This window comes from Cinclus cinclus, chromosome 6, assembly GCF_963662255.1.
Source record: "Cinclus cinclus chromosome 6, bCinCin1.1, whole genome shotgun sequence".
Lineage (NCBI taxonomy): Eukaryota > Metazoa > Chordata > Aves > Passeriformes > Cinclidae > Cinclus > Cinclus cinclus.
The window spans coordinates 14128547-14272725 of record NC_085051.1 but is presented as its reverse complement, the minus strand read 5'-3'; the positions used below and the strand labels follow the sequence as shown (position 1 = coordinate 14272725).

Sequence of the window (144179 nt, the reverse complement as noted above, 5' to 3'; positions counted from 1 at the left end):
AGTACTGGACACACAACACAGAGACCCTCCTTAGGTCTCCCAAAAGCTTAGGGACCGGTTTCAGGTCTGCTTGCCAGAACATTTCACTCATCTTCCAAACAGGGTATGAGAACAGAGGAGGAAGAGAAATCCTGCTCTTTATTAGTCTGCTACTCCCTTAAAATCCAAGGAGGAAAGGGAAAATACTCAGCTGCAAGCAGGTGATCAAAACAGGAGCCACATAAACATAAACATTTGGAAGGGTGAAGCCTCAGGAGTGTTTAGCATGATTGCTTCCAGTTTTCATCTGCTCACATTTCACTGTAGACATAATTTGCTGCAAAGCACTGCCAAAACTTTTCACAACACCAAGGCACGTTGAACTTGATGCAGATAATCATATTTACAAATACTGCATCTTTCCCCCCATCCTTGCTGAATGTTTTTCTAGCAGCTTGCAATCCCATCTGGCTTTGGCTGTGCTCACTGCCCTCTCAAAGACTTTCCTTGCCTCAGGAGTGTGTGGTTGTGCCTTGGGGAGGTGGCAGCTTCTTGCTTTGCCTGCATGCTTGACCAACCCATCTTGCTGTGCAAGTGGAAAAGCAAATGGTCAGGGCCAAGTGCACGTCAGTCCTTTGCCATGTGTTTGTGCATGATTCTGACTTGCTGCCCAGGTATGTCTCTAGGGCATCCCAGGTTATTCCCTAATCCAGAGAAATGTTTTGCAAAACAACAGATTTTCCCAAGCAGTAACGCCACAGTCCCACTTCACTCCATATATTCCTCCTGTTTGGGTCCTCACATGGCAACAATTACCAGTTGCACCAGCTTCTTCCATGTCTGCTAATCAAATTAGACCAAATTCTTATTTTCCCAGGGTATAATTAGGCTGAGGTTCCAAATTTTTGCAAGATAAAAGAAGAACTGAACAAATCCAAAAGGCCATACATAATGCAGCTTTTTACTGGATCCCATGAATAGTGGCAGAGCTAATGCACAGCTCGGACTTAAAAGAATTTGGATGCAAATTATTTTTGTTCCTCATCTGGCTTGCTTTTTAAAACACACGGTCAATAATCCCACAGCCTCTGTTAAACTCCTTTCTATAAATAAAAATTTACTCTTGAAAAGAAATGTGAAGGGTCAGAGATATGCACAGATATTTACTTATCACCCACAAAAAGGAGCTTCTGAATGAGTTGGACACAGGCAGAAAAGCCAAAAGTTCTTTACCAGAATTGTGAAGTACTGAAAAAACAAGGTATTTAATTCACTTTGGTCCCATCCCATACTTTTATTTAATCTGGTATTAATCCCACCTGCAAGCACTACCCCAGGATGAGGGTAATAGGCAATAAAATCCCAGCAAAGAGCAGAAGGAAATCTGCAGTCTCAGGGCTAGTCTTCATCCTTAGCTGTCAGTAGATGCAGATTGGCAGCTCCTTCTGGAATCAAAGCTAGCAAACCAGTTACAGGGTCCTGGGGGGTTCTGGGGACCCAACTGGGGTCCTGGTCATGGGAGCTGCAAGACTGGGTCTGTTTGGCAAGATGGCTTTGTCCCTGACCAGCACTGGATGGGATAAAGTATTCTCCTTTTCCTCATCCAACTTTGTCTGAAGTGCAAGGATCCAAGAACCAAAGCAACAGCCTCAGCTTTCCTTAGCTGGAGTCTCCATCTCAGCACTAACCACTGCTTTAAACCTTACAGAACTGTTTAGTTCGGTTTAAGAAAACTGGAACTTAACCATTCTCCAAAGAGAAGCAGGTTCCTGCAGGGGTCAGCTTTCGTCCTACACATGCAGGGGTATGTGTCCACAATAAATGTATGTTTGAATCCTTTGGTTGGCAGCCTTAAAGCTGGTTCAAATTCCACTCATAAACAAAGCCACAATCAGCAGAACCTAATGATGAGCAGAAATGTCTGCTGAAGATGGTCTTTATCTTGTAGCTGTAGATGTTTAAATGTCCACCAGTTACACTGGCTCAACTACCTCTATTTTTCTGAAACATCTCTATTTCCCAGGTTTGGTACTAATCCTAAAATCATCAGCAGACAAGGAAAGCAGCCTGTGCATGGGAGAGCAAGTGTCTGCCCTGAAACTGACTGACCAAGACTGGCATAAGGGAGCAGATTTAGGACCAGCCTTCATCTGGAGCAGCCAGAAGCAACCACCACCCTGGGTCCTTACCCAGTGAGTAGAGATAGTCAATGATCCGTGACCATTTTAAAGAATAAGGCAGCATTTAGCAATTCCAACACTAGCTCTTGCTATGGGAGGATGTGTGTTTACTGTGTCTCTGTTGTCTAACTGAAACAAGTGCTTCAATTCCAAACTTAGTATCATCCCCAGGCAGCAGCCACCAAAGTGCTGCTCTTTCAATTCATCTTGGCTGAAGATGGGAAATGATCCTCAGCTCTGCTGTGTCATCTACCTATAAGTGATGTGTGCTGTTAATTATGAGGCTTCTCTGTTTCTCAAATCACACTTAAGCAAAACTTGAACTCTAGACTTACCCTAGCAAAACTAATAACAAGCATCAATGATTATTTCTTCATAAAAGGTGTTACATTAAAACAATACCAGTTATGACTAGACACCCCAAACTTTCTCTTTAAAGCTAATTTGAATTCTTAGTATTCCAACACTTGAATTGTAATTACAAACATGAAAATATGTCCCAGATTATTGGTCAAAGTCTTAATTTACAGTAAGACCAGCACAGACTCCTACTTTGAAACAGCAGTCATTTTAAGAGGGTCCCCATTCCCCATGATGAACCACCTTCTAATTGCACTCTCCAATGTTTTTCATCATTACTTTAATAAACATTTGGTACTTAAGGTATGATAAGAGAGTCTTTGGAGTAACAAACACAAATACTGTTTCCATTTGAGAGGGTACCAGTATTTCTCTTATACATTTGAGAAATACCAGTATTTTTCTTGGGGCTGTAACCAATACAGTCTGTTTTCTCCTAAAAAGTTTGGTACTCAGCATAAGAAAACCATTCTATTTGATGCTGAACTTTCAAGTGAAGTATATTTGTGTTTTATAAACACTGAGAAGTTAAATAAGTTGTCTTTCTTTCTGTGTACTATAAATACAAAAAAATTACAGCCAGGTCCATTGTCTGGTAAAACAGTCACCTCTGCCACTTTATTTGTGTTCAAATACATTGCCTTTCAACCAGTGATTTTCTACTCTTTATACCTAAAACCTACTTTCTAGGAGCACTTTAAAATACTTATATACTTCCAGCACAGTCCTAGATGAGCCATGTGCTACTTTGTGTTGTTTTTATTGAGGTGTGGCGACTTAGTTTAGGAATGGCAGGGCGGTTAACTTCAGGTTGCTTGGGCTATAAGCTTACAGACACTAGTGTGGTGGATGGTAAATGGCGTTTATTAGTAGGTTTCATGGGGTTATATAGCTTGGGTTTACCGCATTATTTTTTTTTTTTTTTTTTTTTTGCTTGTGTCGTAAACTGGATGTTGCTGGCTAACTAGGGGGGGTTAAGTAATTTTAACTATTGAGGGGAGGGGTTCTGTCTGCCCGTACAATGCGATATCTTTAGATCGCCTATCCTTAATTATTCACAATTCTGAGCAGATGGAAATGAGGGTGGAATTGTGTGTGGTTTACAGGACTGACAGGCTTTATGCTAAAAACCTCAAACCAACCCACACTGGAATTAACCAGTCATGGGTTTTGTGCAGTTATTGATATTGAATACAAGTGGGCAGAGGAGTATTTGCTTTACACAGGCAGCATTTTTCACCCTGTGGTTAAAACACAGCCCAATGGCTGTTGCAGGAGCCACAACCTCAGAGAAACACTTTGAGCCAAATTCTGCCCTTTCAGAAATCCTCTTCCACAACCGTGAAACTTTTGTGGCCATCTGTTCTGCACAAACCCAGTCTGCTGGGTACACCACCTCAGCACCCTGGGAATCCCAGCCTGGTGAGCATCTCCATCATCATCCACTGAGAGCCATTTTAAGGTTTTTTTCTTACACAGCTCTCACACTGGCACCTCTGGCCCCATCTTCTAAAATATCTCTCGAAAATGGGAATTTCTGTCTGTACGCCCTTGGTCCACACGTGATGAGTTCAGCAGAGTTCTTGACAGAGCTCCCTGCTCCCAACACAGAGCCTCCTCTTCTTTTTAAATAAATTTTGAAAATGCAACAGCATCTGCCAAGAAAGCTGTCCTTTACCAAGGACAAATAATAAAAACATTTCAAATTGGCACCCTTACGTTTTTATTCTAAAGGAACAAGGAACATTAAATTACCCACAAACCAGCATCTGTCCAAAGACATAAGGCCATGTGCCACTAATCCACTTAGGGATGCTGCAACACATCACACAGGGACCAAGGGCATTAGGAGCCCATGAGGCAAAGCCTGGGAGCACTGATGAGCAGGTCCAGTTACCTCCCCACAGCTCAGCTCCTGGTCTGTAACTTGGAGCCCTGCCCTTGGGATGGGTACTCACGTGTTGCAGCTTCAGGCTGAAAGACCATAAGAGAAAGAAATAAACAAAATGTATTTTTTTAAAAATTTGGTATTTCTTCTCCCAGTTGCTCGCCATTTCAGAATATTCTTTATGTCCTTCACCAGTCTTGTACTTGGGTACAGATGGAAAATATTAGCTCTGGTTTACAAAACATGGCCCTGTTTCCTGTAACACAGCACAGGTTGGACAAATCTGTCATTTGAGTAGTGTGTCTATTCTGTGGCCAATTCTGTAATCTACAAGCAATGTGATCCTAAACAAGGAATCTCATGTTAGCAGCCAAGATCGGAAAATCCCTGTTTAGTGTGATTGCTGCCAAAACCATCTCACTTGCTAAGGACAAGCTAATTTTCAATCTGCAGTTGGGAAGCTGTTGCTTTTCTTCTTAGTTTTTTTGTGGTTTTTTTGTTTTTTTTTTTTTTGGGGGGGGGTTATTGTTTGTTTGTTTTTTAAATAAATAAAGCATAGCTCATTTTTTTAAGATGACAGAAATGCACACTTTATTTCAAAAAGTGCAAAATGGATTTAGAAGAGAATTTAGGATATATTAAAAATACCTCACTGTCTACTACTAAAAATCTGTGTTTGTATATAATTTAAACACAACTTAAACAAGTGCTGTTTTAGAAATAGAAGAGTTGTAAATCAGAACAAACAGCAACAAGACTGTGGTGTACAAATAAGAGGAGAAGAGCAAGAAAGCAAAGAAAAATATATATGATAGAGATAGGACATAGATCAAGGATGATCTAGATACAGCTTTAAATGAGAACTTGACCTCATTTTGCAAGATGGATCAAGGCAATATAAAAAATGGCAACGGGGATATTAGATTATCAAAACTAAGATGGAAGCAAAGCTCAAGAAATTTAATATATCCAGGTTGGCAGACACAGATGAAAGGCAGAGGAAGCTACATTAATTATTAATTATAAGCTTTCCAGTTCACAGATACTTCTGGCTGATAAAAAAAGAAAAAGTCACTACACAAGTGTCAACAGTATCCTTAAGTCAGTATGCTTCAACTCAGTATTTAGGAGAGGGGGTTTTCTGGGATACATGCAGGGAAGAGTCACAAAAACTCCATCTTGATGCAGAACTGGCCTCATTTGCTATGACATGCACTATTTTCAGTGTTAGAATTCTTCCTTCTTTGTCCTTCTAAATGCTCCTTCTGTAGTTTCATATGTGATGAGATTCTTTCTGTTTTAAGAAAGTTTGGATGGAAGGTTGTGGGGTTTTCATTTTGTTTGAGATTTTTTACAGCTAAATATTACTAATGTTAATTTTTCTTGCCTTTTCACTCCTTATAAAAATTCGAATTCATGCACATTGTGGCATCTGATGCTTTGCTTGCCCACTCAAGGTGTTGATGGCTTATCTTAGGACATGGGTGGCAAAATAGAAGGAAGCTGCACTGTCAGAGCAATCAGTGTCTGGAACAGTTTTCATGGAGAGATGTCTAAACAAGACTCAAGGCTGTAAGGGTGAGCTTGGTAAGGTTAAGAGACACATTTCCCATACAGAGAGCTATAAAGGACAGGAACTATGATTTTCCATGTGTTTCTGATGTGGTAATCCAGGTGCTGTTGTCAGTGTCTGCCCTTTGCCATCTGCAAAGTGAAAGGGTCACCTTGGTCATTCCTAATTTGATAATGCAACACACAGAAAAATTTCCGTTTTAATTCCCCGAGCTGCCTCAGCTCAGGACTTTTTGATCTCTTATCCAGCACACTCAATTACAGTAAAGAATACAATGCAAGAATACAATGCCAGTGTTGGACTCAGTTATGCGATCATCCAGCACCTCTCTGCATCTGTGTCCCCTCATTTCTGTGTGGCACAGTGTGGTCCAGACCAGCTCCCACTGGGAAACATCAATTCTGAAAGCCTCAGGGAAATGTGTCTGGCTTCTTCTCATCCCAAGCATCATCTCTAGCAGAGTGCAGGAGCTAATAATATCCCTCTGCTTCTGTAATATAGCATTTCCTCCTCTTTAACTTTTACTGGTTGCATTACCAGCTGCTTCTTTGCCTCTGCCACATGACCGAGTGTCAAAAGAAGCCATAAATCAGCTTATGGCATTCATCGAATGCTGAAATTGGTGCTTTCTCCCCTTCTGAGGGACTGGGATTTCAAATGCACCTTCTAAATAGACTTAAATATTTAAATAATTTAGTTAGCATTTAAAAAAAAGTTTTTTTAAGAGACAAGAAAAACCCAACTTTTCTTGGAGAAAGCATGTAACTGATATTTCCTCAAGAAAGTCACAGCCACTGGTTGGCAGAAGAGGGACAAAGTCACAGTTCGAAACCAGGGATCTGCTGGCAACTACAGCCTCAGCCATGACAACCAAAACCCTTCCCTGGTGCTGTTGTGCTCATGCAAACATACTTGTTGGAGAGCTGGAGCTTCCAGCAATTTCCTCCTTCAATTGCCATTTCTAATAAAATACAAAATATCAATATTAGTGTTCATGGCTTCCTAATAAAAATGAAGCAATTGCACATTAAAAAGTAACAAACTGTATGATTATGAATGTATGATATGTGTTTTATTCTTATCAAACTGACAAAAAGTTTTCCTCTTAATATTTACATTAAAATGCTTTGTCGAGATAGTTTCCTGAAATATTTTTTTCAGCACCAGTGATTAGGTTTCAAGCATTAGATGGAAATAATGAATGACTGACCAAGGGGAAACAAAATAGAGCTAAATATTTTTTTTTAATTCAGCAGCTAATTTAGAACAACTGAAATTTAAGCTGCTTGCATTCATCTAGGAAATACTAACAGGAGTAACTATTTGCTCTCTGCTAGCACCCCGTCTTTGGTTTCACATGGATGATAATCCAGGCTGCTTTTGCCTTAGGAGCCAGGAGTTATGTTTCCCACTGACCTTCTACAGAGCCTTCCAAAAATAGGCAGCTGGGAAAGGGATGGCACCAAGCACCCATGGAGTGCTGGTGGCTCTTCCTGCTTTGCACCAGGGATGCAGAAGATTTCAGCTTTCATTTTCCTAAATTCATTACTCTACAAAGGTGACCATGAAAGCACTAACTAACAAAAGTCAAATGCATTTTTGCCCTCATTCTGTTAAAGGACTTCTGTTAAATTTCTCTTCTAAAGAAATAATTTTAATATACTACCACAAACACTCATGAATGACATTTTGGAGCTGTCAACTGGAAGAGACTTCTTTCTAGATATTTGCTTTTTCAGGGTACATATACAATTTTTTCCATGTGATGACTTAAATTCTGATGACATTCATAGAATGCACAAAGTATAAAAATGAAGTCATTTATACACTGCAGTCCTCTTGACTTTTGAAGAAATACAGAGCGAGCACCTACACAGCAAGGCCAGGACAAAATGAACTAATATTTAATATAAAAACTTGTGTGGTTTTATATTTCCCTCCTTTCAGAGTTCCTTTCAGATAGAAGATAAGTAGAAATAGAGACAAGTTGTTCACTTTTAAGATGACTTTTAATCCCAACTACTTGTTTTCAGCTCTTGACCAAAAGACAAAATGGCATCACACTTTAGTTATTAGCAGAACAAAAAACCCAAACAACTCCTTGTTTAAATTCTTGAAAAGCGAAAGCCTTTCACATTAAATTCTGCAATAAATTCATCTTTGCAAGTGACACCAGCTCACAAAGTTATCCATATGTACTTTTGGGAATGAAAAAATGCGTGAAGGTCTTTGACAGCACATTTTCCATTTATCACACATTCTGTTTTATCACGTTTTTTACAAGTCCCACAATATGGGTTTTACTAAAGCACAATAGACTTTTTTTCAGAAGGAAATATTAATTGTTTTAATTGTTTGGAATTTCATACCCTGTGCAGGTGTGAAAGGCGCCAGCGACTATTCCTTCAAGTGGTATACATTTCAGTGGTAAAACACCACCAATTATCTAGGCATAAATTACACTTTCCCCTTATTCTTAAAAAAACTAAGAGAAACCCAAAACATACACATTCCCCCCACCCAGTTCTGCAGGGATTTTATGTAGCTTTGCTAGTTTTATATGGTGAATTTCATATTCATATTCCCACAAAGGAAATATCCACAAGCAATTTTATTCAGATAGCTGCTGTGTTAAGACATTTTTGGATTATAGACCCATTCCGCCCCAAATATAATGGATTTAAATAACATAACCATTAAGAGCATGACAATAAGATTCAAGACACCGAGAACTACTTAGAAGTCATAGTTCAGCTACAGCACAGCAGATCCTCATTGGATCCTTGTTAAAATGTGCTTATATCTTATCCTACAGACTCACGCAGCAAAGTCTTGAACAAAGAAACCTTACCTGGAGATAGGGAAGCATATTCCCAAATGGGGGGGGGGGGGGGGGTGGGGTGGGAGGTGGAGTTTGTACCCTGTGGCACATTGCAGAATTCCTAGAGCTGAATTTACACTATTACAGTGATGTATTTCCCTGCAGAGGCACACACCAATCTACCGCTGATGAAGTAATCATTTAGTCCCCTGGGTACAGAAAAATAATATTCTGAATACTGTTCTAAATGCCACTCAAGGATTCAGGAGTTTAAATGGTAAGTTGGTGTGTGAACTTTACCAAGAGCCCCACAAGTACCACAAAGTGAACAAGAGCAGGAGATGTCTTTACAGCAACAAGCCACAAACAAAACAGCTGACAACAAGATATAATTCCCTGGGGCTCACTTGAGCATTGTCTCTGTTCACCTTTTGCAAATGCAGACATCCCTTAATTAATATCATGGTGGCAGTAGGTGACAGCAGGTATTTATTATTGCTATACCAGGCTTGTGCTCATAAGCAAAATATCAGATGAGCATTATGTATTGCACTTTTTGCCCCCCCCACCCTCCCACTCCAAACTGTGAGAACCGAATGTTGTAAAGATCTTGAGGCTCAAGCTCATTTTATATATAATATGCTATATATCATAGTCAGTCTCCATCCTGTTCACCTATTCCAGAGAAAATGTTTGAAACTTTTCATTTTATTGAGGAATTGAAATGAAAGACTTTTCAATTTTCTTTCTCAAATACTCAAATATTTTGGGTAAATTAAGACATAGTTTCAATGTGAAATCAACTGTTTGGTGATTTTCTTTTCAAATTCTCCTAAATCTATTGCTACCTGTAAGGGTACATGGAATAAAAGTTCTCCTATCATTAATGGAAATTGTTTCTTAGTGGCCTCAATCAGCTTACATAAGCTACCAATGCATAAGATTTTCCAATAAAAATATATATGGTAAATACCATCTCTCTGAATTCTACCAAGAGGTGTTGATTAGACACAAGGCAAAAGGTACCAGCCTGGCTGAGGAACAGAAGTTGTCAGCAGGAAAAGAAGACAGTATTACAAAAAGATAACAAGAGAGGCCTGGTTCTTTGCTAATTTGTTTACAAGCACATGCATAGATTCCTATTATGGATAAATTTGCATTTAAATTGCTATTTAGTGATTTACTTCCTTGCCTAGCATTTATCAAAATTTTACAGAAAATCTTCTTGCTGTTCTGAAGAAAAAAACAAACAAAAAGCCTAACAAACCAAAACAAACAAAACCAAATAAACAGAAAACCCCAACCTCTCCAAAACCCCACAAAACAAAAAACAAAACAAATAAACCAAACCAAACCAAAAAAACCAACCAAACAAAACCACAAAGGCTATTTTGGATCATAATTATTTTCCTAACAGTTTGGAAAGGCAATTTTTGCATTTTCCCAAGACTTTTTGGACAACAATTGTATAAATTCCTGTTATCCTGACGTGGAAAGTATTGGTACCAAGAAATTGCATGTAAACATCAGGGCCCATAAAGATATTTTAAGGTGATGAAAAAGCATCACTTTGAAATTAAAACTAACAACAGATTTAATTTAATTATCTGCATAAAATAAACCCGAGCTTACAATATCAGGGCATGCAAGAATACAGCTTTGGAAGAACTTTAATCTGAGCAGAGGATGAGACTCCCAGGGGATTTCTGCATGAGGAGTCACTGACAGCATGTGAGGGATAACTTCATGAGTGCCCATGAGTCAGGGAAGTATTTGGCCTTGATGTCATGAAAACAAGAGAGCTTGAGCCACAAATAATACAAGTGGCAGCATCTCATAAATGATGCAGTCTATATGTGTGCTGATTGTCAAGAAATTATGAATCTTTTCATATTTTTATATATGCAATCATTTGTAACTGTCTAAAAACAAAACACCCAGTTCAGCCCATTTCCTAACAGAGGGACCTTCTGTCACACCCTTCACTGCTTCTGTGACAGTGCTTGATGTCAGGACAATCTTGAGTTTAAAAAGAGCAAGAAACAATTTTTTTCTCAATTCATTGGTGTTACTGGCACTGCCTAACAGGACTCTTACTTACCTGAAAAAAGTTGCATAGTTTTTATTTATAAAGTATGCAGAGTGAATAGAAGACCAGCTCCTGTCTACCCACTCAGAATGATTCCACCAACATAAGTTTTCCAAGGTTGGTGCAATAACCTGAGTTTCCATCACCATATTATGCTTTTATAGAGTTTCACCAGCTTATGTCTCCCCATTACAGTATTATAAAAACAGTTACCAATACTGGCATTATTAAAAAAAAAAAAAAGCTCATTCTTATGCATAAATAGATGCAGCTATTAAGAAAACTCTGTAATGACAGAGTGGGTCCAGACCAGTTTTTCTTCCAGGTCTTCTCAAACCCTTCACCCAAGCACCACTCTGGGCCAAACCCTGCCCTGTACTTCCAGCCATGGGTTCAGCAGTTGGGTCCTGGAGCCGGGGGACCTCACAAGCTGCAAACCATCACGAGCTGTCAGCAATGTCCACAAATCTCACAGACATCTGTGGCTTATCAAGCCAGCAGCATTTTTCCTACATTAATCTCCACTAGGCCTACCCCAGCTTTCATTTCAAAAGACTTGGCATGGTATCTTCAAAAAAAAAAAAAAAAGAAAGAAAGAAAGAAAGAAAAAGAAAAAAAAGAAAGAACAAAAAAATTTTAAAAATTGCTCGATTTCTTGAGATGCAGCTGGTTAGGAGCACCGCCTTTGAAATGTGAGCACATTGCAGAGATGTGGACATGCTCATTGCAGGCAGCTTGCAGCACACGGGACAGCACTAATGATTGCAAAAGACTTTTAGTAGCTGCCTTTGGGTGATCCCTCCCCTTCTTTTGGGGGAGTTTGGGGAGTGCTTTAAGAAGCTGCCTTGCCGGGGGGTTCATCTGGATACAGAGCACTTGTGCTGGACACTGCACCAACCATTGGCTCTCCCAGCAGCTCCCAAAGCCCTGCTGGAAGGGCTGCAGCCCCCTCCTGCTGGCCAGGTTGGTGTTCTCCAGTGCTGGCTTTGCAGATGGTGGCCAGGTTGAGGCAACAGCCTTCACTGCTGATGGGATGGAAGCCCAGGAAACTGCTCCACCACACTGCACATGTCCACCTTGACCCCTCACCACACTGGTCATCATCCTTCCCACAACCCGAAGGATCTCTTATAACGTTTTCATAAAAATCTTAGGGCATAAGCAGTAATTAACACTCATTTTCTTTGCACAGCTGAGAAATATTATCACAACAAAAGCCTAGTGTCTCAGTTTACCTGAGCATACCTTTCAATGCTCCTACAGAGTGCAGGTGGGGCAGGTAAATTTTCATCCTTATAGGTCTAAAAGCACAAGAGTAGAGGTGGCTGGGCTCCATACAGATGAAAAAAAAAATAAAAGTACTAATGGTGTTTATAGTTACAGTCCATTTTCAGCTCCAGCTGTCTCAAAGCAGAGTGACATAAAACACATAAGTTCATTGTATTACACAAGAGGCTATCCATATCCTTTCATATCACATTAAAAATGTCAAAATATCTTTCTGTCCAGAGCAAGCATGCCAGGAAAAGGTCAGAGCAGCATTTTCAGTGTTGAGCACATGGAGCTCATCACTAGACCAACTCTTCTCTGCCATGAACATCTCAAACTGAGTTAACAACTGACATATCCTTCCCTCTACAGAAGAATGATGCATTTAAAAGCAGAAAACTTAACGCTTCTCAGGTCAAGAGAATGTTAAAAATTCAATTTCTATTTTCTCCAGAAATTCAACAAAGTGAGTTCATTGTTAATATTTTCAAGAAAAGAACTGGTAGCTCACTTACCTCTTTATAGTGGTCTATATATGTTCTAGGAAAGAGTTATTGCATTGAGAGTTTGAAATTACTCACTTGAAGCAGCTTGGGAGCAGCTTTCAGTATCGCTGAATGTTCAATGGTTCTATTAAATGAATGGGGTACCAAGAATGCTTGAGTCTTCATGTAGGCAGGAAAAATGGTGACTAAAAATGAAGTAACAAAATATTTTTTCAAGTGAAGCTTCACAGCCAATTCATCCTAGTCCTGAAGAAGCTGACAATTTATAGCACACTTACTATCTTGAGGCAAGGCTGTAGTGAGGAGATGTTGGAGTCCCATCCACTTTGACATAGGAATTTGTTACATTAAGATATTTTATTAAATAATAAAAGAAGGGTTTCATTAAGGTGACTGCCAGAAACACCCATTCAGGGAAACTCTGGTCTTGCCTTACTAATTGTTAGCAGCCACAAAATATAACCACACGAATTATATGATGAGCAATCTGAAAAAAATTCTTTCCTCCAGTCACATTTCTTTAAAAATTAAATGTGATGAAGACTCAAAAATATGTGAAATCTCATCCCTCTACCTCAACACTGAGTTTAGAATGTCCCATCACTTCTGGGTGACTTTTACAGAGCAGAAGAAAGCCTAAGGGCACTGGAATGAATGTCTCAGGGATCACAGAATCACAGAACCCTTTAGGTTGGAAAAGACTCCTGAGATCGTCAAGTCCATCCTTTGATTCACCAACACCTGGTCAACTAGACCATGACACTAAATGTCACATCCAATGGCACTGAGCACCTCCAGGGATGGTGATTCCACCTAGAGAGCCCATTCCAATGCCAGACAACCAATGAAGAAATTCCTCTTTATTGTCAGGATCTTGTATTCTTCTCCAAGTTCCATACTGAAAACCCAGGTTTTTGAATCTAATGATAACTCTTATATTTCATTTTCCATCACAAGAAAAAAAGTATATTGCTAAATTAATTTTTTCCCCTCAGCTAAGTTGGTAATTCCCCAGCAATATCTTATCCTTAAGAGAAAAATTAGAAAGAATGACACCAAAATCAGTACAGTTACATCAATACAAATGCTAACCTCAATCTTTTCACTCCACTTTTAACACTTTCCCTTCTCTGATCTACTGTAAATCTCTTTGGATCTATGGAGACCCATCTCTCCATGGCCAGATTACCAGCCTGTAATGGAAATGTAATACCAGTTTGCATCTACTGACAAAACACCACTGAGGCCACCTTTACAATCCCAGGGGCAAATCCTTGAACCATCAATCATTTCTCTGGCTTCATCTTTAAAGTAAGTTAGAAAAATCAAAGAAAATACAGTTTTCCAATTAATGGGAAGCAAAATGCAACTCCACTGACTGCTCTTATCTGAGAGGTATTTTTCTTTTCCTTTAAATGTTTCCTCCATTCTATTTCATCTTAACCTATTTCTTTATCTCAAGCACTGTTACTCCTAATGTTTTGGTCGACTAGAGATGAGACTGACACTTTTTCTGATGTCCATCCATGTCTCCAACCATAGTGGTCTATCAGCTGTTTGCCATGAACTGGAACCATTTCTGTTCCTTATTTTAAGTAGTCTTATCCATGCAAAAAGGGAACATTGCTTGTCTTGTTCTTGTTGCAATCAGATTTATAGAGACATAGAATCTTCTGAGTTGGAAGGGACTCACCAGAATCATCAAGTTCAACTCTTGGCCCTGATCAGGACACCCTGAGAATCCCATCATGTGATTCAGAACATGGTCCAAATGCTTCTTGAACTCTGTCAGGCTGGTGCTGTGACCATTACCATGGGAACCTGTCCCAGTGCCCAGCCACTCTCAGGGTGAAGAACCTTTTCCTGATATCCAACCTAAACATTCCCTGAGCACTTCATGCCATTTCCTCAAGCTCCTTTGTATAGGAATGTTGTATACATAAAATACATATTTGGATGATGCATTAGATAGATTTTATTTCATCAAGCTCTCATGAAAGTTGAGCCAACCTGGCCTTTGAGCACTTCCAGGGATGGGGCACCCACAGCTTCTCTGGGCTGCCTCTTCCAGTGTCTCACCATGCTCACAGTAAGGAATTTCTATCTAATATCTAATCCAAACCTGCTCTCCTTCAGTTGAAGTCGTTACCCCCTTGTCCTGCCACTACAGGCTGTAACTTTTCTGCTTTTATTTTTTGTGTCTCCTATGTGTTGCCTCCTTTTTTTTCACTAAAGCTTTTAATCAATTAAAACCAGTGAAGAACACTTTCACTCTTAGCTGCTTCCCACCCCAAACAGTTCTCTTTCCCCCCATCCTATTGCAGGAGACAGGGTATACCCAATACCATCTAGAACATGGGTCAACTTCAAAGCAGGCTCCTATTGACACACTAATTCCCTGTCACCTCAGAGATTTCATGTGCCAATTTCTTCAATAAGTAGGCTCTGCCAGCAAAGAGGTGAAATTATTGTTTTAATATTAGTCTTCCTTTGATCTTTGAAAAGGAGCATTTGTTTTGGCACTATCAAGACAAACCTTAATAAACTGACTGGCAAACAGTGTGTTTAACAATGAAAATGATACCCGGACAGGGATTATAATGTAAGCAATAAAAGGGAATAGAGAGATTTAGGAAAGGATGTGATTTATAATGACTTTAAGGAGGATAAGCTTCTACATCTGTGATTGCTTGATTCTATAATATTTTAATTGATTATCAGAGCTAACAGGTTTATTTTTTCATGTGAATAAAAGCTGTTTTACTTCAGCTTTCGTTTGCATTTATTTTACAGCCTATATTAACATGGATGTTTTTTCATAAATTTTGGCTCCATCAGGTTGTACTCATTCCATAGGCTTAGAAACCTAAATTAGCTTGGGCTGGGGGAGGGAGCTCGGAAAGCTTGTGGTTACACCTGTTATTCTGCACAGTAGTGGAGGGGGCTTTGGGGATTTTAGGAGAAAAACAGTATCACTGTGCACTGACTCACCACCCTTTTCTTTACTCTGTGCTGACAGGTTCCCCCAGCAATTACCACTCACCCCTTCAGGCTGGTTTTCAGCCCTGCTGACAAATTCAACATAAACCCAAACAATTCAGGGAGGCACCTGAAGCCATCCAGTGTACATTTTTTGCACCTCACTGAAGGCAACAGGTCCTAAGCTGGTGACTCCCCTTCCATGACTTTTCTGAAACAAGTTAGGGTTGCTTGTTGTTTATTTCTCTATAAACTGGTCATTCTCTCACCAACTCAAAATCCAGGGAAGCCTTTATGTGCTGGTAAATATGTAGATTTCTTTAAACAAGTACAGAAACTCACAGCGCTGCTCATATTGGGTTGCTCTCATGCTGCAGTTTTAAATCACATTTACAAAAAGGTGGGATTTGATAATATTTTAATAAAAATTCTATTATTTATAGAATCTATTATTGATAGTTATTTGCTAACATGGTGCAGGAGTGAAGAAGGAGAACACCCTGACTTGTACCGGCTTGTGAATATTAGGCATCTGTTTCTGAGGCTTTCAAGGGAATTTTTAGCTTTTATACAGTCCCCCAGGCTCATTCAGCATTTGGGGATGGAGGCAGTACGTCTGAACAGTTATGGCTGGACTCTATGATCTTTAAGGTCTTTTCCAGTCGAAATGACTCCATGACTCAAAGTTTTGGGGTTCCGGAAGGTACCAGTCAGGACAAGATAAACAAATCCTGGGACAGCCCCGGGGGAAGAGGCAGAAACAGGCGAAAGCTTAATGGCTTTAAGCAAAATTGTAGAAGAAAGAATTTTCTGTCACTCAAACAAAAAACGAAACAAAACAACAACAACAAAGAAAACTATCAGAAAGCTTTTAAATCTGAACAACAATGACATTTTGAAGAACTGACATTTGAAAGCTCTCACCTCTTTTTATAAAAAATTCAACTCTTTATTGTACTGCATTTGCTTGAAAATCAGGTTATACCACATTAATCCTGTTAATTTCCTAGTTGGATTTTCCAACTAAGATTTTAATAAATCTTTTATTCTCTTATGAAGTTTCAATAAAATTTCAATGTAGTTTCTCCACAGAAAGCCTTAGAAGCCAAAAACTTTAAGTACAATTTACCTCACTTGATTCAAGTGGCTGCGTAAGAGCAGACACATTTTGGGAAAAAAAAATAACACAAAATCAAGGTGTACTAGTAGATGGCAAACCTACCTTGTAGATGGCAAACTTTCTCTAAACAGTGAGCAGTGCAGATATCCTAAATGAATAAGTAAAATATAGGTTCAGGTCAGGAGAGTTCATATTTCCACTGTGAAAGCAAGAAAGCCTGAATATCTAAGTCTGAAAATTATTCCAGTGACATTTGTACATGTAAATCAACCTTTATATCTGCCAACATTTAACAGAATAATTAAATACACTCTTAAAATTCAAGGTAAAACAAATGTGTCATTTTCTCTCCCTACAAATCTTTCAACAATTATTGTTCCATTTCAAAGGGAAGCAAGTAAAGCTTTACTATTGAAGCATGCATTTGATATGCATGTATGCAAAACACTTGCTTTTATTAGAACTGTTGGGGAAGGAAAAAAAAGAACTCAGCCTTTACTGACCACAGCTGTGGATACTTTTAAGGAGGTAAACATAAAATTAAAATGAAGGCCATCCCATAATATGCTGTGCAGCTCAGAGTGGAATCTGTCCCTGTGAAGATCAGTAGGGATTTTGCACGTTTGCTCTGTACTGGATATGTACAGATCACCTTGCTTCTGGCCCAAGGCAGACCTGTATTTTTAGCATCCTGCAGTGCCAGTTTTACCTTTCAACACTTGATGGAGCAGTTTCCTTGGATTTCTGTTTTGCCTGAGTAGTGCTCCAACCTGCCTTCCTGCCACCTCATCCATCAGGAGCATTTCCTACCAGCTCGGTGCTGTGAAAAAAATAAACCAGCACAAACTGAGAGACTTGTAGCAAAGCATCCTACCAAGTGTAACATTATACACAAAAAGAAGAAAGTCAGCATCTTAACATTCAATTCCTTACATTAATATTGCTAATGTTTAAAAACTGCTGCACTCCTCTGTTGTTTAAGTGAAGTCATTACAGTATATTCTGACACAAGGAGAATTAAAAAGTGTTTGGACGATTCCCTCAGGCACGTGGTGCAATTCTTGAGGTGTCCTATGCAGGGCCAGGGGTTGGACTCAATTCTGATGGGTCCCTTCCAACTCAGCCTATTCTGTGATTAAGCAGGGTTTTGGAGAACAAGCCTTAGAGCTTTGTTCTGGAACATCTTCCAGAAAAGAAATTGGCTGGATGGCAGAAAGTATCAGGTATGGCCAACATCCTCCAAAGGAGACTGAAGTTTGCTCTTGTCTCAGTTTAAGACCAGACCATGGGTTACCCTGCTTGTGTCAACACTGTCAAAAATCTGCTTCTCTTTCAGAGAAAACCTCATAGGAAAAATAAAGAAGAAAAACCCCAAAAATACAGACAGCCAAAGGAATGGACCAAACTGATTTGGCAAAAAGGACACCTCACACTTACCTTATGAAATAAGCTCTCCACTTCATTAAAGATACAAGCTAACATAGAAGTAAGGATACAGGACATTATTCTGAAGGCTTTAAAAGTCCTCTCTAATCAATATATTGGCAAAACACAACTTCAGCAGCCACAGTTCAGTATCTGGCTTACTTGCTAATCCTTTAATCTTGTCTGCTACAGCCAAGCTGAGAGTGCCAACAAATGCCATGCCATAAAAGGTGGGTATTCTCACATACCTTTCTATGCTTTGCACGATTAGAGCTTAGTTCTATTAATCACAAACTTCCTGAATGAAAATGGGGTTGGGGCAAATTGTCAAGATTTCATGATAGCACTTGGGAATTGTAGTGTTTGGCTGAGAAGCATCCTTTTAAGTATTACATTAGTCAAAGTTGCTTCCTCCCTTTTCTGTTTGCAAATTTCAGCAGTTTCCCTTGCGAAAAGTGATTCTTACTCTATATATTCAATGCAATATTTTGTACAGCCTTAATGGTAAAAGGTGATAGAGCTGATGCCATGGGTGACCCCCAGCTTGCAACCAAGCAGTATAAGAACAGGGGAGGTACACATACAAGATTGCAGAGTGCTCAGTGAGATCTATTTTAAAGAAAGTTGCTGCAAGTTTCTCATAGTCTTGTGCTGCAAGGCATTGATTACTATTTTGATTAAGAGAAAGACATCCTAAGAAAAGACCACTGTCAGTTCACATCTCAGTAGTCAAGCCAAAACTTCTTATATTTCCACTGGAGTAGACATTCAAAAGGTAAGGAAAGTCATGGACAAAAAAACAAAAACAAAAACAAAACCAAAACAAAACAAAACAAAACAAAAAACCAAAAAACAAAAACAAAAAAACCAAAAACACACAACAAAAAAAACCCCACCAAAACCAAAAACAAAACCAGAACAACAAGTCCTGAACAAACAGACACCAAGAAAACCCACCAAACCAAACCCCAAAACCTCTGCTGTGATCCCATTTGATACAATTGTAAGGTCAAGAAAAAATGTACAAGACCAGCAGGAGAGGAAACTTCCTTTTATCAGCATTTTAGCCTGGCCCCTGGACCCAGTCCCCGACTGGCATAAATCACAGCAGCTTTGCTGAAGCTGCCTGTATTTATAGCAGATGGGACCTGGCTCTGCAGTCGTGCAGGATCTCAGGTCTGTACATGTGCAGTTCCTAACGAGTGCACGGAGAAGGAGGGTACAGCAGCAAGCCTCACATACCATCCAGTGGCAAAAACTGCTCCCTACTTCTTCCTAAACCTCTGTAGTAAACTGGCCTGGCTAAAACAGGAGAAAACATATCACTTCTTCCTCTGCCCATTTCTCCTACAGTTCTGGCACTGCAGGCTTGCAAGGACACCTTCTGAGCATTAGAAATAACTCTTGCTCAGGAAGATTGAAGGGTCTCCTTCATGGTGTGACTAAGACAACAGGAACACTTGATCCTGATCCCTCCAGGGCTTGACTGGACACAATGTGATCCACCCTACTCCTGTTAAGCTGGAAAACACCCTATAAACGTGCTTAGCCTATGTGCTTTGTCATTTAGCATAATAAATAAATTAAATAAACCCCAAATAAACCCCACCCTGTGGGGGAAACAGAGCATTGAAAATTAAAGCAAGCAAAAGTGAGTCTCTTCCCCCAGGGGTCTCCAAACCTCATCAGGACAACACAACGAAGACCTTTGAAACTACTTGGCTTAAAGGGCTGTAGTGAAACTAAAGCCCAAGGCCACACTCTAGGAGTACACCCTGTCCCAGCCTGCAGCAGGAGGGCACCAATGCACAGGCTCCCCTCACACTCTACATCCTAAAATTCCCGCTGTCATAACCCAAACTGAAGTGCTCCCAGCTTCGCATCCTGACTTTTTATGGCACTTTCCCTGTATTGTTAGTAGATTTCTCCTTTCCAAGCAGAAACAGCTTTCCAGCTTATTAAGCTCATTAATAAGCAGACCTTATCTGAAAGGAGCTTCTGTCCCTCAGGAACGTAGTGGAAAACATGAAACCACAATGAAAGTTATATCTGGAAACTTCCCATGTGATGAGCTTAAACTTTGTTATGGTGAATATGCTGCTTCTGTTCAGCAACAACCTTGGCAGAGTTACAGTTTTTTTCCCAGAAATCAAGTCCTGTATTGCTATGTGACAAAAGTAAATAATGACTCATTAAATGATCCTAAGAAGAAAAACTGAAGGCTTGCTATTCTCAAAGGTATTTGCACTGGGAAATTTGATAATGTCACCAACCACAGCAGCAAACATTACTTGAAGGTTTTCTTCCTTCGTTGAGCCAGCCAGGAGCATGCTGAAACCACTGCTCTCTGTAGTTGTGCAGTCACCTTCACAACAAGGCTTTGTTTTTCCATCCTCAAAGACTGATACAGAAAAAGTTATATATCAAAAGGGCAGTGTGAAGAATTAGAAGCAATGTCACAGCTAGTGTTCTCGGTGCCAGGCACACTGTGTTTCAGAGAGCAGCTCTGCCACTGGAATTCTTATTTCAATTCTACCTGAGCTTGGCTAGATACTCCAAACCCAACTCCTTTAAGACTCATTCACAGCCCTTGTGCTAAACTATAAACTCATGCAAGACTCCCAAAGGCAAGAGTCAGGCTCATTTCACACAAGCAGGAAACCACAATACAGATAGTGTGATATGGAAAGTCAATGTGAAACCCTTGATACTCCACCACGCAGCAGCGACTTGAAGCCAAGTCCAAAGGCATATTTAGATTTAAATAAGTTATTTTTCCCCTTCATTTCACAGCAGCTAAGACATCAGCATTGGCACAGGAAATTTGTTTATACCTCTTAAATTCCCTATCCACAGAGCTTTGTCTTGGCTGTGGTTTTGATGGGGGAGAGGAAAGAACGAGTTGTCTTTCATTTAGAGCCACCACCTTGGCATTGTAAGGCCTCTGCAATAATACTCTTCTTAGCAACCTCTTAAGTACCTACAGAAATGGTGCTTGATCTTTGAAAGAGACTAGAGAAGCAAAAGTCATATCTATTAGATTGAAAACTAGATAAGTTCCACTTAAGAACAAATGAAACCCTTTTATGCATTTGTACAGCAAAAAAATTGTAGCAAATTCATACCTGGAACTTCAGTTTGTTAGATGTAGCTGTCTACAGTAATGATGATATTCATTCATATTTACAGCCTGAGTCTCAACTATTGAGATTTACAATTTTTAAAAATATATTCTCATCCAAATTAATATAATTAAATTAGATACAATCTTTCTACAATAATTTCTTCACAGTGTAGGTTTATAACTACATTCCTTTTTGTTTTCATGGTCATATCTTTCCATGTGCACTCCTTTGGTACCTCTGGGATCACTAGGTGCTCCCCAGCACTGGCTGTCACTGCCAGGAGCTCCCCGCACACTCCTGGCCACACTCAGTCACAAGCCTGGGTGCTACCCCAGCTCCAGCTTGCACTCTTGAAATAAGCCTGGAATACATCAGCTTCAGGGCAGCACTCATCATCCTTTCCAGTCTTCATCTCACAATGAACTGTGGCTGGGTCTGTTTTAGAGGAAAAACAACCACTGAAGAGGAGGATGTATCTGCCCAGAGAGGGATGATGCTTCCTGTGCAACACTGGGCTAGTGTTTATCCTGAAATCAGTAGAAACCTCTTTAACTGCTTGCCACACACTGCTGTGAGCCTGGATAACTTTCACTTTCACTAACCTTTATCCAACTTCCACAGAATATACTGGAAATCCTGTGCCATTATCAGCAGGTTAAAGAGTTCATTTTGTGGCAGTTTTACAGTTTCAACAATTCTTTTTTAAAAAAATCCTCATTAAAAATACTCAGATAGTTTTGTCCCCTTTAAGGTGAATAAAACCAATACCTTTTTTTTCTCATCAGTTATTTGCTCAGGGTTTAAACACAATATTCTGGGTACTGCTCAACTCTGAAATGTCTTTAACTTCACTTCTATTTCCTCTCTTCTGCTCCACACCTTCCCCACAGACCACATCCTTCTTTCTCATATTTGTATCTGACAGTACACAGAATACTCTGGAAGGGGAAAACAAAGCAGTAAAATTTTGAGACACGCTAAAAGCCAGAGTGGCATTCTCTCGATGTCTCCAAAGCCAATACATTTTGTGAATTGCATATACATGTCAAAAATACCAGGCTGTGCCCACATCCACGTTCATGTCTCATTTCTAACTCAGTTCATCCAACCAGGTTATCAGAAGCTGGAGGATGCTGTGCTTCCATCACTGCACATGGAAAGTGATGCCACATATCTCCAGCTTGCTCTCTTCACTGTGGTCAGTTTGGACCCAGTGCTGAAAATGATTCATATTTGTTAGGTCAGCCTGTCTAGGGCAATGGAGCAGCTCTCTCCTGCAAGGACAGCAGGTACAGCCACCCCTGCTTAGCACTTACCATGTGCAGGACATCTTCCCCTAAAACAAAACAAAACAAAGCAAAGCCTCCCTCTGCAGAAATTACTGAAGCTCTGCTAAGGTTCATGAAATGGTGGCAGCCATTTCCACCTGACAGCCTGCTCTGGGGACATCCTGCTGTACCAAGTTTTGTCAGCACATGTGTTGGAACCTCTGGCAATGTGTGCTTACAGCCCAGAAAGCCAAACTTGTCCTGGGCTGCATCCAAAGCAGGGCAAGGGAGGAGATACTGCCCCTCTACTCCTTCCATCTCTCTCTTCCTGACACCCCTCCTGCAGAGCTCCATCCAGCTCTGGTGTCCCCAGCACAGGAAGGACAGGGACCTGCTGGAGTGTGTCTGGTGGAGGCCACCAAGGTGATCAGAGGGATGAAGCTCCTCTCCTGTGACAAAAGACTGGCAGTGTTCAAGGTCAAGTAGGATGGGGCACCAAGCAACCTGACCTGGCGAAATGTGTCCCTGCCTATGGCAAGGGGCTGGAAAGAGATGACCTTTAAAGTCCTTTCCAACACAAGCCATTGTATGATGACTGTGAATTGTTTAAGGAAAAACCTGAAAGAACAACTTAAAATCTTATCAGAGATTGCTTTGGCTAGAAAAACCTCATCAGGAAAAGTTAGCCAAAAGCATGGGACTTTCTCTGTCATAGATCCTACCAGAGGTGCTATTAAACGTTATAAATTGATTTTTCTGGTGAGTAATCCCTAAATTTCATCTGCAGATGGCTGTGTGAGTGGATTTTTCCTGAGCAGCTCGAGTGTGCCCCTGCACTGCCCTTGTCCTGGCAAACTTCTGTCCACTGTGGCACAAGGGAAACTGGCTCAGCCCACAGTAGCATGCAACTATTTTAGGTAGTAATGTCTGATACTAGAGGAGCATGAAATTCAGTCCTATCATAGCTGAAATGCCTACCCTCCACCCCTCCCCCGCCAAAAAAAAAAAAAACACCCCAAAAAAGCTATTGCAATACCTTCCCAGAGTCTTATAAACTAAACTCTGGAAGGGAAGTCACTTTTAAGTTGTAAGCCAGTAAAAATTGTGTACCTTAAAACATGCTACCAAGAAAATGAAACAAAATACATCCACCCACTACAACAGCCACACAGAATTTAGTCTGTTGCTCGAAGGCTGAGCTGTAGAGATGAGTTTTCAGGCCTGCATTCTCAGACCTGTTGTTGTGCACACAAAAGCAGCCCACCCAACAGCAGTGTGTAATCAGCAGTGCTGCCAGGGGGTTTATACACGGCAGAGAAGACACTGAGGAGAAAATGCAGTGTCACAAATGCCTGTAAACATACAGCCCTTCCCTTCCAACACAAAAACTAGGAGTCTCATTGATCTGGCTTCAGCCAAATGCTGAAACATATGGGATTCCATCTAGGGAAGTTAAACTCAACTAAAAATATGGAGAACGAAAGAATAAGGTCTGCAATTGCTCTTCATGTTACATTCATCACCCCACATAAGCAGTGAAAAAAACCCTCTATTGTGGAATGCTTAAAGCTTTTGTCTGCTGAATTCCCCACTAAAAATTTTCCCTTCCCCAAGACAGCCACAGACAATGCAATCAAGGGAAGCCTGGGTTAGGCACACCAGGACCAAGAAGGAAAACGTGATTTCCTCAGTGGTGACAAGCCCCCATTCAAGTGCCCCAAAACAAGACTTTGAACCCCCTCATCAACAGCATTTCCACAGTGCCTGGAGAGTGGGATATCTCCTGTCTGCCTGAAGGCAGATACAGTCAGCCAAAAAGGAGGTGACACCCCAAAGGAACCCCTTTCCTTGGTGCAAAGCCAGAGAGGCATCTCTCCCCTAAAGCTCCTCTGCACTTTGTTTATGTCATAAGCTTTAGGAAGAGACCATCTCAAGCCCAAGGCAGGCACAAAAACAGATTGGGAAAGTCTGTCGGGTTTTGATTGTTTGGGTGATTTTAGGTCTTTGTTTTTTTGGGTTTTTTTTCAGTCCTTTTCTCCAGATTCCTGGATCATTTTTCCTGATTTAATACCAGATTATAACACTCTGTGTCATAAGTTATTAGTATGCAATCAAGCCTTGCATAACGGTGTAAGCAGCTGACTGCTTTTCTCAATGGGTGTACTAAAACACCGGACTAACTCCATTTCTTTTTCACTGTAAATAAGTCATAAAAATATTACTGAGGCCTTCTTTTTTCAGAGCCGGTATTCAGCTGATGTTACTAATGATAATTTGCTGCACCTTTCTGTTGCATGCAGAATGCTTGATCAATGTAACTCGATAGCTGTGGAGGAAAGGGCAGGCCCTTCACTGGGGTAAGTTGTCAGAAATCCACTGGAAAGTGAAAACCTGCAGCAAGACACCAGCTGAGAATTTTCATTTAGATGCAGCTGCAGCCATAAGATGCAAAAGTGATTTTGTTGCATTTTATCTTTGCATGATAACATTCCGCATCTTAAAAATAATAATAATACCAAAACCAAAACAAGCTAACAAAACCAACCAACCAGCCAAAAAAAAGTGGACTAGGCAAATTTTGGTACCTTGTTGACAAACAGTGACATTACCATGGCTCAGCAGATATTTGGCAAATATGTTCAGGTACAATTCAGAATAAGAGGGAATGCTAGTCCCATCTCTCAGTACAGACTTTTAACTACCATTTAGAACCGGTCTTGTGAACTAGTGAAAAAAAGGGCCTGAAAATTATACAGCCACTTCAGAAGTGAGGAACATCACTTCCTGGGGTGCTTATTCTTCTGAAAAGCTTAAATGATGTCTTACACATCAGAAAACATCCTCACAAAGGCAGAGGATAAAAGCATTTTGTAAATCCAGGTTGCTAAAACACTGGTATACTAAAATAAAGATGTGAAAAGAGTTGTGAAAATACACATGTAACATTGCTTGTTCTGCTCAAATCCAAAATGTCTGAGTTTAAAACTTGTATTCCTCTTGGACATCATTCAGAAAAGCAAAAATACAAGCAAAAACCAGTGGGAAAGGAATTTTTTTCTAAATATTACTGACCTGAGTTCTGCTATCCCATTCATGAAAATAGCAACCATGTATCATTACTGACTACAACCGAGGTACAAATTCAAGCCAGGTTAGTGCAGTGAAATACCATGCTAGGTTTCCGAAATCTTTTTGTCTTGTTTGCCAGTTCCTCCCATTGCTCTCTTGCAAGTGCTCAAAGCCTGAACCTGAAACAACTGGCTACACATATTAGTGGCTAGAGGTTTTTTTTGGTTTTGTTTTTGTTTTTTTTTTTTTTTTTTGCTTTTACTTAGACTTAGAATTGACACTTGAGAGATGGATTTTCTCATTTGGACTTGGTTGTTTATTAAATCTTATTTATAGTACAGAGAGTTCTGCAACACTTTTAGCTAACAAGCTAAAAGTGAGAAAATGGTGGTAGATACAGCTAGCTACAAGGTCTTTTAAAGGCTAACTATTCAATTAAAAGCTAACATCTGTTATTTCTACTTTTGATCCAATAACCAAACACCCATGACTTGCACTGCAGTACTTTCTATTCAACCAAAAACTACTACCTGAAATCATGAAGAAGAAAGAACAGGAAGGAAGAAGAGACAATGCTTAAGAGCCTCCATCTTGTTCCATACTTATTACTATATTCGAAAACCCCAAATTCAAAACTCTTCACCATATGAAATTACACATGTCTATTCAAATTACACACCAGTGATTCGAACTCTGCTACTCAAATTTGGAAACCTTCTCCAAGGCCTTAAGTAAAAAGCAATGTTCTTTTGAGGGTGTCAGAAAGCACAAAAAATTCAAAACTCCCTAGATTCAGGGTTCAACAATGAACCTGCAAGCAGCTCATTCCTCTCATGCCTAGCATTTACCCTCCTAACCACATCCAGGTGTCAAAAGCAAATGCACAAATGCTGCCAGCAGAAAAGCCAAGCGCACAGCTCCAATAGCAAATGTTTTGCACAACAGGAACTGCTCATTCTGCTGTCCATGCGCTGTGTGTGCGTTATTTTTGGGACTTTCAAACACCCAGGGCTTCATGGAGGAAAAATATAAAACTGTTCTTCAAAAAGGATAAAATGAAGTATATCTAAGTGCTGGTGGCACCTACCTATCCAGTAAGAGGTCAGGGGAATACTTTGTCAGATGCTATACAGACACACTCCCCTTACATTACTTATGAATGAAGAAGCCCTGATTTAAAAAAGCAAGAGCAGCTGTTAAGCTGAACACTGGGGTCTTTGAAAGTTATGTGACATCTTTAGAAGGGAAAAAAACTATAGCTCTAATCACAAAAATGTGTTGCTTATATAAGTGATGAAATAGAGGAAAGAGTTGAAGGATCATTATTTTATTTTTTTTTAATGACCATGACTAATGCAAGTCCTCTTTGGTTACTTTGTCACTGAAACATCAGAGTGTAAAAATATTACCCACCTATTTGGTGCCTGTTGGAATAAGTCACTTTGCTTGTGCTGCACTATAAATAATGGTATTAGTAGCAGGGAGTCAAACCATCTAATACAAGCAGATCCCCAGCACTTTACTTGTCTGGGCAAGCAAATGCTTCAACTCCACATGTCTCTTTAAAGAGCAACTGTTGGCCAGTAAATCTTACAGTCATACTTTCAGATTGTGCTTTGTCTGGGGCATTCTATTTATTTATTTATTTATTTATTTATTTTATTTATTTATTTATGACAGTTTCTGCTTTTCAAGAATGTGCAGGGAAGCACAATCTCATTTTAGAGTTAGGGTTTCCTCAACCATTTTCTGCAGGCTACACCCTGGCTTTCTACTTCTACTTTCCTTCATAATGTTCTTGTACCTGGATCATTTACTATGCCAGCATAATAAGGAAGCCTCTAGGGGCTCGTCACTATAAGCACAACCAGGTCAAGATCTACAAACCCAGGAAATGTGGAAACCCCACTTTAGAAACCTTCTCTGTTGCTTCCCAGTTTCTTTGGAAGTGGGAAGAAAATGAAGGTTTTAAAGGTATCCTGCCTAGCCTATATTTAACTTGGTGGCATGTTTAACTGAGAAATTACCTAAATTAAAATTGACAATATTTTAATTCTTTGCAATGTTAACTTGACAGTGTTTTTGTTGAGAGCAACAGTGAGATCCTTCTCTCCATCTGTGAAGTCACATTCAGTGAGGGCTTTTTGGCCCCTTAGGGCACTGCTGTACTTCTCTGAAGCACAGAGCATATCCAGAAATCATGGAGCACTTGGTAGTAGTGGCAACACATGCAATTGCATAAAATTCACTTTAATGGTACATTGCATCACTCCTTGGGTGAAGCTGGATTCTCATGGGCCAGAAGAGCACTCTACACCCAGATGTGTTTTATATAGTTTCTCCTCTGGTCCTGCAAGGATTTTTTCTAACTGCACATGGAGTACAGGCCCAGTAAAATCAGGACCTTTGATGATTTTTGAGTCTGTATTTTATCTTCCCTGCCTCCATGCCAAGAAGCTGTATGACACAGGACAGCATTTCAGTTATAAACCCTAACAAAACACAAACCCAAACAAATATTTTCACCATGTTGTCTGCTAACTGCTCCTTGGATTGCTTAATCTGGTGCAATGATCTTTGTCTGAGATCTGTTCAGAAGGGCTAATGTCACAGAGGTTTACCACCTGAAGTTTTAATTAAAGAAAAAAATAGTAGCTTCTCATTCTTGCTTCACATCTTTCCTTCAGGGCTGATGGTTGCCATGGATTGTTTCCAGCCCCTTTCTTACACACCAGGGGTTACTGTGAAGCCTTGTTCCAGTGCAAAGACTTCGTCCTCTGGGTCAGCAACTCCTCATGCAGCAGCACTTCTGGGTTTCTTTTTTGCTCAGACCTTCAGAAATGCTTTGGTCCATAGCACTGCCTGAAGCAGCACTGCATGGAGCATGTAATATCCAAGTAACAAGGGGATTTTCAAGGATCTAACAAATATGGCAGCTGCAGGGCACTGTTTCTGGGTTCATACCATTGTTTGTTCTCTCATTAACACCTAGAAATAGAAGTGTTTGAAGATATGATGAAGCATGTGAAGGGAATTCTTCTCATCCATGTGCTGAACCTGCTATCTCATAGAGTCATTTTGGGTGGAAGGGACTAATTAAAGATCATCTAGCCCAATCCCACTATAAAAGCAGGGACATTTTCAACTACATCAGGTTGCTCGGAGCCCCATCCAACCTGACCTTGGATGTTTCCAGGTTTGAGGCATCTACCACCTCTCTGGGAAACCTGTTCCATTGTTTCATCATCGTAAAAAATGTCTTCCTTATATCCAGTCTGAGTCTACTCTATTTCAATTTAAAACCATTACTCCTTGCCCTTTGCCTTAACTTTATCACTTCATCCCAGCACATCAAGCCAAGAGCATGCAAAGTGTCAGTGCATGCAAAAAACACCACCATGGCAACAAATATTGTAATTTGCCATAAGCCACATAGAAATTCCAATATTATTAAAGGCAGGTAGTCTTCACAAGCAGTGTAGAACACAGTCTGCATAATCAGGATAATCACAGTCATAGAAACTCACAGGTTGCTCACGCTGCAGCCATATGGCAGAAGGCAGAATTTAAGTGTGAGAAAATGGGAGAAGTCCCCAAATGTCAGGTATTCCTACCACAAAAATAATGCAAGGTCATGCTAGTGTTAGAAGAGAAGCCATAGCCAATTTGTATTTGATTAGGAATATTTACTAGGGATATACAGGTGAAGCCTTTTGCCCTATTGTAAGGTAATGGTTCTAACAGCCTTTTTATTTTACATAAATATTTAGAGTTAAGCTTTGATTTTTACTTAAACCCTTTTGGATTAAAACCTTCAATGGCTCATTTTTCAACAGAACAAAGGGCAACATGTTTGATTTGTCTAATTTATACTATCCTCTCTGTTGTGGGTGAGGAGGAAATTGCATTTCAAAGTACTGTAGTTGTCAACACCCATTGAATAAAGGATAACAGTTTCCTTTTCAGGCTTCACTGTTAACAGGTTGGGGGGTTTTTTTGTCATCAAGGATTTACTTTTCTTTCTAATACAGCAATTTAACAATCTAAAAAGCTATAAAATTGGATGAATAACATGCTTGAATGACACATGCATCAGCTCCATCCTTACACTCACCTACCCCACCAGACTCAGGAAAATAGGGCATCCAGGGCAGACTCCACACTGCCTCCAATTACTCCCCTTCTACAGTCCCTGCATTTGACTCTTGAATTCCTTGCTGAAGTAACTGCCTTGTAATGCAATATAATTAACATTTCACATCAACCATTCCTCACTATGACAGCAAAAACCAACCCAAACCGAAACACAGCACAGAGAAACAAACTTCTAACAAAAAAAAAAAAGTGACCTAAACTTAGCAGTGATTTAATAAAAGCCTTATAATTTCCAGGTCTTGAGTTGAGATCAGTTTTATAGGTTCATTGTTTTAGTTAGTATTAGTATTTACAAAAAAACCCAAACCAAACCAAACCAAAATAAAAACAGAAAAAGAAACATTCACTTTCTTCCTCATGTGGAAAGTCAGTTATGGGAGAAGATTAAAAAGAAATCTGAGTGAGATTCAGCTTGAAACCCGGTTTCAGTTTTCATATTGAATTTAAACTGCTGTGTCTATTGTTTAAGCATAATTAATGAAAATTTGAGAAGCCTTTTAAAAGACAAAATTAAGGTGAAGTTATCCCATTACACCATATTACTACTATTAATTTTCAAAAGTGTACAATAATTTTTCCACTACTGAGATTTTAGGCCTGTTGCTCTCTGATTTCCTTAACAATGGAAAAGATTTATAAATAAATTGAAGATTATTTTTAACTCAAAGATTGCTTTAAATATCTAAAGGATCATGCAATAGTGTTTTGAAAAACAGAACGAGAAAATAAATGCGGTTTCTTTTGCCTACTACCAGAAAACACAGTCTGGAGTGCCTGTATGCCCACAGGATAAATTGAAAATAAATCCATTGGTTTCAGCCTACAGCCATACATCTTCTGCAGTTTAGAAGTGACTACCCTTAGTCAAGAGGCATTAAGCATTTGCAGGGGTGAGGGGGTGTCAGCTCAGCCCCATCCATCCAGCAAAGTGCAACATCAGTCCATGTCATCCTCTGGAAAAGTAACCAGATACCTTCACTAGGGCAAGGAGGGATTGTGTTTCATGGCCCATGGTTTGTGGAAGTGCTGGTCTTGCCTTACAGCTGAAGGAGGCTGGCCAATATTGCATGCCTTATTGAACGCAGATATCTTCTTCTCCCTGCCCCATGTGGGTGGACCTACAGCAAGAGCCCACCTCAATGTCTGCTCCAAGGCTGTAGCTCCCTCACAAGGCTGATGTCGAGGTGGGGGAAGGACCAAAGTTTTCCCTGCAACCTGTGCTGCCCTATGCACCTTCCCAGGAAAAGTAATTCAAGAACATTATTTCAGCTCCCCTTTTTCCCCCTCCAAATACACCTCCCTCACTACTTGTATGAGCTATGGCAGTACAGATTGCATTCAGAACCTCAGCACCTTCCATGGTTTGATTTCCCTGCAAGAAAACATACTCCTCTCCTGCTACAGGACCAGGGAGATTGAAGAGAACAGATAAGTAATAAAAGAATGAGTTCATGTGATGCTGCTGTTGATTTCCCCTGTATGCTGCCATCATTCTCTCTGGGCAAAGTCACTGCAGGAGCCACAGCCGCATTTACACAACCCCAAGGTACATCTCATGAAGGAGAGTGCTCAGAACCGGGAGCTCTCCAGCTTCTCACAAATCATTTCCACCCCTGAACTCTCCAGCCACTCACAAATCATTTCCACCCCTGAACTCTCCAGCCACTCACAAATCGTTCCACCCCTGAACTCTCTACTCACTCACAAATCATTTCCACTCCTCCATGCTACTGGTGAGCCCAGATGATGTGAGATGCTGCCACCCTGGAAGCAGTGTGGGTGTTAATTAGTTTTGGTGGCGCAGTCATTAATTAGTTCTCCCCATACCCAGGGAGCACCAACAGCTCAGTCTGGCCCCCCTGAACTGGGACCTCCAGCTGATTTTTATTCAATGCCCATCAGCACTGCCAACTAAGTAAAAGACTCATTCCACAGACTAGTTATTTTTTAAATTCTGTCATTTTCAAGTGAAAGTTCTTGTAAAACACTAAAGGAGTGAAACACTGAACACTTTTAATTTTATTACCGTCAAGCAGACCATGTACCATCACATAATCATGTTCTTTCTACATTCATGAGTTTGATGTTTCCACTGTACAATAAAGCTCTGGAATGCAGCTCTTGCATAGCTGAAGGAATATAAATAGGTGAACACAAAAAATTGTTTGAAGAGCTTAAATTTCAGCCCTGGGTAAAATAGGAGCCTGAGACATGCCCTTGTTAGATAGCATAAGTTTCTGTGCTTAACTTTTCACATCTTTTAATCACGCTGGAAGAAATTCTGACAGAGGCATATTCCAGGAGCTAAAGTTATACAGTGCCAATATTCCTCTGTGTGCTGTTTACTAAGTGAAGGGCACACTCATATTTCTACATAAATAGTCAAGAAAAGAAGGTACAAAGTTTTAAAATTAATAAACTGATTTGAACAGGTGGAAAATATTACCATTACATAATGACTTCTCTTGACAGGTTAACCTTGAGTCTCAAGAGACCTGAGAGTTCAACAACATCAGCTTTAATTCATGCACAAAGGTGTAAAAGGTTACTCTCAGCCTACCTGAACATTTCTATATAATTTTTGAGCTACTTTACATCCCATTTGGGTATAGGAATAACAATAATAATAATAATAATAATAATAACAACAACAATAATAATAATAACAACAACAACAACAACCTGGACTAGGATAGAAGCAAGAAAGGAAATGGATGTGCAGGCCTAGGAACCTATTACATCCTATCCTTCAGTTTAAAATATTGCAGGGGGGTAAGTCTGAATATGTGCTAATACTCAATATTGCAATATTGATCTATCATTACTTAAATACAGAACAAGAAGGTAGTTACATGTTAAATTATTACTACTGACTTGCAGCACCAACTTAAATTTACTTCTCATGTACATCTGATTCTTAATACTAAGTGAAACTGTAGGCATTTACAGAGGAAAATAAATTCCACAACCAAAACTTACTCCCTCCTAACTTCAAATCTAGAGCACAGATCACTTTAAGCGCAATAGTGCTGCAACAGTCCCTGATCCAAAAAGCATCAACTGACCTGAAATAATGAAAAAGTCAAAAGGCATAGCAACGTGATTTACCCCATCCACCATTTGTTACTCAAGCTTATCAGGAATAGAATAAGGGAAAGAGTAGCTTTCCAAATTCAGGGCACCTCCAGTTATTTCTCTAACTTGTGTGCTACAAATAATTAGATTTGCTTCTCTATTGATGTTAATCCTTATAATATTGACTACCATGTATTAATTAAAAATTAAGAAAGCATATTAAATATTAGTTAAGTATTAATTTTCCAACATTAAATTCTGTATTACCCTTAATTTAATTTACCTAAAATAATAAATACCAGAGAGCCTTATTTTGGCAGTATATTATACTTTGAAATAATTTAATTAATCTGGTCTTAGTAAAATTTGGAATCAAAGTACAGCTGTTGAGCTGTAATGATTCCTGAATCCCTGGTATCACTTTGAAAATGTTTCCTTTCTCTCATTACTGCAGGATGGTCTAACATTTGGGAAGTTTAGAAAGATAGCTTGGCAGTCAATTAATGTTGGTCAAAAGTCCTATTTCTTCTAAAATTATTGATGATCAGGACTGAAATGTGCGGCCTTCCCCGGTCACAGCAATACTCCTGATTTCAGCGTGAGCCCAGAGGGTGATTTCTGCTGCAAAAAGTAAGCATCGAAGGGGTATTTTCACCAGCAGTCTGAGGTGGATTTTCCCCTCTCCCACTGAACATGCCTGGTATCCATGGGTTTATTGCTGTTTGCTCATGGCCGGGGGACTTTGACCACACCACTATCAAGGCACAGTGGAAGCTGAAGGCCACCCAAAACACACCCCACACCACTGCCCACCTTCACCTCACGCTCCAGCTCTCTCTGCACAACCCCTGCACTACCACTGCAGGCAGCAATGCATTTCCTTCCTCTGCAGCACCTTTGAAACTCCCTTCACAGTTTATCTTTCCGCTTAATTCTGCGCAGCTGTCGGGCCCAGCCGCACGCGGAGCCCTGGGCAGCGCCTCCGAGGCCTCCTGTCATCCCGGCCTTTCTGCCCTAATCCCAGCGCTGGCCGCGCTCCCACCAACGCCTCGTGAAAAAACAGATGGCAGTAACCGATCCGGCCTGTAATTGTGGCCAGTTAATAGCAGAGGATAAGAGTGAGATAAGGACCAAGGCTCGTGGCCAGCTGCTGCCGAGTTAACCCTTCCCGGCATCGCCTTGAGCTGCCTGCATAAACTCAGGGTTAAATTATGGCTCTTTCCAGTTCCCCATCTCTGATTTTCTTGCCGTTTCATTCATTTCAGGGCTTTTGTGCCTATCAGAATAATTATTTTGAAGTCTTATTCTTCCTTTCCAACTTCTAGTCAAGTATCTCAATAGCCACTGTCGTGATGAAATTCAGTGGAGCAGGTACCCTGCTCTGTTGGAATCCTGAAGCCTGAGAGTTTTGAACTTTCTGTGCTTTCTGACACTGACCCACAAAAGAACACTGCTTTTGACTTGAGGCCTTGGAGAAGGCTTCCAAATTTGAGTGATAGAGTTAGAATCACTGGTATGTAGTTAGAATAGAAGTGTGTAATTCCATATGGTGAAGGGTTTGGAATTTGGGGTTTTAGAACACAGTAGTAGGTAATGGGATAAGATGGAGGTTGCTAGGAGTTGTCTCTTCCTTCTTGTTCCTTCTCCTTCATGATTTCAGGCAGTAATTTTTGGTTGGATAGAAAGTATTGCAGTGTGGGTCACAAGTGTTTGGTTATTGGGTCAAAAGTATAAATAATATAGATGCTAGCTTTTAATTGAATAGTTAGCCTTTAAAAGACCTTGTAAACAGCTAGACACACCTCAGTTTTATCTTGTTGGCTAGAAGTGCTGCAGAGCTCTCTGTACTATAGATAAGATTTAATAAACAACCAAGTCCGAACAAGAAAATCAGTCTCTTGCACATTCAATCCTGAATGAGTGAAAGCAGAGGAAAAAAGAAGATAGCCACTAATATGTGGTACCACTAATAAGGTGGTGCTGCTATCACTGTTCCGTTTTAATGAGAGGTCAAAGAAGAGAAGAGAACACAAGTGACTTCTTCAAAAGCTCAGGTCCAGATCTATGCTGGTATTCACCCAGCACTACCCAGTTTAAACAGAAGAGTTGCTATGTGTTTCAATGAAATTCAGCCTTCAAAGCAAATATTAAGAGAAGTTCTTTATTTCAAGCTACCAGTGCCAAATTGGAAAACAAATCCAGAAAAATAAACTTCAGAAGTAAGATACATGAAGCACAACCAATTAATGCAAAAGCAAGCTCTATCCCAAATCAAATGACTAAGATATTACAGCTTTATCTTCAGTACTTGTATTCCCACACCATAAAACCCAAAACAATACATACATCACTCCATGAAGTACTTGTCACTGCTCATGTTGTCAGCTTCTCACTTCAGGAAAAAAATCAAATGTTGATAAAATTTATTCAAAATAAGTTCACCTTGTCTATCTCCCATTTGAACTCAGGGATATTTTAAAGTCAAAGCTATTGGGAGAAAAGCTAAGTCTGACACCACAGATTTGGGTTACAATGCTGAAACTTAATTCACATCAAAATATCTTGTTTTAACTTCCTAAGAAGGAGGAATACCTAATTTTACTTTTACTTTATATTGGAACTTTCAATGTTGCTGGTCCAGACAGTATGGATAGAAAAAGGGAGACCTCAAGGACAAACATTTTGAGGGGTTTTTTTTAAGAACAAAATGGTTTAATAACTTACTCAAAGTTTTCCTCAACAGAAAGCTTAATTAATTATTTCCACTCTAAACTGAAAGAGCAATTGTCCAATTCTTAAAATCCTATGCAAAACCCCAGTATTTTCACTCCTTACAAGATCTGTCACAGCCCTAGCTTGCTTATGTGAAAAGCAAGTACTGACCACATTTAATAAAACTGCCTCCTATGTACAGCTCAGGATAGCCACAAACACACACCAGCCTTATGGATTTGGTAGTCTAGTTAAAAATAATCCTGTTTTATAAAAAAGGAAGAAGTAGGTATGAAGTGATTTCATTGTATATAAAATATGCCATTATTTTAGCCTAAAGCCTGTGGTTTATCAAACTCCTCTACCTTTTTTAGCATAAAAAAACCAAACCTGAATCACCATTGTCAGACATTCTCTGAGCAGCTGCAGGCTGCATTCCAGTAGCACATTCCCAATCCCACATCAAGTAGTGCTCCAGTGTAGGTGCAATCCTTAGATAGCAAATGCCCTTTCCACAGGTATATCAGCTCTGAGTAAGGTGTAAAACAGAAAGGAATTAGAAATTTCCTTTCCCCTCTATTATGGACACTAGTGGAAGAACCACTTCCACTTCACATCCTCTCATGCAGGATGAGAGGATGTATCTCCCTACAAGCAACACTTGATGTGCTTGAGCATCAAGAGTAAGAGAAACCCAGACATCAACCAGTTTGGTTTCCATTGCTGTTCTCTGGCAGGTATAAGGTAGAACTTCTCCCATCCCAGCAGCAGTTCTATCCTCTTAATATCACCAACATTCAGAAAGAAAACTGGCCACAGTTCAATTACAAGGGATACTGCGTTACAATAAAAAGACATAATCAAAACAACATCAGTAAATGCAGCAGCAAGAAGTCATCATCAGGTCAACCCCTGTATGACAAGACAGTGCACACTACTGTGAGAAGCATCAACTTCTGTTATAGCCATCATGTATCCACTCCAATATTTCACCAAACATTTTCATTCATCTCATAAAATAAACCTCTGAACCTATCTTAGAGATTCTGTAGGAAATTCTCTGAGGGTTTCTCTCATTGTGTCTGCTTGGGAGGAAGAAATGTGATTTGTGCTGATGCAGAGCTCTGTATCCTGTGCACATCCTGTGCAAAAAAAAAGAGAGTCAAACAAACTCGCAGCTCAACCAGCAAGGCAAGTGAAAAGGCAGCAATCGAAACCCTTATATTTAGGGCAACATATATCCGAATACAGAAGTTTTTCATCTCTTAAGAGGCGTCAGAAAAGTGCTGCAGATCTGGGTATCTGCATTGTTTTGTCTGTCAATTAGCAAGGAATTGAAGGTATGGCTGCATATACTGTTTACTCCTCAACCTTCTTCAGGCCACTCGAGCTTCTGAAAAATGCAACTTCTTCCTTCCGCTCAGTTTGATCAGGAGCAAGTTTGGCCTCTAGCGATTAATGACATTCTTATCTGTTTTTACTTTCACTTTTTGTAGATAAAAGATAAGTGTTCCAGAGAACTGGATTCTTCTTCTCTTGATTAGCTAGATTTTTGTTAACAGTTCTATTGGGAATGAGTTCCTAGATCATAATTTTTGAACTTGTCACTTGCAGTGTGGGTGCAGCAACACAACAGAGAAAGTATCTCTTTGGAAATACAGAGCTAAATTCTGCAGTGCCATAGAGGCAATTCTTGGCTAAAACCCAGGAATGGCTATGGCTTGAACCACATGGAACATAAGAAGATTTTGCCCAAGTACAGACTTCATTGGGATTAAGCCAAGTATGAGCCACACCAGCAATGGGAGAGCAACCGTCACTTGATGCTGTATAGTGCAGGGATTATAATGATTATACATTTTCTAATCCTGCTTCCTTCTGGCAAAACAATAGATTTACTATGACTTTATGGCCACTGTATGTCAATCAGTTGGGTTTCCATCACCAGCATTCCTCCCTCACCACTGACACGCTGCTCCCACTTGGCCATAAGCCGCACGCTAAACCCTTTCATGCTGTGGAGTTTGATTCCGGCAGGAGGAACAGTCCAGCTCACGTGCCCCTCTTGGAAGTGCAGAAGGCTGCGGTTGAACATCTTGTTTTTTCATTTGCTATAGACATTTGTTCTTGCAGCTGACCATGTGCAGGAGAATTAGCTCATGTTCCAGGAAAGGACAGCTGCACCACAAATTACCTTAAACCTCCTTGCTCCAGGGATTATCTGGGTACAGTGAAGTGTGTGTATCCTAGGGCAGGGGTCTTTTCTTACTATAAACAGAGTTATTAACCTCTTATTTACCAAAAGTGTTTATAATCTCAGTAATGGAGACAGTTTGGCTATCAGTAGTGACTTCCTCCTGGTAATTTCTTGGAAGGTCCATCCTTTTGCACTCACAGGCTGGTTTTCTTGACTACTTCTTTTTTACATGAATTACCTGTGCCTCTAGCTGCCTATACTTAGGATGGGGATTAATGCACACAGGACTAGTGGCTCCAGCCCCTCTTTGCCATGTTCCGTTCTTGGATCCTGCTGCAGTAAACTCCCAGAAATCTTCCAGCACCCTTACTGAGCCAACTCTACAGTAATTATGCCAAGCATGTCTTGGCTGTCAGAATACTTATCTTGGCATTTACAGGACATGAAGGAGCATCATTAAAGCCAAAGACAATCCAAAGAAACATTTCCACCTCTACATTTGTAAACATCACTCCAGCAACACTGCAGCTACAGAAATAAATCTTAAGTGCAGTCAGCTGACTGCTGACTGTTCAGCACCAGGTGAGGAACCAGCCAAGGGAAAGGCAAAGACAAAGCTGGGGATACAGGTCCAGTGAGATTACCAGCTTTTCACAGATCTAAGTTATAACGAAGACATAGGTCTGTGGACCTTCCATTCCAGCTATTTGAAATCAATTCCTGTAGCCTTCTGTCTTTCTCCTGTTTTTCTTTAATGCAGACATTTCCAATGTAAAGGGGCTTTATACATATATCTCATGTAAAAGTGTTTTGCCTGCCTCAGACTGAGATCCATGTACTACCTTTGCACTCCTGCTCTAAACCCAGTTCCTGCACTTTGATACTGCAGTAAATCCTCTGCTACTACAACCAGCCCTATCCATTTTCAAGAGCAGAAGTCCTGGCTCACTGCCCTCTAAGTTCTTCTCCTCTATTTAAAGCATCACAATAAATGAGAAGTTGACATATCTAACTCATGCACAAACATGATTATACAAAACATGAATCTACAAGTAATAAAGCTGTACATAAATTAATAGAAAGGGACCTTAATGGGACCCCTCCACAGAGAGTTCCCTGTTTTAACATCAACAGTGCATTTGTGCAACCAAAATATGTATCTTCAGTCTAACTTCAAATAGGACTTGAGGGTAAATTTCATGCATTCTCCAGCTCTTCATTTGTAACCGGATGCCAATAACAAGATCTGGAAACACATGTCAGTTGAAAACCTGAACCCAAGAGATACTGTGCAAAAAAAAAAAAAAAAAAAAAACTACATTGAATATACATTCATATATCTTCAGAGGTATTCTATTCCTCTTAGTGTGCTTATTAATCAGTATCATGATGTTTTTAAAGACAGCTAAAATCACATCTGTAAATACAAACCAACAACCAAATACAAGATGGATTTAGGAAGACTTTTTTAAATGCAGAAAGCACACTAGCAATACCCTCCTCAAAGTTAGAAATGAGATTCCAGATGTCAAGACAAAAATTAATGACAGATTCTTTTTTTTTCAAAAAAAAAGCAAGCAGACAAAGAAACAAACTATAAAACAAACCCCAAAATATTCTTACTCAGCTTCTTTCCAACAGAAAAAGCTATCTAAAGTGGTTTTCAACATTTTTAATCATAAGCTCCCTTGACAAAAGTACTTGTGACCCTCCATGCTCAGTGCCACAACATGATTTAGCAACATGCTGACTGTCCTGTGTGGAGCCAAACACTTCCTACACACAGATAATCCTGTATTTAATTTTTAGGCCACTCTTCCATTCATAATACTCATTAGCCATAACTTTGAGCTATTTGCATACATCTCATAGCATCGAGATCTTACCTAATAAGAGTAAGGTTATCACTACACAATAATTCATCAAAGCTTTTGCAAGTACAAGCTGTAGCATCTTTCTAGGAAGTGTTTCCATTTGTTCCATAACTTTCACTCTGATTCCAAGTTGCATTATCACTGTGATGTTTTTATCTAGGATGTATATTGTATTACACTCCTAGGAGTCAAGGGTCAGATATTGCTGGGAAAACTATGCAACACAAATTCCTGAAGTGTACTGGCAGCCCACAGCCACATCAAAACCAGTCTAAAAATAAGTCAATTTGCTTTGGTCTAGAAAGCAAAGTACCAACACCAGTGATGCCTTGTCAAGCATCTAAAGGGGGGAAATTATACTTAAGTTTTAGCTTTCATATTTTCCAGATTCTGTACTGCATTCGTATATAATTCTGAACTTCATATAAAGTGTTAGCAAATTCTCTTCACAGTTCAGTCAGACAAAACAATCCTTTTCCAGTCTGAGAATGAAGGACACCATTGCAGCTTCAGGCCCAAAGAATATAAACACCAGAGAACTGAGAAGAGCAATCTGGGAGGATGGGACTTCATAACCTGGAGCTGTAATTGGACAATTAACCCCAATATGTAAATGGACCAAAACTTATAAAAGTGTGAAAACTCGTGACTTGGAGTCCATCTTGGGTGGAGCCATGGCCGGGCTCTTGTACTGCCCAAGGTGTATCTTTTAAAGGCCTTTCAATAAATACCTACTTTATTCCTTTAATATCGTTTAACCTCTGTTCTAGGTAGCCTCTCAAGGCATCGCCAGGTCCTTGAAACAATCTTCCTTCCATATTATCAAACAAGCCAGAATCACAATCTGCCAAAGAAGCAAGCACAAATCCTTGCTTTCTGGTATAGTAGTCATGAACTTGAAAGCTTATTTGAAAATAAAATATCAGTTGTGCCTCTGACATTAAGAGTTTCAGTCTGTTTTTATGGCATCACAGAGTCCTGCCTTTCAGTGTCTGAGGCTGTGTGTAGTGTCTGTAGACTACATACAAATTTCTCTCTTAAGAGATCACCCAATCTGGAAACCAGTAGACCGGGCCATTTCTTGGTCTCTTTAAAAAATCCCAATCAAAAGCAAATAAAAAACAGACCTCAAAAAAAAAAAAAAAAAAAACCACCAAAACCAACCAACACCAAAACAAACCACATTTGTACTAGTATTCTTTTGTACCATATGAGCCAGAGAAAATTCTTCAATTTTTCTCATCACTGCCTTCCACTACAGCATTTAGAGAAGTCCAAGACAGTGGGAGACACCAGCCCTGTTAGCACTGCTTTGGAACAATTTCCTTTTCACTGGGAAGTATGGAACAGGGAAGGTGCATCTCACTGGACCAGATGTACTGACCACCCTTGCCAAAACTGCCAACTCCATTCTTCTACCACCAGAGCAGAACATCTGGAAGGAGTCCAAGATATATCTCTTATGCCTTTTACCTTTTAAAGCCTTTTTCTCCACAGTTAAGTTGCATTGGTCTAACAGTGATCAGTCAGTGGTTTGGTTTTTTTTGTTTATAAATTATCCTTACTGATTCAATACACACCATCATCTGGGGACAGGGAGGAACAATCTGCAATCTGGCAGTCCTTTTGTGATGGATCAGATGATTCAGAAAAGAAGTAGCACCTTATACCACAATGGATACATTTGAATTGGAATCTGTCCTTGTACAATCTTCATGTACTTTAACCATATATTCTCAGACTAAGTTTTTCTGGATACTGCACTTGTGAAAACACATATTTCCACTTATGCTGGAAATATTCATTGATCACTCCACAGTTTCTCACAAGTCTCCATGCTATAAAAAGCCTATACCTCTCGTTCTGTCAGTCTCAATTTCCCTTTCCCTCTGTACAAGAAAGGGCCCCCCAAACACCTGGCACAGACTCCCATTTCCAGATACTACATTTCCATTCAAGGTCCCAAAAGCAGGGAGAGGGACAGAATGTCCTCAAGCTCCTGCAGGAAGGGGAAAGGCTGCATTTCACCAAGGAATATATGTCCTCCACCCAAGGCAGAAACAGAGACTTCAGCAGCTGGGGGGAAATCACTGTGCCTGAATGAGACTGGAAACCTAATGGAAAGGGTTTCAGTTCCTAAGAAAGTCTTCTGGGGTGAGGAAGAGAGAAGAGATGGAGATTATTTTTTTTTCCTCTCCTAGAGACTTTGGAGTTAAGAAGAAAACATTTGTTCAAAGAGCCTGAAGTTCATGCTTTAGCTGCCTTTGTTCCATTAAGAGGCAGCTTCATATTTAAGAAGCAGAAGCTATGGAATGTATAATGACTTTTATTCCCAGGAAGGAGCATCAGGATGTTAACGACCTTCACAGACAGCTCTGGTGGAAAGCAGTGGGAGAGGCTCCTCACATGCACATCCACAGGGAGCAGGGCCCCCACGCTCCAGGACAAGAATTCACGTTTCTGATATCCCTGCAGTTTTCTCATGCACGTGATGCAGCAAAGCAGAAAAGGTGCCACTTACAACTTCCAGAAGAACCATTTGAGAGCAGCCTAAAGCACATCCCAGAGTCCATTTTGAAATATTCACTTTTGGATTCACCAGCATCTGACAGGACCCTCTTAACCAGGGGAGCTCTGTGCAGACCATACGAGATTCCAGCAGGCTGTTCAATGACAGCAGGGCAGCCAAACCTTCACAGCACATCCGGTACATTTCAGCAAGACAGATTGACTGGGGCTGCTTCTCCATGTCTCTCAAAGAGTTAAACATATCAAACCTCAACAATTCCATAGTGTTAATTATATTGTTTTCTATTAAAACAGTAAAATGTGCTCCACTTGGTTTTTATTTCCCTTTAGTCTTGCATTAGTTAAGGAAAGAAGGGACTGTCCTACTACAAAGCGTCTGAAACCACAAAAAAATTCTTATCAAAATGGATCTCTGAGCTTTTATCTCCTTTCCATCACTAGGTCTAAATCAAAGATCCATTTTCAAGTGTTTAGACTGTCTGAAAAGAAAAAAAATAGGGCTGAAAGAGTTAAAGTGTTTATTGTGCTTTTACACATTTTAAGATATCATCTTTCTACAATGGCAGTAAAATCAGCATGTAGCCTTAATTTTCTATGGTTGAACCTTGAACGTGAATCATTATATTACAATGTACTTATTGATTTCAACAGGAAGAGGATTAAGCCCAGAAAATCAGGTTAGGAACCTGAAACTGGACTGAGGAAAATGGAATTTTTCTGGTACTAAAATCTTCTTATGTTATGTAAAATACATTAGAATTTTAAACATGAGATTTGGCCATTTGGAAAATATTCTTAACATCTTGAACTCAGCAGAGATGTGACAAGGTCAGTGAACTGAAAATCCAATTAGTAACCAGTGCTTTGAATAAATAACCTATTATTACACATATTAAATGTCAATATCTGATTTTATCTACTTGCACAAACATAAAATGAATGGTGCTTAAATGGAATATTGAACAGGTATAAAGAGAAAATATTTTTGAACGCTGACTGCTGTTTATTGACCACCTCTATCACATATACCATTGGTTGCATGCATATAATACATATGTACACAGAATAAATACAGTGTAAGTACACTTCAAGTACAACCAGGACATCAAATTGGAATATATTGTTCAGTTTCCCTGTTTTCAGGAGTCTTTTCAGTTACCTGTTAATTTGAAGTACCAGGCTAACTTAGGTGCTTAATTTACAGGAGAGCAAGTAACACAAATTTGAGCTGCACATCCATTAACCTTCCATGCATTACTACTTGCTAGAGCTGGTGGCAGCAGCCCACCCCCCACATAATTCACCCAGAAGCCCTCCTTGTAAAAATCCTTAATTTGAAAGTTTAACATTTAGACAAGGAAATAATTTGGACAGAAATTTTCTGAAATGGACATTGTCCTCCCTAAGTTTGCAGTCTGTACTACCTAAGATTCCACATTCAAAAAACATTTCTCAATTGCTCTGGCTAAGGCCTTTCTTGCACAGAGACCAGCAGTATCTCAAATACTGCTGCAAACATCTTCAACTGCTTTGAACTTCAAATGACCTGGTAACAGAAACAAGCTCTGTAAGCACTGAGCAAGTCACATACTTCAGTGAGTAAGCACACAACTCACTGGAATTTCCAGCTTATTGCAAATACTTGAATCAGAAAAAGCTGTGCCAGAGAAGAGGAAAAATAATTTGTTAAACTTTGGCAAGAATACAGGGATGCTGGTGGCACATTTATACAAATCATTCCTGTGGTAATTTCTCATTCTTATTTGAAGCAGTTTTGGGGCAAATATAAAAGGCTGATAAAATATTTTGAGCTATATATACAAGGAGACTTGAAATAGAATATGAAAGTACTGGAAGTGGTAAACCTTTAATTAGGCAAGAGAAAAAAAATGCAGCAAGGATAAGAAATCAATTAATCTAAATTCACAGCCACAAGGCATCTCTCCCTATGCTCCCCTTCCCAGACAGTCCCCAGCTACCTGAACACTGGTGCAGTTTGCTACTATCAGTGAATCACAGAGTTACAGAATGGTTTGGGTTGGAAGGGATCATCTCATTCCAACCTCCCTGCCATGGGACACCTTTCACTAGCCCAGGCTGCTCAGAGGCCCATCCCACCTGGCCTTGAACACTTCCAGGGTTGGGGCATCCACCTCTCTGTGCAACCTCTGCCTACCTTAACAGTAAGGAATTTCTTTCTAATATCTGATCTAAACTTATTCTCTTTCAGTTTGAAGCCATTGCCCCTTGTTTTGTCACTACATTCTCTCGTCCCTCTCCATCAGTTTTGTTGGCTCCCTTCACATACTGAAAGATCACAATTAGGTCACTTCAGATCTGTCTCTTTTCCAGGCTGAACAAACACAGATTTCTCAGCCTTTCCCTGTAGGTGCTCCATCCCTCTGGTCATCTTGGTGGCCTCCTCAGGACTCACCCCAGCAGGTCCCTGTCCTTCCTGTGCTGGATCCCAGCTCTGGATGCAGCACTGCAGGTGGATCTCAGCAGAACAGAGGGGCAGAACCCCCTCCCTCCCCTGAGCTCCCACGGGGCTCTGGATTCAGCCCAGGACACGTTTGGTTCTCTGGGCTGTGGGTGCCATGGCTGGCTCTTGTCCAGCCTCTCCCCCACAGTACCCCCAAGTCCTTCTGGGCAGGGCTGCTCTCCATCCCTCCCTCCCCAGCCTGTGCTGATACTGGGGGCTGTCCTGACCCAGGGGCAGCCCCAGCACCTGGTCTTGTTAAACCTCATGAGGTTCCCATGGATCAACTTTTGGAGCTTGTCCAGGTCCCTCTGGATGGTTTCCTGTCCTTCACATGTGTCAACCACACCACTCAGTTTGATGTCATCTGCAAACTTGCTGAGGGTGCTTTGATCTATCTTCAGTGGGTCACAGGCTCTTTGTCACCCCCATGACTTGTGTCCAGGCAGCTGGCTCTCTACTAGCCCTCGCACAGAGGTAAAAACAATTCTCTTTATTTTCAGCCCAGCAACGCTTTGAGAGATCAAGGGACATAGAGCTATGGGATTCATACTGCTTTAAAAAATACACAATGAGAGGTGGTGCAAGCCCGGGGAAAGTGATACTACCAGAGTACTCCAAGTCACAAGACAGAAGGGAGATTTCTTGTTGAGCTGCAAAATTTGTCTTGTAAAAGAGCAGATGGCACTAAGTTGGCACAGATGGCATGAAATCGTTTAGGGTAAATTGCAGTCTAAGGTAAATCTGCACAAATACTTTAATTCTGTTTCTAGTAATTCCACTATTAATGGAGTTAATCATATGGTCACTTGGAAATAAGCCATTCACACTGTATTCAGGAGTTTAAAATTGCCATATGGAAGTAAGCAAACACTTCCACTACCCACTTTCACCAAGTAATTTTCAAGTCTTTCCAAAGTTAAATTAACAATGCAACCAACAATCCCACAATTTTCTTTAAGTTTTGGCTCTCCAAGCCTAATGTGACATTTCCAAAGCTCTAAGGCACTACATTTCACTTGGGAGCAGGCACAGCATAGTGCTGAGGGAACATCAGAGAAGGCAAGAGCCATGAGCATCCCAGCACCTCTGTGCTATCTCCAACATAGCCAGAAAAGGGCAGGGTGTGGATCAGGAGCATTGATACCAAACATGGGGCACCTATTATCAAAATGAAGCTTGATGCAGAGAGCAGAATATCCAAACTCCACAAAGGTGACACGCAGGGCATCTCATCTTTGGGCACAACCACCAAGCTCTGCCCACCAGAAGCAAGGCTTCCACTCAAGGTAAAAGGCAGCAATAACAGAGTTTGCCACCCATTACTCAGTCATGCATGAAGTGGAGCATCTGAAAAATGTTGCTGCATTCTGGAAACACACTGCTCTTATTTGATATTGCTGTATAAGCATCAAACTATTTTGTTTTAAAAGCCATGGTAAATTTATGAATGAAACTGTGCAAGAGGGATTTAATGAGAGATCCATAGCAAGTGTTCAGTGGTCTGGATGTTGCCTGCCACCATGGTAGCATGAAATCATTTGATAATTAGACCATGGCCATGCAGGATTAGCATACCTTAAAAATATAGGGCTGCATTATTTTTTATTTATATAACAGATGGATATTTTAAAAATGTCGTGCATTTTTTAATGAATGCAACATCACGCCAGTGTTGACAGAAGATTTGGAAGTGCTACAATATGGCCAAGTCTAAAGCCTAGAAATGATATCTTCCCTTCCCCCTGTGTTCCAGTCTTGGAGCCAACAAAAAAATGTGCAAATGCTGTAAATTTTCTTCCAGAGAACAGCTTAAATGCAGTCTTTATAGGGCACTAGGTTATGTTTTCTTTCATTTGATGTCAATTATAGGTCTTGCAATACAAGAGTCTCATTATTAGAGCTACCTGAAGGCCCCACACTCCCCCTTTAGCTTCATGGCACATGAAGAAGATAGGAGAGAAATTTCTGTTACCTGCAGTAATCCTACAAAAAGGCTGCACTCGAGTCCATTGTCATCAGTAAGCACAGAACATGTCAGTTTTCCTTCATTATCAAGGGAGGGACTTTTGTCCCACCTCTAATACTGAAAATCCTGAGAGGCTCCCTTAGGTACTGACTCCTACTTTCCCTAGTGTAACAACTTCATGATAATTGGGCTTGCCAGTCCAATCTGAAGAGAAAAACTTCTAAATGTTTTTGTTTAAAACATGATCCCTCATCTCCTTTCTATTCCTCTTCCAGAGCAGAAATGAAAAGGATGAGAGTCATGATCTAAGATATTGGTATTTCAACCAAATATTTGAAAATAAGGAAGTAGCAAGAAAACAATTTTTAAAATTTTAGGGATTTTAACCGAACATGAGTTTTGATTTAGTTTTTTTCTCCATTCAGTGTTGTCCCAAGTAGCTACAATAATCATTTATTTCTATTTACTAGAGGGGGGTTACTATTTTCTGAAGAATCACATTACCTTAAATAACTTGGAAGCCAAAAGCTCAGAAAGCAAGATCACAAATCACCTGTAGATCTCAAGCCAACATCTACACAATGAAAGGTCTATAAACCAGAAATATGTTAAAATTCACTCACCTTATAGATATTTTCCAGCTAATAGAAGACACTGTCATGGAAATAAACACATGACATCTTTGCAAATTCAGCTGTGCTTTTCCATCTTGAAGGTTTGGCTGATGATGGTATCTGTCTTCAGCTCTAGAAATACAGGGATAATTTTATAGCTGTTATACAAAATAAGTGTACTTGGAAATATACAGGAAACACCAAACAAGACAAATGACACTCAACTTCATATAAATCAAATATTAGCATTAATCACCTCATATGCGGTGATCAGATAAGATATGCCATAATCATTACCAGCATAGCTGATTTCTGAGCCTGCTGAGTCATCTTTAACCATTAAAAGTGAATTTAATCAGAACTAATTTCAGTAGTCCAAAAACTAATTACCTAACCATATTTTAATATCTAGGCTCTCTCCACAGTGAAAAGGAAGGATGCCACATCTGGAGGATAAATCTCCATATCAATCTTAAACACTTATTTCAGGATGGGTTGTGTCACTCTCTGGATGCAGCTCTCTTTGGTGAAGGATGAAGCCTGGACACCAGAGTTAATTCAGATATCTATCTTAGGAACAGTTGATGTGAAATGATATGATCAAAGCCTTGGTCAGAAATCCATGCAGAAAGCAGATCTGAGGGGACAGCAGTCTGTCAGGTACTATTTCTAAAGAGGTTAGATGTCTTCATCAAACTAAGAGGGGATTTTTCCAAAAAATCACCATCAGCATAGCAGCTGTTACTTCATTTTAATTATTCAGAGCCAGCCATTTGTGTGGGGGAGAGAGATGGTGGTGTGGGCAGAGATAAGAGTGAGGGCAAAATTTTTTGAATGATTTTGTTCTGACTTCATGGGCTGCATACTTGGGAGTTGTCTGAGGGGGTGTAACTTGTGACTAATAGTTCACTTAAACTGCAGCCCAGCAGATGCCAATATCTCAGATTAATTTACCAAACCACCAGGCAGCCCTATCACTAATTGGAGGAAGCATTACTCAAGAGGCCATTATCCTGAGTCCAGATCATGTACTAACAACCCCAGAGAGTGAGCATTTAGAAAACACAATTGATACCATTATATTTCTTCTTAAAGGCCTTTCTCAAGGGCCAATATCTATAATTTTCAAGACTCCAGCTGGCAAATCTCATATTTTCCTGTGACTCAAGACTGGGTAATCTTGCTCAAGGTAGTGCAAATAAAATAGTTTTTTTTTTTTAATGCGATTAAAATGGGCAATCAGCACTTTAACAACCAACCAATATTTCCATGCTCAAGTATGAAAAATTTTATTCGAAGATGGAAAACCACCTAGCATTAGAAAGATTTTGATTCCTAGATATAATGAAACAGAGTGTTTCCCTCCCAAATATGATGTTTCCCTCCCAACACTAGGAATCAGTTTTGTGAAGAAACTCCACCCATGCAAACACCTGTGAGGAGAACAACGTTATTGGGGTAGAATAAAGTTCTGAGACTTTAAAAAAAAAGTTAAGAAACCTCAGTTTCCACCAGGTCAGTTTCAAGCAAAGGACTTAAAGAAAAGAAAATAAAATTGTTTTAAAACTCTGTCTTCATTACAACCCAAGTACCTCCAGCATGGAAGGGATTGATGAAACCCACTTTGAATTCCCTTTGGTTTCCAAAGATGCGGAATTACAAGTAGGGCACATCTTTTTCCAGCTGAGCTGCTTTGTACAAATGCAGTGTAAGGCAAATACATGGTAAGGGCCTGGGTAGCTTTGAACAAGCACAGATAGACTGAGGACACGTGAAGGAATTTAACACAGAGGCAGGATTAAAGTAGCTTCCCCTGCCGCGTCAGAGGCAGTTTGAATCTTTCCTCTTGCTTCTCCCAGCATAGGCAAAACGTTTGCAAAAGCAGGAGTAGGGACTTAGCACTATGTTTATCATTTTGCTGCTGAAGTACCAGCAGCAGTGTTTGATTATGGTTACCAGACACACCACTGTCAGCTTTCTGCTCTCGCTGCCTGCACTACTTTTTCTCTTCAACCAAGAATTGAAAGTTTGGATTTCAAATACTTTTCAGAGTTACTGCCTTGAGCTGCTAGTAATGGTGAACTCTCTGCTCAAGTGGCAAGAAGAGGGACCATGCTGCAGCAGAGAGAAAAATGTTGCTTGGCCTAATTCCTGCTCTAGTTCTGTCCCTTGTGGCAGTGTTTGGCACTTCACAACAAAGATCAGCTCAGTTGAGAGCTTCTCTTATTAATTACAGCCCTCTAGGATGGCACCCGCCAGCTGGAAATTAAGGAAGGTTGAACTTCTCCTTTGAAAATGCCAAAGCAGGAATTTTAAGGTCATGGCATTAAAGATTTAACTCTGCTCAATGCCTTATAAACAGCATTTCCCCCCGCCCTAGATTTTCAAAGGATGGACTTTTCCCAAATTCTGTCCTTTCTTCCTGTTTAGAAGACATCTTTGAAAAAAGAACATGTTCTGCAAAGTGAGCAGGGATTGCACAAACAAGAGGTAGAGAATTTAAGGATGTATTTGGCCCTAGGTACTGAAGGATGGTCATCACTACACAACAATTACTCAAAGCACAGTCTACACGTTGCAGTCAAACTGAAGGTTGATTTAGAAAAAAAAAATATGGAATGGGCAGAAATTCACCTTCTTTTTCCCGTGTTTTTTCAGGACAGTCTGACGGTGTCAGAGTTGTGTTGCTACAATTTGATGACCAAGTGTTTTTGTTTTGAATAAAATCACATAGATGAATTTTGCATTTCTGAGGCTGAAAGTGAACTGTGATGAAATAAAAAATATGTAGATTTTAAAAAATCCAGAAGCAAGTCTTCTTCCTTGATGTACTACTTGTGATATCAGCAAACCCTAAAACCATGTGCAGCACTGAAGGAAAATATTAGTAAATGTAGTGTGTTTCATCACATGGCAGTAAGCTGCTCTAGCAATGACAGTGAAATTAATTGTAACAAAATAAGACTTTCTGTTGTTTATTAGCTATCATAAGAATGAAATGTACAGTATACAAAATTAATATAAAAAATGTTCATGATTGATTTCAACAACACATTTTTCTTCGGATTTACTGCAGACAAGTAGCTTCCAAAAATGGTATATTGAGATCTATTTACTCTTATAGGTCTCAAGTGTATCACTACATGTTATCTATGATTTTAATCTACAAAACAAAAGCTACCAAATTTTTTGCTTAATCTCAGTGGCATTTGTTAAAGAAGAACAGAATAGGAACATTAGCTTAGAGAAGAGAAAAATTAGTTCATTGCCAAAAAAAAAAAAAATTTCAAGTTCATAAAGAAAATTGCTTTTGAAATTTCAAACCTTACAATTGTACATTTTGAATTTCAAGCACTTACCGTAAGAAGTTGCATCTACTATACAGGTGACAAAGATTTTCAATTTTGTTTATCTTTGAGGCAGATATATAATCCTCATTTCCTTATTCCTAACAAATTTCCACATCTTTAAAATTAGTGTTAAACAGTGTTCACTCTCCTAAAGAGCCAATTTAAGTATGGTTCATTTCATAAGATGAAAGTTTTCCTTTAAGTTATGTCTATACAAAGGAATATAACAGGGTTTTCATTTTTTAAATCTGTGCATTTTCAGTTTATGTCATATTGTTTAGCAGAAAGATAAAGTGACTAATGGCTGATCTAGATAGCCTAAGGACAGCAGATCTGTTCTATCAACACATGCTTGCCATGATGCTTTTCACTACAATATAAAATACACTAGAAAAACTGAAATTATGCCCAGGGAATATTACACACAGTTATCAGTATGAATAATATTTCCCTGAATTAAAAAAAAAAAAATCCTAAATTGAATTCTTATACATGCTCTACTTAACAACGGGAATATGATTTAAACTGAAAATTCTTCTCATGTTGTCCAAATAATTTTTCTTGATAGTTACTAAACACACTTGCGCAATTACAATGCTTTCAAAACAGTGACCTGCTGCCAGGTAAGTTGGGCAATGATGTAAAGCTGCAGTGGGGGCTTGACAAAGGGTGGATCAGCCTTCCAGAACAAAACAGATGGTGCTCCTCCTTAGATGACACTAGTGTAAATCACCTTTTATGTTGGCACGTATCACAAGAACCCTTAAAACAATCCCTGTGAATGAAAATGAAGACAAATCACAACACAAATGATGCAAATCCACTTTTCAGATATTTAGGAGAGTTGAAATGTATTTGTGGTCTTTTGCAGTAAACTGGCGAAATTCAGAGGATTGGCTATTACATTTTTGACAGATAAACTATTATAAAATTATGCTGTGAACAGCTGGGCTTGCTGTTTTCTCTCTCTCTCCCTTTTTATTTAGGACCACTGGCAAGAGCAATCTGTGGGCTCTTGGATGGAGTAGCTGACCCAGGTAGAATTGCTGGTGCAGTACAGCTGCACAGTCCTTCTCTGCAGCCCCAGCTCCCTGCAGCACTTGCAGAACCTGGCATAGGTGTTGATGTTGTAGTTGTAAATGCTGGCAGAAGGGCATTTTCCATCACACGAAACGATGTTCACCTGGCAACACACACAGGCAGTAATCAACAAACAAGGGCAGGTGGGTCAGGGGTTCTCAAGGAATTCTGAAGACATTAGGCACCAAAATCCAATAGCAAAGCAGTGAAAAATGTGGATGTATTTCCTCTACACCCTTATGAAATCCCACTAAATCCAGAAATAACCTCTGAAGTGCACTGCCCAGAAAGGTCTCAATTCTCACAAGGAAGCAATTTCACTTTTAAATTTTTAAGTATTCATAATAACCTTGGCTTAAACACAACACCAAATGCTCTATCCACAACTTCCTACAATATTAATTTCAGTGATAACACTGATGCAGTGTTGCTACACTGGGTGTCAGCAAGGAGTAATAAAAGAACCAATCCTTTGGAGAGCGGAGAAGAATTATTACTAATGATACCAAAGGTATAACATAGACTGCAAGACAAATAGGCTTAAGAAACTGATAATTTTTTTCAAATTTAATATTCAGGATTTGTATCTCTGTTCAATGAAACACTGAGAATAAATTTCCTGGCTGCTCAGCAGCTCTACTTGCTCTACTAAATGTACTCTTGGAGTCATTTTAGAGGCTACAGCTGTTTCCCTACTCTCTTTTATTACAGCTTTTCCAGGCGCTCTTACACATCTCACACGAGACGTCTGTCTGCACCCTTGCTGCTGCTCTCAGCCTCACTGCTCAGCAGGACATGCTTGGTGTCCTCCAACACTAAATCCTTTGATAGACACACAGATAGTGCCTCATTCTTCCTTCACATTTTACAGTAATGTTCACGCTGCTGCCTAAAAAAAGCTTTCGGGACCATTCCTTTCTTCATGAAGTTGGAATTTAAGCACCGTCCCTGGGCAGATGAAAAATTACACACATCTGCAGCCATTTCAGCTGTAGGATCTCAGGGCAAGGTTCAGTTGTAATAGTTAATTTGCATAGAATAATTGCAGTATAGGGTGAAATGAGACTAAATCGGCATGCACCTAAATGCACAGAAAAAGAAGTAACAGCCTCCTTTTTCATTATTGAGAAGATGACTGCTGAGAATGTAGGGAAGCATTAAAAAAGCTCTGTGAAACACAGAAGTCTGTCTCAGTGACAGAGATGGAGACAGTGGCCTTGTGGAATCTGAGTTCCCTTCCTTCTTTTTCATATATCATTTTTTTCTCTTCTATTAAAAGAAATTGAACACAATTCTGTCTTACTTACAGGTGTGTTACTCCTGCAGTCATTCTTGCGGATGGTCATCCTAACAGTCACCTTCTTACAGAATTTACCATCTTCCTTACCTGCAAAATGGGCATAGATTTAAAAAATATCAGCTCAGACTTCTAACATTTTAGAGACAAAAACACTCCAGACCATTTAATGGGTTCAAGAGACACAAAGAAGAAAATACCCAGTACATCACTGCACATACAAAACTTTGGTGAAGTGACAGCAGCTGCACATTGAATCACTTTCTAAATTATTTCATTCATTCAAGTATCTGTTTCTTCTTGTCATTAATATCAGCTATAAAAGGCTTATTCTTCACTCAAAAGCCTTTCATGAGTAAATCCACTATTTTTAAAAACTTTTTTAAAATTGATCAAACTCTTCTCTGAGAAGACTTATTAAGTCGTTAATGATACCAAATGGTATATCATCAAGAGGTAAATTTGTTTAAAAAGTGCATTTTCCATGAAATAAATGCAACAAACTTCAATTGCAGCACTCACGTTCCAGTGGTATAATAAAAATTTAAAATAAATACGTAACACAATACATAACAAAACTTGATGAAGAACAGGGCTTCATGGGGCTTTACATTTCTGTATGTTTTTATTGAATCAAAGAACACCAGTGAACAAATGAAACATTTTATTTTCATTAACGTTATTTCCACAATTTTTCTCATAGAAGTATGTACAGGACACACAGATCAAATAAAAGAGATGACAGGAAATCATGAAATTAAGCGAGAAGTTAAGTTTAATTTAACAAAGGAATGCTGAACATTGGAAGAAAAACAAAGATGTTCAATGTAAAGTTCAGCTGTAAGAGAACAGGAAGAACGGTATCTTCTGAGGATCATCCTCTCTGTGCTGATAAATCACATCACGTTGCAGATCTGTAAGAGAATGAAAAGCCGTTCTGTTAGAAGAGTTTCCAGTGTTTCACACCAGATTTTACATACCATGATGCAGCCCCCACAGACTCTCTCCTTACAGAGCTGCATTTTCTTTGATCCAAGAAATCCAAAGATGTTGACAAAAGGGGAATACTGTTAGCTCCAGAAAAGCAAGGCCAGCGAAGAAGTAATTGGTTTGAAGAATACCCAATATGTAATGTGACACAATTTGATTACAGCTTGATGCCCAGTGTCCAGTTTCCTGCTCTAATCACTGTCAAACTAGTAATACTGCTTCTTAGACGAACACTTTGTAAATGTTGTTTTTTTGGGGGGGGGGTGTGGGGGGGGGGTTATTTAGGTTTTTTGTTTGGGGGGTTTCTTGCCTTTCTTTTCTTTTCAACTATATAAGCCTGGTACTCTTTCTAGACACAGCATAGTTTTCTACAACATGACAGAAAGGACAGCATAAATCTTCTTGGAAATAAAAACCTACAGACAGAAATATCTGGCTACTGCTTGACTGTCACTGAATTATGTTTGCTTAGGGAAAAATAAATTGAGAAACAAAGAAAAAAATTGTTTTTAAAAAAGCCAACTCACCATTATTTTGTGTTTTTCATGGTTCTTTTCATGGTTCTTTCTTCTTTTACATTATACATGGTGTGTAGGGTGGAGAATTCAGTGCAGCTGTGACTATGACTTCATCCAGGCTATAGTGAAAGTACATCATATCTCATACAAAATAAATGTATAATGTATGTATTTTAACATCCATGCATGTATTTTAACATCTAATGCTTTTGAAATGAACTTTACAACAAATATATATTTACATGAAGACCCTTACAAAACACGGGAGGATTTTATACCTGTCATAATATAATGAGGTTCTTTTGCACCATCTGTATTCTTGAAAATCCTTGCTTGATTTTTGGATTGACTCCTAACACTACGGTCACTTAAAGTGACAGCAATATGAAGGAGAAATACAGATTTTGATTTAGTAGTCCTGGACTTATAAGTGTAGTTCAATGTAGGATGTATCACTCAGTGTTGTACAAAATTACCGTCAACATAATTTCTCTTGCAGAAATTTGGAGAGCTGTGTTCACAAAATAAATGACAAAACAAGCATGTTACAATTCAAAGAATTAACATGCTTTATGAAAAAGAACAAAGAATCTCCAATTTTCATGGACTAAACACAGGCTTGCTGTTTTCAACATATTGTCCTAACTGTGGATGAGGAAACAATTACTTGCTTTTACTGTACATGGCACTGGAAGCGAAACTGTATGGCACATCATCTACAAAAATGTGGCTGACAAAACAAGTTTTAACAAGCAAAGCAATTAGTGTCTAGGTTCTAGTGCACTGTAAACATGACGGAATTAGTTTACCCTTTAAACACAGCAATTTTACACATGCAGCAAGCTAAAGACTATGCAAGTGCTTACTACCAACAGTACATTGTTGGCTGACAACAATGCACCGCCCACACAGTGCAAAGTGAAAACCAAACCAAAATGGGAGCCACTCTGAATAACCATGAGCAGTTGTGCCACACTGCAGCTTTGGCAATAATTGGGTAACGAGAGGTCTGGCGCTCCTATCAGGGAGTACATTGTTGGGAATCAACAATGGTGCTGTTTGGGTTGGTCCTACTTATTTCAGGAAAAGGTACCTGTGTGACAGCCAACATAGGCTGTAGGAGTGACTGGGCTAACAAGGAATGGGAGGAGCACTGACACTGGAGAACCTGGTAAGAATATTACACATTGAACAGAGCACGTGTTACAGAGGATTTCTGTTAGTATGAAAACATTTGGGAGTTACTAGATTTTGGAAAACAGAATTCAACTTTCAAATGTCTATGTATTACGGGATCACAGAACGGCTAAGTCTGGATGAGACCTCTGGAGGTCATCTGCTCCTGCTTCCCTGCTCAGGAAGGGTTCATGGTTCCAGCAGCTGAGTGCCACGTCCAGGCATGACTCACACTGCTAAACCTCATGTGCAAACCAGGAAGAATCTGGCATACATTGTACAACCAAGCCAATCTGGTATCCTGAGCTCAGTATGTCCTTTGGGGGTACAAGGGAGAAAAAGTGCAATTTCCTCTCTAGGTTTTGATGGAGCTCCCGGCTCTTAGTTTTCAAGACCAATTGAAACTGAAAATAAAAATCACAAGTGTTTCTAATGGCATAGGACTTCAGAAGAAAACAAAACACTGATAATCCTTGTCATAAAACATCTCCCACAATTACAACTGACTGACAGACCTCATGGCAGGTTTGCTTGGAGTCAGAATGAGCTACATGATTCACAGAGGCTCTGTGTTGTGCACAAACAGGTGTGAAATCGAAACTCTAGGAATGTACTTGTATATGCATCTCAGAAGTCACAGAGTTCTTCAAGGGTTTAATTTTAGTTTTTGAGGCATGCCCCAGGTTAATTTACTTTGTTTTTCAACAATTAAGGAGCGCGATTATAATCTTTCTCTAAGCATAGCAGCAAGATCATCTGCTCTCTTGAAAAGTAGCTTAATGCTACTGTCTTTAACTGTCCTATTAATTTGTTCAGAATCCGGTTTATTTGACTGCTATGGCATTGAAGGGCAATGTCTGATAATCAAATACTGATCTCAGAGTGCCTATGGAGAATTTGCAACAGAACTAGGTGGGACAAATGCTTGAAACAGAGGTCCATCAGAGGGGAAAAAACTTGGATATTATCATTCCCTCAGTGGGAGCAGAGAAAAAACAAACAAACAAACAAAACAGATAAATCTTGCATAGTTTCCATAAACTTTTTACTACAAAATGTAATACAAGTCAGTAACACCACAAGGCACCTCCCAGCTGGCAGCACATACCCACTGCAGTGAGTGTGCACCTGGTACCATGTCAGGTAGTTATGGCTGTGCAAGCGCCATCCCACCCAGCAGGAAACACCTGTGCTTTTCTCCAGCTCTCTCCCACACCTTCAGGTCATTATTTCAGTCACTTATGAAAATTAAGTCAGATTTTTGCATTTTTAAATATTATACTGCCTAATATATAAAAAAAAAAAATCTCCTTTTTGGTTGCTTCTAATAGTATCAACTTCAGCCTAAGGCCGTCATGAAGTCAGCCAAAATGTTAAAGTTATGTACTAATGAATTAAGAAAATAATTATTTGTATTTTATTGATTTCTATTAAGACATAGTATCTTTCAAACCTACTCTGTACAGAATTTTTATTCTGGTTTTTTTTTTATTCCCCAGGAGATACCTATTAACTCTCACAGATAATCAAGAAAGGTGTAATTTTTAAATTGTAGAATCTCTTAAAAAGATACTGCCTGAAGGTTTCTTAACTGACTATTAATTACTATATTCATTATTTACCGAATTAACTTATAAACCACATAGATCAATCTTCATTTTTACAAAATAGAAATATTTTAGTGTACAAGAAGCATTGTTTCAAGATGCCTTCTAAAATACAGTACTTTTTATTTTACTAAATGCAGTTCCTAAAATTTTGAGTTTTATACAAGAACTACAAAATTCTTGCAGGAGTTTCAGTGACCTGACCAGCTACATTTGCTATATGTGGAGTAAAAGTTTCCATGTTAAAGTGTTTCTTTTGATTTAACTTGACTATTTTCCGTGTTATTTACATGAGTAAACCTGGGAAAAGCACAGCTCTTGAGGCTTGAATCAACCTTTCATATGGGACATAATGCACTTTATTCATAAGGTAATAGATCAGAGAGACTTGTGAGGCAAGAATTGCCAATAATCACTTACATGTTTTGCAGCATCCCTCTAAGAATGGCACAACATAGCCTCCAACCTGACCAAGAGATAAAATAAAGAGGAAAAACGATTTTTTTCAAGCATTCATTCCCATGTATATGCACTGTTAGAAATATCTTTCAGATTCTGCATCATTGTTCAGGCAAATGCAACCCTGGTGAATGGATGAAGGATTGAAACTGAGATGGTCCTGAAGAACCAGCCCACTGCTATTTGTGAGGAAGAACTACAACCACTTAGTTCTTTCTCTGCTTGTGCAACATCATCCAGCAAGGAAAGTATCTTTCTATCCACATGTAAATGTGGAATTACAGAGAGTAGTAAGAGAATTCTCCTTGCCTCCATTTCCTGGAACTTAGTCTAATCTCATTGAGAAAATTCAAACAGAACTTTTGTTCTTGCTCCAAAACTAGTTCATAAAACTTTGCATATCACTGTAGAAAAGATTTTCAGACAATCTTGCTTTTTTTTCCAAAGTTTTGGTTCATTATGCTGAATCACATTGCTATACATGGAAAATGTTAGAAAGGGGAGGTCCAGCCAAGAGAAGCATCCAAGTTCAGACAGTTGTATGAAGACTAGTTTAATATAACAAACCCTTATTTAAAAATAATAATAATAATAAAAAATTCTAAGAATCACAAGAGGTGTGCCCAGCTGTGTAACTCAGCAGCCTGGTGGCACAGTGGTCTGATGTGTGTTTATACCTTTTACCTTTAAATATCTGAGGAAAAAATACACCACAAAAATTAAGAATTTCTCCCTTCTTGAGGTAAAAGCATCTTCTGTCAGAGTTAAATCTTTTCATGCAAACATTAATCACAGCTGGAATGCAAACAGTATCTTGTACACTGACCTTCACACATTCAGTTTCATTAAAGGGTGGGCATCCAACTGCAGAGGAAACCAGAACTGGTCCTATTGCTGTGTTGGTACATTCATATCTGATGCAGTTTGAAATCCAAACGGCACCGGGCTGTCAAAAATTTTAGAACAGAAACTTTACTCAGCAAAACCAGTATTTCAAGTCTTAATTAAACAATTTCATTGAATGAGATCTCACTTGAATCAACAGTAATACAGCAAAATATAATTCACATGTATATACAAGTTCTTTTTAAGTATTGCATTTGAAAGTCCAATAAAAAATACATTATACTAAACAGGTTCTAAAGTAGCTGAGTTGATGGTCTCTCTTGTATATCAGAATCCTTTAATTTTTGTTGACAGTTATATGGTTGACTCTCCAAGAAATTAATGTTGTGTACATGCAAAACTATTCCTAGTATTTGGCCAAATAAAGCTCTTTCCTGCAGATTTTGTACGGCAAGATATGTGCAGTATTTCGTAATTTTTGTTCACTTCTAAATATTTTGAGGGAATAACAATATGCAAACTCACCTTAAAATTGGTAATTGTGCCATTGGTGAAAGTGTGGACACAAGACAAGTTCTTGCAGCTACCACAGCAAGTTGTTAAATCTTTTGGAGGCTGATAGACTTGGTTCTGCCAAAATTAAATAGAATATTCCTTGTATGAGACCATCTTGCAGTTCAAAGTTTTACTACTGTAACAGGCAGATACCAAACAGGTATCTGATTTCAGGGATATTTCTAAAATAACTTTCAAAGCCACATAGCTTACATTTGCACACGCTGCACATTCATGTGGCTTAATAAAATACCTTTGATCTTAATTGAAGTAAAAGGGGAGGAGTTCCAAATTTGAGAGAATTAACTGGTCTTTCCAGCATTTTCAGATGTGACAGCTTGCATCAAGAACCACTGAAATCTTAACTTTTTACACATTAGACATCAAGTAATTCTAAAATTAGGGAAAAAAATCTGTAAAATATTCCCATGGTAAAGTATTTTATCTTGGAAAAAGACAGTAGAACATTTGCTTATTTTATACAGCTGTTTTCATCACATTTAGATTTCCTCTTCTATTGATAATTATTCTATTTCTGATTCTTATTCAGCTAAGGTCTGCCAGGAAGTTGTACCAGTTTGCACATAATCCATCTGAAACTCTGCAGGGATGCAAGGAGGCAGCATGCCATTAATCCAAGGAGGCATTCACTATATACTTTAGATTGTGCAAGTTTTATGCAGCAGAGAAAACAGTGGAGGGACGGAGACTTTCATAAAACTTCCATCAGAATTGTGGTAGCACATCATTAAGGGAGATCTCCTAATGACTTTTTCCAGCATGCTCTATGACTGCCATCAGCTCAACAAAACCCATCACAAAGCAACTCAGGCCACCAGACACAATATACAGGTCTAAATTTCTGAATTTCTTACAGCTTTGCACTTGACAGCGCAGTCTATCGAAGATGTGTTTATTTGGTAGTATTTAGTGGAGGGATCAATCACATTTGTACAATAGGAAATATGGCAAATGCCATCTGCACTGTGCTCCACGATTCTCTGCCCAGGAAGCAGCACGCCTCTCTCATTACTCAGGCAAACTTTGTCTCTCACTGCAAGGAAACACAAACAGCATTCTCAGGACAATCAGCTTGGCATCAAAACTCCACTAAAAACGTTTCAAACAGTGAAACAGGAATGGGAAAAGCTACTCTACCTATTTTAGAATTATGGGCCACATTTTCAAACAAATCATTAATAGTAATCTAATGTTTCACTGCAGTCACCAAACCTTTTGAAATATAGCCCATGCATGAAATCCAATTAAGTATATAATATTCTATTAGCTGCACCCAAGTGCACACTTCTTTAACTGTTTTATTTTGGAAGACTACTTCAGGATAGGAAATGTAGAAATGTCTGTTTCTCCCCACTAATTACAGAGGGTACAGATAAGAATTAGCACTATTTGTGAATTAAGTAAACTAGTCCTGTCCTCTTCAGTGCCATGTTCAAAGTGAACACCTGATTTTTAATTCCTAATTTTCCTTAACACTTGAAAGGCTATTTATTTGAATTAAATTATTTTCTGACTTACCACATTTGTACTTCACACAGTTACAGACATTTTCTGAACTGTTCTGAAACAGTTCGTCTATCTGAAGTTTCTGCCCCTATGGGTACAAAACCAGAAAAAAAAATACATGAAACAACAGTGGGTTTTCTTATGTATATGATCTTTTTCTTTTAAAAAACTTTCCTTCAGAATTTGGGTAGCAGTATCTCTTGAAGACTCTGTTTAGTCAGCAGCCTGAGTGCATGAAGTATGTTAACATATTCACCATAGGAAATAATATTAACAATGATGCTAGAAATAATTTCGATCAACACTTTAAACACAAAATTTTATCCTGACTTATCCTGTGTGCATGAAAGCAGTCCTACTCTATATACTGGGGCAGAATATGCTAAAAAAAAGTTCTGGAAATATTTGGGCTGTAGAGTCATTTTATTCTGCAAGGTATTTAGACTTGGGTGACTTCTTAAAATTGTGTATATCTTACTCTGAAGTATTTTTTTTTTAAGAGGTGACGCTATGCCATTTTACTGATAAAACTATAATTTAGATACTGATAAACAGATTGATTAAGAAATTAATAAAAGAAGACAGACAAGATAAATTTCATACCAGTTTGCACTGAGGTTTGGGGATTGTTTCGCATGCACATTCTGAAACAAAATACAACACCAGAAACAGTAGTTTAGCAATTTATATGCCATTTGCTTACAACAGAGCAACAGAGAGAATAAAAATTCCAGATAAAAGCAAACCAAATACAGTAACTCTTACAACACTTTCAAGATGGTAAATAACCCAGTTTGGACAGACAAATTCTACAGGATACAAGGAAAACAAAACAGCCAGATTAGGAAGCTCTGTAGCATTAAATGACTTTTCTGTGTTGTTTGCTTATGAGCAGGTCACAATGGTGTAAGTTGGCTGAAACCAGGTTTAAATCAAGGGGCCAAAGCTGCTGGCATCTCTCATTGCCTAAGGCTGTTGGTGTGAGAATCAGTGATTTTACCACATGTCCGGAAAGGGCAGCACTTCTCCGGGCTCCACACCTCCACCAGAGACATGCCGAGCATGCATTTGAATTCTGGACAACGATGTATTTCACAGACTAAAATTGAAGGAAAGAAAGTACAATAAACATAATGTTGGCATTTCTGGATGAGTGGAAATATTAATCAAGATACACTAAATTACTTGCAGTAAATACATTTGGATAAGACCTTAGTTTACAAGGCAAATAGTAAAAATTTGACTGTTAGCTATTGAGTAAAAATAGTATGGAGTACAAAATACTGTAGGCAAGTATTTAAATAATTTTAAATATCCAGAATTTGAGGTCTGAAACAACTCACTTGTCTCCATGATACATATATCAGAAAATACACACATTAAGTCTTAAAAGTAAAGAGTATTTGTTCAGTACTACAGGTGATAGCTTGCTTATACAGCAAGTGGAGCTGCATCTCTAATCCACCACTTTGAACAACCACACCACAAAATTTACCATGTTCTCTGTTATTTAAAATATTAAAATCAAGTCAAACTTACTGCACTGGTATGTAGGGCAACACCTGTCAGTAGTGTTACCATCCACAATGAGAACTTCTCCTTCTTGACATTTGGGAATTTGATCTGAGCAAGCCCCACATGCTGGAAAAAACAATTATTTATATCTAAAACATTGGAAGAAATTTTACTGCTGCCTAGAAAATTTGCTGTAAGTTTTTTCCAGATTCATACAAAAGAGAGCAGAGGTGCTCTGCATTCACTGCTTACAGACCCTGTACAAAAGGCTAATCTTCAGTGCAGCTTGCCCCTTTTTCCTTTGTCTCCTGCTATAAAGAATTAATACTTTTTTGTAAGCAGACATGATTTTCCCTCCTCCTGTTTTGAAAAATTTTGCTAGGTTTTCTCTCCTACTAAGCCATACTCTTGTTTTTTTTCAGGGATGTTTGATTCTTCATCAGGTGCATCCCCTGTGATCCCAGCGTTATCCTCACACTTGAACACATATGACAACCACAACAGGAACTTTTCGCTATATACAGTGCAAAGACTCATTTTATCAAAAAAGAGTCAAAAAAGAGGACTCTGCAGACAGCGAGAAGAACCAAATGCTGCCCGTTGCTAGCTCATGATCAAAACAATCTGATTACCGTAAATAATGGAATCATAATTCACATTTCCATTTAACACTCAAATTTTTCCATGTGGAAGGGCCTTTCCTTCCCAGATATCTGTTCAAAAATAAACTCTATCGCACCTTGTTATCAGATTATTACCAAACAGAAAACAATTTTCAAGATTGGAGCTCATATACTAATGGAAAAAGTGCAATTTTATCATTGAATTAGGTCATTAAAGGCTAAACTGCAAAAGAACTGAATAAATATGCGTAATACTCTAATGTGGGATATTTATCATCAGTTAATGGGCCATAGCTGAGATAGCAGGATATAGGGAATAAAAGCCTATATCACTTCAGTCTTCTTTCAGATAAAATATTTGTGGATATGGCTCACACTCTGCACATGGACAATCTCAAAAGCCCTGAGTTCCTACATCCATGGACTACACCACCACTCCTTGACTTGACCACTGCTCAGTAGCACAAAGCTGTTCTGTGACTCTTGATGGCTGTCATCACTTCTTATATTTTAGAAAATTAATGCCAATTTTTTTAAACCACTTTCAAGCCTTACTGAGTTAGGAGACCTGAAGGAAATAAAAAGAGTCTTAACTGGCAAGATAATAATGGACATAATTGCATATGCAAAACCACACTCAATCGCAACAAGTCAGGCTACTGTACCACATATATAGGAAATACAGCAGGTATTCTCCACCCGAGCAGCAATTAGTGTTTGATCATCTTGACAGCTGGGCATATGCTCCAATGGTTCACATTTTTCTGGGTCACATTCTGAAAAAAAGGCAACAGATATATTCCTTTAGATGAAGCTCAGCATTCCTCCTTTGTTATGCTATATCCCAAGGAAGGGCAGTGTGGAATAGAGAGGTACTACAAACTGCTTTACTTTTACTTTGTATCCCAAGATCCTGCCCAATCATTTAACGCAAGATTGCATCACATCTGCTCAAACTGAGTCACAGACCAACCCTGAGCTGTAGACAAAAGTGAATTTTGTAAATGGCCATACTAGCAATTGTATCTACACTACCCTTTATTGTTCTCAGTTAATCTATTGAGTTTACTGAATGTCTTCTACAGAGTGCACTATTTTACCTTTCAAAAGAAACCTACCACAAATGTAGCTGGGACAACAGGATTCTTCACTGTAGTAGGTGACCAACTTTTCCAAGCTGCTACACTTGGGGATTAGGAGTTCACAGAGACTCTGATTACAAACTGTCACATAAAGGGATGAAAAAAAAAAAAGAACAAGCACTTTCTAAATATTTATAAGTTGAGTAGAGCAGTGGCAATCAGTATTTGCAGTTAGATACCCCAAAACTCCAAATTACAGGCATATGAGAAACACAGTGGAGCAGCAAAAAACTCCCATGAGGCACGATTCAGAAATGCTCATCATTTGCAACACTCTCCATGGACACAATGTTAAACTAGAGCTGAGTCCTTGTGAGAATTAAAAAACCAAGCCTCCTCTGGAAAACTCACTGCAACACCATACCAGGTGGTCAAAACATGAAAATTGCTTGCAATTTCTTTTTGAAAATTTCTAAGCTAAGCAAGAATTAAGTGGGGGGGGAAAAAGCTTTCTATCATTTTTTAATTTTTTACTGCTCACTTTATAAATTAGATAAACAATAATTTGATTTCTTTTTCCTTAGAGTTATACAGATAATTTGTTTGTATTTGGATATTAAAAATTAAGCAACAATCTTTAAACGTAAGGGAAACACAATTCTTATGCAAATAAACATTGTGCTATTTCTGTCCTACTCCTACCCTTTACCCCAAAACCTATTGGATACTGAGCCAAACAGTTTCTACAATTTTCTACATAATCTACAAATCCAAACCAAAGTAATTTCCATTTTCATCAAAAGTAGCATGTGTAACAGGAAAGCAAACCTCAGAGAAAGGACAACTGTGTATTCCAGTGGGCAGTATTCACAACCATGAAGGAATACTTACTACAGATCTTCTGAGGACAGCATGTCTGATCATCAGGAACAAACAAGGCCACTTCTGCAAATCGCTGACATTCCAAATTGTGGATCTCTGAACAGTTGTGCTCCACTGGAATAATGGTCTCACTGTCAACACATTTTTGCATACAGCAGCCACTCACAGAAGTTCTCCAGAGCTCACCCACAGCATGAGGTGTTCCTGAGCTGTCTGTACAAGCTAGATCAGGACAACAGTAAACAGAAGTAATTACTTTTAAATTCCAATTTTGATCACCATTTTTTCCATAGTGGATGTGGATCTATGAAGCATAAAAATCCCAGAGTTTTAAAGGCTTGATTATGTCCATCACCCCACAAAAAAGTGAATGAGGAGACAGTCTATGACTGAGTTTGTATAGCACAGCAAGACACTCAACACCTTCCAGAAGACCCAGACCTCCAATTTGTTTGGTGTCTCCACTGCAAGGCCAGTCACTTAAAATCCTAACCCAATCCTTCATTTTTAAAGTAATGATCTGAAGTTACTTTTGTATTTGACAAATGTCAAAACTATTACTAATTTACAGTGCTTTAGTAGTCTGATATATCATAAACTGGATCTTTAAGGTTCATGTTGTTAGGGAGAAGAATTGGTCTATTATTTGGTGTGGTGAGGCAGAATTGCAATGAAAATAAACATGAATGCTGGCAGGACACACAAGTATTATTCAAAATGTGAAATCAACTGCTACTGCATGTCATTTGAATGCCATTGGGTATCAAAAGGTTGTACTCCTGGCAAAGGGCTTGGATGTAAAGGAGGCCAAGACTAAAACAAATTTAATACCTAATTGAATACATAAACTTAAGCAAAGGCTTTGAAGAGCATCCTCAAATGGAGAGAAAGTCAGCAAAATTGTGCGTCACAAAGACATCCCCTGCTTGCTCACCTGCATAGTTAATGCTTACTGAACATCTAGAATCCTCAAACGAATGACATATCAGACCTCACACAACACCAAACCAGAACTCAACTTATGAGTAATAAAGTATCTGACCACCAACTTGCAGATAATAAAGAAGAAAATCACATCCAAATATACCACATTTTTCTTCAGGAATACAGACAGCAGTGTGAGTCCGGTGAAGGATGGTCCCCCCAGCACAGACACAGCCTTCTGTCAGCACTGAGCAGGAGTCTGAGTCCAGAGGAGCAACCTCATTATTCTGACAGCTCTCTGGAACCTCACAGGCAGCTATGCAAGGCTGGTAGGAGAAGTTTTCAGAGCAGGGGAAGGCTAGGAAGGGAATAAATAAATAAATCAGACACTGTTCAAGTTGTAATCCCATGGGGCAACACCTAAGAGAACACAGTATTGTCTTCTTGCCAACTTCCTGTGCTCACCAATTGAGTTGGATTTACAAGCCTGAAACACCAACACAAACCAATTACCTATATAACAAATTCAAACATAAGGAACCTGCATAAGGAACTTTTCTCCTTGTAATACAATTCTCATCAAGCTTCAGTTGGCATTTCAGCAGCAGAGGTATAAAATCATGCAACAGTGTTGACACAAAATAATTCAAAGTTGAACTTTTTTCAAATACTACACAGATCAATCATAGAGTGTTCTGAATAACTTGCAGTGGCCAAAGACAGTGCATTACTGTGGAATAAAAGTAAGTGTGATATGTCCCTTCATGATGGATAGAATACATATTTACAGCTATATTTTGTAAGAGTTCACTTGCTAATAAAATCCATACAAACGGTAGAATTTTTTTTTTTTTAATTTGTCTTGAAACCACAGACCTTCTTATGTTATCACTGAAGGGGGCTTTTCCTAGATGATCATGGACAGCATAAGGAGATGCTGTGATGCAGCTACAGATCCCATTTGGCCTTACATCTTAGTGCTGCTATGGCAGAATTCTGTTGCCAGGATGCTCTAAGATCTCAGGTTTTACCCATTATACTCCATCTAATCTCAAAAGTGTTTCATTTCTCTAACCCCTTCTCCAAAGGCAAAGCTTTCTGCAGTAGCATCAAAGTACATGAAGACTAAAGAAGCACTGGTATTTTCAACTCATAATGACCCTTAAATTAGGCAAATTTTGTCTCTGTAAACACTAGAGGAGGGCATGCGTGCAGAATACTTACGGCAGTAATCAGAGCTCCTCCACTCTATGCAAATATTGAATTTGTTGCACATTGCCACATAAGCAGCTAGTGAAACGCATGGATTCCGAATGTACTCAGTGTCTCGAGCCCATATATCGCAGAATTGCTCAGGTGGAATCTAATCAAGGCAGAAAAAGAAAAAGATGGCACCTTCATAGAGGCTATGCTAGGTAGGAAAGCCTGACTTTTAAAAATATCTACTACAAAGAAACCAAGAGTTCTTAGTTCATGGTAAGCCTTCATTAGTGCAGAAAGATAATCTACTAGTATTTAAAAGTAAGACATCGTGAACATAGACATTATTATACTCGTTAGTTTCATCTCTTGTAAGTCCAAAGGTAAGAGGTAATCGTTTTTCTAGTAGAAGGCACAATTATTTTGTTCCTTCTTACCTCTATGTTTTCACCTGTTTTTGGTCTCCTCTTCCTCAAAATCAGCTATTTATAAAAGGTCAAATGGTAAATGTACTCATATGACCAATAATAATTTATTTGCACACCAGAAGTTGCTTCAGGCTTGCTTACAAGGGTCTGTCCTGCCCTCTCACATCTCCAAGCTGGAACTCTGCCTCTAGAGCCTTTGAGAATGCAGGTTCTCAGATTACCTATTGCAATTTGGGACTTGTTAAATTACAGAAGGCTTAAGGATTAATTAAATTCTAAAACTATTTTCTTTTACATTTTTCTACATCTTATTGATACAGCTGAATTATCTGTGACTGTTTTATGAATTATGTGGTATTTCAAAACTAACAGAGGTGAAATTCAAAGTTGCTTATTGCAACTCTCTTACCAAGGTGCCATACTCTTCAATAACTTTTACCTTGCAACTGTAAACACACACAAAAATATACATCTCATTCAACAGATATGGTTACACATAGCCTCATGTTAGTGAAATTACCAAGTATACAAAATTATATCTGAACTGCAGCTCTCTCAAAATGTAAGCTTCGGAATAGTTGACATACATAAGCGTGACAGCTGCTGAAGGTCTGGTTCAACACCATTCTCAAGCACTCTGAGCAGTCCATGATTGAGCAATTAGTTTCCTGATGCCTGTCTTCTCCAACATACTTTAATGTGGCTGGCACTTGCCAGCTGTCTATAAAAGTTGAGGGTGAACTGCTTGGGCTTAAAACTGTCCTGTTGGGTAGCATCAAGTCATTTTCCAAGCTTCTATCACAAAACCCTATGAATTACCAGAAGGGAGGGGGAAAAAAAAAAGGTAGGTTTAACACATGAAATGTTTGAAATGGCATATTCAATAAAGTAAACAGCTTTTCAAAATCTTACACAACATGACAGTATCACAACCTACAACAGATGTAAAAAGTCTTCGTTAAGATCAAGATAAACAAATTCAGGAAAAATGAAGGAAAGTAAAAGTAAAGATGCATCTCTGAAAGGAAATCTATTGAACATCAAAGAACCACTCAGAGAGTCCAGCTAAGAACCTGGAAGTTTGCTCCTCAGCTGCACAAACATTAAACAAAAATACATTTTAAAAAAGGTTGCAAAATACCTCTATGTGTAGTAACAAATTAAAACTGTAAATGTTATCAGAAAAGGGAACAACCATAAAATGCAAGGATGCTTATCTGATACCAGAAGGCAGCATCATATTTTTGTTTCTGTTCTAACTACAAAAGTCAGCAATTTTGAAACACTTCGGGGCAAAAAGAGTAACATAACATGGACAGTGACTGTGGTCTGCAAAGAACATTCAAGTATTGCAGTAGTCTCCCCAGAATATCCCTTAAAAACTAGCAGGTAGAAAAAAGCAGAATAATGGAGCAGACCCCCATTCTTTCTTCTAATCAATTTCTGAGACTTTATTATCAGGCTTCTAGAATGTTTTCTTCTGTAGTCTCCACAAACACAATCTTAAATCTTTATCTGTTCAAAAAAGCGTTTGTGAATTCCACCCTGTTCTAAAGAACTGGTCTGCTTTACCATTTTTAGCAATTCCTAATGAAGATCAGTGATACAGCAACAGGCATTCAGAGAGTAAAGCAGCTTTCCAAACTCTTTCTGATTGAACCCTTTGAGTCTGTATTTGCAACACAGGTAGGAAGTATGTGATGGCTCTGAAAGACTACAAAGGATTGCTGTTATGTCAGGGACATCTTTTCTCACTTCTCTTACACATTGACAAGGAGATTTAAAGCAGCAAAACTACAGCTTCACATTTTTCTTGTCAGGTTCTGGTTGCAATTAGAACTGACATGCTTTAAATCTTTTTCACCAGTTTTGCTATAGAGATGCCCATGTTCCTCTCCCACATCCCTCACCTCCCATCCCAGCTCTTCACCAGCTGCCACATTTGCCAAATCCTTGCACTGTAAAAGACAGCTATGTTTCTGAATCCTTCCAAAGGATCCTAGCGCTACAAGTCTGTAATGGTCTTTTCAGTTTTAGCATTTCCATGAAGCTGAGAAATCAAGACCTACTGATACTGCAGTTCAGCTAGAAGATGTCTCAGAAAGTATGCTGCTTGTATTTGCACTAACACAGAAAGCACAGAAATGAGTTTGTGCTGGACTAATTCACCCCGAAAAGATGCAGCACAACGAGTTCATTTGAGACAGGCTCTGTAAGTGGCAACAGGCAGCATTGTGCAGGCAAACTTATGTAGAGAACTTCCCAGTTAGAGGTGAACACCAGAAATACACAGCACATTCCCTGAAGAAGTTGTACTTGCAACACCATCCACAGAATTATGTTGCCATGTAGTCAAAATGCCTTTCAAACCAGAAATGCAATGTTTCAAAGCCTCGCTACCACAGAAATCAAACAGGTAAAGGCAAAAGCAATTCTCTGGATAACTTGAATCAGGCTTATTATAAATATCCACTGTCTTTATTGTCTTGTTTCTGTTTGATCTAATTACAAAAACAATTAGCCAAAGAGAGTGAGAACAGCACTGAAAACAGAAGTTAGGGCAAATAAGAGAACAATCAAATATCAAAAGGGTGTAAATTCAAACTCCCTGGAGGAGCACATTTCTGTCAACAGGACTGGAAACTGGACCGAGCTCTTCCTGGTATTTCATACTGAGCTACAAGCATTTGCCCTTTCTGAAACTGGAAAGATATCCAGTGTAATTATATGATCTCCTTAGTCCTGATTTCCAGCTCCAATTTACCGCATAAATTTACAGATACATTTACAGATGCAGCTATCACAGTAGGGATTTACATCAGCAAATATACTCTTGTAAAAGCTGTAACACTACCATCTTATACAAGGCTCTACTTTTTAGAAAAAAAGAAAGCAGGGGAAATGACTGAACAAACATCATACAGTGCAACATTATTAAGAAATTCCCTCTGAAGTATTTTCTTCAACAGTTAAACTAAGATTAGTCTCTAAAGTTTACATGTTCTGGTAATTCTGACTGTTAGAAACTGAAAACAGCACATACCACTTCCTATCAAACACTAAATCTGTAAATGACTGTATTTGAAATTGTGGACTTAAACCTATCTTACTTCTTTGGGTTTGGTAACTACAATCATGCCTGTGGTTCAAATATCTTACAGAAGCAACACTATGGGCAAAGAGTGATAAGAAGAATAAATACCAAATATAATTTCAACAATAAACAAAATTAGATTTATTTTAATAGCATCTTAAAACTTGCAGTGATCTGCAAGAAATTTTTGGGACAGACCATGAAATAAGTAGTTTATATAATAAGGAAAATGTGTCTCCCTAGCAAAGCATCTGAAAGCCTTTATTTCTTGCACTACTCTATACTTACCACATAGTCCCAAAGCTCCTGATTCTCTGGTACTATTCAACTCAATAATCATCACACCTGTGTTGTGAAACCATTGAATTCTGATTTTTGTTGGGGTCTCAACTGCATACTTGAAGCCTGAATCTTCAACTTTGTATCCATATTTTCTAACAGTAGGCCAAGCAGATCTTGAATTTACTGTTATCTAAAAGACACACAAAAGAGAGGTTAATTGCCAGGTAGAAGAACTAAGGCCAGATTTTTGACAGATTAGGAATCTAAATCATAAACATTTTCAGAAAAAGTCAGACTTTCCTTCATAAAGCTAACACAGGTACCAAAACTACTAAAAATTTATGTGCCTTGCTCTGAGACTTACCTGGTTAATTGTCCTTGGACCACAGTTTGGCTCTTTGAATTCACCAGGAGAAATTTACTTAATTACAAAATTAGAACAATTAATCTTATAACCTATGGTATTTTACTCTGTTCCTCAGTATCCATGTGAGAAGGCTGACTGCAGAAATAAGGTGTTACCTAAAGGAAAACGAAACCCCTCAAAATACTTACTTTTCTGCTTAAACGATTGATAATAATTTGATTTGATACATAAGTTAGGTTCAACATTGCCAGGCACAAAGAAGTTGAATTTGAATTACTCTGTGGAGAAAGCAAAAATACTTCATCCATAGCCATGATGTGCAAAATCTGAATACATTAGTTGCTTACTGGTTTTAAGTACTGGGACATTAAAAATTTTTGGGGATTATACTATGAACAGAGGAAAACCATTGCTGATTGCAGTTTCAAGTCAAGACTACAGTTTATCTGGATAAACAAACAAAATACTATGACCTCACTGTTTTCAGAAACTGTGCTATGTCATACAATCTTGGAATTAAAACAGAAGTACAGGTTTTCAGGGAAAAAACACAGTGGACTAGCTGTTTGGACACAAAAATACAAACTAGGTATCTGAAGGTCAGCAAGAATGAGACTGGAAATTATGAATCTTCATGACGTGTACAGCACAGAAGTAATGGATCAAGAATAAATGCACACTTCCTGAGCTACATAAGGGTGACTAAAACAGAAAATATTGGATACAAGAGGGAAAAAAACCCAAAAGTCACAAACACATCATCTTCATGACAGTCATACTGAGCTTCTGAAATTAATTTCCATGAGGTGAAATTTGAGGCCAAACTTTGCAATGGACATTTATATAGACATCAAATTACCTAGCTTTCACAGGAAAGACTGGAGTTAAGAGGAGTTTTGAAAAGGCTCACAAGAAATGAAATTTTCATGACAAAAATCAAGCCAAACTACCCCTTAGACAGGATCCCCATTAGGCTTTCTTTCTTACTACTGTGTCAGAAACTTGGAATGCCCAGGGAGGTCCCATTTATTCTGGCATTCCTACAGTCTTTTATGTCTCTGAAGATGGGTGTTTCCAGTCCAAGTCTGTCCATATGGACGTAGATAAAAATCCTGAATTGAAAGAGACTGGTGGTATACCGGTACAACTGTGGTGGTATTTGTAATAAGGCAGCACACACAGAAATGAGTAATGATGTAAATCCACTTAATCTCTCACCACCTTGTCCATGCTACACATACCTACCACAGGATAACATGGACCTACCTCTCACCTTCAAACTGTTTCACAAGGAACTATGCATATACAGTCAGGTGTTGTGTTATACAATTCATTAATATTGTGAAATGCAAGCACAATTCATAGATATTGTACAGAAGAGAACAATAACCACAACATATAGTATTACTATGCTTTTTCAGATACAGCTTATTAGCAGCAACAGACACCTTTTGTTAACTGATAAATATTAGTTACCATTCTACAGTCAAGGACATGGATGGTTATAGTTTCATCTGGAGTTTGACTAACAATGTAGGATGCTTCTTTGAATAAAGCCAGATGATTTCCATCATAGGTTACAATGCTTAGATCAGAGAAAATGGTGCAACGACCTAAGGGAAAAAGAAACCGGCAAATTTATTTTCTAACTAACTTTAGAATTCTGGTAAATCTTACAAAATATCAAGATAAACCAATAAATTGTATAAGACGAATTAGCTAAGAGGTTCATATATGCAGCACATATTTTCACATATTTGATACTGGTGCATCTTTGTAAATGGCCAGCAGAATCAAATCCTGCATATTTTCAGAGGGAAAACCTGCAAGCCTCTGTAATCAACTGTTTCCTTACAGTTCTTGCCAACAAAGATTTGCAGTTTTTAGAAATCCCAAACTATGAAAAATCATGAGAGACAGCAGATCATGCCACACCCAGAGTTCACCTGTAGTCTTATTCCTAAGGTGAAAAGTTCCACTTTTCCTCTGTCTCATTGCTAAAGCTTTTGTGCTTCAGCGGGCTGGGAGTTCTACTCCAAGTTATTTAAAACTAAAGCCTAAGCAGAAGTTACAATTGCTTATCTCTTCATACTTCATTTGCTATGATGAAATTGAATTTTCCTTAAAGTTTGGATTCCTTCTGCCCAATTCTAGGTAATTGATGGGAGTGACTACAGAACAGAGCCCCCAAACTGCTATCAGAAGTAGTTAACAGTCTAGGGAATCTTTTCATCCTGAAGCAATTAAAAATGAACAAAAAAAAATCCGTGTTTATTAGGTGTCCCCTGATTAGAGAGATGATAAGATGTGACTAAGTCACACCTAAACATACCCACTGCAGATACCTAACTCGGAGTACACTAAAGGAGCATTTTAATTTTATTTCTCTGGATGCAGAACTACTATTATACATTTCCTCAGACAATGAGTAACCCCCAAAAAATGTGCATCTTCTACTTCTATGCTATGGTATAAAAGTGTCAGTCCTCACCCTTCTTACACATGCATTAAATTGGTGCCTGAATGCACTTCAAATGTACTGCAGAATTAAAACTTACATGCACATTCCCACTTTGGGCAGCATTTGTCACCATTTGTTTGAGTAGCGAATCCTAAAACTCCACAGCTGGGCTGAGTAGCATTGTATGGGCAGTTCTGTGACTTGTTAACCTGGATCAGTTGTCCATCCAAACAAATGTGTTTTATGCACTCACTCTCTGTGATTGGCTAGGGCAGATTCAGTAAAAGACAGAGGTTACCATGCACACCAAGTTAGTATCACAATATTGTGCATTTTTTGTTGAAAAGGGGGTTCACGTTCTTCAGGCACAGAATACTTATTGATCCCCATGATGCTGATGGAAACTGCAAGCAAAGAGTACCTTGAAAAACCCGACCATTCTGAGGGCAGATTAACACTGTTGTCCTACAGTAAAGATGAGAACAGCACTACTGTTTTTTTAACTTTACAATGAAATAAAAGCTGAGAAGGGAAAATATGGAAGGAATCAAGCAGGAATGGCAACAGGCATGTCTGGAAAGGTGTGCTTTAAGGAGGGCAATGTGACAAAATACTGACACTGGACAACATGAAAAACCACATTTTGCCAAAAAACCCCTCATTCTTGTAACAATCACACTGGGAAAACTGACCTGAAACCCAGTGTAGCATAACATTTAAAAAAAAAAATGTCCTGAAAATGAATTTATCCAAAGTTTTGGATATAATGGATAACATAATCAGGCTCCCTTGTTTGATACAAATGCTCTAAATCCTAAAGATCAAGGCATGGCTCACAATTTTTATTCTTTTTCATCATTGTGCAAAAGTAACTAAGGCATTTTCCAAAACAGGCAGGTAATTATTTACATCAACTCACTGTACAAGTTGGAAGAGTTGCTGTTTCTTGAGGCAACATAAAAGGTGATGCTGCAGCTCCTGACATGGCTTCAGCTATTGCCAGTCCATCAGAAAATGTTGTAGTCAAGCTGTGAAGTGGTTTGGTAGATAAAGAAGTAAATGAGGAAACTGATGGAGCTGCTGTGTCATTTGGATGATCAGATATCATTAGCAGTGAACTCACAGAAGGTGTTTGCATCTCAGATGTTATTCCAAATTTTGAAGTTTGAGTAGTACTGAGTGATGATGGAGCTGTAGAAGAAAATGGCCTTGATTCAGCAGATGAATGTACAGTGGACAGAAGTGAAGCTGTGTTTGTGACATACGGAGGGTGAAATGTCTGAGGTGTGACAGTAACACCCTGAGTAAGGACAGATGGGAATCCTGTTGTTAATTCTGAGACTTCAGACTTCACTGTGTCGAGGGGCATGGCTCCTTTTGCTTCTGAAGTAACAGGAAGAGAGCTGGAGATGGGCTCTGTGACTGCTGCTGCTTTGTCTGAAGCTGCTGATGCAATACTGAGGTTTTGCCCAGCACTGCTTATCGCTGGAGAGGCTGAAGCTGCAGCTGATGAATGGGCCAAGGCTGTCCTTGGTGGGATCATGGAACTGTAGGTGCTGGCTGAAGGTGTGACCTGCTTAGGCAGCACCACAGTTTCCTCTGTACTAATTTTCCTTGATGTGGGTCCCAACGCAACAGGAATTTCTGTTGTTCCTTGTAGCAAAACCATTGAAGAGGTTGATTCAGAATCTGGTAAAGGTGAAGCTTCAAGTGTTGGTTTTGAACCAAGGGATTTAGTAAATGAGGTCTGATGTGTGAATTTTAGATCTGTAGCTGCCTTTTCCGTGGAAAATGAAGGAAATGGTTCTTTTTTGATAGTTGTTAAAGAAGTGGAAGCGGCAAGCTCTTCTGGTGAGAGAGGGGGAAATTTGGTGCCAAAACTCAAGTCAGCTGTTGTTCTAGCTGGGACTGTAGGCTGCAAAACAGAAGTTCTTGATACAAGTGGCTGTGTGACTGAATCAGTTAAATGCAAATATTTTTGAGATGATAAAATAACTTTGGTAGGACCTACTGAGGTAGGTAACATACGTGAATGAGTGCCTTCAGGCAGTGAGGTCTTTAAGGGGTGTAAGGAAGTCAGTCCTACTGTAGCTTCAGATGTGCTAAAGACAGGTTGTGGCTGACCAGGGGATTTTGTTAGAGATTCTGCAGGATACTGGTGAACTTGGCTTGTCAGTAGAGGTCCAGAGGTCTGATGACCAAGTTCTGTAATCTTCTGAGTAGAAGAAGGTGATATAACAGTGGTCCTTGTGGTCAGTTCTGGAAGTTTAGCTCCTGAAGATGTCTGCAAGGAGAAGGGGCCTGCTGAAGATGGAGGCAGGGATGGCTGAGTTGCAGCTTCTGGAAGTTTCACTGCTTCTGTTATAGTTTGGACTGCAGGTTTGAATGCTGTAGAAACCATTTTAGTTTCTACTGAGTATTTTGGTGCAGTTGTTACTTCTGGTAGCAGTTGTGTTAAAGAAGGTGAAGAAAATAATTTATCTCCTAGATACTGAGAGGTGGAGAAACTGTAAGAAGACTTTGTTACTGGAAGTGCAACAGAAGGGGGCAAAGAAGATTTTTCTTTGCCTGCCACTTTTTTGGTTGTTATGATCTGAGTGCTGAATTCAGAGGTTGGGGAGAATGTGGCATCAGTGATATTCACTAGTGATTTTTCATCTGGTACTGTTGTTACTGAACTTGATTGCTCTAATACAGAAGATAAAATAGAGAAAGTTGGGACTGCAGAGGTCTTTTCTGTTGTTAACACAGACTTTTCAATTGTTCTAGCAGTTATGTCATGGGATGTATGCATGGGACTGAGAGTTGTCAGGGATGCTTCTTTTACATCTGAGGGTAGTGAAGGAAGAGAAATGTTTGAAGAGATTAGAGCAGCTGATGGTGAAAAAGACCAAGCAGATGGCTTTCCAGTAGAGAAAGTTGTAATACTTTTTATTTGTGATTTATCAGGGTGTGTTGTCAACAATGTGGTTTCAGTCCCACCAAGGAGAGCAAGTGGAGATCCAGTGATGGATGTTCTTTGAAGTGATTCTCTTTCTGTAGCTACAAAAGGAGCTGTAATGATTTCTTTGGTTTTCATTGCTGATGTGGTAACACTACCTGAATATGCTGGAGTGCTTGTCTTCACTGTACTTGAAACCAGAGCTGACTTGTATTCAGTAGATATTTTTCCAGAAAACGAAGTTGACTTTGTGGCCATTTCAAGAGGGGATGTTATTTTGGATGTTACCCTAACAGACACAGGCTTTGCACTGATAGTCTCAGCCATGACAGGATATTTAGTGTATAATGTAGTCAGGAACTCCGTTGTGTTTAGAACCATGTGTAAGGGATATACAGTAGTAGAAACAGTTTTAAATGTTTTTTTTAATTCACCTGAAGTTGGAGAAGCAGGAGTAGGAGCAGATACTGCATGTCTCTTTGTAGAAAGAATGAAGGATTTTTCTGTACTAGAAGTAGGATGTGGTGAATAGGGAGGCAAATAGGAACTTGATGTATGTTCCACATGAGGTGTGATTTTTGAGATTTCCTTTATATGAGTTGTAAATGATAACAAAGTAGTTTCTGATGTTCTCTCTTGGGTTTGTAGAGTTGTCATCTTTGGACCTGGAGTTGTAGTGAAAAGAACCTCTGGAGTACCAGTCGGGTGTTGAACCATTGCAAGAGGAGATTCTGTAGTTGTCTTTCCTAATGAAATAGGTGGCATGGATGTTGGTGAAAATGTCATCTTCACCCTCTGTTTGGTTAAAACAACTGCTTCTTCTGTTGTTGCTGGAGACACTGACTTTAACAAAGATGAAGTAGTGAGTACAGGAGAAAATGATGTCACTGTAACATTAGCTACTGTGGTAAAAGACTGTTCTACACTTATTTTTGTCTCTTCCGAAGTTCTTGTTAAGTTTACTGGTGGTGTATATGAAGAAACATCCAGAGGTGATGTAGAAAACTGTGGCACATATGCAGTAGTTTTTTCTGTTACTGATTCAAACGAACTGGGTGTAAATGTTGTAAGTCCTTGTTTTACTTGTGCTTCTTTCGTGGGAAGTGTTCTTGTGGCCATTTCTGTTAACTCCATTATTTTAGTTTTGACTGGCATTGCTGTTGTTCTAAGTGTAAGTGGTGCCCCAGTAAAAACAGAAGTAACAATTGTTTTGCTCTCTGATTCTGTTTTTGTGGTCACTGCATGTGTAGTAGTTGCTGTCTGAGGTTCTGGAGCCCTCAGCACTTTAGTGGAGCCACTACTGACCGGTTGTAACCCTGTGGAAGTTTCTGAACTGAAAGTAGATGGAAACAAAGGAGAAATGTCAACAGGAGCAGACAAGCTTACATTAGATTTTGTTGCCTCAGTCATTGCTGACGTACTTCTCCCAGATGTCATTTCTGTTGACTGTGAAGAAATATTTGGTGATAAAGTTACAGCTGGAAGCGTTTTATTGGATGTAATAGCCAAAAATTCTGGTTTCCCTGTAGTTGCAGTGAGTTGCAGTTTTGTACCAAGTGCTGTTTCCATGTCCTTTGCTTCAGGTACAGGAAATGAAGTTACCTCTTCACGGATCACAGCCAAACTTGCACTTGGTGTTAAATGTGGAGCTGCTGAGGTTTGAATGCTGAGAAGCAAAGGTAGGCTGTCATCTGCAGGTTCAATGCCTGAAATCAGACATAAGAAAAGACCCTGAAATTCATGAATAACTATAGTGATGGAGCTAGCAGAGTTCTAGGTTAACTCGTATAACTGATATTTTCGATTGCCTTTAAACTTCTAAAACTCATAGACAAATTAAAAAATAAATTCATTAAATCATTTCCTTGACATCAAATGTTACCAAAATGTTTTATGAAGAAAGAACATACTTCTTAATTTAAAATTTGTCTCATATTTTTGAGGCATTAAATTATTTTAACTAAAACGTATGTTTAGTGAGCTCAAGGTTCACATTGCTAAAGGTTACAGTTACATGCATGTAAGCATTGATATTTGCAATTATGACTAAAGAACTAATTAATTATTAATCTAAGTATAATATATGATATTATATATATATGTTTTTAGACATACAGTCTTCAAAATACACGCATCTTTGAGTGATTTCATCAAGCAACATGTTGAGAGGACAGGCAGGGATGCATCCTTCCACTCTAAAAGAAAAACAATTAGTACTAACAAGTTGAATAGTATCTTCTGGATCAAGCATTCAATTTCAGGGAAAGAATCTATAGATACAGTATGTTTAAGCAGACTGGTTCACCTCAGTGTACACCTTCAAAATGTCATTGCCATGACCTCCAGTGCCACTCAGATCTAAGGAAAAGCATGAACTCTGTGACGTTCAGCTTTTGAAATGAACAGTCACAGGTTCAACAATGAATACTATTGCTCTAACAAATACCCAATATTTTTATATGTCAAAATCTGAGTGTCAGTTTTACTGGATTTAGCACAAATTCCACTTCACAGGAAAAAGCAAGGCCAGATATAACTGTTGCAATGACATAATGGAAAAGCAGGGGCACAGTTGTTTGAAACAAAGTTGTGATTAATACTCTGCAATACTCCCAAAATTAAAGTTACAAAAATAGCAGTCATTCCAGAACCTGACTGTACACTAAAGGCTGCAATGTCAGGTTTATGTGGCTGCAGAAGCAGATTTTATTCCATTTCTTTTCTTTTTCATACCTACTTACACAGGAACACAGTCCTGATATACTCATACTCCTATTATCCTGCTTAAATGCCTTGCCTAAATTACAGTTTCCCATAAAAACACAGACACTTACTTTGGTACTGTCTGACAGTTTTTTCCCAAAGGGTCCCTGCATGTCTTGAAACAAGGGCTTGTGCAGGCATCATAACGCCATTCACATGTAGAACGGGACAGAAGCTTGAATTTGACATCTGAAAAACAACAAAGATCTGTTATTCTTATACTTCTTGAAACACACAGAGATACATATCACTAAGAGGCATGCCTTACATTCACTGTAGCATCTACACACACAGTCTATGCTGAAAGACTTTCAGGTCACATAACAGAAACACAAATTCAAATGCACTCCAGCCCTCCCCCCATCTTCAGTGGAACGGTTTCCTGCACAAAGCTGGATTAGCCCAGTGGCTTTTCCAACACCTGCAAGATGTACATGATATATCTGGATTTCAGTCCCTGCACTATGCAAGCCCACCCCAGCTCTTCTTGCAGCAGTCAGGGTGGGGCAGTGACATTTTTCTGTAGAATTATGCCTGCAGAAAATAACCATCATCATATATTAATCCCTTCTAAACTGGTAAACCCGAGCTCAGAGCCTACAATTAGAAACTGCTCTTAATAAATGTTTATACTACACACCAGGAAGAAAATGCTAACTACTTAGAAAGAATTTCAAATTTTGGTGGTTTTTTTGAAGTATTTTTTAAGTTTTCCTGATCTTTGCTTGACTGAGGAGCAGCTCTTTTACATCTTCTTGAAGACAGTTCCACAGAGATACTGAGACTTTTTTTTCCTGCAATTTAGGCAATCTGCACTTACAAGTAATTATCTCTATGTCATTAGTAACCATTAATGTCCTCTCTTAAAATTAAAATAATTCTCTTAAAAAGAGAAATCAAGCTCAGACAAAAGGGTGTGTATGTTGCCATCTAGTGTTACCCCTTTTACATCTCATTTTATCCAGGAATGTAATTTGTCACTGTTTTTAAAAATGCAATTCTTATGACAGTAAAATATGCATTTATTACGTTCTCATAAGAAGTTAAGTACGTGTGACTGAATTCTGTGACCCCTTTCTATGATACCAATGTAAGTTACATAAATCCATGGAGGAAAATAATTTTTTTCATACATTTTGGTGATGAGGTTTAGTATGCACAAACTGGTTGAGTGGTAAGGTTTAAGGACAAAAGAAAATACATAGCTGAAATACAAGGTTTAAGGACAAAAAGAAGATATATGGCAGAAAGACAAAACACATCAGAGACCTGTTGGCATGGGCAATCACCAATAGTGATAACAGTAAATAAATCCAAGTTTAATCTAGGAAATCTCATTCATTAACCTACCCTAGATTAAGTATGGAGACAAATCCATAACTTTTAACTATGGCCATAGAACTCACCATTGACCACAGAGAAAGTTTTAAACACAATAAAAGTACAAGCTTGCAGAAGACAGACTGTAATCTGATAAAGATTGATAGTTTCTCAATTTAGAAGAACGCTGGCCATGAATTAACACTTCCAAGTGCCAGGAATAACCTACCATCTCCCATTCTCCAAATGAACCTAGACCTTCATGAAATGCTAGCCACATTTTCCTCAAGCTTTCCTACAGACTAAGCTTACAGAGTCTGGTGGTGTTGCATGCCTTGGCAGGATTTAGGGTGAATCTCCACACAAATGTATAGCATTTGTTGAGTGTTTCATAAATGCTGCTTTCAATCAAGAATGAAGTCGTGCTTGTTTGCAAATTTTGTCTCTACTTCTACAAAAAAGAACAATGGACAGCAAAAGAATTTTTGAACCTGGTAAAAAAAAATTGCTTTCAAAGAGCTGTAGAACCAATGAACATTTGATTTTCCAGTCAAGGGATTTTAGAGGATTGAGTATGCCTGGCCAAGCTGTACCAGTGTTTTTAGTGTTCAGACTACATTAAAGAGCACACCATATCACCACCAGCAAGAACTGAGTATTTGTTTGAATTGGTTTTGTTTTTCTCAGAAAGTTCTCAGGATGTCTCTGTAAACCCATAAGGTATGATGATACATGTGCTCTGTTATGAATTGTGAAAAAATTCTTCAGAGTATTAAGAAAACATCAGTTCCGTAATTCATCCTATTTCAAGTTTTCGGTATTGTTAACCTAACTTCTGGAATGCCTGAGCATCCCAAGGATCAAACCACTGTAAAACAAAATAAAACAAAAAACAGCACAAAAACACCTGCTCTGCACTGGTGCAGCCTCACCTCAAGCCCTGTGTGCAGTTTTGGTCACCACAATATAAAAAAGAACATTCAGCTGTTAGCGAGTGCCCAAAGGAGCAATGAAGATGGTGAAGGGCCTTGAGGGGAAGCCACATGAGGAGTGGCTGAGATCACTGTTCAGCCACCTCCACCACATGCTTCCCATTTTTTTAATACGTAACTTCCCCCTCCAGGAACCAGTAACACGAGCTTACTCTAGCTGGTGCAGCAGCAGAGCTCCCTCACCACAGAACAATGGTACACAGTTTACAGACAATGAATCAGGCTTCTCGGACCGGCCACGTGTTCCTCAAAGGGATTCGTCATGGCATTTGGAGATGACCATGTGTCTCCTTGTCAAGTCTACCAGCATTTGTCTCCTGTTTGGTGACACAGCAAATCCTTTCCAGAATGGTGACTTATGTCCTGGGTGACAGTGGCTCCAGCTGACGTGCCAGCTGAGCCCATGGTTCTCTCACCCAACTGGAGCTGAGCACATCAACATGACACAGTATAGCAGAAACCCCTCATAGGAGAACAGCTGTGAACATTGCTAGGCATCAACAAGACAATATACTGAAAGATATTTCCTAACTTAATTGCTTTCAAACTTTCTTGAACATCACAGGAACATTGTCTTCCCTGAATTTATGATTTTCTTCTTTGCAGCTTTCAAAAATAAAACTGGGATAATAACAGTAGATGTTACCATTTAATGAAGATTTTTACTATTTTATTACTGACAAGACCACAAGGTTCTGCTGAGCCACAACCACCTTTCTTAGTAACTTAGCCACTTCTTTTTGTGAGTTGACAATTCCTATTGTTCACAAGTCCACCTGACCTTAATTTTCTATGCTGACTTTTAAGTCGCAAGGACAAAATTTGCCATTGTTAGAGTCTCTGTAATATTAATAATTCCAAGTTATTCTCAAAACATGGCTATTTACTTAAAAATTAACCCTAAAATTTGATACATGCCAGCTTTAATAAAAGGTTGCATTTAAAATAAAGGTTTAAAAATAATTGTAAAAATCAACTATTTGGATTTTCATTCTTACCTGATGCCTTTTTGGTTTTTTTTGCTACTTTAATGCAAAATTTTAAAAAAAAAATCTAGTAGGCACAAAAATTGCTTTAGAATTAGTTCTATTTATAATGGAGACAAAACCCTGCTTGGTAACTTAGATTGCCTGTCTCCTCAGTTACAAGTTTAGAAACATGAAATCCTATCTACACACTTAACACACACAAACTAGTAACAAACTCTTCTCCTGACTTCTAAGTTTCTGCAACGAGAAATGTAAGCAAATATCACTAGAAAACTTAAACTTTATGCCCAGCCAAAACATCACTGGAAGCAAAGTGTAATTACCTACCCCTCATGTGCTTATGGTTCGGTTTATTATTACAATGTTAACACAACTCTTTAACCTCCTCCTTTTTATTCAGCCAGAAAGGGTAGGTCAAGTGTTTGTAGTATAAAAAGGAAAGATGTTATTGGTCAGTAACCTCAGTCTGACTGCAGGAGCTACCAAACAGGTGTGTCCAGTGGCACACATGAGATTTGCAGGTACAGCAGCAGTTGCTCAGCATTTTCCAGCCCCAGGGCACACATCAGGATCTTTTGGGCCAACAAAGCCCATGAGCTCAAACTAAACTCAACAGCAATTCATTATGAGTGAATCAGGACACTCCAGAAAATTAGTTCTACTGATGGAAATGAATAAGAGTAAATTGATGTTAAAATAGTCAGTAGTATCACAAGTAAAACTCACAACATAAAAAGATGGTTTTGTAAAAAAACTTTTTCACTAAAATTAATTTTCAGGTTTGCATCATGCTACTGAATGTGATTTGGTTAATTAAAATACCAAGATTAAAAGGAACCAAAAGTGCTCTTTATAAAAATTAAACATTGAAACATGCCTCTGTGCAGTGTGGCTATACTTAGTGCATCTTAATATTTTAATTTTAGCTGAAAACTCTCTCTAAAACAGGCCTTGTATTTACTACAGCAAGTTAGCTATTACAGCACATAACCAGCATTATTAAATACCTTGTTGCAGAATTTATATGGGATAAGTCAACATTTTCATAACTACATAAAAATAACTCAGTGATCCTGAACAGATGACAATTCTATGAATGATGAAAGGTAACTAGTTCAAGCACATTATTTTTAAAAGGGTAAGAAAGCAGCTGTATCCATATTAAGATCATCAATTCCCTACATACACTGATATCCCAGCAATCTCGAATGGGAATTGATCACTCTTACAATGACAGTATTGTGCCTGTCCATCTGGCAAGAGGAAGAGTATTCTTTCTTTCGATTGAGTGCATACCAATTGTTGGCCAGTAAAAAAACCTCCTGGACAGAAGGAAAAAAAGTATTTTCTCACAAATAAGTACACGCTACATATCAGAGTTCAGTTTTCTACTTAATTTCCTCAAATGTTTGTGGGAACAGGACAGCAGAAAAAGCTAAGTATAATGAAAGCAACCCAATTTTAAACCTGAAGTGACTTATGGCAAATACTTCACAGCCTCAGTGTGTCCCGATGTGACAACATCTATTGCAATGAAAATGGAAAAAGTGACATGTCCTCTGACTTTAAACAGATATGTGTCTACTGCTGTGCTGAGCAGGTCACTTGGAATACTTCCTTTTGAATGTGCGTCACAGAGCATGAAGAAGTTTCATGAGGAGCTTTCTGGCCAAGGGGATTTACTGGGCCTATTATTCTGCTCCTGATATTTATCCTCCGATTCTGCAGGAATAGCTGTTCCCAGTTCAAGAGTTTCTGATCTAATATGCAAAGCATTCACAATAGTCAGCAGGAAACCCAATACGCTTTTGCCTGCGCACTCTGGAGCTGGTGTAACTTTTCCATTAACTTAAACAAATGCTGCTGTATTTTTAGACCATGTAATTACCCTACATCAGCAGGCTGGCCCTTGTGAAAGTACACTGGAGAAAGATTGGAGCCCTATGCTCCTCTGCTTATAAAACTCTGAAACCCAAGCCCTCGGATGTGGTGATTAATGAAATACCTCTTGATCATTTGATCTGATCCCACTTGCTGAGGTAAATTGTTTCAGTTTTCCATTGGCATAAATAGGATTTTTTGGTATAATGACTGGAGGGTAAAGACTTCACACTTGAAGAGACATACCATTCTGTGTTAATGGATGACCACTGAGAATTGGAACATGCTTTAACCTTCTTCATTCCTCCATCAAAGACAAAAGACTGAGGAGATATTTTTATGTCCCAGAAAAGTTCCTTGCTTGAAATGCTGTACAAAAATCCTGATAATGGCATTAGCCCTCTAATTCTGCCATTCAAAAACCTCAACAGCTCAGTGATTACAAGAATTTGTCAAGAGGCAACAGGCATTTGGCAATGACAAAATCTGTCATTTTTCTGAAGTTGGAGCGTGCCAGTCAACAGCTGCATTAGGCTGTCAGCATAATGTACTGCAAAACATCGTCAGATTCACAATGACACCATTAACACTTTAATTCAGTGTTTTGATAACAAGAAGCTCCACGAGACATACAGTTGCCCTCTTTTGTCACAGAAATCAAAGGTAGCTTCAGGTTTGTCCGTGCCAAATTCAACACGGTCACTGTAAAACACAGCCAGGCCGTGTTCTATTTGATACAGTATTTAATTTCCCTTTTTTGCTTGTAAAACACACTTCAGTTTCAGAGAAAGAACAACTGATTTTAAAACACGGTATTGCCAGGAACATCTACTACAATACTTCTGCTAAACAAATAAATAAATAATGCATTAAAAAACTAAAGTACAATAAGAAAATTTTAGAGCAATCACTTGAAGTGATTTTTGAATTATACTACACTTGGTTTTAGCAAGTAATTGTTATCACTGAATTTCAAATGAATATGTTTGATGTATCTAATATGTTAAGGCAAGCAAAAGCTAAAGCAGAGAGTAGTTACATGAAAAACCTGCTTTGCTTTATTTTATACACAATATAACTTCTTGCATGTTTACCCTGACCTCCAAGGCCATCTTCATTTCAGTGCATGGCTCCACTTCTTTAAGAATATATAAAAACCGTCATTATTATTTCTTTTCCTTACTGGTCTTATAAAAACACACACAAAAAAAAAAAAAGAAAAGAAAACAAACCCCAAAAAACAAACCAAACAAAAACAAAACAGAAATACCTTGACTGACATGATTTTTTTTGTGTGTTTTTGTCATCAACTCTTGCAGGAGCAACATCTGCAGACAGCTCCTATGAAGGGGTCCTCAGAGTGAGTATCTTAATTTCTAACCCTAATATCTCAGTGGAATGGAGCTATGATGGGAATGGGAATCTTGCAGGTAGGCAGAAACACACAAATGGCTGTTTTGTATTCAAAAGCTGTATCTGTTCAAGAAACATTAGGGAAATGAACATCTAGATCCCCAAGAGGGGGTGAATACTTCCAACTAGATGATGACTGAAACATTAGCAGTTAACATCCCAACAGACACAGCATCTCTGAGTGGGGAGTGGATAGAAGTCAAGGTGTTTTGCAGGAGAAAATGAAAGGTGTAACCTACAGGCCACATCCTTATCACTGGATGGCATCACTCCTGAGGTCACAAGGTTAGCAATGAAAATTCACTGTATAGAAAGCTCTCTCTTGGCAGCAGGCAAAGGAAGGAAAACATTGTCTACACACCTTAACTTTTAGAGATCTGCTCTTTTCTATTCCCTTTGTGAATATATTATTTGTGAATATGAATGTTCTACTCCTAAAGGGTTTTCTTACCACCTCCACAGCAAGTATTGTCCAGGAACTATATACTAGGATATGCATTTCAAAACCCCTTTGGCAAATAAAACAAAATTGTGTGTTAAGATATTTAATGGCTTTTCACAAGAATTCAGAATCTCATCTTCACTACAATGCCCAGGGAAAAATACTTTGAGCCTGGATGCCCTGGAGTTCCCACAGGTACCAGTAATGTAAGGGAAAGGTAAGAAATCTCATCGTGTCTGAAAATTTAGGCACCGTTTAGCCTGGATTTGCACAGGGAGAAAACCACTGTTCATAGCATTCAAGTATAATTACCTACCTACAAGTTTAAAAAGGGTTGACAGTCTAAACTCCTCTGAATGATGGTACTTCAAAAGCTCAACTGAAGAGGCTGAAATGTGGATGAAATATCCTGGTTTTGCAAATGACTCAAAGGAACTGTATCCTGAAAGCCACGTATTCTTGTGAATGACAAATGTAGATCTGTTGTGAAAATCTTCTGATTTTTTCCATTTAGAAACAACAAGAGTATTATTGGAGACCAGCTGAAGAAAATAATTTGGTCTCTCAGCTGTTTCAAATGAAATCAAACTGGAATCTGAAAACAGTAAAACAGAAGAGAGCACACAGAACTTACTCATTTGTTCATATATGCATAATAAACCAAGTTCATTCTGATGTACCACTGCTGATAATAGTAGCATGAGGAATGAAAATTGACTTTGGCTTTACCAGTGAAAACAGCCTGATTCTTGTAAGAAAATGCACTATGTATGGATTGCAGAGTGCTAGATTATGATAGTTATTTAGTTTTCTAAATATTCTACATAATCCAACAGGAATACAAAGAGATTGAGACATTTGCCCACACCAGGATAAAGGAATGTAGCCCTGCAGTCAAGCAGAACTTAATTTACAGTCTTTACTAAGCCATTTATTTAATAAAAACTTTAATTCCATCTAACTAGCTTTAATAGTAACGTTTGCCATCAGGAATTGATAGCTTAAAAGCTCAACCTTTCATTAAAAATAAATTAAAAAACTGTATTTTGCATTCAGCTCTCTAGCTCTCCCTCAAAGAACATTACAGCAAAGTCTCTTTTTCTGGCAAATGTTCCCTCGTGATACCTTACCCTGCAATACTTCTGATTTCAAGCAGCCTCTGTACAGCCAATTGCAGGGCATCAGATCTTAAGCCTGTTACAGTCATCTGTTGCTCACAGAATTACTTCATTCTATTTTGCTGTAAACTCTGCTAGTCTCTTGAAAACAGCCATTAATCTACTGTAAAATCAACTAACCCTCCAGGACCGGGTAGCATTTCTTAAAAAAAAAAAAAATATGCTTAGAAAACAAATGATCTCTATTGAAAGGATATATTATCACATTCTGGTATAACACTTCTGGAAGACCACCTTGTTTTCTGAGCATAAAAGCTTCAGATAATCTGAAAAACCTAGCAGTACTAGTGAATGCCTTTTTATGAATTGGCTGTAGCAAGTAGCTCTTTGATAAGTAACAAAGGACAGTCAGTGTGATTTTTAACACCTGCTCTATAGCCAATCAGTGCATTAATGCCCCAAGCTCTCCATTATCCAGGAATTGCCTGAATCTGATAAAACATGCATTTTGCTGAGGTACCAAAGACTCAAGAATGTCTATAATGATACATCATATTGATTGTACAAATTCCTCATGACCAAATGATGAAATGCCATTTGCTCAAACTGGACCATAAGGCACAAATTTTATTTGCCAGGTTAAATTCTGAGCAAGAAATTTTTATAGGGGAGTAGAACAGTAGGAATGACCTTCCCTTTCCAAACATAAGTTGAACGCAATGTACAAGTGCCTCAAAACTATGACTAATAAAATAAATCTGTCCCCAGCTATTCTGTTACATGAGCTCTTGTGTCAGTTCTACAGACAGCAGTATTAGTAATCAAATGTTTATCATTTTTTTAAGTGACCCATACCCCTCCTTTGATTACACAAAGACAGCCAGCCACCTTCAGCCTGTCCAAAGAGCTCATCAGGGCACTCTGGTCAGTAAAACCAGTGATACTTAAATGCTCTGTGGGCATTAAAGATGTGTATGCAGACAGCTTCTGCATTTAATTAATGTCACAAGTGCTGGATATACATTTGTAGGCTTCCTGCACCTGTCTGAAGGTGTGCAACACATCTTCTATCTGATGAAGAAGGAAGTTTCCTTCAGGGGAAACTTAAGTTGGGACCCAAAGGAGACAAATATTCAGCACTCACCCTTACAGAACTCAGTTAGTGCAAAAGGGCATTTCTGTGTGTGTGGGCAGACAATGAGTGATGGTGGCAGAGCGAGGGAAGTGGGGAGCACTTTTCTTGAAACTTTGCTCTCCCATTCTTTCCCACTTCCACCATAAGAGAGGGAGTAACACACATTGAGTACTGGGCTGCAATACCAGTTTGGTGCTTCTGAAGGAGTCTGGGGTATGGAGGTGAAGTCACTTTTCAGCTGTTCACAAAGCTACAGTCTAAAACCCACCAAAGAAAATTTTGGCAGACCTTAAAGTGCACATTCAACTGACTGATAAAACAAAGGGGTTTTTATTTTTTATCCAGGTCTATTCTTAAAAACAAGAGCAGAGTTGGCTCTGTCTTATTTAAGATACTAGTTTATTATGACTTTACCGTGTGCTTTGGGTTTATAAAGTCCTGAAGTCAGCATAAAGCTCACTACATGCCCAGGAACAATATCATCTTCTTTCATGGGGAAAACAACACCGTCCAACTTTGCTGCTATTACAAATTTTCCATCCAAATAGCTGACCACCTTGTATGGGCCTTTCCCCAGAGCTGTGGAGAAAAAAAAAGAAACAATTATTTTTCATGTCAAGAGTCACAAATGCTTGAGCTCTAAGCATTAGGGCAGAGCACATGAAGAAAAACTCATCTCACCTCTCTGAAAATAGATCTAGGTGCCATGCACTAAACTTGAGTGAAAACCAAAACAAACCTTCTTTAGAAAATACATATTCTGAAAACTATCAGGAATACCTACTTTCACTTTTCAAGAATCATGATTAGCTTCTCTTTTTCATCCCTCTCATATGCTTTGGTTTCATAATCCCTTTATTGAAGCTCTTTATTGAATCCTTGGTTATTTGATTTAGGATCCTTCTAAACTATTTATTTGTATGGTCAAACTATTTATAACTTCTTACTACTCTTTAAAATATAGTTTATTATGTCCAAAACATGAGGCATATTGCAGAGAATAAAAGTTTGTTGTCAATAAGCATCAAAAAACTCTTTGAACAGTGAAGATACAAACATGACCACTGGGAAGTAAAACAGGAAGAAATCAGCATCATAAGCAGGGAACAGTCACATTTTATCTATCAGTAAAAAAAACCAAAAGCATGCAATGTTATTTTACAAACCTTAAAATGCCACATCATTTAAATCAAACTTTACTGCAGAAAAATAGTTTAGAGTTTATTTTTAAATATTTGAAACCATTTTTGTAAAGTTCTCCATTAAAATTAGACATTTTATGCCTCACCTGAGCAGTTCACCTCATTACCATTTTACCCACAAGCCAGGACATGTCAAGCACACATCTGAGAACTCCAGCTACCAGCTGGGAAGTGAATAGCATTGACTTTTCAAATCTGTTCCAACAGGCTAAAAGTTTGGATGGCAATTTGCAGACTGCCTTCATACTCTGGTTCTCCAAAACCTTAAAATTCATTATGAGTTTTGCAATCCTAAAGATGCTGCATTACAAGTAGAGCTTTAGATTTTAATGGCATGAAAACACAGTTAGGACACAAGCCTGTGCCCACCTAAACATGTACAAATGTAGCTCCTTACCTTCAGCACAGGGAGTTGAGAGACCATGTTTTAAATTACTACTTAAAACATCCAGTGCTCTGGAAATATCTTTACATGTATAAGTATCCCATCTCAGGCTCATCCAAAAGTTGAGAGACCACAGCCACCAGCTGAGGATTTCCCTTGTCCAAAGACAAAAGGCTTCTGCTTCTGGTAGAACTGGAACTATTTCAATCTGGGTTCATCAAAAAGTCACATAGAGAAAACCTCTTTCTGGTCTAAGACAACTTCTTAACCTTCCTGTCTCCAAAACTGAGTAATTCTGGGTCATCCTACCATAAGTTATGCAGAAAAGAAAATATTCAGTGTGGAGATGATTTTTTTTGCCCGCTGACAGCTCTGAAACATCATATATTGAATACTGATGAGCTGGATTAGCAAAGAGTACAAAAATACAAATAAAGAAGTATACAATAACCATGTTTATTATGTTTATTGCAAGGCTTGTCACATGTACAAATCTCCACTATTTCCACTAATTTCTGTCAGTGAGTATTCAGTAAAAAATAAAGGTAATAGCATACCTTAAAAGCGTATATTGTCATCCAGCTTCACTACCAACACAAATGTTAGAAGCACTGAACTTTCAGTCTACCTGCATTGACTGTCCATTATCAGACCATACTTCTTTTATGAAACAAACCAAAAAGAAAACTTAAAACCTTCAATCACCTCTTATATTCAACTCTCCTTAATTTGAATTAATTTAAAGTCTTAGATGATTTAGAGAAAACTCTCATGTATTAGTGATCTGACACCAATTAAAATCTTTTTGGGAATCAGTGTGAGAAAAAGCAAATTTCTTATCCATATTATTTGGGCCTGGCACAATGCATAAGTCTGTCCTAATTTAAACTTGGTCATTTTCAGGAGTGAGCTGCTGCAATAGCGATCAGAAGACAAAAATATTCTATGCCATGTGGACAGACAGGCTTCTACATGAGATTGATAAAAAGTTATAGCATAAATAGCAGGAGCCCTGACCCCTCCTCACACCAGGCAGGTTTGTGTACCACCTCTGACTGTGCAGACACAGACAGAGTAATTTGGAAATAGTCTGAATATGGATTCCAGGGCTAACACAGCACTAGAGCACCCAGTGCAGGTTCAAGGTATGGTCTAGCACCTTCTGCAAGGTTTGCACCCCTCGCTGACAGCCACTCTAATGCAGCAGCAATGATGGCTGCTCAGGAACTTGAGCCTAGGTCAGACAGACCTAAAAGGAGTCACTCCTCATCTGGGGACAAAAAGTCATCATATCTTAACAGCTACCTCCCTCTGGAGGCTGCACAGGAGCCTGTGAGCGATTTAACAACCCACTGAGCTCTGTTCAGCTTTGAACTGCACTGTGCCTTAAGCAAGTAGTACCACTAGTACTTTTCAGTTTATATTCAATTATTTAATTGTTTAGTCATCACCCATCACTGCAAAGAAAATTAATTAGACATGTGTTCTAGGGAGAGGTCCAGGAATAAAAAGTAATATGAAATTAAAAGCCTTTGAAAAATCAACATAAAGCCACAAAACAGAATCTTGCTTAGTTAAAAAAATAACATTAATAAATATTTTCATTAACAATTATTTTTATACAAAGCTTCTAAGACTTAGATTTAAAAAACCCCAAGATTCTATTGATACTTTGTCACTTCCATTAGAACTTACCTTTGTTGAAATATTCACAATCATAAGCTAAAAAAACAAAGAAAAAGAGAAAGCAGTTACAGGCATCCTACAGATAAACAGGTTTTCTATTCCCCATTATGATTATGATGTGAACCAAATGCTTGGCCAAATTAGATCATACACAAACATTTATTAAAAAGTTATTGCTGAATATTTGCTGTACTTTGGATAAAATACTAATTTAAACTACAAAGATTTAAAAAAAGAATTGCTTCCCAGCAGGAAATACTAAGCTTATATACCCACAGCTGTCTTTTTGTGACCTCTAGTGGCTATGATGGAGCTTCATATTAAAACATACCTTTTCCATCAAAAGTTAAGAGTAGTGGCCAGTTTGCTGTGTGACCCTGAGCAAGGTGCATACTCTCTCCGTGCAATTGCAAAGTTAGAAAAATGTTTTTTTCCTTCCACTCTTTGCATGTCCCCTTCTTTTATCACATCTTTGGGAAATACAGCCTCCTATCAGGCATTTCAACTAGGTGTTGGAGCAAAAAGGCCTCAGATATTTTTTTTTTTGTAAGTTCTAAGAAAAGGTAATAACTATTTCCCTGCTTAAAAACTGACTTGTGTTTCTTCAGAGGAACTTTATATTTCACACGTGCCCTGGAGGCTCTAATATGGCATGTATATTTACTAGATCTTATTAAGAAGTAAAGTTCTGAAGATGGAAATCATTTGAGCTGTCAAATTTGCACCTTTAGTTTGAGGGATGCATGCTGTACCCTAATACAGACTTCCCATGGCTTCTTTCACATCACAGGACAAGGGATTAAAAGTAGAAAAGTATCACTCTCTAACACAGAAAACACACATAATCCAGCTAGACCAAAATGAAACTGGAGTGAGAGGCACCAACTCTTCTTCCTACCAGTGGGGCTTAGATTCAATTCATGGCCCCAGGTTGGTGTGACTGATTTTCCAGGTCTGCCTCCCACAAATGCAGGGCAGTGGCAGCCCTTGGCAATGCTGGTTAAACAAACTTACGACACACTCTGGGAGACCTCCAGTCCACAGCAACTCCGTGCTGGCAGCACTGATGGGCATATGCTGAGACACTTGTACAGAAACACTCACAGTCACCACCTTGGTTACAACCACAAGTGTCTGTCAAGCAGTTGGAGTAAAACCAGGTGACATCGATCTGGAAATGAAAATATTGCTTATCAAAAGCACTCCTGCACAAACTGCCAACCAACACCTTGGCACAAAGCTATGACTCTCTCAAAAGGCAATATATCAAACCTGGAAGTATTAAAGATTTCACTCTCAATGCTTCCTGAAACATGAGAAAAAAGTCCATTGGAAACACCATAAAATCATATCCAGCACTTAGCAACACAATGGATGTCCCAGTAAGAACAGGCACATTAGGATATTGATATGGGCTTGTGTTTTGTATTGTTTTGTAGTATTTAAGACCTAATAAACTGTGAAAAACCTTATGAAATAAATGACTAAACTGATCACAAATCAGTAAAACTCAGAAATATTAAGCAAGTCAGATACACATAAAATGTAAGAAATCAAAGTAGATGGAAAGCTTTTCTTTGTATGTAATTCATATTGTTTTCATATTATCAGAATTTCACACAAGAATGTAATTTTTCCTTACAGTATCTTCAAGTCTTAAATGACAAAATTTCAAAGAAAACCGCCAATGCTAATTTGCTTAATGAAATGTTATGAATTCTGCACGGATTTACATTTGAGTAAGTTTTCTAGGAACGAATTATTCCCATCTGACACTGCCTATTTAATACATTTATTTATATATGCATGAGAAACGTGTGTGCCACGTAACACATTTCATGAAAAACAAGCAAGTAGTTATGCTTACACAAATAACGCTTGTGATTAAAAAGAAAAGAATCAAATTTGGTTTATTTTTGTCTACATTTATTACAAAGTGCTTCATGTTGAAGAGGAACATTTCTCTCTGGTGCTATGTTCACTTTCACTTATTTATATACAGGACTACAACTCACCACTGGGTGGCAAGCTTCAAATGCTTCACTTAGCAGTATCCCACATTCCTTCTTGGCAAATGGCTCTCTAAGGGGGTTCAAACTGCATGGATTTCGAATGTCCGAGCTGTCAACGCACTAAACCAGGAAGCAAAATGAAGGTGAGAATTTTTTTTCATAACCACTTCGTGTTTTGAACTTGCAAAGTATATTTTTGTGCTTGTTATTTTTTTATTTTTTTTTTTAGGGAGATGCAAAACGTGAAATGAATGCATCATTTAAGAAACTAAAGCAGGACTAAGATACATAATTAAAAGCCAATGCTAATGAAGAAGAAAAGGAAAAATACATAATTTGAAAAAAGGTTTCACTGGTCTGGAAGCAGCAGAAAAACCACACACATAGGTCTAATGAGAGGTGCCAGACAGGCCCAACCTGTAGTACTTACACCTGAACAGCCTCACTTACAGAAATGACAAAGATCACTCAATGTACATTAGGAGTACCAGAAATCAGATCTTTTTGCCCTAACTGCCAGGAAGGTACAGTTCGATGAACACCACAAGAAATATTACCTTAGCAGAAGTTCTATTTCTAACTTTACAGCATATAGAATTTTTTTTTCTTTCCATTGCTATGGTTGCACAGTTAAATGTTTCCCAGCTTGAAAAAAAATCAGTTAAACTGTGAACACACTCTAAAGTGAAATCAGAATTCCTCCATTATAAAAAAACCCACTTCTTTTCTGTTCAACTGTAATCAAAACCATTCAAGATGTTGTTACAGCATTTTTCTTTTCTTCTGTAACACTCTGCAGCAACAAAAAGGTGATTATTTCCTTTTCTTTAACAGATTATGATGTCTTTAAGAACTACTGATATTATTGTTTGTAGTGATGCCTAACTGGCTCTTCCAGGAGTGAACTTCTCTTTTTATTTGGGATGCATTTTATGATATAACAGCAAAAAAACTACAGGCAAAATACATTAGCAAGCATGTTCTCTTTTTGCCATGTACCTCTACAGCTGTCCAACTGTTTCCAAACTCTTGTGAGTTTGTTAATTCAAAGTTATCTGGAGTCCTCAGTTCATTTACTGTCTTCAAATCAAAATTTCCACATAATCCAGTCAATTCTCCCTGAAAAAAAAAAAATATATATACTCACACACATATACAAAAATGTATCTTCACAAGATGAAATACTATCAATCATGACCTTTTTCGAAACTTGCATCTTCAGCTGTTCAATTATAAATTTATCACATTTTGATCCTTTTTCAGCTAAATTTCAGTCAAAATAATTCAGCAACAAAGCTATGAAGGATATTTTATTTTGGCAATGTCACTTATGCCCTTCCAGTTATGTATCCCCAAGCCTTTAAAAAAGGAGATGAGCTTTTAGTTCAGAGCAGGGAGCTGTTAGCCAGTTATGTGGTATTTTTAAGCCTCAGCAAAATAACATCTGCTTCAGTCATGTAAGGAATGAGTACTGAAGGAGAACTTTGCCCCAGAGACATTTGTCTCTGTTGTTACAGAAGTTATGCAGAAAAGATTAACTAAAAAAAAAATAAATGAGAATTAATATTTTCATTGACAAGGTAGCCCTATGATTCCTTAATTTACTTCTGACAGTCTCTCTCTGAATAACTGTGTCTTGTTAAATAAGATTTACATAAATACCTCAACAAAATGGCAATAAGAATGTTGACTTCCACCTACCTGCCACTGATGACCCATCTGCACATGAACTGTTGTTCTCTGATCCCAAAGAATGGTGATATGCTCATCAGGAAAATGAACAACAGTGAAGAATCCAGCTTTCCATAACTGCATTTTTTGTAGGCCATCTACGTAACTAGATAGGCTCTGTTCAAAATAAAACAAGGGATCTTATAATGGAAATAATATCTTCATAAAATGTTCACTTGACAGGAAAATAAACACCTAACTAAAATTAACAACATGGCTCTCAGACATGTCCAAAAACAGGCAGAAGGCCACAGAGGGATAAGTGCTTAAGCAAAAGAGGCCTGAACTATGAATGCAAAATATATTGTATTTTTATGATTTTCCAAATTTAAAACTTGATTTTGTATCAAATTTACAGGATGGGTAAGGGATTGAAGATGAGAATGTTAATGATTTATCTGGGAGGTAGGTGAGTAATCTTAAGGCTCCTGACCATGATTTTCACTTAGTTGTTAAGTAATTCTGTCTCAGTCACATGTTTTTTTTGTTTTTTTTTTTTTTTAATATGGATAGGAAAAAAAGATGCGTGAGGCAGCCTCTGGAAATAAGGAATGGTCCAAATATGTCTGTAGAGTACAATCTTATTTACATAAAACATTTTTCTCTCAATCTCCTAATAATCAGACTGCAACTTATTAGTAACATGGACTGAGATGTCTGGTTTAATTGCACAGTACCTCAAAATTCCTTGCTATATTCAGTCTATAAACTGTAAATAGTACTACTTATACTATAATTACTAATATATTAAAAATATTAAATGTTTACAGAACAGAGTTTGCAGTTTGGCCAAAGCAAAAATGAAATTCAGGCTGTGGAGGATATACCAGGGGCTGTAATTTGTTGGGATTTTTTAACTGTATTGACATATTCCTTCTATACATTCCAGAACCTGACTAAGCTCTTAGTTCTAGTGGAATTAATAGTAAAACTTCCACTGACTTCAAAACACCTGTATTTCTCCTAAGATATTAAACAGGAATTAAGTCTAAACAAAAGAGCTACAATTCACTCATCTAACATTTTTGTCAAACATAGACAAGATCTTGTTTGAGGTTTCCATTGAACAATCCAGATGTGATTGGCATTCACTGTAAAAATATTTACATCTCTGCTACTGAAGTGGCGCAGTAAGTTTCTGGTTATGTAAGGAAGAAACACCCAGGGAAGTGTTTTTTGATCTGCAGTAAGGACTAAAACTTACTGGATTTCCAGTTTCATCATCAAACACTAAAAAAGATTTTCCAACATTAATGAAAATGTTTTTTCTGCAAATGATTCCAGTACTAAAGCAGTCAATATTCTCTGTAATGACAGAAAGACTGGTTGAGGAAGTACCCTGAAGGAAAAAACAAACAAACAAGTGTCCATTTTTAAATATACTAATATAAATATGCATATTGTTACATAGCTCAATTAGCAGAAACCTCAGTGTATGTTTATGTTATGTATGATTCAAAGTCTAAACAATATAAAAAATGAAAAATGGGATGTAGGACTCAATAAAATGCACTGACAGGCAGTAAGTACAACGGCAGATTTTAACAGGTAGTATTAAATACAGTTTTAGAGAGGTTTTCCAAAGAAGTCTCACCTTAACTAGGTAAACCTTACAAGTTCCAACAAAGTCAAAAGTGAGCCCATCGAAGGTCCTGTAGTGCCGGTCCCCGTACGCCGTGCACATCGATGGGCAAGGCTGGAAGGTGCACTGAAATGATCCATGCTGGCAAATGCTGAAAAATGTATGACCAAGAATGGGAATATCAGCTGCAAGCCCAGACAAATGATCCCAGCTATTGCACTGAGAAGCAAAGAAACAAAAGCTGTGCAAATGTGAGGAGCATGGACAGAGGCGTTTTGAAATGTTGGCTAGAAGCAGGACACACCAATTACTTCTCTAGGAAAAAGATAGTATATATTGAACTCATGCTATGTAAGTTTTTTCTTCCATGAGAATTTGAAGGCACCAGAATATACATATACCACAAGTCTCAAAAACTCCCAAAAATACAACCAAGAAAGCCAACAAAACAAAAAACCCAGTGCAACATAACACAATTTATTCTCTACTGCACACCAGTAAAATGCCACAAGGGGAAGGTTTTCTTTTTCAGCTTTTCACCAAACATTTTTTTCTGTACAAACTGAATCTTAGAGTCAAAAAGCAGCATATTCTGTTACTAGAGTCTTCATGCATTCTCTGCTTGAATGAGAATTTCACAGAATTACCAAGGAAACATGTCAGTAGCATTACTTTGGTGCTTAGGTTCCTTAAAGGAATTGTGTTGCTGGACTTACTCTTTTTCCAGATGTCTAGATATCATAATCTCCCAAACCCCAACCTAACAGTCTAGGAACTTTCAGCACAGTTCAACTTATGTCTCTGGCCACCTGAAGCACCAAAGGGTTTTCACCACACATCTACTGAAGGAATGTGCAGACCTTGTTGAATTCCCTTTGCAGCATAAGAGAACAAGAGGATTCTCTTTGCATCATAAGAGGCTTTGCAGCACTAGTTAGCATGCCTCTTTCTGAATCACCCTCTTGTAATCTAAATAACATTTTCAGATATGACTTAATGTTTTTAAATAATGGACAGAATTTCATTTCCTGCATTCACAAGCAATCATTAAAATATCATTTCTATGTTCCCAAATGACCCAGACACTTAATTTTTCCTTGATAAAGACAGCAAAGCTGGTGCCCTGGCATAGCTTTAGAATAAGTATCTTTATAAACATAGGTTAAACTAAATATACATGTGATATAATTTTGGTACATGCCTAAGTTTACTTTTTTTACAAAAAAGATTTTTAATTTCTGCATTAAATGAATGCTGAATATTTTACAATTTAAGTCTTAATCTGACTTACAGAAATACAGGATAAATCTCTAACATTTGACATCTCATATACTGAAGCTGCAGACAGTATGAAGTTTTTTCTCAGTATAAATTTTTGTCAGTGTAGCTTTTCCTTCATGATTCCATCACAATGCCAGTACACCACTCTTTTCAAAAGGGCACCAAATACCTGGAAAATCCAGGCAGCTCCAGCTACTGGTGGCATCAGTTTTCCTCCTCTTCACTTCATAATTAACTTGTATCTACATGGAGCCACTGTCCAGCTTTTCCAAGTCTCTGCTTATCCCATCACTGATTTGGTGCATTGTTTATGTTTTGCAACACTATGTGCATCAATACACTAAAGCATATGGCTAAAATAACTTAAAAATACAACATGTGAGAAGTGTTTGCTGTACCAAAGCACAAGGAAACAGCAGCAGTACTTGCTAACTGTAGTCACCTCAGAACAGTACTAAAGGAAGGAACCTCATCAAGCAGATGGAGTGAGAGGTAAACAGAAGAAATTATGTTTGTACTGGAAGGCTACTGGAAGAAGAAGAACTGCTTCTCATATTCTCCTGAGACATTTGGTTTTATTTTTGCTCTTGGCCTATTCAAATCTTTCTCCATATGCTGATCTCTTAAGGGCCCATGCAGAAATATTTCTTAACACGTAAAGCCTAGGGAGATCCTTTTCCTTTTTTTCGGGAACACATTCATAGTCAGAAGGAAGGGATTAAGAGGTACACAATGTCTTTAAAGTCCTCTACACCAGACTTGTTTCATACTAAGTGAGCTAACATTTAGTTATCAGACTCCAGAGAGCCCTAGCCGGAAGAGCTAAGCTATTACAATTTTATAAACATCAAATAGCTTTCTATAAAGCACATTTCTAAGAATTTGTTAAAGAATACAAGAGGCTCAATTCAGCAGCCCACAGAGAGTGACCAGAAGTTGCTCAATGGTCTCGGCACTATGACAGCAGACTTGCACAAACTCATCTTACCTGGCACAGCACCCCATCCAAATGTTGCTCTGATAGCCTCAGCATTAGGACATTTTGTGTTTAATATTACCACTGCATGTTAAATATTTCAGGTACTTGCACTGAAAGCAGAACTTGGGAAACCTAGAACCACAGGTCACTCAAACCCCAGAGCTTGGGTTGAAAGCTCCTGTCAGCTCACAGGTAGTTTTGCCAACTTACAAAATTATTTTTTCTGTCATGTTACTGTTCAATAGATAAATCAGATCAGCATTTATGTTGCTAACACTACATCACATCAAGTATGATTAAGATGATGTTTAGTATCGACCCACACTAATTCAATGCACCAGCCCCACTATATGATAACTTCTGTGAGTGCCTAAGTGTGTGTGTGTTTGCACAGAAGCACTCTCATGCTTTGCACCTTTCCCTTAACTTATCAGATGTTAACTCTGCAAACCCACTCAGCAGACTCAGAGATTTTAAATCCTTGGTGTCTAGCAGAGCTTGTTGCAGACTCCCCTCTATTCATGAGCTGATTGCCAAGAAAGCCACTATCACTTAATCTATCTTTGCTTCTGGACATGGAAGACTACAAAAGCCATGACAACATTAGGGATTTGTGCATGAATTAACAAGCACGGCCTCAGGAAAAAAAAAATAAAGAGAAAACTTTATTTTTATCAAAGTGTCTTTCTCCCTGCACTGCTGCTGCCTTTGGTGAAGTCTCATACAGATTAGATGGGATAAATTAATTCTCTCTGATGCAAGCAATCCCACACCAGGTCCAAATGGAGAGGCTTTTGGAAACAAGGGGTGAATAACCCGGGTCGCTTTACCTGCCTGCCCAGTGGAGATGGCCTGTAAGTCGCTTCACCAGTCGACCAAAGGGCTACAAATCTCTTCTAGAGCAGCTACTGAGGACCTGACGAGAGGCAGAGGAAGGCAGTCAGCACAAGGCTGGAGGGGGCACGACATCCAGACAGGGCAGAGCCTGGTGCTGACAGGACAAGCCTTCCCTGGCCTGGGCAGGAGCAGCAGCTCACCAGGGGACACAAGTTAAATGCTCCTGGTGAGCTACAAGGAGGGCACAAAAAGAGGGAACTGCTCTGCTGGCAATCTGGAGGCTACACCTCTACCACAGCATCATGGTGCTTGGCAGTAGAGCTGATTTTTCTGAGGCTCTGGTAGGACAAATAGCAGTGCTTAGTGCCAGCCTGGAATGTTCAGCCATGGTAAGAGAGGAAAACAGGCAGAGATTGGCAAAAAGTGAGTTTGTTTCAGGAACAGGTAGGTGGGGGTGCATTTCCACACTCCTGTGAAGTTTACTGAAATGGCAGTAAAACACATCCTACTGAGAGTGCTCAAGGAAACCTGGCAGGGCACACGCTGCATTTACAGCCCTGCAGAGTAAAAGGAGTAGGTGTCTGTGTGTGTTTGAATGATCCTATCAACCCTCACCTATTGGAATTCTCCCTCTGAACGCTGACCGATTCATCAGTTATCCACATACACAAAATCAGGGACCAACTTGTCAGCTGCTTTGCTTGGTACACAATGTAGCTCAGTACTCCCCTAAATTTTATATAGTAGTGGGTGCATTTTTAAGGACACAGGATTATGTTCTGGTCTCTAGACTGCTCATATTCAGTGCTAAATGTGAAAATGAATAAGCAAAAACCTTTTAAAAAATGTCGCTCAACTGTTATATTTAAGGGATTTTACCTGTACTTTAGGAATACTAGCCATGACCTTGAAAGTAAAAAATAATAATAATAATAATAATTCTAAATCAAGATTTTTAAAAATAGTCCAACTCACTATTATTTTTTTATGTAAGGCACTTGGAAAGAACAAGACCTGAACCAGTTTTAATAGCTCTGTGAAGAAATGTAAATGCAGAGTCAAAGTAGATGATTTAGATTAAAACACGTGGAGGGAAAAAAAAAGTCAACCCACAAATATAAAACTAAAATGAACTCAGCACTTAAACAGATCTCCACTTACCATGTATGACAGGAAGAAATGACTTTGTCACCTGGAAAATATTCCTTTCCTTTCCATGAGCATGGACATTCATCTGCATCCAAGCACACGTCCCCATGTTTCACAAGACTATCAAAAAAAGAACAAAAAAATACACATTCAGCAGGAGTATAGCTGGTATCCAAATACAAAAATATTTTGCTAAACATTAAAGTTACCAGTTTTGTTACTGACACCCAAATAATATTTAAAGTCTTCTGAAACTGAAAAGGCATAACTTTATTAATAATTATGTGTGAGCAATTCAGTATCTTCCTTTCACAGATACCTGAATGTTTTATCTTCACACTTTGGGCACTAACCCTCCAATCACTAACCCTCTGAAGACTGACTCATTAATATTCAAATGTTAAGGTCAGGAAAACTACAACTTTGCAGAAATCCTCCAAATTTCACCAAATTTCTTGTAACTCAGCAACTGAGGCCAAGGGATCATCCATAAGATGTGGGAGCCATCACAGCCCTTTGTTCTAGTGGTATGTACTCTTAATATCCAAAATTAGTAGCATATTTGGTCTAAGGATTTTTAATGATGATTTCTTCTTGTCCTCTGCTTTTCTTTCCCTGATTTAAAGAGTTCTATTTTGCTGCAGTTTTTCCATAGCTGTAGTTATACCTCTTGCTTCATGAATAATTTAATCAATACCAAAAGAGCTATTCTGGCCGCATGAAATTATTGTATTCAATAATTAATATTAACTTCTGTATGACAGGCACCTTCATGCAAGCAACTACAAATATACTCAACTGTAGGCAGAAATATCCTCACAGTCTTAAAAGGAGATTTTGATTATAACAGCTCAGGACTAATGCTATGAATTTGTGTTTATATACAACTCCTAGACAATCAGATAAAAATGGAAAACTATTAAGAAAAAGAGAAAGTGAAAAAGACTACTTTCCTAGAGAAAGAACAGAGGAATTCTTGCCCAGCAAGACCAAATAGAGCAATTAGTCCTCATTTTACAGTAAAATGTTTGTGGCTTTTTGATAACATTCAGAAAATCTGAAATTAGATAAAGAGAGATAAAGAGAGATCACAAGCAAATTCTATAAATAAATGCCAGGAAATATACCAGAGGCATTGAATTACTTTATTAACTAAACTGTCACTTCACTGAGCCCAGGAAAGTTGCATTTTTTTTCCAAAAACCAATTCATCTCTTTACAAATATTGTAGTGCTATTGGGTGAGCAAAGCAATACCAATGTGGGACCTGAGGGTCCAATAACAGATAGAACAGCTGTGCTGACAAATCCATCTCTCAAATGAAAGCTGTGAAACTTGAACTCTTGACAAGCTGCAGCAGCGTCTTTCACTCCAACTGCTGCAGCTCCAAGCTGATTTGATCCTGCCCCAATTCCATACAACATAAGAATCTAGAGCAGCTAACATGCCAGTTCCATAACAAAAGGATTCCTCGCAGGCACCAGGCAGTCTAGGATTATCCTTGTTTCTAACACTTGGAACTTACTTGTATTGAGAAATAAACAATCTCTTCAAATGATACTTTTGGGCAGATAATTTTTTTTCCCCCCAAGCTAAGTTTGTTTGGAATCCCAGTACCTCTTCATAGTACTACAAATTTTGTACAGGTTCTCCTGTGTTCCTAAGAGATTCATTGTTCCTGATGTTTTGTAGTCATTTGGGCAAGATGGGGAAGCATGGACAAGATGTGATGGGTGTGAGGCACATCTGCGACACAGGGCAACAAAAATGTTTTGTTTCACTGCTATCCCAAAGGAAACATTTCATAATTGAATTTATGACAGAACATTTTATTTGCTCATATTAGAGAGCTGGTAATTTGGACTTGACAAATTACATTTTACAAATTTGTAATTTGTATTTGACTTAGATTCTTCTTCAGTGTGTTATGCATCAGAAATATACAGCTCTGTAAGGCTTATGAATGGGAACTTGCAGAATACCATAAACCCTCCTCCCCCATTAAACTGAAAAACTCTAATTTTCCTCCAAGGCAGGTGAAGTGTTCCCTGTAATCCATACTTATTTCAGGCTTTGTGTCTCTTGGAGACAATCAGCTGAGACTGAAATTCCCACTGGTTTAAAGCTGCTCAGAACTGAACCGGGCACATTCAGACACAAAGAGATCACACTTACAAGGTAACACTAAATGCAGTTTTTTCCTCATGTTATTACATGGGATAAAAAAAAAAAAGTGATAACTTTCTTTCTTGTAAAGCCAAGGAAATGGATAGATTTCAATGATCTAATAATTCACTCTCAGAGAAGCCTTGCGCAGCTCCTCTTTGAAGTATCAGACATTTTTCTTGATGCTTATACATCCAGCCTACAATGACCTGTAATGTCACAAGGACAACTATCCCCCTTCATTTACTTTCTTTATTATCTCATTATCTATAGCTTTCTGCATTCACACACAGAAATATGTAAATAGTCTTGGTAAAGGCACCTGTGACTCAAACAGTTCTTTGCTTCTGCAACGATCTCAAATCTGGACCAAAACAAAAACAAAACAAAAAACAAACAAACAAAAAAAACCAAAAAACAAAAACAAAAAAAAAAAACCAACAAAAAAAAACCAAACAAAAAAAAATCACAAAAAAAACAAAACCAAAAAAAAAAACCAAAAAAACAAAACCAAACCAAACAAAAAAAAAAAAAAATCACTCTGCCAGCTTCCAGAAGAGCAGTTTTCAACAGTCTGTCCTGCACAAGTTCCTTCCCCTCTCTCCTGCAACAGCATACCAACATATGATTTATGTAGCCTCAAATACTTCTGCCACAACATTAAATGTGCTCTCTGAAGGTTTCACAGATCATCCTACAAAGATCTGTAATAGAATTTAAGGGAAGCAAAAAATTAAGAAAAATAAAAAGAAGCAGCACAGAGCATTTGACTTTTCTAATGAGAAAATGAGTTTAATTTTGACAGAAAAATCCAACATTAGTAACATTACTGTAGCACCTAATGCCTTCATTACAGTTCACCCACTGTCTAGACAGGGAGAATTAGTACATTGTTTTCTTTTTATTTGGGGAGCTTCTTAAAATCTCTTCTTCATCTTTCCCCTGGTTTATTATACCAAAATATTGAGTAACTTTGTAGAATGCTTGGAAGGTTTCCATTATTCTCACTATACCCTTCCATCTTTCTGTGTTAAATGATTTTGAAGCTGCTTTAACTGAGACAGTAAGTTTCTTTTGCAGCTTCACTCTGGGTTGGAAACCTTCCTGCAATCAGCTCTACCACCAGCATCAGAATTTCAGAAACTCTGAACATAATGGAAGTCTTCCTTTGACCTGTTAGACTTTAATATTTCTCTTATAAACAAATCAGAAAAGCAGAAGGCCATATGAAAAGGTGCTCAGGAACCTGAATGATATAGGTGAAGTTTACTGTCAATTAATGCAGGTATGGGAAAAAACTATGAGATATTTATTTGCAGCAGATGTAAACTAGAAAGTAGGACAACAAGAGGGTTTATAAGTATTGCAAGAGGAAATACAAAACTCTAAAATAAGTCAAGGAAAGTTGCAAGTCTGCAAAGCAAAAGAGGATGGAGAAGATCTGGATTGTCTTGCAAGGGCACTGCAAGAGATGCTTCCTTTAGAAATGAACTCCTGCACCTTTAGCACACTGGGTCTATTGCTATCAGAAACAAAATCCAGCATAAAATCTGGTGTGGATAAGTATTGGTTCCTGAAACACCCAAACACAGGAACATCGATGCAGTCTTTGTAAGAGAATTGTATTTTCCTGAGGAAATAGTCAACTGCGTAGCCATGAGGGTATGTATCCCCATGGGGGTTAATCCTTACCTGCCTGGAAAACACCATCTCAACAGATCTCTCCAAAGCTCTGTCTAAACCAGAAGTAAAAGATTAAAAATACATAGCCTGATAGCAGCAGCAGGACCATCCAGAACAGCGAGGTTTGGACAGAGCACAGTTTTTATTTTCATGTTAATAAGAACAGTAATTTCTGAGTTAAAACTGAGGAGCAGTAGGTCTTCTGAAAAATGATACTAAACATACACCAAAAGCACAAGATTTTGTTTTAGTCTAAGGAGAATTATTTTAAGACATAACATGGTCAATGTAATTACATTAATAAAGATTAGTTTTCTAAAAATATTTGAAACTCATCTGTATTCTTCCCATCTTAATTCTTCCTTAATAGAGTTGTTTGTCCATAGGCACATTTATAAGATTACAACATTAATTGTTTTCCTTGTGAAAATTAGAAAGTAATGAGTGGGTTTTTTTTAATAAAACCTTCCAATAATCTGTTTAAGCTTGTTATGTGCCACTTGATACATACCACAGAAATACAGTGATAATTTATAAATTTTCACAAAGAAAATCTGGCATGACATTCCTTAGTTGCAAAACTTCATTACAATTGCACAATAATACAGCTTTGAATTTACTAACTCTTCATTCATCTATTTTATGAGAGCAGTAAGTGATAAAAAAAGGGAAAGCCATAAAAATTCTAATTATGTTAAACTTGGTCAAATTTAGTAGAGTTAAGTTTCAGCACAAAAGATATTCTTCTGTATCATAAATAATAAGTTGTCTCCAGGGTGTGGGAGTGGGAGAAAGGAAGACTGGTTGTTTGTTTTGTTTTTTTTTTTTTTTTGTGAATATATACAAGAAAATATTTGTCATAAATTTTGCTTCAAAAGATGGCCCACATAGTTGCAAACAAACATATAATGTAAAGAGAAAAGAAAAACTTCAATACAGCTGCCTTGTGTTCTTGAGGGTCAAATAGACTCACAGGCCCTAAAAATAAATGCACATACTTGGAATTATGCAGGACACTATGTTCTTAAGTATTCTAGAATGATGCTGCTTTCTTTTCAAGATCCAATAAAATATTGAGTTGGGTGTTGGATGTTGCTAAACAGTGAGAAATGAAGTGAACTGGATGTACAGATGACCAATGCTAGCAGCCAGCTGAGAATTAACCTTCAATTCCCTTGCGGTACTAACATCGAGAGGGAATTAAAAATAAGTCACTGAAGCAAGGAGAAAATTCCAGCCAGTTTTATAAGCATGATCAGGAAGAGAAGCTAGGCTATGATTTAAGGTTAAAAAAAAAAAAAAAGCTAATCATGAAAATCTTGAAACTAAAGTTTCAAAATACTGCAAAGTTAGCAGAGTTTGCTTGATCTAGGTTAATTTTATAGTGGTTGGTTTAACATAGTTTTATAGAGGGAACAAAAACATAAAAAGGGAAAAATTATGAAGCTCTAACAGGCAGATGTAACAGAAGCAATAACATTTGCATGTGGCACAATTGTTTTTCAAGCTATTGACATAGCTCTCAGAATTTGTGTTTATTATCCATATTTAGAGGCTGGTGGGCCTTGGTTTGTCCATCAAGATGGAATTATTATGAAATAGACATGAAAATTGCTAAATATTTTCAGATAATGGAAATATAAATGGATAACAATCTAAAATAAATACTGATGTATGTTATTAAACAATATGACTGAGTCAGTCCAAGTGAAAACACCGGTCTTCAAAAATCTGACAGGGCTCTTGTTAGAATCATAGAACCATTCAGGTTGGAAAAATACCTCTAAACTAATTAACTCCAACCATTATCATGTCCCCACAAAACTATATATATTGGAAATACAGCACGAATTGTATGGTGCACACCCTACAAAGTATATATCAGGTAAATTCAACTCATGCTGCAATCAAAGGGTAAAATCCTGTCAGTGGGGGAAGTGAGAAAACACAAGTAATTCCTTCAGGAAAGTGACTGCTTTCCTTGACAGCAACACTAAGAGCAGGATGTAAGCAACAATGAACAGAAGCTGTTTTGGAGATCATTACTGGTCTGACTGGAGACCATGGAAAACAAATGGAATAGGACAGGCACAAAACAGCAAATGTCCCTTTGGAGCAAACATGTCACATAGCATCCAGAAATGCAACAAGATACTACTGTTTGTTCCCCTCCCTTTTCTTCACTCTGTATTTCCTCCTTGTTTCTTCTGCAGACTGATTAAGGATCCCTGTCTCCATGTCAAATCATGCACATTTATCATAGTTAAGGAGGAAAAATAAATTGATTCATAGAAGACCAGAAGCAGAAAAACGTAATTCAACTATTGTAATTGAAAAAATATGCACCAAGAGAGTATTACTTTTTTTTAATGCAACATAGAAATACAGAACATTTCACTTTAAATGGTGACAGATGAAAACCAGTAAGAAAAAATATAAACAAAGTCTTAAAAATTACTTAATATGTCACACAAAGTAAGATGAATCAACATTAGAAAGTGAGTTCCAGGAGATTAATATTTGATTTCAGCAGCTTCTAAAATAGACAAAATACCTCATCAATTTTAACACCTTAAAAACTGAAACCCATAGAATGATCTCATCTAAATTTAGATATTTACTTAAGCATGGTTATTGCATCTGATTTACTCACTACAGAGGAAAAAGAATGAAGCACAGCTGTATTGTAAGCACAAAAAAATATTTTTTTTTTTTTTATTGCTAGTGAAGTTGCAAAGTATTTGAAAGAATATTTCAGACTCCAGATTCTAGAAAAATAGACTGCAAAACAAAAATATTGCCCCCTTGAAATCTTAACACCACTTCTCTGAAAAGAGGCTTTTTTTGTTGAATACCTTTCAGGATATCACTGAGGAATAATCACCCCACTAAACAGATCAGAAAGGTCCTTCCTCCTGAAAAAAAATGTAGTTTCCTAAACAGGTTTCTTGTGACATAATCACTCACTTTTTAAGTTATTTTACCTAAATTAACTAATCAAACACATTAAACTGATTTCATTGCTACCTAAGACAGCTCAGCTTACATGTAATGAATCAAGGCAAACGGATGCAAGATCTCAAACAGGAACAAAACTTATTATTTCAGGTAATATTAAGATGAAAGAAATTCCATGGCTGTTCTACCCTTCTCAAGTGGACAATGTCATCTCAGTTTCCTATCCCACCAGTAAGAACTGGTAGCCTAAAAAAGGTATTTCACAGTTGTATAAATTCATAGTGCACTTGAATCCCACACTGCTTGAAACAACATGAACACAGGATGAGATACTGTATAAAGTTGATGGTATTTTACCCATTTTTCTGTTCCAAAAATTTAATCAGGAATTTTTCATTACTGTGCTGTACTGGTTCTGACTCTAAGTTGTTCAATGTGCAGCATGAATCACTGTATTGTGAATTCAGTGACTGACTTAAAACATAAGGGCTCTCCATATCCAGCTTCTATCCAGCTTCTATCAGAAGCATCTCTTACTAAAATTCCTAAACAATAAAGATTCATTATCTAAACAAAAAACCTGCATAGTTAATACATAGCATAAATCTCTCACTTTTCCAAAGGCACATGAAAAACCACACACCTTTAGAATCATCTTAATTTTTCCTAAAGAAACCTCAAATACAAACATGTCAGCAGTATAGGACCACTAGAGCTGAATATTTTAAAAACAGAGGTTTTTGACAAGTTGGTAATTGACATTAATTTCTCCTTCATCAGTACAGACTGACATTCCTAATTCAAACCTTAGGCTTGTAACACTGTTTCCTAGTTCTTCCTCAGGCAGCGCTAAGGGTAATATCCTTAAACACAAAAAAGCCTCTCCCCCTCAACGTCCTCAAAAAAAAATCCAAACAAAATCCCAAACAAACAAAAAATCAAAACAAAACCAAATATTTTGTGCTAGTATCTCTAAAGGCAATGTGATGTAGAACAGAATTTACTTTGCCAAAGTTACAATAAAGACACATCATCTTAATTTTGTATTTTTATCTCTAGGAAATCATAACACTTTGCCTCTTACAACCATAAAATCATATTAGAGTTTTGGGATCACCAACACTTTACACTGAATCTTCCAATGCTAAAAAAAAATTAATTGTTCACATTCTAGACCTGATTTACATCAGGAAACAGTAGATATCACAAGCTCAGAGGTTATGCACAGCAAAATAGCAGAGAATAAAAAGTTAGCATGATCTGAGTTGCCAGCCATATAGTGCTGCTGAAGGTAGCTTTGAAGATGTCAGCCTGGTCCAAGAGGGTGGATTTGTGCAATTCTGAAAATATCTGCCTCCAGTTAATTTCAAAGTCTACCTCAGCACTGCACTTTTTCAACATGGTACCATACTGTGAGTTCCACTAATTTCAGGTTCCATTTCATATGAGCCATTTCACATTTCATGTTTCTGAGTATTAAAGTAAAATAGTAAAATCCTGAGCAGCAATATTTTATCATGAGATAGAAATATCTACACATCACTCAGTACAAGTGCACAGACGTCAGCTGAGCTATTTCAACAGTTCAATTTATTTCAGAGTTATAACACTGAAAAACTGCAGACTATGTGCTCAAGAAACTAAATTCCATCAAGACTAGAATAACTTATATTATTTTATAATCAAAGTTCTCTCAACACTACAGTGCTTGATGCCACAACAACTAATCTCTACATTTTCAGCATAGATCCCTGAGACTTAAAAGATCCTTTTGAGAGAAAAAAATACTGAGAAATAATTCCTATGAATAAGTAAACTTGTCTTCCTCAGCCAAATATTGAAATAAGAGGTTAGATATTTGAAAAATTTCGAGATAAACACAATACACACAGATTGATCAAAATTATTTCATTGCCATTTCGATATTCTTGGGGCTTTGATCATATTATTATGAAGTATGTAACTCCACTTGTCTCTTGATTTAGCATTTATTATGACTAACAGCCAGTATTGTGGGGTAAGCCTTAACAAGTTTGATGTTCAGCCATTTATATCTCAAACTGTCCAAGTAGAATTAATTACTCAATTATGTTTGTGCACCAAAAGATGCAAATCTGCCTGTACTTACCCCGGTGGGCAAACACAACCTGACACACAAGGAAGGTGTGCTGAGAAAGTGAGGTTTAGCAGATGGTTCTCACAAGTCCTCTCTCTGCTGAGCTCAGGATCCACTCGAGGATTACTGCAGTTAATATAAATCTGGCCAGCTGGGCAGCTGTGTGCTGGGGGAAAAATGACAAAACGCTTTAGTCTTCATACCTGAAATTTTGTATTCTGTAAACGCGTGCAATAAGGATTTATAACATACAAATTATAGCATCCAGCATTACTAGTAACATACCTGTAATATTGGTAACATTCAGTTGCATCTCCTCATACCATCTGGGGCAAAGCTAGCCTTTGTTTGCCCTACTGAATGTCTGCTGTTTATCATGCAGCTAAGCTAATCTGTGCTAGCAATTCAAAAAATTTAGTATTTTAAAGTCCTGGGGGAAAAGGAGCATTACTTTCAAAGACACAAATATATAATTATGGATCTCCTCCCAGAAGTTAAATTTGTACACATTGCACTATCTTCTAGTTCACACAAGGGGTTCCACAGAGACTGGAGCAAATGTATTCACTGAAGCTGAAGTATCTTTTCCCACTCTCTTCACTCACCTATAATGTTGTTATCACAGTTCATTACGCCATCCCTGCAATGGCTGCAATAGAAATACACAAAGATGCACTGAGAGCCAGGAAGATATAAAATATATTAATATATTCTGTTTAGTAATGCAGAGTAAGTCAGTAGAAAATAATTTTATAAATGTTTGCATTGAACATTATAACTGCGGGTAAAGTATGCATTGCTTTAACACATGAAGAACATCAGCTAAACATGAAACTCTTGCTTAATGCCTAATGTCATAATGAGTTAAAATGCATGGGCTGCCAAAAAAAATACAAACATACAGGAATATACCCCCATACTGCTCCCTAAAACACATTTCCCCTGCCTGAAGCAGTTCAAAAGTCCATAAAACTAAAACTAACACAATAATGTATGCAGGGAAGCACTGAGAAACCCAACACTGTCTGCTCCTTTCTAATTTGAGCCAAAATAGCCCAGTACTTTCTAAAATGGTAGCAGCTCCTATTGCAACTCATTGTCAAGGAAAACTGTAGCAGTGCTGTCTGAGTTTCAGGTTCTGGTCTTCACCTGAGTCCATGAAATCCAGCACTATTTTCCCATTCTTTTGCAATGGCTAAAGCATCCCAGGACTCCTATGGCTGGTCAGCAGATTCAGAATCAATTTCTATATGTGCTACAGCCTCCCTGTGAATGCATTTGGAGTTGTGTATGGACCCCAAAGCCATGCAGGAAAAGTGCTCAAGGACTGCAGAGTATCACCCAGCCAAGAGGAAAGGGAGTACCAAAAAGAACTGGGAGGAAGGTAACTCAAAGGCTGATATAACATCAATGAAAATATTTTAAAAAACTGGTTGAAAGAAGCAGAGCAGAACAGCTATTCCACAGAGAAGAAATTCCAGTTTGAAAGTGGGAAGTTCCAAAGATGAAGCAAATGAGAGGAAAAAAGGATGGGGAGAATATAATAAAGATCATAATTGTTTCTAATAGAAAGTGACAGAAAAAACATTTCATCACATAGTGGGGTTTTTTCCAGTTCATCCACACCTGCATTCCTACATGATTCCTAATGTATTACTTAGCACAAGGCAATTCACAGGAGATGGCAGTCTGTACTTCTACATTTGAAAGCCTTTCCTCTCAACAGATCTGTATACAGCCTTATTAAAAAAACACCCCAAGTAAAGATCATGACTAAATGGAGTCACAGATCTCTTAATTGTAGCTAAAATCCTAGTAGTTATAAACCTGTAGATTTCAATTTTAAGAAACATAAGCTGCCATATCCCAAAAAAATTTCACTGAAATTAACATAAAAATTATTTTTGTCTACAACAATTTCATAAAAACTACATTTGTGGACAATCACATGATCTGTATTCAACCATATATCCCCCACACGGGTCTGCAATATTAGCTGAACTAGATCTTTGAGGAGGAGGATTGAAGATTTACCAGGAGAAGCCCCTTCCCTTGACTGCCAGGGCTGTTTGGCATGTTCTGTAAACAAAAACACCTTGGAAGGGCAGGCAACGGGGGCCCCAGACTTTGCAGGGCCCTATATGCATAACAGGCTGCCTGGCACTCCAGGGAATCTGCCCTAAGGCAAAAAAAATAAGCTAACATGATGAGTAATATATTGATTTATAATAATCAGTATTTATGGGCAGCTGACACAAGTGAGAAAGCTTCTGTGTGCTTACTAAGTGCCCCCACTGGTGTTGTCAGACTTCTGCTGCCATCTCTGATGTGGCCTTTGTAATAAAATAAAGTACTACAGTGATTTATCACAGATGTGATTTGGTCTGCCCTGCTTTCAATTAAGTGCTGTAACAACTGATACAGGCAGTGAGAGCTCAGATATTATTTCTGAAAGCTTGTTATTTACAGAACTTGTCATCTACAATACTTAACCTTCTCCAGACAGAAATAACTGTTGAAAAGGACGCATCTGGCAGGAGCCAGGATCATCTATAACAAGCTTTCTTCCTTAATGTCATGACTGCAATGATGCAAATGGAAGAGCAAGAGGACAAGAACAAATGCCAAATGTAAGGAACAATAACAGAGATGTTTATTTACCATTGGCTGCAGCTGACAGTTTTTTGTGTTGTTTCTTAGTTGATATAAGCCACATTGCTCTTTTACAATGATTCTATACTAGTGGAAGACAGATTCTTAATAATTCTTCATAAATGGGTTTAGAATCTGGTAAAGGGAAGGAGAATAGCAATGAAGATCTATGGACAGTCAGGAAATGTCTGTGCTTTTCTGGAGCTCTCCACATTAGTATGGATATAAGAAATTATTGTGGCTTTTTCTGTTTTGCTCTTCAATATATTGCATTGCAAAGCACAGCAGCCTGAAAATCCTAAGTTTTAAAGGATCTTTGTCAAACACAGAAAAGTGATGCAGGTTTATTCTGTAGGTTTCATTCAAAACTAACTAAAACAACAAAAAGAAAACTCAACCAACTAGACAAAATTATTTGATAGAGCTCTTAAAGTAATTTGTTTATGTGAAAACACATTTTTGTATCTTACCATTGGCCTAAAGATGTCATGACATGTTCTCCAGGGGGATAGTCAATTCCTTGAAAATAACAAGGGCATTCATTTCTGGAATAGAGGAAAACCAGGTAAGTGATTAACCCAAACTGAAAAAAAGATAAAACTCCTATTGACTTAATTGCTGTTCAGATTTCAGTTGCTTTGTTGGTTTTGGTGAGGGTTTTTTTTTGGTTAGCCAGTGGTTTTGTGATTGTTCAGTTTGTTCAGGTTTTTTTAACACAAGAAATTTTCTCAATACTACCGTATAACTCAAGCACATTTCAAATGAAATCAGTAGGAAAATGGAAGCTTATGCTTTGAATCTCTTACATGCCAAAAACCAGACAGAATGTAACAACTAGCGCTGATGATGTTGGATGAGCATCCGTGTTACAGAAAAGCTGTTTTTCATCAGCACACACATCAGTTCTGTATAATTCTAAGAGACCCTGTCAAGTATACAGGGGCATATCATCTACAAGGGCAGAAGTTAATTAGCTTTCCTCTCTGACTTGCCTGTGTGGTGGTCTGAAACAGCAAGTGTGACTACCAGAAATGCAACTCTACCCACCTTGGTACGCATCGCTCAGTCTTGGTATCCAAATACATTCCAGCAGGACAAGCACAGCCTTCAACACAATCACTGCTGCATGTCTCTGGCACAGAGAGTGCTTGGCAGGTTCTGCCACAGGCAGATACACAAGTACTGTACTCCTTTGTGTCTTCACATGAAAGAGCTGTCCAAATGAAACAAATCTCTCAAATTACACTGCAAGAGACTCAAGCACCTCCCAACAGTTTTCTGATAAACGTCTCCATTCTTTTGTTCCAAATCACATTAAATTCCACTAAAATTGCTATCTTGGCCCTATGCTGTGGAAACTGCGCAGGCTTAAATCCACAGTAATAACAAGTGCAATGAGTTTGTGCAGTTAATCCAGATTTACACTGTGGAAACCAAACAGCTGAAGCCTTTTTGCCTCTAACTTTGAACATACTTGGCAATTGAGCATGGGCTTTTGGAAATGCACCACACCTTAAAAAAAAAATCTTAAAATCTTTAAATAAAATGTGTACTCTGCAGATGTTGCACAACACCATATTAAATATTCTTTTATATATTATCTGGGTCTTATAAAGCTCTATTAAAAACAGACTGAAGCTCTTGAAATACTAACAGATTAATGTGTTTTAAATGCTACAAGCATGTCTTTTTAAATACACGGTAAGAAAATTGTACTTGTTTCCAGAAAAGTAAAATTAAATCAAATGGCTTGAATGACTCATTCAATCATAAGGGAACACATTCATACCATAATAAACGCAAACAAAGCAGTCTTTCAGATATACGTACAGATACTACACCTTGAGGTGCTTAAGCTGGACCAACTTAATCCTCTTTGTCATGCATTACACCATGGATAATTACATGATGTCATGACAACTGCTAAATTTTACGTTCTTGAACGCTTGTCAGAGATTCTCAGACTTGTTAATTAAGCCAGACCCATAACAGAGGCATCAGTTTCAGATTGTCTGATAGGGTTTCCAATTCTATACATTTTACATTTTTAAAAATGTATGTGAAGGCCCAACATGTACTGTCAACATCTTTTGCATCACTAAAAGTTAACATAAACTAAGGAATTTAATATTATTCTTTGCTTGTGAGGCTTTATGGACTAAATAACAGATGTCATCTTCATCAGTAAAGATACATATATTCTATATTATTCTATTAATTTAAACTAAATAGCAACAATACTAAGTTTCAACATTTATTTCAGCACTTTGCATTTCCATGTCACTGACAGTAAGAGAATAAGCCAAGAGATTTGCAGACAGCAGAAGTCAACAGTAATCCAACTAAAACTGCTAAATACAATCATTCTTCATCTTGTTCATTTAAAGAATTAGACAAACCTAGCATCTACAAGGAAAAGAAAACTATTTATGCAGTTCATGGATAATATCTATATGAGAAATGCAATGCCATATAGAGACTGATATATTTTGAATTCTGTATACATTTGAAGCTCTCCAATTACTTCAAAAATATTTTAAATATCACATAAATCAAAGAACTACAGAAAGTAAACTATAAAGGAAGAATCCTCTAAAAACACTGGTATGAATTCTGTCTTGACAGAAAATTCTTTAAAAAAAGGACCTTGTCCTGTGCATATAAGTTTACACTGAAATTCACCTTTTTCTCATTTAAAAGATTGTACTGATTTAATTTTATTTTCTGATTGTCTCAAAAGTCCTTAGGTAATAATTCATTAAATCCAGAAGTGAAAGGGAACTCACCACAATCTGGGACAGCTCCTCTGAAATCTATAACAACTCCAAACCTTCGGCAATGATGAGCATAATGAGCCAGAGCAGAGCAAAAACAAGTCTGTCCACATTTGCAAGTGTCTCTTCTGCACTGCTCAAAATAGGGAACAGGACTCAAATAGGGGTAGCATGGAGCAAAAAGATCTTTCGTAAGGATGCTACAAGCTTCCGCTGCATAAGTGGCTACACAAATAACAGATTAAAAACTGTTTCAGTGAGGGAGTTCAAAAATACTTAAAACAAAAAGTCTCTTCTCTACAATGCAACCAATCATGGTTATACTATTGCCACATAAATCTGTTTATCTTTGATATCTATACAGCTGTACAAAAGGACTAACATTCATGTCCCCATCTGTTACCAAGAATGCAGCTTTTTGGCACTGCATATTGTGTTAATACTCAAAAGACAGGTGATGTAGCAGGAGACATGGAGATTCCCTAGCACTGCTGAATTTACGGAGCAAACATTAATATTCTACCTCTACATTTTTACAAGTGTTTAGTGTCTAATACAAGAAGTGGTAGGAATTTTGAAATAGATATAACTGATGATCTACAAAGTTCATAATTATTAAAAGGATGACTTCGTGACCATCTCTGGTCCTCATGGCATCAACCACCTGCATATTATTCCAACCAGACTTTTTCAGCTAAAATCTGGCAGTGCACAAGTGTAGAAGAGATTAATCCCTCTGCAGATACCCCTGTGAGGTCCCCTTGGCATTTTCTCTGAGATAAGAAAAACTACTTACTTAGAATAACTTATGCTAGAAAAAAATGTAAGCTCTTACTCTTATCTTTTTAGACTATTATTGGTTAGGTTTGATTCTTTATAATTAGTTGTCCCAAACAAAGAAAGACAATGTAGTTGGTTAAAATGTGTTAACCCTGTTTTCTATTGGTTTACTTATGATTCCCCCAAACCCTATAAAAGCATATGTATCATCCTCCCATTTTTGGACTGTAGCCTGACCCTCATTCACCGAAGCTAATAAAGCCTGTGGAAAAAGTCTGAGCTGCTTTCCCGGTCTTTTTATGCCAGCGGGAAAAAAACGGTCCCTGTAAGAAGCAGAAAATCTAAGTGCCTGAAGGGCCAGCACTCACAAACCTAGTAACTTTTCCTTGCCCGAGAACGGTAGGGGCAGGGAAGACAAGAAAAAGTTACACATAAGCATCTTTCTCCTACTCATTCTCTGCCATAGTAGACAACTAAATCAAGTAATTAGTTTTTTCCAGCATTCTCAAAAATGAATACTGCCATAGTGCTGAGCCTCCATCTTAACTAGCAGCATCACCAGTACAAGACATTTTACCAGACTTTAATGCACGCTTAACTTAACACATTGTATCTGTAAACCAGAAGTAAAAACTACTTATTCCAAACAACTCTGGAAGTACCACAAAATCCTCAAACAATACACAATGTGATTTTTTTAAGGGATTGAACTCAGCTGCCTCTACACTACCCCTAGGTACCAATTTCTTCAGTGGGTAGGACTGGTTACCATTGTACCTGATCCAGCTGGGGAAATGGGCACAGATGCACAGAGTAGAAATGCATTTGTCAGTAAGAATTTGCCCTTGCTGCCCACCTGCCTGCAGATGAACATCACACGGATCCACCTGAGAACTGTCGTGCACAAGAGCGCACGCCGATGAAGTTTTCCATGTGTTTCCAAACAGCTCTGGAGTGCTTTCTGTTACTCCAACTGGAGATCTTTTACAAAACAGAAGTCAGTCAGAAAAGGTATAGCAAATTTGCAGGATGGTCTCAGTTCTTAAACCCTCTGATTCAAGCACCTCTTTCACTATTCCGTATTCTCATTCACTCACCCGTAAAACTGCAATCATGTTTCAGGACTCTTTTTTTGCTGATAGAGGCCCAGAAACAAAAGAGAGGGTATCTTTTAGAGACTTTTTAAGGAAGAAAATATCAAAATAGACCAAATTCCATTCTTATAAGAGGGCAGGGAGCATCACTGTCCAGATAGTTTGAACTCCCTTATTTGTCCTTTTGGCTCCTTAGTGATATCTAATCCATTTCTAATCTCTCCTCTACCTATACTTTCCTTTCTGTTGCTGACTTCCCAGGATCTTTATTCCTTGCAGGAAAGGGAAAACAAAAACCCAAGCCTACAGAAACGTAGCTGCAAAAGCAATTGAACAGATAGCTATGAGGTCTAGGTAATGGAAGCCAAATGATAGACTTTGATGAAAATAACCAAAACACAGTAATGTTGTACACAGAGCACGGCCAAAACTGTGGATTTAAATACGGAGGGTTACATTTGAGGGGAAAGACTGCATTAGGAACACAGTCAGGAGTATTGCTACTGGTAAAGCAGCTGGGAGTGAAGGTGTTGCAAAAGACACCACTGCCTATCTTAAGTCTCCCAAATCTGCTGTGGGTCAGGTTGTGCACGTATCAAGATGCCTTGATACCACAGTCTGTGTCACAGCACAATTTGTAAGATCCCAGGTTTCAGGGCTTTTTTTTACAAATATCAACTATCATGCAGATTCTCATTAGTGTGACAGCAATCCAAAGACTGTTGTCAAAAATACACTACAAAACTACCTGTCAAATACAGAAATATTTTAAGCAATTTTATATAAATAATATCACTTCATTGAGATGCTATGTACTTCCTAGTCTCATTATAAATAAGAGTCTGATAATATTTTTTAATCTGTAACATAGAAACTGTTTAAAATTCCACTGGCATGTTCGTGTATCTGTCTTTTTAAATGGGAGCTATAATGGAAAGCTTTTCCATTTTTCAGTTACTTTTGAATTAGAAAACTTCCAGCTCTTCTGAGAGCATAAAGTTCTTCTATGATTTCCTTTTTTTTTTATCCTGTTGTGTTCTAAATTTGTGCTCTTCTCCCAGCTCCATTAGGCTACTCTAATCCACTGGAAGCAAATTTGTTCTTTAGTATCTGTGAGACACATGTTGCAAAGAAACCAGGCAAACACAGCAGCTTTGATTATGGTGCTTGGGCAGCTCTGACCACCTCTCCCTGCTCCACAATGAAGGTGAGGTCAGGCAGCAGCCAGTTCCTGTTGCTGGTCTGCAGGCACTGAACAATAGAGGCTCTGTCAGAGACAGAAGATTAGGGCTCGCAGGAGAAAATAGGAGCTGGAAAGAGATAGAGTCTTGCAGAGAGGCAGGAAGTTCCTTATATAGGCCACTCTGTATTTTTGACACCATTTTTCTGGTAAAATAGCCCTTGTGCATCATATATATTGCACAAGAATTTTATATTAAAATATTTTGAGCAAAACCTGGCTCGATATCCTGCAGCTGAAGCTACAGATTTTCTGTTAGCAAACTCAACCCTTCTATTCATCTCACTAATGAGAAACTTCAAAATAAATTATTCTTGGTATCTATCCTTTCAGCTTCAGTACACACTTGATCTACCATTCTAACTACAGATATTCCTGTACTGGCAGATAGAAATCTTGCAGCTCTGCATACAAAAAATCATCCTCTGTGTTTCCATTGAAGGTCCCACAAAGGCCCACGGTGTCATCCTTCCACCGTTCATCTGCTTGAAGGTAAAGCCTCAGTCCTTCTCTGTCATAGAGGATCTGTAATCCAATCTGTGTCTTTACTTGAAGAAATACAGAGGAAAGTTTCCGTATTTCAAATAACTCTGGGGAGTAAAAACAGAGATTGTTGAAAGGCAAAGGAAACCTGCTTGAAATTAACATTTTGTTTCTTGTCATTTCACTGGTGTTGGTTTAAATCACTTTTGTGTAAGTTTTTTTTCCTATTAAGGCCCTATTTTCATTTAAACATTGATTTCTCATGGAAGGTTATAGTGATTCAAACTTGAAGAACAAAACAAGAAACCTGTGAGGTTCACCAGACTTTTTAAAATGCATTGAGAGTTCACTTAATCATCCACAAAGGTAAACTAAATGAAACCAGTGTAAAGATATAAACATTGCAGACCATTTTTTTTGTAGACAAACTAATCCTAAAACCAGGACCATAATTCCTATGTTAAAAACTTTGTGAAATTCCCCAAGAGACAAAGCCTTGTAGACATCAAATGTATTAATGAGTTGTATTTAAAACTCTCATTAAAGATAACACTAGATCTCACAGTCATATATTCATATGCAGAATTCCAGACACCATCAGGACAGAGACATTTTAAAACTCAGAGCAAAAAGAAACAAAATAATTCTTTTTTCTGAAAACACGCTCATCTCTAAGGGACAGTAGGGTTCTTTCTGCTTAAATTTACATGAGTTGCTTACAAAACTGAGAGAAGAAATTATTCAATTCAAAAATCAGAGGAATCTCCCCTCAGGCAAGAACTAAAATTACCTTGAAAATGTGAGGGATGGCATTTGGACTTGTTAAAGCAAACAAAATCTTAATATAAGAGACAAATAGCCTAATGTAATTACTGCAAAACTCCTACCATTACTGTAAAAAGTACATCAAGAGTTAATTTTTGAAGCATTTCATAGGAAATAATACTGGCACTAAAATATGCCTTTTAACTTCAGTATTTAGCAATATTTACAATATCACAATACATACAAATGTAATTGAAATATTACTCTAGGGTTTGATAAGAGTTACATGCTTATATATTACTCCTTACCATCTGCATAAGGCAGGTTAATTTTGTACTGGTCATAGATCAAAACATCTCCAGAATGAGTCAGTGTCACTTGCCTCTTGGGGTCCTGCTTAAGAATAAGGCTGACAGATTGGATACATGATCCATCCTGGTTCTGCAAGTGAGAGCAAAGCAAACAAGAGAAGGTACACTTAATGGGGATTGGCAATTTTAAGATGAAGATTTAAGCAGAGTGCACTTATTAAACATACAGCTGCTTCACAGCTAAGTAAGAAAAATTAGTATTATGAATGATTTCCCATATGTGTTTAATAATAACACTAATCTGCTATTCAGATACAGCACAGAAGTGAGATTTGGAAAAGAGAAATCTAAACAATTCTCACATAGCTTAGTACCAAGACACAATTCATGAGAAACCCTGATTCAAGACTCACTGAGGCTGAGTTGATGCTCACTAACAATGCTGCATTATCTACAGAGTAGTGCACCAAGCTCCAGATTTGTACTTTAATGTGTTCTGATACACCCAGGTTCTTTTAAAACTTATTTTAAAACTCTTTATTTAAACCTCTTCTATTGTAAAACTCTTAAAGGCAAATGTTAATGAAAGACATAAGCATCTTGTGAATCAATATTTAAAACAGAACTTAAGTTCATTATTTCTGAGTAGAGCATGTGGAGCATATTCATAAGCTCTCGGGATGCATGTTGATATAAAAAAGCATAATGGGATCATGCAATATCACAACATCCAACTGAAGATGTTGTTCTTGCTACTCTTGATGCTTGCATTTCACTTCTCCAAGTCAAAGTATCATATAGGAAAAAAAAAAAAAACCCATGAGTAGGAACACTGCATTGCAGTCTGGATAAAACATTCCTAAAAATAAAATCCTAGAAAAATCCTATTTACTTTTTTTCATCCACACTCCAGTGAAGCTTAATCAACGACAGTACCAAAAGCAGCTAATTAATTGAAATTCTACAACAAATACACCTCTATTAAGTAACACGGAAACAAGTCAGTTAAAATCAAGTTTTCAGCACAGGACTCCCACATTCCAGGCTAACAACAGGTACTTCAGCTTCCAATGTCAATATGGAAAGAATGCTTGTTAAAGCATGTATGTTAATTACAGTGGATTGACAGATTTTTCTTAACAGGCTGAATTTGATCACTACTTAATTTTTTAAAAGATAAATATTCTATCAAGGAGAATCAGGCACAGAGGTGGATTGAAAGATGACCTGAACTTTCCCATGTCAGCAATGACCTTGCTTCATGATAAAAAGCTTAAGAATCCCAGACTACATTTTAGACTACTTGATCTAGAAGGAAATTAGGTTTCTGACACCCCATACTACACTCAAATCTCTTTACCATAGCTTGAGACACCAACTTATTTACACTTAGTGTGGCTGAATCAAATTAAGAGACTATCCATTCCCTGCCATCTACAGATGAAAGGGAGAAACACACAATTCCTGTTTCTTCTCTTCAGCCTCCTTCACTGTAAGGCCTTCAACCAATTAAAAGCTATTCCAGAACAATGACAGACTGGGTCTGCTCTTGTCACACTATTTGTTCCTTTTATTCTCACCTCAATTAAGCATCTTTGATGTCTCAATGTTGCAACAAAAACATCTCCTATCAGCACCATTTTGAGCACAAATTCAAAACGGTCTTACATACCAGAACATACACAGACATGTCTGAAATCACTTGGTCAAAGAGCAGTCTGGGTCTCCCTGGATAAAATTCCACATTGATTGGATCTGAAACTGTTCTGCAGCCAAGGAATAGCCACCAGAGTTGGAGGCTGCACTATCCAGCCCCACTGCCTCCAGTGAAGGCATAACTAAAGATGAAACAGTAAAGTTTTAACCATCTTCAGCGCTGAAAGAAGCACTGAAGAAGATATAGTCAAGATAATTTTTGGACAGTTGCACAAACATCAAAATTATACTGTGAATAGCACTGGTATAAAGAGATCAGAATGTTCAGCTCAAAGACTTACACTTTTATTTAATTCTCTCTGACTCTCACTGGGACTTGTCTAATACAGGGCAAATGTTGCCCTGCTTGTTGAACCATTCCTAGAGCTGCAAGGATCTCTGGACAGTGGCTCTGACATGATGTTGAACTAGCAGCAGAGCAGATCATCTGTCAGCTCTTCAAATACCACAGACGCAAGTACACACAGTAGTGTGCAAAGAGTAAAAACTACATGCAGAATTTCCCTGTCCCTAGATAATAATGCAATAGCGATCTTTCACCCACAGACTGAATGATAAAATGAAACCTGAAAATAGGAAATTATAAAAATAACTGGAGAGATTTCATCAGCTCAACCAGCTCTCCTGGGTGACAGCAAAGACAGACGTCTGCCTTGTGAAGCCATGCGCTTGTGTCTTCTCTTGCTGTCTCACCTCTCCACCAAGAAATTCGGTTTCTGTGCATTTCATTCAGCAACAACGGCTGCAAACTGACAATATTGTTGTTTTTTTAAAAAGCTGAATAAAAGGACAGCAGGTGGCATGAAGAGCAGAGAAGAACCAAGAAAACAACCTACCATAGTATATACATTACAACACAGCATCGACAAAAGCTTTATTATTCCTTCAGGCTTTAACTGAAGGAGAAATTCTGCCTGACAATTGTTCTCTGTTCCAATAGACTGTTTCTTTCACAGCACTGCCCCTGCCAGCTTTTGGCAGGTGTTTTCACAGGAATGGCCATTTCTCTCACTAGACACTTAAAAAAAAAAAAAACTATATTCAGAAGACCTTCTCATCATACAAACTACAAAGCCAGTGAGGTTGTCACCTGAAACTCAGATAAGGTTAAGCTGTGTTGATCACTTGACTGATTCTCCTTCCAGAAAGTGCTTAAACAAAATTTCACATCGTTTTGAAGTAACTTGTTGCCTGATGACTGTTTATGTCACCAACTCTAAGACTCAAGATGACTGGATTCTTTGTGGTTCAGAAAGCTAAAATCTCCCCAGGTATTTTCTTTCCACATTTTCTAGTCTGCTTGAATGAGATGGGAGTGATAAGGCTTTTTTAAAGAAGCACATAAAATCTCAAACTATCAAGGAATATGAGAGTCCACATTACAAATCTTTCAGTTTCCCATTTCAATTCATTAATTTTAATAAATGGGGAAAAAAGATAATGGAGGGTGCCTGGGGAACTGAAAAGCAGCTCTTCTGCCAAGTGGTACCAGCTGGTTGATAATTAGACACTTGAATAGCAGTACTAAAGCCCCACATTCTTGCATTATACTACAAAAACTGTTCTCACTACCCTCTTACCACCTCTACACTGATAATTAAATTAGCAGCACACAGCCTTGGGACATATCCCATAATCCTCTGATTATCCACCTGATTGTTAACATCCAGAATGCTTTACTCAGACCTCTGTAAAATCTATTCCTGTTAGGGACTGATCAGGTTAGCTTTGTTAAAGGCTAGGGGAAGTATGAAGCCCAACATGCAGTAGAAGCCAAAAGAATCTGTTTTGTTTTTGTTTTTCTTAACCTACAAAGTACCTGGATACAGAGATTTAAGCAGAGTCACTAAGGCTGAAGAAGAATGCAAGAGTTGCTGCAAGGCACTTTGCAGACTCACAATGCTGCAGAAATCCAACTAGTTTGGTTATCACTTTCGCCAACAAAATTTAACCACAACAACTAAACCAAAAAGCACAATTCTGTCTGTTTTGTACACAGAGAAAGGTGTTCCTAACACAAGGGAACGAGACACACATACATACTGTGCCCATTACCACAGCAGGATTTTGCTCAATTGATGGGCTTTTATACAGGCCAGGCTGCAAGGTACCTTGCTATGAGCTTCTGCAAAAACCCACTTTGGCCTCAACTTCTCTTTGATAAAAAAGTTGCCTTGACAGCTTCTCTGGGGATTTCATTTGCTTTTCTTCCATGGTATAGTACAGCTACACTGTACATGACCACCTTTCTCAAGCTTCTGGGTCTCTGCAAAAATTCCAAGACTATGACCCTGACTGAATAGATGCCTATGCTTATGTTTTGTTTTTCAGCTATTTTTTTTTCCATTGAAATCCTCAGGATTCCAAGGTCAGCACAGAATGAAGCCAGCCCAACTTGCTAAAATAAAACCAAGCTAACCGAAACATGCACTTGAAGTGGGGAATTGTAGTAACAACCAAATGTACCTTGAAACAGCCTCAATCTTCCTATAAACTGGAAATACTAGCAGGATCACAAGAATAATGCACACTGAGGTTAAAATCCAGAAGTTTTTTAAATGCACATGTCTTTGCCAACACTTCATTTCACAGCCCTCACAGTAGCACTTCGATCTCAAAGAGCTAAATGCTGTTAGAGTGTTTTATAGCAATTTTACTTGCTACCCAGGAATCCACTTTTTAAATATTGGCAATTTCTAGGCCCTGTCACATATCTCACCTGGTATCCTGATACATTTCTCCTAGGAACCATAGAAGAGACAATTATTTGTGGAACATCAAATTTCAAAATACATTTGGTCTCTTTCCAGTTAAGCTATTTTTCTTACCTCCCAACTTCTACCACTGAGATGAGGGGACTCCCTGAACTCACTCTCCTATCTCTTACCTGTTAGAAGTAAATTATTTTTATTATAAGAAATCTGCCACTGCAACTTTGCTCTAACTTTCTACTTAAGTCTTTTCTGTCATCCAGAGAAGTAGGTCAAAATGCAGAAATAGAAAGAGACTACTGAAATACACCTTTAGAAAGTGTAGCATGACAACTTATATAACCATTTCATTTCCCCAAGGAAATCTCAAGTGCATGAACAATAGAAACTGCAGAGAAGAGTGATTGCAATCATTAATGTGAAAGGACTTACAGACTCATACATTTATTTAGAACACAAAAGCAAACTGATGTAGTTACTGCCACAGAAGTACAAAGCAATGGCGCTACATCTGATTTTATGTTAATTATATAATAATGTGGGCCTAACGTATATAGATGGTCTAGTGTTACAACAAAGTCATAATTTAGGTTATATACACTTCAAATTTTAGTTTGCATTTCAGAAAATAGTTTGCAATTCAGAAAATTTCTTCTAAATAAAAATTATTACAGAAGGTGCCCTATCAAGACAGTGAAAAAAATTAAACTCTGTAGTCAAAAACCTTACCAATGTTCCATACCTTGTAAGAAATAGAAAAGGTATAAAACTCTCAGAAAGCTGTGTGAATGCAAATCTCAAGATGGAGAAATGCAAGAATGCTGAAGATGCAAGGACAAGAAACAATAGGGCTGTGAGCTGTGTAGAGATAGGCCTCAGGAAAATGTGTTAAGCAAGATAGTAGAAATATGTAAGCTTAATAATGAAGATTTATCCATTGTCCTAAGCAATTATGAACAAGCATTTTTCAAAGTAAAATGTATGCATGGCTTTATTAATTGGCCTTGAGCCTCACACAGTTTTATAATACATGCTTAGAAATGCACGTACAAAATAAAAGAAAGAATGGGTCTTGGACATAAGGGAGACAAAATAGTTGGTGACACCTGTGCCCAGCTTCAGAAATTTTCAAATATCAAATATGACCACCCTTAGAATCACCTTTACTAGCACCCTTACTATCAGGTACACACATGCACAGGCTTGTGGCTTGCTTTTCATCTTAAATGCTTTTCCCATTCAATTAACAGGCCCTTCAGGATATAAATGTTACAAGAAGGTTGCAAGTCCTACCTGTCCACAAGGAGCATTTTGCAAGGAGATGGTGAACATTCCAGACGTGCGGCTCTTTGCCAGGATATATTGGCAGATGGCTTGGAAAGTGTATTTGCGCCCATCAAAGGTCATGAAGTGAATGTCTCCTGAAACTGAGCATTCAGCTGACAAACATAATAAATAATGCACTTAAATATGTAATTAACACAGTATTCTCTCCCCACAGTTATTACTGCTGTAGAGTTCATACATTCTGATACATTCTATAACTTATAAAATTGTATTTATATTACTACCAGGTGTTAGGAACACGGTTCCTGAAACTTTTCCCTGCTTTTGTTATGGAGTTCCTACCTGATGCCAGGCCAGGATACCTGAACAGCTCCTCCTTCAGAAGGAAGCAATAACATCTGTCACCCTTATATTATGGGAATTGGATTTGTGGCTCATAAAACTGATTTTCAGAAACATTAACACATTTAACTGATAAGCCAGACCATTCTAATATTTAATCTACTGAGTGTGTAAATGGAAATAAAAATGCAAATGACATAATGAAATGTCATATTAACATCTAAAAGTAATATTTACTGAAGTAAGAATTGAGTTATCAAGCAGTTAAGTATTTGAGACTTTTACATACCAGGACATGTAAAATTTGTACAGATCCACTTTCCTCCAATGCAGGTGCTGAAATAAAAAAAGAAATGTTTTCATAATTTTATTTTTTGAATTATACACAGCTGTCCCTCAGTTGTTCTTCTTGGATTCCTTCTCTATGGAATGAGCAGCAAGTGTCTTGAGCCTTACAAAAGGGTACAACAGAGTTATCATTGTCTTTAGAATGGCTGGAAACTTGTCATGAGGTTATGTCCTGAGCTTGTCATAATTGTGAAATTTCCTCCATGCATCCAGTATCACTATCATTTCTTTCTAGCTCCTTAACAACCATTAGAAAAATTAAGGGTTAATAACATTGAGAAGAATGAACACAAGCAATTTGAATCTTACCATTTTTAAAGGTAAGAATTGTTGGGTGGGGAAAAAATGTTGCACATCTGCAAGCTCATCAATTTTCTTCAGTAAAGGTGATCCAATAAAAGGCACTTTCGCTTCCTATAAATTTTTCTTTCCAGTTTATAAAATTAACTTAGAAATTCCAGAACAGCAGCTTAATGTCACAATTACATTGGGCTCATTGTGTCCAAGTGGACAATATAAACAGAAGACAAAGTCAGCATATTTCTCCTGTTAAGATTTTGAATTCTAGATTCTATTTTTGAGAGCTCAAAGTGAAAAACAACACTAAATATTACAGAATTCTCTGCAATATTTTTCATATTCTCTTCTTCCACATGAACAGCTTAATAGTTTATCTTCTCCAAAATTGAAAAACGTACACAGAACAACAATTTTTAAAGTAGAAACTGTGAGTACTTACAAAGTTGGCCCAAATTCTGACTGAAATAGGCCTTGAAGAAACTGTTTCTTATGATAATTAAAGGATTTGGTTCATAATGTAAAAAGAAAGATTACTCACCAGTTATTACATTCTTCATAAACCACTGAACCCATTTGAAAGAAACTACCATGGTAGTCACAAGGACAGTCCATAGGCTTGACACACAATTCATTTTCATAAATTAAGCCTAGAAGAAATAAAATAACAAGAAAAAATTACCAATGGTCATTCATGATAATAAAACTCCAGACTATTTGTTTGTCATTTGCCCCAAAAGAAGTGCATTTGAATTATATTAAAGAAATTATATTACAGGGATCAAATAAGTAAGTTTCTTAAGATACTGTAAACATAGTACAAATAACAAATATTTAATTACTGAGTGAGAGGAAGAGGAAACCACATGCACACAAAATAAGTAACTGAAACATAGAGGCTGTGCTGCTTCGAGTACTTTTGGCTTATTTTTTTAACAATTTGCAAATCTTTGCCTCTATGGTCTTAATCTTACTGATTTTTTTTTTTGGCCATTTTTTTCCTTATTACTATAACTATTATTATTCTTTTCTGACCAGGGAATCAGAAGAAAAATATTATTTACCAAACCATAAAAAGCATAAATTATGACAAATATGATTAAGCATATAAATAATCAGAGTACATATAAGAGGCAGGGCTTGAAAATCCATGGCATAACTTTCTCTGTCCTCTTTTAGATAGCATTCTGTACTCAACAGAAACCAATAACTAGGGGAAAACTGGATACCAACATCTATTTTGGTGATGAGGGCCAAGTTTTAAAGACCACACTGCTCAATACCTCACTCGCCAGAATCATAGAACAGTCTATGAACCTCAGTATCAAAACCTGCTTCTGGCCACAGGAATGAGTTTTATTTAGGTCATGGCTTTGAGCCTTTCTAAGCCCCCTAACCAGGAAAAAAAATAAAAAGCCACCAAAATAATCTTCCCCCTACCAACAAGAACCAATCAGCAACCCCCACAATCAGGAGGATGCCTGCCCTGTAACAACAGAGCAAACTTTGTTTTTCACTGAAATTGTGTAGCTCTACAACTAGAACGTGAATCTGAGCTGAAACCTATTCCTACTTTTTATAGAAAAGAAAATACTCTTGTCAGTAAGAAAAACAAGGTCAGCTACCCACACTGCTGGTACCCAGTTTATAAAGAGCTCCTGCTTTTAACCTAGCCAGGTCATAGAGAGGTGTAAACTTGGAGAGGAACAGCCTGAATGTTGTATGGAGTGAGGTGTGTATCTGAGAGGCAGAACTCACCATCTGGGCAGTAGCAGCCATCAATGCAGTGAAGCTCACTGCCAATGCACTGTGATTGTTGGTGACATGAAACTGGGCAGCAGTTGATGCATTCATTGTAGGTCAAGGGTTCAGCACAGGTAATGACTGAAATATAGAAGCAGGCAAAAGAATTAAAAGATCTAGAGCTACTGTCACAGGGCTTAAATGGATTGCAAGTCAGTTTTGTGTCTTCTAGATAAACATTGTTAAAACAATGGCTTTCCTAACACACAGAGAACTGACATATATTTACAAATTTACATTCTATCCATTAAAGGTGCATTAAGAAGGAATAATCTGAAATTACACTTTCTCACAGCAGAGCTATTTAGATTCTCAGAGCATCATTAGAAGCAGTCAGGACATCCATTAACAGAGATTTTTTGGAAGCATAGTGGAAATCTTCTGTCATGGACGACAAAGCAGTTTTGGTCCTGTGTTCCAGGCAGGTGAACAAGTCAAATAACCTCTTCCAAACTCACTTTATGTGACTTGTAGGATGAAGTCTTATGTAAGTGCAATTTAAAATTATTTTTAAGACTTGTGACATTTTATATATCAAAAAGCCATGAAGACTTCAACAATATTTGAAAGAACAGCTCCATGAAAATAGAAATGGTTAATCACCTTATAGAAACACATTATAATAAGCTTGGTACTTTAAATAAATTATGCATAAATTGCACATATTAAAGAGAAAATCTATTGCATTTATTATTAGCCTCGAAGTGAGTTTGACTCGCTTAATAGCTTTGTTAAGAATTATATTAATCCAAAACTGGAGAAAGGCAAAGAACTAAAACTGTGAAGGGCACCCTTTTCAAAATGCAAGGACCAGGCAGCATTTCCAAGTACAAGAGCACAGGCATTACCACACTGCTGGAAGTGCACACGCCATCCATGGAGTGGCTTTCCTGCTTGGGCACACGCTCTGGCATACTCAGTGAGTGCTCGACACCAAGTTGCATCATCAGCTGCTGACCTTGCACAAATAAAAAGTGACATTGTTTTGTGCCTCCATTCACACACACACTCAGCCTCATGAATACTCCTGCATGGCATTCACCCCATGCTGTTTGAATCTACAATGTTCTAACAATGTTCTAAGGTACTGTGCTGTTGGACCAGATTAAAAGTCTTAAAAGGATAAAAAAACTTTCTGCCACCCTTTAAGGGAGCTCATCAATATAAATATCAATATATTTGAGACCTGACACTATTTTCTGAATAAATCCACAAAAGCCAGAACTACAGCAGCATAAGGACACTTCAATAAAGGTCTTGATTTTTTCAGGAGTAACATCCTGAGGAAAACTCACAGGAAGGAAGCATAAAATTTCTAACAGTGAGCCACTAGGGAACAAGAAATGGAAATTATCTTTTTTTTTTTTTTAATTTAACTAGTCAAAACTGCTCAGACCAAGAGTATAGCAGGTTGTGAAATGCTAGCCTAAGTTCAAATGGTTATCAAATTCCTCTTCTCAATGCATTACCATACACTTGCAGAAACTGACCCATTCACAATGACTTCTTCACTATAGTAAGAAGGCTTTAGAATGGCAGAAAGCACCCAAGGATATTGTACACTCAGAATCAAAACAGAGGACACGTTCAGGGGAGATAGACTAATACATCAGAAAAATATCTGGGCCTCACTTTGGTCATTCTTATACCAAAGAAGGCAGGAACAACTCCACAGCATTCTGCAGCAGTAAAACTAGAACAAGTGAGAAAAGCAAGATAAAAGAACCATGTTAGATAAAAACTTACATGCAGAGAAAGCCACAAATCAGTTCATTAAGCAATTATAATTCATTCTTATGATAGAAGGACCATAGTTTTTTAATAATAGCTTTGGAATTAGCCAAGAACATTCACTTACATGCAGAGATCATTTGTGCAGCTTGCCATAAAAGAAAGAGGACTCACATACTCATGACATTGTTTAAATGGGGGGTGTAACAGGATATTACACAGAGCATATGCCTTCTGAAATGAGAGAGACAGCTGTTATAATGAGGTTTTCAAAAATAAACATAAGCAGAATAAGATAGAATGCTGTGGAAAATCAGAATAGACATCTGTCTGTGTCTAGGAATCACTTTCCTCTCACCAAATAGAAGCAGTGTTTAGCAACACATTGCTCCCCATGTCAGAGTTTCCATAACATTGAATCTTTCATGCAAGGTCATACCAGTGGTAGTAAAACATATCCCTTCCCCAAAAAGGGCAGAGATCATCTTTCAGCTAAGCCAAGATGACCTGAAAAAAGCCTTCATTTTAATTGAATTACTCAGTAAAAGGCAAGAGAAATAAGCCATAACTGGCACCAGCTTTAGTTTCAAAGCACTTTAATTTAAGGGTTATATCCTGAAAATGCTAATTAAAATGAAAAATTACTTCAAAGTCATGGAAAAAAGCAACAATAATTCTCTTTTTAAACACTGGAAATTAACGGTGCTCTGACTCTGGTTTTGCTTCCCTTCTTCTTTCTGTCCTTCTTATAGAAAAGTTATAGAAGAATCCCATATTTTACAACTTGTCACTCATTCAGCTTCATAGTCAAGCACTTCTATTGGCTGCTATGCAGAGATTAAAATATTTGGAAATATCAGTAATTGAATATTAAATAAAAGGAGGGGGGAGCCCTGGGGTGACGAGAAGACAAGCAAAGACCTGCTGCAGCAAGCATTTTAATTAAACTATCCCAAAAAAGATGTGAATATTTCCAGCCTCCTTCAAAGCTTTAAAAACTTTCAAACTATTCATTGAAAATTAAGTCAAATCCTTGCTCCAATTAGAATCACCAGCTATGGCAATAATCATTTTGGGTTGATGCAAACCTGCAGAGATTCATGGCTTTGTGTCAAACACGGTGGTTCATTGAGAAGAGATTTATCCCAGTCGGGGGTTCCTTGTGGAGGATTTTCCTGCCAGCTCTCTACAAATTCTGTTACATCATCTGTCAGTTTTCCTAGACAAGACACACACACACAGAATCACAGAGTGACTTGGAAGAACAATAGTGCTTCCACAGGATTTCCCAGGGAAACATTTCAATAATCAAAGCACATCTAGAAGAGAACACCTAACCCTTCCTACTACTAAGTGAATCAGCTGAAATCAATCTGGTCCTTTCAAGAAGCAAAAAATGCTTTTAAAAGGGACTACAGAAGTGGGCTTTCATACGGCATAAAGCAGATTACTCAGGCAATTTGGCAAGGAAAGGGTTTAAGGGGGAAAGACCATGCCTGCCTTAGTCCATCAATGGACTAAAAGTAATAAAAGCCTTAATAAAAAAGCTTAAATATATTAATAAATAATACATAGGTCTATGCTGCAACTTTACATAAAACTCCCAACAGGGAGTCTAAAACCCAAGAAATATGAGGCATTCTTGGGTCACTGCAGTGGTACAAAAGGACAATCTGAATCAATCAAATACAGGTGTGACTCTTATTCAAGCAGAAATGTCCATACTAGGGTTAAACCAACTCGTACATCATGATTATTATCCACCTTGGACAGGTGGTGACACTGGTTACTGCTTGGCTTACCCACAAATGCCTATCTTTCCACATCTTTGCTACTGCTGCTCCCCAGGCTAAGTAGGTAAAGCTCATGCACAGTGAATCCACTTGTGCTACAAATGCATCTGTAAGGGACTGAGACACTGAGAAAGGTGAGAGGAAAAGTCTCTGGGGAAATGACCCCTTGATCTTGATATTAGCATAAACAACTTGATTTAGTGAGCAATGTATTAGTGGGAGTAAAGACTTAACAGTGCAGGGCTGGTGTTTTCTGAAACTAAGGGGAATGCATGAACAGCAGAGGAAACCACATCCACTGTGAGATTTGAATTAGTGCTCTATGGAAATATCCTCAAGTTAAAGAGGGGGAGCCATCAGTTAAACAGCCCAAAGCAATGATGTCCAGAACTTTTTATGGCCTCACTTGAGATACTTTTCAAGGGACCTGATATTTTTCCTTTTTTTTTTTCTTTTCCTTGCTCATTTTATAGATGTCTTCACTCACTATTTACTGAAAGCCAAGCCTTTTGGAAATGTCTGAAGTTGACTGTGAAAGATCACTGATTATTTCTGAAAGCATTAGCACATATGCAATGCCAGATCAAACAGGATTTGAGTTTTCATTAATCTGATTTATAATTACTGATTTATTTCCAATAGCAGCACCTCAGGCTTTCATATGCCACAAAATTGCTAAAAAGGCAGTGAACATTTGAACACAGATTTTACCTTTCAAGTCCCAGGAAACTGAAGTATAAATACCATTGTAGGTAATTGAGTAAGGCAAGTTTAAATCTTCCTCCCTAGAGCCCCACCTACAGGGAAATTGGTCCTCATAACTAAATATCATTTAGCAGAAGAATTTCCATATCTTATTTTCCATTCCAAAAGTCACCATCTTAAATTCATCACCATTACAACTAGAAATTTAGCAAAGTAACATTTATTTCATTGGAAAAAAAAATCTCAACAAAACAAGACAACAAAGACTACACATTACATGACAGGAACTTCCTTAAATACTCACCATAACTGGTTTCCAGATCATCCTGCAGAATAGCATTATTGTTTCCACACAATCCATGGGTTTTGCCCAGGTACTCTGGTGCCATTTTGATGTACACTGCAGATGCACCATCCCAAGCCAGGGTAAAGGCATACTGATGCCTGACCAGGAAGTATCCAGCCAGTTTCTGGATGTGTAAGTTTCCAATAACATAAGGTAACTGTACTCTGGGAAGGCACACAGAACCAAAAATAATATTACGTTAGAAAATGTATTTATTAAAAATAAATTACTTGCTGATGCCTCCTTCATACAACTGAAAATCCCTGATGTAAATATTAAATAACTCCACTAACCAAATGAATTTGCAAATAACAGCAAAAATCATGAATGCCAATGATCATACTTAATTCTATATACCACTAATTTAGGTATCACCTTTCTCAGACACTACTCTACAAATGAAGAGTAATTATTGCAGCTGTGATCTGGATGCTTTTTCAGCCTACCAAAGAATAAATTTACATCTTTATTATCAAAATGATACCATGATATTAACTCCAGTGTAACTACAGCATTAGAAATATTACTGCAATTACCCAAATCCTTTATGGGTGACTTCACTGCTCATCTTTATCTGTTCACCTCCAGAAAAGAATAAACTAATGGACCTCTTGCAGGAATAAGGAGAAGAATGGCATTCAGGATCGTTATTCACCTGCCAAATAAAGTCAGAAAGTCAATGTTTCAATCAAATTCTTTGCAATAAACATGTAACAGGACTGATGCCCCCAAATCTGCACTTAGCATGGGAACAAGAAGTTGGGTCCCCCGTTGTGGAAAAAAAGTGAGCAGTGTTTTCATTGCCATGGTCATGGAGTGGTCTTTTCACAGCTTTGAGTGAAAAAGCAGGCTTTGGAAGGACACACATCCGTCTTATTCCAGCTGTTTACATTCTATTCTTGTAACCCACATCATGTTACAATCACATCTAGACTATATTTTACAACCCCCTATTATCATCTCAGGATATTTTAATATCTTAAAATTAATACATCACTAGCACGTTCAACAACAGTTCAAAAGAATGTAGAAGTACCATTCCCTACCTGTATGGAAAAGCTCTGTTCATCTAATTCAGTGTGTCTCACAAGGGCATACGTGGATTTCCCAGAAAAGTAATAATAGAGTCCATCAAAAGTTTCAAAATTATATTGGCCCCATGTCCTGCATATATGATCTCTTTCAGCACCTGTATTATACACTAACAAAAGGAGAGTCACTTGAGACACACCAATGGTTTTTTGATACAAACAGGAGTTGAGATGGGGCAGTGCATGAGACATGCTGTGAAATATAATAACAGGAGGAAAGGAGGGAGAAAATGGCAGAGCATGAAGGGAGCCTTTAGGCAGAGTAGTCATTGTAGCTGTGGGAGCAATCCCAGAAACCCAGTCAGATTTCTCCTTACACACCTGTCTGGCATCTCGGTCCCATCGCATTAAACCGACTGCAGTTGCACAGCTTTCTGTTGACACACTCACCTCCATTAAAACATGTAAGTGAATCTGAGTGGAAAAAAAACAAAGGCTTGTCAAAAAGAAATTCTGACTGTTTTCTTTCTTAAGACCCAGTTCTTTCACTGAGTGTAACTCTGAGAATGACAGGAGTTGCTAACTTAGCATTAAAGTGTCCTGGAGAGTCTAACCTGCCCCACAGAAATGAAACACAGTGTGAAAGCTTCAACTCAAGTTACATAGCCACATTAGTAAATTTATTGCATCTTTGGAGAAGCCAAATCAAAATGCCTGTGATGTGTTAGTCTGGCATGTTTTCAATGCCCTAAGCCACGAATGGAAGGAGTGAACAAGTACTGCACCACAGAGAAGCCCAGTGCCTACAGCCAAACAAGTAACACCCTGTGGGTAAGCTCTGCCAGGATGAGAACAGGCTACCTTAGAAATACATGTGTTCTGGTGCCAGCTGTGTATCCATACCTGCCTGCCCTCCTTCCATCTTACAGCTCCCAAGTACACCAACAACAAGCACTTTCCATAAAGACACAGATCTCTGACGTGCAATGACAGGTTTGGGTTTGGGCTTGGGAGGGAGGTGTTGTTTTGGTATTTTTAATTTCTATTTTCCCAGTGAAGATCCCTATCAAAATATGACAAAAGTTTTCACAGTCTAAAGAAAAATGCACAAAAGCAGAAACAAAGTTTCCTGATACTAAATTTAAACCTCATTAATAAATCCTTTTTTTTTTAATTGTGATCCATTTACTTATTTTGCTAGCATTTGCTCCTATAAATTTTGTTTAGGGAAGGATTTTAATTTTACTATTATGCAATCGCAGTAGCTTTTATACTTTAGAATACAAACGGAGTTTGCTTTTGTTGCAGAAAACAGACAAGTTGCTCAGAAGACACTGTTTAAGGAAGACACAAACTGAAGGCTTGGCCTTCTTTTTTTAAATCTTTAAAAATACACCACTCTTGAAAAATAATCCTAGAATGGTTTTGGTTGGAAAGGACCTTAAAGATCATCTCATTCCAACCCCACTGGACCAAGTCTCTCAAAGCTCTATCCCACCTAACCTTGAACACTTCCAAGGATGGGGCACTTCTCTGAACAACCTATTCTAGTGTCTCACCACATTTTTAGTAAATAATTTTGCATTAATATCCCATCTAAACTTACTCCCTTTCAACTTCAAGCCATTACCATTTGCAATCATTATAAGTACTAATTACTTGAAGATTTTCAAATTATCCAAACAATTAATTGTGATTCCCTTAGGCAGGTAGACAAAGTAAAAGGCAATGCTTCTTTGCCTGCTAGCCCAACTATCCTGCTCTTTTCCCTGCCTGCCTAGCAGGTCAATAAAAAATAGCCAATAAAAAATAATGCACGCACCAAAGCACCATGCAGAAATGCCCCTACTTACACTGGCTGAGCCATCTCATTTACATGCTCACTGTGACCAACCTTGTCAATAATGCAAAAGCCTGTTCCTCTTGTCAAGAGAGGCAGACATTGTTCTCTTTCATCTTGAGTGTTGTGAGACCTGTGTAACCAGAGCTCTGGTCTCTGTTCTTTGCTTCTCTTAAGATTATGCCCAGTTGCCTGTCCAGTTACAATAATGTGCAATTAGGCTGCAAGTCATGTTCCTCTGAGCTGTAGAGGAAGTTAACCCCCTTTTGATGTTCCAGGTTGAATGATTCCACTCCGAGCATGGCTCAGGTAACCTGCTCCAAGACATGTTTGTTCAGATTGTGCAATCAGCTGACCTGAGGACCTTTGCTGTCACTCTGCAGGGTCTCCCTGGCTCTCTTTAGAGAGAAAGGGTGTTAGTCAAACCTGAATCAAAAAAATCAAATGACTCAATCACAAGCATTTTCTTCTTCATGAAGACCTCTTCTGTCTGTGAGTGATTCTAAAAAGAATATTAATCTCTGCTGTTGTATTTGTTTACATACCTTTTTACATCATTTTTAAGTGTCTTTCCTTACACTGCATAGAACAGCTGTGTGTGCAAACATTAGTTATCCTTATGCAGGTAATGAGGAAAGCAGCATTTTTTCAGATCATATTTAGTGCTCCTGCTACTGTAAATGTGGTCTCCTTTATCATCCTATTTTCCTCCATTAACACAGAAATACTTCCTAGAGTATGCAGAAAAAATAACCTGTAAAAAGGGGGTCATTCTAATCTTTGTCATTAAAGGAATATGAGCTCTCCAAATAAGCTAACCCATGCGACCATATCAAAAGTTCATCTCTCCTCTAGAAATGTGAGAAGCATTTTAATACTTGCAGAAAGGGAAAAGACATCAAGACATACTGAAAATGAAAATTAGGAAAACTTACAGAAGAATATTTTGTCCTCCATTAACCTGAAAGCAACACCTATTAAAAACTCCTCAGCTCCTCTTTCCCCTTTGACATTATGCCAGTTGAATGCACTGGGTTGGAATCTGAAACTGAAAACTGGTGAGACTTTGCTAGCAGAAAATAGCAGGCCTAAGCAGCATGATTTGACTCACAAGTAATAATGGGATTTCTAACCAGTGCTGCCACTAGAACCCGCAGATAGCCCTGATAATTGCTGCGATGAAGCAACCAGCCTCAAATGCCTTCTTTATCAAGTAAGGTGAAGATTTGGGACACAAGTCTGAATCCTTCTCTGCTGTTTTCAGCTTAAACACTCTAACCCCTGTAACTGCTGACTGCAATTACAGCCCCATGGGCAGGGTTTTTTTAGTCCCTTGAGCATATGGACCTTCTTTTCAGTTCATCCCCCTTTTAAATTCTTCTATGAGCAGTGGCAGAACCTTGAGCCTATTATTTATCACAGTCTTTGAAGAAGTGTGACTGCAATCCAGCCCACATCACTACAAAGGGCTCTGCAAAGCAGTGTCCAAGCTTCACACGGAGACATTCCTTAGCAGCATCATGATAGCTGTTCAAAGGCATTTTTGCATCTTCATTAAAATACACATTTATATTGAGATATTATTATTGATACAATATATTTTGTGGCTTTGCATCTTGGATATGATGGACACTTAGCTTTATCTGCTTTCTTACTTTACTACTTCTCCAATGAATACTTAAAATCTCTTGAATTTATTTCATTTCCTATTGAACTCTATGTCCTGAGTTGCTCATCCATGATTTGGTCTTCTAATCCAACATGGTCATCAGGAATAAAGTAAGTAATTTATATAGTGTGGAGTCCTTCATCATGAAGTGAGATAGTCACTAAATGAATGCTCTTCTTCTGGAACACAAGGAGGTAACTGCAAAGAAATCATCTTTATGTATTCCAGACAAAAGATAAGATATTAAATCAAACAGACATCTAAATTAAAGTTTTTTCCATTTGGTTCAAGAAAATATAATTTTGAAATACTTGCTTTTTGCTTTAACTATCACATGAACACAAATGCTTGAGCTCAGGTCTGACCTCACAGTAATACACCATTATCACCAGTACACTACTAATTCTTGACTCTTTATGCCTGACTTGTACGATCCAATGAGTATTTTCCATAAAACATGAAGTACTGTCTAGTGCTACTATTTTTTTCTACTATTTAAGACACAGCATGAAAAGAATTGCTTAATGCAAAATAGCAGACACGTTTCCTTTCAGGGCATTCATTACTAGATTCACTTGAACAGAAATTTTTTAATCTGAAAGATTTATTTAGATATCTGAGGCGATAAAGTTTTGCTTCTGCAAAATAGGTGCAAGATCCAGCCCATGCCTCAATTCTTATGATTCTGCCTAGATATCTACTTCTGACCCAAACACTTTTAGAAATTCGGAGTCATTTACAGAAATAGGAATTATATGATTCAGAATTCTTTAAAAATTACACAGTTTTAAAGTAGCTCTGCAAGAGTTGAAGAGTAGTTCAGTTCAAGGGTCTGAAGGTAATCACAGTACTAAAATGACCAATTATTTTAAAATAAACAAATTATATTCTTTAAAGGAAAGGTGAAAAAGCAGATCAGGATAAGAACTTGCAAGAAACCTAAATTAGATGTAGATCCACACATAAAAGGATAGAATAGATGCTTAAAATGTAATATTTAAATTTTTGTGGTCAACATCCTTGAAATTCTGTATTTTGTAACTCTGCATAATTTCCACTGCCCATTTATCTAGGTGCAAGTTTTCAGATGTTCCTTCAGCTATGGGAGAATTAATACAACAAGTATTTCCTGCATTCTTTTTTCCCCTTCAACTTCATAGTCTTTGAAAGCACCTGCCTGCAGTGGCACAGGTTTTCCCTGGCATACAGGCTTCAGCAGGATGCAATACAGCCCAGGGCCAAGTACCCCCTTGCTCTGGGATGCAAATTTTTCATCTCTGAGATTCTGAGGTGAGTGGTATGTGCAATTTTGACCCTTAAATTCCAAGAGCCTTGCAGTTAGCTGCATATTTTCTGCTCTGGTACATCTCCTGAAATGAGTTCTCAAGCACACACTGTAAGGGGCAAGTATTTTCTATGACTCATACCTGATACAGCACTTCCAAACAAGAAAATTAGTAGTGTTTAGAATGTTAGAAATGCTCAGCAACAGCAGCCTGAATACTTCCAGAAATAATCTGGTTTGCCCATCCCAAGTTCTTAATATGCTTCAACTCAGGAGTTTCCTGTCTGCGGCTTGGGGACTTTTACATTTGCTTGTTATTTTTTTTAATTTTGCATGGAATAAGACTTGTGTGGAAGAAAATTGAACTTTTAACAGCTACATAAACGACAAGTTAACTTCAGTTATTCTGATACACATTTCAAATCCTATGTTCTCTGGCTACAAGAAACTAAGACAGAACTTTACTCTTGGCATTTACTTGTGCTACTGAAAATTTTTTGTTCCACTGACAGATAAGATACGACATCACTTTCTGAAATGCTTTCAATTGACTAATACAACACAAAGGTAAAGAGACCTCTTACAAAAGTCATCCACTCATTCCACATAAAACACATTGGTTTATCTTTATACAGTTATAGAATCCAAGAAAAACTGGCATTGCAGGAAAAATTGACTGTAACATAATTTCATTATGATGACAGTTCCACAAGTTTTCAAAGCATAATTTTCTTAGAGACACTGCTAAAGTAGAGAAAGCAGCTGACAGTCTACCTTGCTCTTTTTGTTTGGGTTTCTTGTCACTGATTTGGGTTTCCATTTGTTCAGAATTTTAAACAAAGAAGGTTTATTATTTCATATATCCCCAAAAGTTTGCAAATCCCAATCCATGGGCAGAGTTATAGCAGCTTGCATCTCTCTTTAAATTGGAGAGACTAAAAGGAAAACTACTTATCTAAGTATTATGAGCGCTGTACAAAACAGATGAGGTTATTATTTTGTTTTGTTTTTTTAATGTCTTAACAGGTAACAACAGATTCCATTTGCCACATGCTTTACTGTGATTTAAAAAGGAAACTTCCAAGTCTATGTATTCCATTGTTTAAAAGAATTTAATAATGCTGATTTTATTTGCCTTCAAGTATGGGCAAACATCGATAATTTTTAAGGCCTGTTTTCAACAACACTGCCTTTCCAAAACAAGTACTACAGAATTGGAAAAGCCATATGGAATATTTTTGCCTCACAGAAGTACAAGTTAGAAAGATAACAAAAACTTTGTATTGTTACATCTACAGAGAGCAATAAAACCAAATTCTTGCCATCGTAACCACATCCTCCTTTAGAAGCTTAGCCATGTGATGACTTAGCATAAGACATCTGCAAATATTTTGTTCTCCCTAGCTCCATATTTTTGCTTCCATTCCTTAAATATTAGGCCCATTTAAGAAGCAATACACTTATACATAAACCCTTGACAAAAGCTTTTTAATAGAAGTCTTGCAAAGGGCTTATGTTCATGGATTTATTTTTTTTTTTTTGCACACTTGAACAGTAGCACTGTTCAATCTTGGAAGCTTTTTTCCAGATCAGAAATAAAAAATTAAATCTACTAATCTAAATTAAAGAACTTTTCACTAGGCAAAGACTAAACCCAGGAAAACAATTATGAGAACAAATTTCTCTGCATAATCTTCATATTTTCTCTTTGTAATCTGCTTTATTCAGTATTTCAAAAAAAGCAACTTCTTGGTCAATAAGATGGTACAACCCTCAAATACTGAGGAATTTTGATTAGTATTGAGTCCCAGGTTTCTAAAGCAATTTTGTCATACACAGCATAACTATGATTTCTTTCACATACTAGAGAGACATTCATGGTAATAGGGTTTTTTTGAGCAATATTATGCTTCTCTAAACTCTTGTGCTGCTCCTCCATGTTCAGCTACACACTTCCAAAAAGCTTCTGAAAATAGTGTGCATTGAAGACATTAAAACAACCCTAGTCACAATTCATGAGTCCATTCCACACATCATCTTGCTTTTGGGCTGTAAAACTATGGGATGCAAATTGAGACTCTTCACTTCAAGGTAGGTCCCACATCCAATGCAATCAGGCTGACTGAAGAAAAACTAAAAACTAAAGGGTTTGCATCACCAACTAAAATTACTCTGAATTACTTTGCTTCATTCTTCTCCTTTGTACAAGACAAGCAAGACACAGACATGTCTCAGAATTAGCACAGAAAATCTTTATCCTTTAGCAAATATATTTTAAGCCTGTCCACTTCACTTCTGAAAATAAGACAAATCAAAAAAAACAAAGATGCACATTCCTCAAGCAAATGCCCACCACTGCAAGCTGGTGGCCAAAAGAACCTTATCTTATTACCCCGTAGATCATACACACAAAAAGCATCTGCAGGTTACCTTGGCAAAAGCAAATATAAAAAAATCTCTAAGCACAAAAAAAGGTACAGGACATGCAATTTAATGGTGTGTAATCATCAATCCACATTTTTAGGTATACCACCATATGAGAAGATTTCCTCTCTAAAAATTCTTTATCAGAAAACCTGCATTAAGAACAGACTTTCAAATTATCAAACCAGAGCCAGGTGTAAACTTCAGGCTAGGTGAAACCCCATGACAAATTTCCATACTCCTAGGTACTTTTGAGACCAAACAAGGTAGAGCCTCATTATCATTAAGACCTGTGATGGCTATTTTAGGATTTTTTTCTTCCTAAGAATGATTAAACAATAGAGAAAAAAAGGGAAAAGAGAAGTTCACTTCATGTAGAAACATAAATAACTTACTGGATGGTCCACATTTCATACTGTGAATTCTCCTGTTCTGAGACAAGGACATTGCTGTAGGTGAAGAGTTATAAACTGCCAATCCAGACTCCTTTCAGAAAGAACAAAGAAATCAACAGCTATAAACAAGACACCTAAAAATCTCTTTGGTCTTTCAGTCAATTTACCTTTTATTTTTTTAAGATTATTGTTTCATATTGTCTTACTATAAAGCTCTCAAAAAAACTCCATGGTAAAGTAAAAAGTACACACTACTGAAGACTGCATTTTTTCTCTTTTTCCTTCCTCTTGAACATACTTCTTATTAAAGATTTATGCTCAGTAGGCTAGCTAGCCCAGAAAGAAACAATTTAATTGAAATTGAATTCTTGATGGGAGAATTGGAGTGGAGCATTTACTATTACTGGTGGTTGGTTTGGTTACTTGCTTGCAGTTATGTGACATTTTTTCTTCGCTGAGCTTTTTCCCAGAAAGAGAAGGGAAAAAGCAGAAAGAAAGGTGACTCCCTCTGAGGAGCCATGAACAAGGACTACAAAGCAATCCTTCCTTTTCCCAGCCTCGAATAAGGGAGTGGGAACCACACACCCTAATTACATTTCAGCAACGTGCCATGAGTGACACAGTCGAGTTGCCAAGATAATCCACATCCAAAAACCTGAGTGCTGAGCTGCAGTGACCCGATACTGCCAGCTCGTTTACCTCTCCCGAGAAGCAAAAAGGCTCCCATAAAGCAATTGCTGCTGATGAGCCAGACCAGATCTCAGCTTCACCTCGAGCAAGGATGTTTTGTATAACACAATTTCTTCAACAAGCTAAAGCTCTAGATACAGTCACACAATCTTCACTCGCTGCTTTAACACTAAACTTTCCTTCGGGACTGGCGATCCTCGGGGCTGGGATAAAACACACATTCGAGAGCAAGTCCTGAAGGATCACCAAGGGTAGAACAGCCACCCAAAACACGGATGGTTTCACAGCAACGAACAGACATATTATTGAGGCAATACGAGAGAAGCTCATTATCCCGATGACAACCAGAACACCCATCCCTCGGTCCCGCACTGCCAGCCCCCTCAGAGGGCTCTCCCCGGGCAGCCCGGCACCACCTGGACCCATCAGCCTCATGAGCCCCGCATGCAATGGATGGATGCATCGGATGGATGGATGCTCTCTTTCCGGGTCCTTCCCGGCTGGAAGCTGCACATCCCGGTGTCCTCAGTGAGGAGCCGAGGTGCCCGGCCAGCATCCTCACCTGCACCTCCGCGGCGAGGCCGGCCCTGCTCCGGGCTCCCACGGTGCTGTCTGGGCTGAGGGGGAGAAAAGAGCAGCGTTGGCTCGGCCCGGGCAGGGCAGGCCCCCTCCCAGCCCGGGACGGGCTGCGCTGAGCCCCGGCCGGCTCTTCTTACCTGGGCAGCGGCACGTCCCCGGCGGCGGGGAGCTGCGCCCGGGCAGCCCAGGGAGACAGCGCTGGAAGGCAAGGGCGGCAGGTTAGCGATGGCCAGGGCTGCCCTGCCCAGCCCCGCCCGCCCTCCCGTGCCGTTCCCAGGCCGGCACGCACTCACCCGAGGGCAGCCAGGCGCACAGCAGCGCTCCAAGGAGGAGCCGGGTCTCCATGCGGGCGGCAGCGGATTCCCACGGAGCTCCGGCCGCTACCTGCGCCCCGAGCTCATCCCGCCCTCCCGGGCGGGGCGGCCGGGGGGTTTATCCACCGCCCGCCCCCCGGCCCGGCCCTGCCCGGCACCCAGCCCGGACACCGCCCCTCGCCGGACGGCGGGGTCCTGGCCCGACCACCGCATCTCCCTCCCTGGCATCGCCGCTTCCACGCGTTCACGTCCGCTCCTCCGCCCTGCGGGGTTTTGGGAGGCGGCTCGTGTGTGCCGGTGTCTCGGCAGCAGCACCCGGGACCGCCGCTCTCAGCGCCCACCCCGCGGCGAGCGGAGCCGGGGCTGCTCCCGCAGCTCCTGCGGGCGGGCACGGACCGAGCGCCCGCTCCTGCTGTTAGTGGCAGATCTTGTCCGTGCCCAGCACGGTGTAGTGGCCCCTCTCAAACAGATGGCAGGACTTGAATAACGAACGGC

General features: G+C 38.3%; 1 protein-coding gene across 1 annotated transcript; it reads right to left on the bottom strand.

Moving 5' to 3' along the window:
• Positions 1-51587: 51587 nt before the first annotated feature.
• On the bottom strand, positions 51588-143715 carry OTOG (otogelin). The gene is made up of 56 exons (XM_062494159.1): positions 143664-143715; positions 143508-143568; positions 143354-143408; positions 142102-142192; positions 134870-134962; positions 134504-134658; positions 133994-134112; positions 133416-133621; positions 131702-131832; positions 130741-130847; positions 129731-129840; positions 128838-128963; positions 127621-127729; positions 126724-126770; positions 126099-126244; positions 120376-120508; positions 119232-119409; positions 117342-117466; positions 115718-115930; positions 113979-114144; positions 113402-113476; positions 110885-110928; positions 110292-110445; positions 101369-101476; positions 97123-97261; positions 96733-96867; positions 95499-95645; positions 94797-94916; positions 93801-93917; positions 92800-92956; positions 91795-91821; positions 88927-89091; positions 86576-86854; positions 79294-79411; positions 78575-78654; positions 74438-78165; positions 73616-73784; positions 72534-72670; positions 71246-71335; positions 70697-70880; positions 67902-68122; positions 66911-67049; positions 65850-66044; positions 64772-64984; positions 63917-64021; positions 63464-63574; positions 62200-62301; positions 61661-61759; positions 61264-61304; positions 60673-60748; positions 60009-60187; positions 59104-59208; positions 58559-58678; positions 57694-57739; positions 52993-53072; positions 51588-51788 (listed from the first exon to the last, which is right to left on the bottom strand). Exons 1-56 carry the CDS (start codon positions 143713-143715, stop codon positions 51588-51590), a joined length of 10629 nt encoding a protein of 3542 aa, XP_062350143.1.
• Positions 143716-144179: the final 464 nt, after the last annotated feature.

Coding starts and splice junctions, on each gene's coding strand:
- OTOG (XM_062494159.1), bottom strand. CDS start 143,715: ATGGAGACCCGGCTCCTCCTTGGAGCGCTGCTGTGCGCCTGGCTGCCC. Junction 127,730..128,837: donor TGGCTGCTACTGCCCAGATG/GTGAGTTCTGCC, acceptor TATTTCTTCTAG/GCTTAATTTATGAAAATGAA. Junction 96,868..97,122: donor GTAAGGTTTACCTAGTTAAG/GTGAGACTTCTT, acceptor TTTTTCCTTCAG/GGTACTTCCTCAACCAGTCT.